At 36.2% G+C, this 144,179-nt stretch overlaps 5 protein-coding genes across 5 annotated transcripts; 3 read left to right on the plus strand and 2 right to left on the minus strand.

Moving 5' to 3' along the window:
• Positions 1-1,627: 1,627 nt before the first annotated feature.
• On the minus strand, positions 1,628-22,437 carry LOC137399825 (uncharacterized). Its single transcript, XM_068086059.1, has 19 exons — positions 22,237-22,437; positions 20,547-20,724; positions 20,010-20,126; positions 19,698-19,843; positions 19,351-19,417; positions 17,613-17,756; positions 17,242-17,394; positions 16,603-16,803; positions 16,201-16,326; positions 14,770-14,885; positions 12,668-12,770; positions 11,894-12,064; positions 9,443-9,597; positions 8,472-8,627; positions 5,922-6,101; positions 5,115-5,202; positions 4,375-4,592; positions 3,831-3,923; positions 1,628-1,842 (listed from the first exon to the last, which is right to left on the minus strand). The coding sequence occupies exons 1-19, from the start codon at positions 22,435-22,437 to the stop codon at positions 1,765-1,767; spliced, it is 2,691 nt and encodes an 896-aa protein (XP_067942160.1). The 3' UTR covers positions 1,628-1,764.
• A 2,529-nt stretch (positions 22,438-24,966) lies between these two features.
• Positions 24,967-78,238, plus strand: LOC137400420 (eIF-2-alpha kinase GCN2-like). The gene is made up of 33 exons (XM_068086749.1): positions 24,967-25,075; positions 30,470-30,590; positions 31,232-31,334; positions 33,283-33,456; positions 33,701-33,885; positions 35,236-35,342; positions 38,979-39,118; positions 40,703-40,813; positions 41,079-41,231; positions 42,847-43,002; positions 43,413-43,626; positions 44,885-45,036; positions 46,986-47,119; positions 50,755-50,902; positions 51,136-51,251; positions 51,682-51,838; positions 52,996-53,118; positions 53,365-53,469; positions 55,985-56,169; positions 57,730-57,865; positions 58,216-58,446; positions 60,721-60,915; positions 61,571-61,733; positions 62,647-62,819; positions 63,972-64,127; positions 65,466-65,592; positions 66,535-66,626; positions 69,237-69,368; positions 70,405-70,512; positions 71,212-71,381; positions 71,953-72,121; positions 76,936-77,105; positions 77,850-78,238. The coding sequence occupies exons 1-33, from the start codon at positions 24,967-24,969 to the stop codon at positions 77,986-77,988; spliced, it is 4,854 nt and encodes a 1,617-aa protein (XP_067942850.1). The 3' UTR covers positions 77,989-78,238.
• Positions 78,239-79,316: 1,078 nt separating this feature from the next.
• LOC137399310 (mitochondrial import receptor subunit TOM20 homolog) lies at positions 79,317-96,094 on the plus strand. Its single transcript, XM_068085366.1, has 4 exons — positions 79,317-79,519; positions 93,416-93,556; positions 93,817-93,953; positions 95,866-96,094. Exons 1-4 carry the CDS (start codon positions 79,393-79,395, stop codon positions 95,932-95,934), a joined length of 474 nt encoding a protein of 157 aa, XP_067941467.1. The 5' UTR covers positions 79,317-79,392; the 3' UTR covers positions 95,935-96,094.
• Positions 96,095-96,436: 342 nt separating this feature from the next.
• LOC137400421 (uncharacterized) lies at positions 96,437-114,179 on the plus strand. The gene is made up of 11 exons (XM_068086750.1): positions 96,437-96,503; positions 96,785-96,913; positions 98,225-98,392; positions 98,863-98,963; positions 100,013-100,161; positions 100,897-101,008; positions 102,116-102,167; positions 103,023-103,179; positions 110,348-110,517; positions 112,797-112,911; positions 114,045-114,179. The coding sequence occupies exons 1-11, from the start codon at positions 96,437-96,439 to the stop codon at positions 114,052-114,054; spliced, it is 1,230 nt and encodes a 409-aa protein (XP_067942851.1). The 3' UTR covers positions 114,055-114,179.
• A 1,826-nt stretch (positions 114,180-116,005) lies between these two features.
• LOC137400016 (transmembrane protein 196-like) lies at positions 116,006-120,664 on the minus strand. The gene is made up of 5 exons (XM_068086315.1): positions 120,523-120,664; positions 119,739-119,938; positions 119,416-119,472; positions 119,067-119,214; positions 116,006-116,600 (listed from the first exon to the last, which is right to left on the minus strand). The coding sequence occupies exons 2-5, from the start codon at positions 119,883-119,885 to the stop codon at positions 116,326-116,328; spliced, it is 627 nt and encodes a 208-aa protein (XP_067942416.1). The 5' UTR covers positions 119,886-119,938; positions 120,523-120,664; the 3' UTR covers positions 116,006-116,325.
• Positions 120,665-144,179: the final 23,515 nt, after the last annotated feature.

Raw genomic sequence — 144,179 nt, forward strand, 5'->3', positions numbered from 1 at the left:
AAGGTTCTTGCCTTTCTCATCCAAAGTCATTACAGTCATACTTCGACTTACGAGCTTAATGCGTTCAGAGACTGAGCTCGTATGTCAATTTACTCGCATGTTGGTGCAATTTATTTATATATAGAACAATTAAATACATATTGATAGGTTTTCATACTCTGAAAATGCATATAAAACACTCAAAACAATATATTGTAACAGAAAGAACATGTTGGTTATTGTCCTAACTTACCACATGCTTTCAAAAAACAACAAATAAAAATAATGCAAGGAAATGTGATTAATTAAAATGTAAAATCAAATACATAAAATAGCGGCTAACGCTAGCATTTGCCAGAGAGGGAGAGATAAGTTATCCTTCATTACAACAGTTGACTTTGATAAATTTAGATTTTATCCAAGTCGTAAAAGACAAACTTAAAAGCAAACTTTAATCTTTAACTTAACGTAATTAAAGTTTCTTCGGCGTTCATAGTTTTAAGTTTCTCGCTGGTTTGCTAATTTTTCTTTTGTTTCGCTCTCACGACCAGCCGGCCGTTTTAAGAGAAACCTATCTAAGGACGTTTGCCTTTGTCGCCCTTTCAACGTGTTGCGATCAGGACGAACACAGGTGTTGTCACCAAGGGTTAATGCACGACCGCTAGGCAACTTGTCCGGATGTCTATTTTTTACATGGTAAACATGATACAAAAGTATAATCTGAGCAGTTGAAAATACAGAGTGATGCTGTTCTCATAAAACACCTCCGACATACTTGGCAACTGTCTCATGTGCTCGTATCTCAAACATGGCTCGTATTTTAGTGCTAAAACTTGCTTAAAAGCTGGCTCGTACCTCAAGTTTCTCGTACGTTAGGGCACTCGTAAGTTGAAGTATTACTGCATATAAGTTTTACATATTTTCAATAAAGTATGCAGTCTCAGATGCACAAACTATGGAAAAATTGAGCAGTTTTTAGTGCTAAGTCAATAGGAGTTAATAGATCAGCTGATTCGCTTTGCACATCACCATGACGTTGCGTCATGCTAATTATAGGCCTCACTTGTTTTGATTATTCGCATATCTAGGGTTTACTATATCTATGATAAAGAGATACTATGCTTTCTGTAAAAAGAAACTATGCCCTCTATAAAGGAAAACTGCGCCCAATATAAAGTGAAACTATGCCCTTTATAAAGTGAAACTATGCCCCCTATAAAGGAAAACTGCGCCCAATATAAAGGGAAACTATGCTCTCTATTAAGGGAAACTATGCCCTCTATAAAGTGAAACTATGCCCCCTATAAAGGAAAACTGCGCCCAATATAAAGGGAAACTATGCTCTCTATTAAGGGAAACTATGCCCTCTATGAAGTGAAACTATGTTGTCTATAAAGGGAAACTATGCCCTTTATAAAGTGAAACTGTGTTGTCTATAAAAAGAAGCTATGCCCTTTATAAAGTGAAACTATGCCCTCTATAAAGGGAACCTTAAGTTCCAAGCCATTTTCTCCGACGCTGAAGTTACTTGTACTCCAAGGTTTAAATGCTCAATTATAGCAATATATAAAACTTTTTTGTATAGAGTAAATAAAATCTACCAAAAATATAATGATTTAAAATAATAATAAAAGTATTGAAAGCTGCACAAACTTGAACACAGAATTTGATAAATAAAATAGTACAAATACAAAGTGAAGCGTGTAAGCCAATAGCAACACACAAGAGTTGATTGTGTCGATTAGATGTCACAATTGAAGGATCTGCAGTGATCATTCAATAGATTTAGGGCAAACTGATGGTTCGGGGCTCAACTAAATCCTCTTTATCTCTCTTGAGCATATCTGGTAGCATTCTGGGGACCTGAGAAAATAATGTGAAACACGATATTGAACCAATCTTAAGGAAACAAAAAAAATAAATAGAAAATTTAAAAGTTAAGTTTGTCTCTGATAATAAAAAGTACGAAAAACGGAGGACTGAAATATAGTGTGAGTGTAGATACAGCAGGTAAGTAAATCTTTAGATATTTTAAATGTTTCCACAATATTGGTTGTGCATTGACCATTGTCAGTAATGTTCAGGGCAGACATTTGTGACAAACAAAATAATTACTATCGGATAGGATTTCCAGCTTACAAGCCATGAAAACACCTACGTCCTGTTTAAATTAATGCACATTTGAGTTTTATGAATCATAAAACTCAAATGTGATGAGTCCATGTATCTAAACGCTAGTAGATGAATATATGTAGAAGGAAATGGAACATATGAACCAGTCAAACCAATACAAAATTACCGAATAGAGAGCCTCGCAACTTATAGCACTTAAGCAAAGCACTGAAGTCTAGAACTGTACTTACCACAGAAGGCTACACGAAGAAGAGCAGAGGCACATGATTAGATTGAGGACAACTATAGACTGTATGTACAAACCATTACAAAAGTATATAGTGAGAGCCGATATGAGTTACAGTTCAAGGTTATGGTAATAGTATTTTATATGTTAGGGGAGTCAGTGAGAGTAACAAAAATATGATTGAATAAAGTGAAAAATAGCTAATACAAATTTTGCATAGATAAATCGATTCGCGCATTCCTGCCCGTGCAATGAACAAGCAAAAGCATTCATCATCTTAGAACAGAACTCAAATGTGATACTCATAATGCTAGTCATCAATAGCATATAAAGATATACTGCAACAGTAACTTTACTAAATCAGTGATATTTATGAGAAAATTCAGGTTGACCACCTGCGGTTGTAGGACTGGTATGATGGCCAGGGATGGTAGGATGGTTAAGACAACACTTGATGCATATATTATATACATATATTATATACATATAATATACATTATATATGCATATAAGATATGCATGTATGATATACATGTACATATATGATGTGCATATCACATATGTACATGTATATATATACATGTACATATATGATATGTACATACAGATAAATATGATGTACATAAATATGATATACATATTTATATGTATATGTCATACATACATGCATCTATCATGTATGCATAAATCATATATACATATCATGTATGCATATATGATATAAATATAATATATGCATATACAATATGCAATAAACTCGTTACACGTGATACTACAGTCAAATCTCTGCATATAAAGCTAATTTGTTCCAGTAATCACTTTGTGTGTTGAAACGGTTGTATGTAAGGACAAATATTCTTATAACATTATATGATATTTTGTGCAATTCGTTACACAGGCCAAGATATGATACTTTTGGTAATTACATATAGCATGAAAATGCGTAGTAAAAACTTTCTATAATTACACATAAAAACATTAATTATGCATAAAAACTGTATAAATAAAATAATCCGTCGGATAGGGTTACCTTACAAACACGTGTATGTAAGTCTAGGCTCCGTCATGTATGTTCAGTAGCAGACATGATGAAAAGTCATGGGGTGACTTACTTTAGATTATACTTACTCTAGATATAGTTTAAACTAATCAGAGTGAAAATTTACATATTTTCTATCATTATTACATTTTCATTTTCAATTTATACAAACTATTTTTCATTTACTTACAAAACTGAAATGTTTTAATGAACTTTGAAAATCATATGATGAAGATTAATTCATATGTTGAGACAAATATCAACTTAAATTTTACAGTAAATGTTAAAGTAAAAGTACGTTAAGCTAATTATAAGTCGAGGTAGTACTACTGTACATAAGTAATCCACATCTATTAAACCAGTAAATTCACAAGTAATAAAATATAAAATTGTGCTACTTTAATTTATAAAACTTCAATGCTAGCCTTCCTCCAAGACACCACCTCTACCCACCTGATAGTCAAAGGTCTGCTTTCCACGGAGCTTTTGTTTCTTAGGAGTTGGCTTCTCCATCTCCTTTATGTATTCAAGAGCGCTGAGATTGTTCTGAATAACATAGAGGGCATAAACTATTTAGTTGAGTGTGTGTGATGGCTGAGACATTCCATAACCAAAATTTTATGAAGAGGCCAAATTAAGTAGTTTTCAATCGGCTTGTTAAATACCATCTTGAACTATTGATTAAAAAGCTTGATGATGATATGCTTATATTATGAGGATATGCTTAACCAGAGTAGTTCATTGGTATGAAGAGCAACAGGACTATCAACTCATACTGCATAACGTACTCAATGTACAACTAACAGCTGTGATTTCAATATAAACAGTATAAACAACAACAAATCCAACCATACCATCTGGTCTGGAACCTTGTTAATATTAATAAGGTTATGCGTCACAAAAACTTGCATGGTGAATGTCTCAGAAAGCAAGAAAATGTCTGACTACCAGACAAAAGCTATAAGAGGTGTTAGGATAGATATAATACGTAACAAACCACATCAACGACTGTTGGGTCTCCCCCTGCCTGGTTTACTAACTGCCCGTATATCTGCCTGCGTATACTTGAAGCAGCTGCATAGTGGACTGGGGTCCTCTGCAGGTTGTCCTTCTCCTTGACCAGATCTGGACACTGGTCGAGGAGGAATTTGACAAGAGGAACTCGGTCGTAGAGGATAGCAAGATGGAGCAGAGTCCTGCCGTACCGGTCCTTGCCTGCGAATATGAGCAAACCATCGATATGAATCAGATGTAGAGGTTGTTCAGCAACAGTCACAGAATGACTTTGTCGGTGACAATTAACCTACTGGACACCTTACACTCATACAGAGACAATTACAGCACATCCGAACAGCATCTGCAATATAGAGTTTAACGGTAGAGAATTTATAAAAAGCACCTTTTATATTGATATTGTAAACTGCAGATGATTAAAAATCATGCTAAACCTCATTTTTGAGTTGGTTTTGTTGAAGACCGGGCGCTGCAGACAACAACAGCTGCTAAATAACACTATTTGAAAACTGCTGTGAAGTCAACATTGTTAGAAGGTGCAAAGGGTGTTGACCACAGTGTTAACACCGATGAAACAGTGCCAAAGCAACACGGACTGGTGTCAAGGCTGTATAATCAATGCTAGATTGCTGAGTACCTGGACAGCAAAGGCGGGTGGGTTACATAGCGAGTACGTCATGTGACTGTCCTAGAGATGTGAAGAGAAAGTACAGTTATACTCACACTGTAGCAGCCGCACCTCTCCACTATTCTTGGCCAAGAACTTTATATCATTTTCTTTCACAGCATTCTGTAGGCTTTTAACTTTCTCCTAAAACATTAAATCATATCTTGTAATACCTACAACATATCCTGGTATATGACTAGGTATCTACAACATAGCCTGATATATAGCTAAGCACCTAAAACATATCCAGTTATATAGCTCAGTACCTACAACATATCCTGATAGGTGACTAAGAACTCACAACATATCCTGATATATGGCTAGGTACCTAAAACTTACCCAGGTATATAGCTAAGTACCTACAACATATCCTGATATGTAGATGATTACAGTAGCTACAACATATCCTGATAAATGGCTAAGTATCTACAACATATCCTGATATATGGCTAAGTAGCAACAACATATCCTGATATGTGACTAAGAACTTACAACATATCCTGATATATGGCTAAGAACTTACAACATATTCTGATATATGGCTAGGTACCTAAAGCATATCCATATATATAGTTAAGTACCTAGAATAATTATACCCTGATATATAGCTAAATACCTAAAGCTACAGTACATATCTTCAACATATTGCAATGTCTTCATCATATGCTAATATCTGACGGGTGACTTATAAGATACCCTAATATCTTTCTGGCTGCCTACAACATGCAAAAATATATCTGACAAGTTCAAACTTGAAATATTAATTCCGAAACCATCTAAAGAGTTTGACCCTATACATTTACTGATTGATGCAGCTTGACAAGAATGCATAAATTCATAACATGAGTGAGAACTCAACTAACCGTAGTGCTTTGGTAGGCGTCTAACATCTCCACCATCTCCTGAAGGTTAGAGAGATATGCTAATTCTCTCGCTGGCAACATTCTGGCCTCCTTTTTCCGTTGATGACCTTTGATGTCTATTACATGATCGTATGACTCTAGAATCAGCGTTTCAACACTGTGGTATTCTTCGTTTGTTATCTGCATAACAGTGAGTACACAGTATTATAGTGGTGAGGCAAGAGTTGAGCCCTGTTTGTCAAAAAATCTTAAATAGTACCAATAGTACCATAATATTTTTCCTCAACTTACATGTAAGAAACCTTGTAATAAAAAAATCAAAACTGAATTTTTTATTGATAACATTTAATAATAGCTGTATATAATATGCTTATATTAATAATATACTATAGATACAATATACATAATACATAACACATTATTTATATTATTACATCCATATAAATCTCAGCGTTTGTCTGTCCAGTTAGAGCAATAAAGTTTTAGTAATGAAACATCCACTTCACAAAAGATTTGATCCCAGAATCAATAGTTGTGGTGGCATCGAGCTTATACCTTATCCCTTAGAACATGGCATTTCACTAAGCATAATGATCAATAATGATGAAGATCCTCACCATCAGGTAAAATACGCATACTAACGTTGCGTTACATGTAACCATTACCAACTGGCTTCACGAGGTGAATCCCGGCGTTGCACCAACAGTAAAAACAGCTTATAAACAGTTGAAGGTAATGTAGTAGGTAAGGTAATGTAACCTTTATAAGCTGTTTTTCATTACTCGTGCAACGTAGGACATTCATCTAGTATACAGTATGTATAGTACATCATATATATAATAATATATATAGTATACCATATATATTTAATATATATATGCACAAGTAAAAATTAATAATCTAATAAATTTGAGTAACTAGCCTGGTAGGCTAGTAACTTAGGTTACTCTAAATCTTTACTATAATAATAGCCACTAAACCAGCTTGACGTTATGAGTAATGTCAAGCTTGGCAAGTATTGCATAAGTATGCGTCCTACTAATCTGTTGTTTGGCAAGGACAGTGTAGTGTATTGGGTTAACAATACCTCCCTACCTGAAGGCTCCGAGTTCAAATCCAGCGTAAAGCGGATTTTTTGTTCTTTATTGCTACATCTGGATAGATGAGTGACAGACTCGTGACAGACAGGCTGAGACAGACTAAGATTTTCATAGATATATTATATACATACATATATATATATATATATATCATATAGCCCTCTTCCTTAACACTGCTTCATTGACTCACTAAATAGATTTACAAACGCTGTACATCTATATATATACATCTCAGTGTCTGTCGTTCGTCTGTCTAGTTATAGCGATAATGTTTTAAGAACGAAAATCCGCTTCGAACCGCATTTGAACTCATAACTTCAGATATGCAGATCCACTACGCTGTCCTTATCAATCCTAATTATCTTATCTATCCACATCTAAAATCTTTTGGTTCGGCATTACTTTTTCGCATTCCATCAGTTCGGCATATCGGAGTTGCATTACCACTTTTACTTCGACCTTGATTGCAGTTTACAAGCTAAACATGTACGTTTTATTATTGTTTAATATAACCTTTTGTGCTTGTTTTTCTTAAATTTTTTAAAAGCCTTATATTCATCGCCTTATTTTTTTGTTTGTCATTTTCAACTAAGCCGTTTCAATTTCATGCTTGAAATTTCCGGTTCTACTAGCAACTATTCCTATGATCAATCGCTAAAAACTGTAAAAATTAAAAATCTTTCAGATGGACGTTATGTTGATTTATCCCAGATGAGCATTGCCTCTACATCGCCTCTACATTCTCTCTTCACTCGGACAGACAGACAAGGTGCCTACATCGCTTCAGTGACATATTCAGATGCTTCCGATATCTCATTTTTTTAATGCTTGTACCAGTACAGCTGTGTTCAAAGTTTTGATGGATAGCTTCTGCTGCATCAGTAACTTTTTTATACACACCTTGATATACTCAATTTATTATTAATTCAGCATATGCTTGAATTTTATTTCTTTTTTTCAGCTAGTATTAATTGTATAAATACCAAATCAATTTTCATTGCAATCATTGTAGCAGAACAGACTTTATCTAGCCATTAATTACTAATTATTTCACATTTAAACAAATTTACAGTTGTTTTATTTTTTCTCTAAATCTATTTAAGCTGCACAAAACACTTTTCTCATGATATGAAGTTTGAAATTTAGAATGGCAAATGTTGCATATACATATATTTATATGTGTGCTAAATAAAATTATATTTTCTGTGCAAAAACTTGTTAATTCCCCGGGGGCAACGATTGGCGTTCACCTAGTAAAGATATAAGTGAATTGTCTATAGAAATACTTATAATGTAAATATGCAAAGAAAGCATCAGCAAATCTCAGCTACAGTGATACAGAGAGACCATACTGAGATCCTCACAAAACATGTAGAATGTTTTTTAACTCAATAGATCGATGGTCCTGAGGTTAAAGGGTGAGACAACTCTCTTGACAACTGCTGCCTACCTTGTGAACGAGGTGCTCATCAATGAGCTGTATGAGTGTTTTTGAGAAGTCAGTGTTCATGGCCTCTAAGTAGTCTCTGGCAGTGAAACCATCCACATCTCTAGAGCCAATGTATATCTTCCGGTCTAGCAAGGTGCTGATCATTTCCTCCTTCAGCTGAAAACAGACCGCAAGCATCTACCTCACACATTATATAAGAAAATGACAGGACTAACGGGTAACTTTAGTAATGCTGCAAAACAGGAGCAGATCAACTTTTGTGTAGGTTGATCCACATGCAGCTTTTCCTTTGTGCTTCTAGATTTTAAAACTTTTCGAAATAGGTTACAATTGTATTTCATATGACAACCACAAAACATCCTGCATTTCTGTGTTTGGTAATTTTGTGCTTTCAGTTTAACAGTAAAAACATTTTCACAAATCTTCGGCCAATGTTTTCAAATTGCTTCACCTAATAATCATACACATTATAACATATTAATTATATTGACAAACATATTCGACAAATATCCATAAACACAAATATTTCATGTATAAAAATTATAAAAAAATTATTGGTTATCCCAAGATATTGCAACTGATGTCTGATCTGTGCAGATTGTGCAAAAATAAATTTTCACGCACTTATGTTTTTTCTGACCTTTTCTCTTTGTCATGGCCACAAAGAGCCTTTAAAAATAAATTTAAGAAAACTCAAGAAAGCCCTACACCAACTGGCCTTAAAGTATCGCTGGAATGTAGTACAACTACCAATGGCTGCAACTGGTCAACATAATTTATTCTTACCAGAATGGTATGTGCTATGAGCAAGTGTTTATTGGGATATCTGTGGAGTGACGGTAAAAATAATCCAAGTTAGACTTCTATTCTAGGCTCTACGAGTTCAACTGTATAGTACAAGCAAAAAGAGTAAAATATAGCTTATAGCAACAGAGTAAACTACACCTTATAGCAAACAGAGAAGACTGTACCTTATCAGGTTTCCTCAGCACGATCTTGTGCAGCATGGTCTGACCGAGCTCATCCCTAAGACTCACATCTGCGTATCTGCTCACCACCAAAGAGACCTCTGAGTCTATCTCATCTTTGAATGCCCAAAAGGCTGTCGGGCCGCACGGAGCACATTCTAGGAATGTACAAAACGAGCAATAAATTGGTTAGACAAGCGGATATAAAATATTACTGATCGACCTGAATATAAGCGCTTTGCTGATCTTCTGAAGGGATGATTTTGGCATTATTGCAAAAGAACTCTAATAATATTACGAGATGAATACTTAGAGGAAAATTACACCGATGAGGCATTTTAATTTGCATAAAGGAAACAACATGGTTGCTACAGCTTGCGTGTGACATCCAACATGTATTCAGTAAAAAAACAATACCTCAGGGTGTAATCAATTGAACTAATAATTATTAATATCAGGAAGGTCAAGAAGTGCGAGAACAGTAGATATAGATATACAGTCAAACATGGATAACTCGAACTTCAAGGGACCGAGCAAAAGTGTTCGAATTATCAGAGCTTTCAAGTTATCAGAGCACTGTCACAAGTTCATATATTTACTTATTTATTAGTAGATACATGTACATATACAAACTATAATATAAATCAAAAGCACAAATGGCTTGTTTCAAATTAAATGCTTCTAATGTAAAGTTTAAAACGTTTTCATGAAAAAGTATAGAGATTTTTCTATCACTTGAGATTGGTTTGTTGTTTGAGGTGATGCTATTGCCAGGACGTTTTTCAGATTGACATTGGCAAAACTTGATCGTTGTTGAAATGCTCAAAAGAAAAGACATTTTTTTCTTTTGGGGTTTTACCCACGATCAATTTTGCCGTTTTTTCTTGAAGTTTATGCAGATTACCTTACTTTACCTGGGTTTCGTTAAGAGCAACACTCCGAGGCAGTTCAATTAGAAGTTTTACGAGGTTTTACGATACATTCTATATCACTCACACTTTTTTAATAGATACTTATTGAATGTACACACGTATTCTGTGTTTAGGTCAAACGATGAATAGTTTTTTGTAGCTCAGACAACGTATACGTTTAATTACAACATTTTTTAAGACATTTTAAACATTCAACATTCCGACGTTGATTCAACACGGAATCAACGTCGCAAAACTATTCATCACGGGCTAGCCGAGCCACGCACTCAAGGATTTTCGCCACGCACATACAAAACAACATGCGATTTTTGTTTTGTATGTGCGTGGTGAAAATTCTTGCGCGCGTGACCCGGCTAGCCCGTGCTATTCATCGTATCGCAGTATAAATCAAATTTCACCAAACTTTTAGAAAAGTCGTTGACAAAAATATTTTGCCGATGGTGGTAATAACGACGCTTATGAATTACGAAAAGATGAAGTTTACCTCTATGGCTTTGAATAAAGTGATTTTCTAAAGCGAAAACAACCGTTTCGGTAGCTGTTGGGCAAAAAAAACAGTTCGAATTAACAGTGTTAAGTTCGAGTTATCTATAGCAATTTATTATTACGTGGGAACGGATCAAAGGAAATGTTCGAATTAACCATGTGTGGGAGCTATCCGTGGACGAGTTATCCATGTTGGACTGTATACTCTAATGAATAATCAATTTTGATTTCACTTGAATGTAAAAATGAGAGTGTGTATCTCTTTCAGCTACATCCCGGCAATGCTACTACTGTAAAACTAAGTCGCATGGGAGACATTCACGAAGTAAAAGCCATTTCAGAGTTATCTCCTTGTATATAATTATAAGGTAATCATAAATGGTTGGACAAAGTGGAGTGAGAGACCTTTTGGAGTTGCCTTTACTTACGGTATATTGTAAAAAGAAGACCTGACAACTCCCACCTCACATGAATTGAGAAAATATTAAATGCCTTTTAAGCCTGGTTTCCATATGACAGCGCAATGATCGTGCGCGGCCCAGTGATCATGCGCAATGCATTTCTTGGGCCACGATGCAGTGTTTCCATATTACGCGTAGGCGCCATGCTTGCATTGGACAGGGTGGATAATTTCGTTACTTTTTCGTAGGAGAGACATATTTCTTCGGAAAAATAGCCCTCCGTTGCGAGATTGCGCTGTCATATGAAAACCAGGCTTACTCTTTCGTACGGGAGCCGATTTCTTCGGAACGCATCCCTCCGTTTGAATTGTGGGATAGGTTGAAAAGGTCTAGCGGTGTATTGTACGATACATCATCGCGCGCACCCATCGCAAGGATCCATTCTGTTGGATCCTTGTGATCAGCGTACGCATGTCGCGCGATCGTCGTGCGTTGACGTTTCCATATCACAGCTGGCCTACGCACGACCTCATGCCCCTTGTTGCGCGCCTCGCGCTGTCATATGGAAACCAGGCATTAATATCAGAAAAACAAATATAGAGGGTGTGTCTGATTTTATCTTCTAAACTGAATACCTGCATAGTGACCGCTCAAGTCTGCACCAAATCTTATGAGGAAGTCGACGACATCTGCGGTGCAGCATTCAATAGCTGGAATGATTAGGGGACGAGGCACATACTCTCCGCTAAGATCGGGCTTGAAACCCGCTAAATAGTGTGGATCTATAGGATTGACGTTACACAGTCCTACAATAAATAGTGAGGCAATAAAACACCAACAGAAAATAATTCTAACACCAGTGATTCACGTAGGCATTTTTATCACAAGGTGAAGGAAATTACAACTACTAACAGGTGCAGATAAGTGAGCTATCCCCAAAGATGGAGTATGATGTCTGCATAATTTACTGCAAGCAGATGTTTTTGAAAGCAATGTTAAACAAACATTGGTTCTGTAATCTTAGCTGAACATGTCTGAGTCCAGTGGCGAAGGAACCTTGACCACCGGAGACATGCCCAGTGGCGGAGAGCAAGTTAAGGCTGGAGGTCATTCCTGTCACTATCAGTGGCCTTTTTCTGAGAGTTGAACTCTGACCTGTTGTTTGCATGTCAGGCCCTCTAGACCACTAGACCCTGGCTATAGTAAACACTACGGATTAACCATCCATATGTATAAAAAAATGATTATATTTCAAACTGCGGCCAAGTACTCGCTGCTCCGCTAAAGCGCACAGTTATCATACAGACAGTAGCACCTTAAAGTGTCCCATTCGGATGCTTGCCTACATGTACATAGAAAACGGTGAGAATGAAATATATTGAACATTCTTGACCACGGGCTACACTTACTCTTTCCAAGGGCGACCAACATTTTCATTTTATAAAGGTCGCAGGCAAAAGTCGCGATCACAAAGTCATTTGTGTGTTCGTGTTCCTCCAGCTTCTTGTGTACCTACAAGTTAGCAAACATGAGAAAAGAACATAGGGACTGAGTATCCGTAGGGTGTGTGAGGCACAGCTGGTTGACTAGGATAGTAGACAGAATGGACATAGGACGGAAAGAGAGAGCAGGTGCTTGTCCTCCTCAGGAGCATGTCTGCATGGTTATAATTATGATCGATTGTTCAGTGATGTAAAATAGAAAGCCATTTGTAAATATAAATAAGTAAACCATTTGCTACATCTGAGAGGTAATCATATGGCTTTAAAATAATGGCAAAAACCTCTAATTGAATGCCATGGCGCTCTATTCTTCAACTCTTCTTCTATAGTGGCGGTCAATTGGAGGTGGCATTCAAATAGTGGCTGGCGGTGTATTTTTCAAATGGCCCGTCTGAATTTTGGAAAAATAAATTTAGACCTTTTTCGAGCGAAGCGAATGTGGCCTTTAACGGATGCATAACGGAAAACCTTTTGGATGTAATAAATCAGCTAATTTACGTCCAACTTGTCAAAGATATCTAAATATAATACACATTGGGAAGCCAAGAGATATATCTACCAGTTGCTATCTATTGCTTGCAATTAATCTGCGATTATATTATAGCCTGCGCCTTGCTTTGCAATTTGTTAAAGCTTTCAATTTTTTATTTCATTCTAAATGTGAAAGCATAGTTTTCATTTGTATAGATATTTAACAATGTTGAATAAAAGTTCATAGCACTCATTGATATGTCTGCTACAGTTGGCAGCCAAAACTAGCTTGTTGTGTTTAATAGAAGAGGAGTTATGAGCATCGATCCATTGCAAGCCGTGTTAAGATAACCGCAATAAAGCTCTATTTTTCAACCCTTCTTTTAGGATGGGTGTCAATTGAAGGTGGCGTTCAAATAGAGGTAGCATTCAATTAGCATTTTTGTGGTATGACGTTGTAGTGGCTACAACAGATTTAAGCCTGCCTCTTGCTCACGAATAAAAGCAAACTTTCATCTCAGACTGGTTGACAATGTTGACGCATGACTAACATAATGCTGGATACTTGTTAATTTGAGAGTATTTGAGAATTGTTGTTTTTGATGTGGAAACCTTTAGGAGTTGTCCACTCCATATGAGTATTTACATAACCAAATTACCTGCAATTGGTAAATTTAATTTATGTACTTGGTTTTACAACAAGTTCAAATTTACTTTAGTTTGATTTATTAAAAAAGATTATATCCACCATTAGACTCTGATGATATAAGGAGATTTTTCATACTAGTGATGGAGTTTCAGTGATTCTGACCCATGCAGTTTAAAACTCAATCAATGGTGAGTTGATGTCTAAACTACAAGTCTTTCATACAAAATTTCCTAGCTAAAAGTCTTTTTAATTCCAATAAACTGCTTGCTACCTAAATTGAATGAGATTAGTCACAACTGTTAAGTCTATGGATTTAATTCCAGTAAACTAATTACAAGAGTAAATCAAAACTAATTGTGGGAGCTCATAATAAACAAATGTGTATAGATTACATACTGATTAGTTGTCATGTTTGATTGTATCATTAAAACTAGTCAGCTCTGGTGATTGGGATTAATATTGGTAGTTTTCTATGCAGTTTATTGATTACACGAGGGCCTCTTTCCAGTATTTTAGAAGTCTTATCACGAGTTATCAAGCATTGTACCTTAGTGTAAATCTTCCCCAATCTTGCTTTTACAGAGATACACAGCTTACATGGAAGTGATATGAAAAAAACCATTCTAAGTACATGTTTGACAACCAATCATAAATTAGTTAAAACTTGTAAATTCCTCGAAACAAGCGTACACATCGCTAAGTGGCTCAAAGTGGGAAGACATAATTTGCTTAGCTACAACGTTGAAACAAATTTAATAAACTGCCCGATAATTACTGTATAACCCAGATGTTATGTGGACTCGTATAAACACAGTAATTCTGCGAACCTACGCACTCCGCTACGATTTCTCTTATTTGAAAGCAAATATAAAATTTAAATAGAAGTTACCTCCATGTATCCTTTAGATTTGGCCAGCTCCTTCAGATATCGTCCATTTTTTCGACATTTGACCCTCGTCCACGATTGGACAGCTTTGGTTGCTTTGGCAACATCATTATCCTCCACTGAACAACAACAGCAATAATTAGGTTCACAACCTTATGCGCACTTAAAAAGGGTATGACCTTGACATCATTTAGTTTAAGTGACAGGAAATGTGCAGTGTGACTCTATGGTTATCAATGGCAGTATTAAATATCAAAACAAAAACAGATAAAATAACAACATGATTATAAAAATATTTAATGAAAGGAAACACGATTTAGGGTAAAGTTACAGAACCAGCAAAAACCAGATCAGATGTACGTTAGCAAGGTAATTGGCAATGTGTATTTTGGGAATGTGTATTTTGGGAGAGAAAAAAGAGTGAGCTCAACAAATAACTAAACATGAAAAGTGTTGATAGAATCATGAAATAGTTGAGCAAAAAGGTGTATTGTGTGGTTAGAGTTCAGTGGATGAATTAGGAATACTTCGGCCCAGAAGGTGAAGGTACAAGAAAGAATGATCATGCAAGCCCATATCAATTGGAAGGCATACATAGTGGAATGAATTTTGATTGTGGACAGGTACATTGGAGCAGTCAATGGTGCTTTACAACTGGTAGTGTGATAGCATGTAGAGAAACAGCAGACAATAACCATAAGCTCAGCGAATGCGTCTGTCCCTGCACCAGCCCCTCCTTACTCATAACTTACCATAAGGCTATACTAAAGGGTAGACAAGAGACATACAAGTGGGTAAGTAAAACCAACTTTATCATACAGGTGGTTTAAATATTCAAAGATAAACAAATTTACAGAAAACAACCAAAGGTGAGAGAAGTGTGCAGGTACAGGAAAATCCTATGAACTTGATTAAACCTAAAGAGAGAGGTAGCAGAATGTATTGCACCACCAAGGAAATAACAACTTTCAAGCTAATTTACAAAATAGTACGACTTATCAACATTCTGATAAAGATTCCCAAGATAGTGTCAACTAAGAATATACTTTGAGGCATGATTAGGGAAAATGACCCTGAGGGTTAGGTGTGGCATTTTTTGTTTTTGACATCATCTGATAAAAAATTTTCTGATAAGCAGATTGATATATAAAATGTTGAGATTTGGATAATGTTTTGGTCGTGTTATACTGCAACAATCGCATCTCTGCCAGCCACAGTCAAAGTCCTTAGTTTTTGAACAAAATGCTGCCAAAGGTTTAAGTCGAGAAAAATGCGGAGGCAATTTAGCATCCACTTAGCAACCAGCAACTGTATTAGCTCAGCGTATAAAACGAGCATCCCTCCTAGTCAATCAGACTATGTTGAATTTTAAATGCTGATCTTAAATTTTAGGACATTGTTCAGCTGTATAATAAGTGACTAGCGCATGCCTACCGGCCACCCACACTCCCGGAATGTCCTTTCTTCTGCATCTATTGGCCACAGTAAGCCTGCCCTTATGTAAGTAGTTCTCAACCACCAAACAAGTGCCATCGGGAGAAGCAAGCGCTGGATCCACTCCTAGAACCAGAAAACAGTACAAGATACTCAGTACACAGTATACATGTATATGTATCATATAATGATACATATGCATGTAACCTGTACAAGTTTCATCTACTGTACAGGATACTCAGTACAGTAGATGAAAACAAGAGCTAACAATTGCTATAATATAACAGTTGTGTTATCTTCAGTTAGTAAAGGAATGATTAAGTGTGTATGCTTCTAAGCAGCATTGTGGCTTCAAAGTGATATGATAATTTATTGCCAGAAGACAGCTAAAATAAAGCATACCGATGGTGATGAAATGTCTAGCCAATGTCTGGTCATCCAGCTTAAAGGCTCGGTGAAGGCATGTCTGGCCACTCGCGTCCTTGACATTGACATTGATGCCGAGTAGCGCAAGTTTGTAGACACACCGAGTCATAATACGCTGACAGACATAGTCATCTGTCTTAAAGTACTGGTCTGCTAGGAGGTGTAGAAGGGTCCACCCTGCCAATGGAGCAAGATTGATGCTAATAAATGTAGCGATGGCTTGAAGTAACCCAGCAGTAAACCAAATGAAACCTTATGGCTTTATGATGGGCGCTATCAAAGTATTACAACTGTAAGTGTTCATACAGCTATAGTGTAGTGATAGTTGTGGACGTATTATACCAAGGCTTTCCGTCTGCATATGAAGCAGCAGGAAATCAAGACCGATGCACAAGCGCAACACCTTTGGTCGTTGAGGTAGTTTCTACAGGCACGTTGTACAAGTGTTCCGCTCATTAACAGTGACACTGAATAACAACAGAATGAGAGCGACACAGCTGTTTCCATGATGGCATATCGGTGCTATATGAGGGGAGGGGGGGGGGGTGTCACTACGCTATCGCCGTATGGAAACTTAGTGAATATTTAAAAGCAGTAAAAATCTTCTTCTCTTACCCTTTGTGTCTGGATGACAACTCCTTAGCCTCAGGTTAACTTTCTCCTGGTGCAGCAAATTGAGGGCCTGCGTCAAACTTTGCCTTGTGCACTCACGAAGCAACAGATAAAACTCACTCTTCTCAAAGCTCTCCTCAAACTTCTTAAGATCCGCTACAGCGATGCATGGTGATGATACAGACACATCAGTCACCATTGTATGACATAGAAGTGATACAGCATATTGACCTATCGGGTGAGCTTTATCAGGTTCAAACAGTAAATAAACAAAGTCGAAGATGCCCATTGGTGTCACTGAATTGAATAGGCTATATACATGTGTGGGCATGCATGGGCAAATAAAGTGGCGCCATCTAGTGTTGAAAATGTACCTTGGTAAGAGATATCATTGTCAGCACCCAACTCTCGGAGAGCCTCTACAGTGGACCTGCTGATATCACCAAGTTCCTCAACAGAAATGACTAGAGGCTTAGGTACTACGTAAGATTCATCAGATATATTAGGGTGCACAGAATCTGTAAGAATGAATTTGACAAGAATAACATTAATAGTACTCCTATAATACCTCTCTGGCATACAAAACAAGAATGTATGACAAAATCTTCAAAATGTTGGAGTAAAATAAAATACAGATAAAAATAGGCATTTTCTGTAAACACAATTAATGGAATTATTCGTAATTATGGAACCACCCAGTAATTTTTCGTGTTCATTGTCATTTATGGCATACGCTCTCTTTATTATTTCTGACCATACATACTGTACATATTTAAGAAGCAAGTTTTGTACAAACTTTTCTACCGCCACAGATTTTGTCAAAGCATATAATTTATTTAATGGAGACCCATTTTCCTATCTTGTTATTGACAATAAGAGATGGCCACTTGCGACCCTACTAATAATCCAAAGGCCATATCGTTACATGTATCGTTATATGTATCATTATATGTATATGTATCGTTATATGTATCGTTATATGTATATGTAACGTTACATGAATCGTTATATGTATAGTTACATGTATCGTTATATGTATATGTATCGTTATATGTATATGTATCGTTACAAGCATCGTTATATGTATATGTATCATTACAAGTATCGTTATATGTATATGTATCGTTACATGTATCGTCATATGTATATGTATCGTTACAAGTATCGTTATATGTATATGAATCGTTACATGTATCGTCATATGTATATGTATCGTTATATGTATATGTATCGTTATATGTATATGTACTGTTATATGTATATGTATCGTTATATGTATATGTATCATTACATGCATCGTTATATGTATATGTATCGTTATATGTATCGTTATATGTATATGTATCGTTATATGTATATGTACTGTTATATGTATATGTATCGTTACATGTATATGTACAGTTATTTGTATTGTTACATGTACATTCCAGAACGATGTCGAATTTGACTAATTTTGTCAACAAATATTGTAAAGGTTTTGTGCGACCTTCACTTTCCTCCACTAGTACAAGACTCGCCCATGAGTACAATACATATGTTTCTGCTTAGTTCATCAAGGTGTACAAAAAAGAATCAAGTAACAGGCAATGAACAGGCCCAGAACAGCTATGCTCTTCTACGCAAATGTTCGAGCTTATATAGCTAGTAAGCTCCGCCTCCGTTCTACTTGGTTGGACCTGGCATGGCTCTGGGTGGGCTTGGCTGAGCTCCGACCTCATTAACATGCCTGCCTGAACACAGCTTGGCTGGGCTTAACTCAGCCCTATGCTCAGCTCCCAGTGGACCACATTCCACAACAATATGACCTTGGTTTTTTAGATTATTAATCATAGTGTGCAGATACATCTGTTATACCAAACCAGAATAAAAAAACAAATATCTAGTAATATTTAACAATATTCATGTGTGGAGCATCCTTAACTTTCCGTTGATGTGCATATTGCTATAATTCGTCTAATAAATACATGAGCTTAAAAACCTATGAACTAATAACAAACTTCTCCTAATATAAGTGGTCCCATGCATTCTATCATCAACACCGTATGTTTACTATGATTATATTACGTATAAAAAGTGAAAGTACTTTGTGAAAGTGTAAACTGTGCCACTTACGGTCTTTGGCTATCTTTTTCACTTCTTCCGTATCACAGGCTAGGGCAGCGCATACTAGCTCATTTATCTAAATAAATAAAATGTTGGGATGCCTAACGCAAGCCTTGCAAGAGAGTTGCCTGCTCATTGCTTTAGATAGGACAACTCTTGTTTTATAAGAATGTAAAGCTTTATAAAATAAGTACAGACTTGAGGAATGAGTTAAACAATAACTTTTACTGATTTTAGAAAAATCAATACTTTGGAAATATGCGACACAAAGTTGACTAAAACTAAACATTTTCCAAGCATGTCTGTTCACAACAGGCCTTTCGAGGCTGCCTATAATGTGAGTCATGACATCTCACCCAATCATACTTGAAGAGGAGAGCCTTCACACGCGTATTGCCTGTAGCATCACAAAGTTCCTTCATTGATTTATTATTCCTTCTGACAGACGGCCTGACCCACGCCCTCAGGTACTGTTCAACAGTCTGATAATCCTCCTTTTCCACTGTCAACAGGTGCATAAGGTCACTACGTTAAACTGAATACTGTTACGAAGGGTATTCAAAATGGGGATGTCTCTGACGTCCCTACCTCAAAATGTTAGCCTACGTTTATTAATTAAGCTTTTATAATATAACCCACACAGCTGTGTCTACATGAACTTCACCTACCGGCACACCAGATGCCTGTTCCAGCATCTGGCTGGTCCTTCACCTGGTAGCACAGCCTTCCCTCATAGTAGTGAATGACGGTGCAGTTATGGTTATTAGGTAGACTTGGATCCACACCTACAACGAAGAAAGACAATGTCAAATCATTACTTAGAATACCGTTTACCAACTTTAGCCGTTGATTCAAATAACTTTTAGCGGAACATTTTAATAACTTTCACTATTGTCCATTATATGCCTCTTACTATAAATGGTTCAATTTTAAATATTTTTTATGTAATTTTTGAGCAATTATCTAGAGAAAAATTCTAAGGAAAATTTCTGCTGATAATGTGGAAATCTTTCGAAAAGCTACCTAGCGTCTAACAAATTTTTGTTTTTCTGTTTAGTCCAATCCATTGAAAACGCTATAAAATTCCTCACTAAATACATTTTGTTCAATGTGACAGCTAGAGATTTTGTGCCCTTCTGCTCCATTGATACTTCAATAATCACCGAATGGTTAAAAATGTAGACTATAACAGTGTGGCAACCTACCAACTCGAATCAGATGCTCCCAGAGAATCTCACAGTATGGTTTAATACAAGCTAAGTGGAGGCAAGTGTTACCAGCCATATTCCGTGTGTTCACATCGATACCATGCATGGCTAGTCTGTAGAGTACTGGTACACAGGCTACGGTGCTGACGCCATTGGTTCCCAGGTCAGAGCAACTCTGTAAATCAAAAGTTAGAATCTGTTCCTGAACAAGATACGATACAGTAGATAAGGCTCCGTATTAGCAAGATACCATTAACAAATAGCTAGCAGAAACCTGTTGAATTTTTGTAAAGCTAATCTATGTAAAATAAGATTATTGTGACATTCTCTTGGACTGTATTACAAAAATCATGTACTCAAATTCAAAAAGATGCATTATAGAATTAGTTCTGAAATAGTTTGCTAAAGAGCTGATAATAGCTTATAAATTCTGGTACTTCAAGTTAAAAGTTGTTGATAGAGATGTAAGATGAGTTCGCCATTGAAATACCAGTCTATACCAGTCTATACCAGTTGACTAGAACTAAGAAGTCTTTGAATGCTGTAATGTAATATGTGTAACATTTATTCACAATAATGCTGGCGACGTAGGACATAACAAGTAGCTGAATCATGTGAACCACATGTGATGTGTGCATCATACAATCAGTTTGACGGGCAAATTCTGGTCCATGTTGAGGAATTAACTTTTTTTTCTCTTCTCTTATTCTTTTATAAACTAATTGTATTTCAGACATTACTTGACAACTTACATAGAAGTTGATAATAGCAGCAATAACATCTGCTGTAGTAAATTCTGAACAGCAGTGATAGGCTATGGCCTACAACTAGCAGTTTTGGAAAAAATCATGATTTTTAAAACAATCAGAAACTTTCGATTTGAATCGATTGTTTTGAATTGTTTAATTTTTTTAATGTTTATGACTTTTCCGTTCATTTTACCTCATGCAAAATGCTTGTGTATTGCATTGCACGTCAGAATGCTTGTAAATCCACTTTACGTATAAGTGACGTACATACATTAATTCGACTAACTCTTGTATTTCTTGCAATCAACAGTCATATAATGTCACAATGTGAAATCTACATGTAAGTTAGTGGAGCGGAGCTACTGGCAGTTTCACACAGAGTATGAATGAAAGCTGAAGACATAAGAAAGTAGTATTAGTCTACTAAATGGACTCACAGCCTCATAAGTCCTAACTTCAAAGGTCCTTCTGTAGCATGTGTAGGCTACTACACACGCAGTCAATTGCCACATTACATCACATCGCCAAAAGTCACATCACATCGCCAAAAGTCACATCACATCGCCAAAAGTCACATCACACTTGCCGATTCATGACAGAGGAGTGTTTAAAAATTGGTAATACACACAAAAAACAAGATTTGTTCTTTAAAAAGCACTAATTTTTGCAAATTTATGAAAATAATGAAAAAATCATGATTTTTGTTCTTGGAAAACAGTGATTTAAATCATCAATTAATGAAGCTATTTAAATCATTTAATATGTTTCATGGCCACCTTGACAACTTGCAAACCACAATTTAAATTAGTGTCATCCATTTATAAAATAAAACAATCAGATAATAGTTTGTACATGTTCGAAATTTTGCATTAAAAAGAATGAAAATAAACCAGAAAACTGTTCCACGTTTAAAATGATTGGGTTGAGTTGAAACTGACCTGCATGAGCAGGTGCAAGTAGTTGTTGCCAGTTTTCTTTGACCTCTGATTGACCTCTTGGCGAGACATGAACCCAATGACTGAGAGAGATTTTTTCATGGACTCTTCCGTTGCTTGTGTCAGCAAAGTGCACAGTTCTGACTCCTCCACCTCTGGCAGCTGCGGAGCTTGCGCTGTCTTTCTATCCTCATCAGCGGTCATCTTGGCAGCGGCTCCCAGGAGGGTGAGATGTATAAACTGCTCCCACTGCCAACAGACTAAACTTAGTAGGTGAATGTATCACTCCATCAAACAATGCTGCGTTCTTAGAAATCAGCGTGTTTACAACTAGTAATACCAAAGCTGGCTCAATTGTACATGAGCAGAGCAATGCTCTAAAACTAAATGTTTCAAAGGCAAAGACCTCTAGGAATCAAAAGGTCAATGTTAGTGACTCAGAATAATTTTGAGGCTATATGACAGCAGTGACCAGCAATGAATAGAAATATTCCAATGATTTCAAAGCAAAAGAAAAACTGCAACCTAGTAGATCTATTGTTGTCTTTAGCCCGAAGACATGTTTAAAACAATACAAATATCATAGATGCATCGACAGTTAATTTTAATAAACAATTAGCACAGCCGTGTGAAAGTAGCATAGGAATTCAACTAACACAATACAAAAAACTGAATGTTTGAAAAATCTGCAGCCTATTCATATACATGAGTCAGCATTTTACACTAGATGCTTTTTACACACAGTAAACCAATAATTGAGATGAGATTAGCTTGAAAGAACATAAAACAGGAACTATATTTGACCTCAACAATAAGTACTAAGCAAGCATCTTACAAATAAAAACTGCGAACCACCGCAATAATATTTACAATAAGGTTCCAGATAAGAAATATTTTAAGTGAAAAGCAAAACAAAACTTATCTCAATAATTTTATAAAGAGGTGGCTAAATGATCAGGTGGATGAGCCTCTCAAACTTTCCTAACACTGTTTCTAGGTCATGCTACTTGACTAGCCCTCAAAAATTATTCAGAAACATACCTACCTAGAAGCATACTTATAAGGAGACTTGCCAACAAAAGTTATAGCTGAACGAACATTGCAGCAGGAGAATTCACACATTTACATAAAACACGAAAGATTCGCAAACTGCTAAAAGAAGAGCCAGAAAGTCGAAGCGTTAACACAAATCTTCAAATGTAAACCAGTATAAAAACTGATTTCTTTAGAGCACAAAATCCTCTTTTAAGTATATTTATGATAAGAGTTTTAAAGCAAGGAAATATATTAATGAAATGTAAAACAACATATCTATACATCGAATATGTCATCCTGCAAGACCCCTTGAGAAGTGCAAACACAACATGTCTGATATGGCACACAGCAATTCAATTACAGGAAAGTCATATAAGAAATAATTTGGGTACAGTGAATTCAGATGCAGTATCCAAACAGTAGCACAGTAAAAATGGTCCATTTGTTTATGATTGTTATTTAATTTTGATGCCCTAAATGATCTAAAGAGGAAAGGCGCCGCAAAAATAACTACAACTGACTACAACAGACGTAAGTTTGCTTCATACTTGCAAACTAGTGAGAATTTATCAAAGGTTGATTGACAATGTCATCAGATGACTAACATAACTTTTGATATTCTTGTTTATTTGAAAGTTTAGTGGTTAGCAGCTAGTTCAAGTTGTTTTTCCTTTCTTTCGGCTAAAGCTCCCAAGTAGCTTCTCTTTTACCTTTGCCAAACCTTACGCACTACAAATATCTATATTGTGCTTCCTGACAGATTTTGTACAATTTTTAGTAATTAAAGGTCTTCATACATGTTTTGTATCCCACGTAATCAATATAATTGATAATAAAGTACAATCAAATAAAACGACTGTCTGCAGCCTAATAAAAAGCCTTTCTCTCTAACGGTGCAAAAATCCTAATAAGCTCAATTACTGTCAGCAAAATCATAATATTTAAATCTAACAGCTATACTGCAAAATTCATATTACCTAGCGATCGTCGCCTCGATTAAACGCACATTTAATTATTAGCAGCAATGTTGCTAGAGAACGCAAAAGTGGAGCGGAGCGAATACGCACTCCGAGCAAAACGATCCAACAAAAGTTGGATCGTTTTGCTCAGAGTGCAAAATCGGGCGATTCAGGGATTTTGCGCCCTAAAACAGTTCAAACTTTTTAGACGATATTTAGTTAGTTAGTAATCTTTTATTTTGCAAATAACAAAATAACAAAAAAACCCTATTTGCAGGCATATTATCCAATAAAACAGAAACTGTAGAAGAATCCTGAATGCAAGATAGTAGTGAACAATTCATATTTAGTTTGAGATTATTTGTGTATAAATTGAAAGAAAATTTACATGAGAGGATGACTTCAAATAGGTAATGCAGGATAACTTATACATGTACAAAGATAAATTGATTGATATGTACAACATGTATATACAAGGGTTCAGGTCTGAAGAATAGATCTATATTTTTGAACGACCAACTGCTATGTTAAATATTATGTAAAATTGATATGTTAAAAAAATTAATGTGATAAGATATTAATAATTAATAAAACAATTGTTTTTCTAAATTTAACCAATGATATACAGTCCCCTGTATATCATTGATTTAACGCATTGTTAAAAAGGTTTATTTAAGACTAACAACAAACAAAATGTCAGCCTCTGCAAAAGCCGCAAAATTAAATGACCTCGCAATCTATGGCCACCTTTGAGGAAAAAAAGATTCTACAAGAAGATGAGCTTCAAGCCATTACTGCAATATATCATGATGTTGTTGATTTGAGAGAAAATGATGTTTGGAAGGTGAGTACGTAATTGAAAACACTGTTTTCACCTACTAGTCGCAGCGATGAGTAATTTTCACTATAGCCGAGAGTGTTGTATGCGCATACCTGCCAACTCTCACGCATTGGACATGAGACTATGATGTTTATAAATCAGAAACAGATATTATTTGGTTGTATTTAAAAACAAATATGGAAGAAGCGGAATCAATTTTTCCCAAGTATCAAGAACAAATTTCTTCTTTGATAAAAAACAAACAAAGCATAAGTAGTATTTACGACCTGTTTATTAACGGTATCAACGAGCTGAGAAACAAATGTATACCTACCAAAAAATTGAAAGCACAGCAAAATGATCCAAGATGGATGACTACAAATATCAAAAAAATATGAATAAGCAAAAAATGCTTCAAAGAAAAATGAAACGTGAAAATACATACTATGCTATAAAAAAATACAAAGATATGAGAAAATCCAATAACAAGTTAGTGCAACAAGCAAAGAGATCATATTTACATACACGACTATACAAACCACTACTCACTGGCAATAGTAAACCTTTTTTCAACTACCTAAAAGAGAGTAGAAGCAATGCAAGCAACATCATTCCAGATCTTAAATAGGATGATTAGTTGGCTCAAACACCAGCTGAGAAAGCTATGTTTCTAAATTCCTTTTTTGAGTCTGTCTTTGTCAAAGATGATGGTCAATCACCTGAAATGAAATCAGTGGATATACCTAAAGATAAAACTGACTTGATAATTTCTAGAGAAGGAGTATTCGACCTGTTGCGAAATCTAGAGGAAAGTAAAACTGGGGGACCTGATTATTTGTCTAGTAAAGTTTTAAAACTGTTTTCTCGCATTATAGCTCCATGTCTTACGGAGATTTTTCAATACTCGTTAGACAGTTACACAATACCATCAATCTGGAAAGTTGCTAGGGTCATACCTATTTATAAAAAAGGAAGTAAAGAATTACCCACTAACTACAGACCAGTGTCTTTGACTTGCATTACTTGTAAACTTCTCGAGCATATTGTATCTTCTAAAATTCATGATCATCTAAACACATACAACATTTTGCACGATAGTCAGCATGGATTTAGAAGTGGAAGATCTTGTGATTCCCAGCTTGTTTCTACAATTAACGATCTTGCTTCTAATCTGGATAATAAAATTATTACATATGTAATCATATTAGATTTTTCTAAGGCATTTGATACGGTGAATCATCGTAAACTTTTACTCAAACTCATCTATTACGGTATAAATGAAAAACTTATTTTTTGGATAGAGGATTTTTTTATCAAACGGAAAGCAATTTGTTTCCGTGGAAGATGCCAACTCTCCATTTTGTCCAATTAACTCAGGAGTGCCCCAAGGGTCAGTTATGGGACCCCTTCTTTTTTTATTGTACGTTAATGACTTGCCAGACCTTATGGTGTCAGAATGCCGACTGTTTGCTGACGATACTCTTTTATTTAATTCCCGTGTCAACAAGGCGATATTGCAACAAGACCTTAGGGTACTCCAAAAGTATTCTAATGAGTGGCAATTGACTTTTAATGTTTCGAAATGTGCTGTTCTTTCAGTTGGAGAGTCGAATTCAAAAGCAAGTTATTTTTTATGTGACCATTGTTTAGACAATGTTGATTCACATCCATATCTTGGCATTGAGTTGCAAAATAACCTGAAATGGGAAATTCACTATGTGAAAATAATAAGCAAAGCTAATAGAACATTACATATGCTAAGGAGAGTTTTAAAGCATGCTGACACAAAAACTCGGCAGATTGCTTATTTTTCTTTGGTGAGGCCACTTTTAGAGTACGGTTGCACGGTATGGGACCCGTTTATGAAAAAAGATATCAAAAGATTTGAGAAAATACAGAACACCGCTTTAAGGTTCATTTTTAAACTAAAGGGGCAAGTCAGTTTTACAGAAATAAGAGCAAATACAGGGATCGAGAGTTTAGCTAAACGGAGAAAAGATATTAGGTGTGCATTTCATTTAAAAGCAGTGGAAGGGAACTTTACGGTCCCTGATTTTAAAAATACTATCAAGCAACACAAAACTCGACAGAAAGCAGGTCTGTTTGTGCCAACAATCCGGACAAATGCGTTTTTTAATTCTTTTTGGCCGAGAACAACTCGAGACCTGAGAGGTTTTTAGTAAAGAATTTTTGTAATAAAAGAGTTCCCACACCTTTCCTTCTTTCTAGAAGGGTGTAGTGGGAAAATTTTAGATTAGATTAGACTCACGCAATCACCCCAAAGAAATAATGAAAATGCGTGAGAAATGCGTGAGATTTTTGCCCCAATTTCCACAATTTTATATATACTATCATTGATACATCAATTGCCCCAAAACCAAATCTCACGCATTGCCCCACTCTTGGGTTGGCTGGTCTGTGTATGCGTATGTAGAAATAAATGCCAATAATTAATTTGAAGGACATATTTGGTTTTTTTAGTATATAATATACGTATGAAAATATACTTTCGTTTATTGGAGTCAATTTTGTTCTATAAGACTGTCTGTACAGTAAATGCAAATTCTATTACTACCTACATGTATGCTGCACATGCATGTTTTCAAGCAGAACCGAGCTAGGCATTGGCCATGACCGATAATTTTTTGAGATGGTGGATGTGTGTACTCTGCACAGTAGAGGTGGTTTATTACTGTCAGAGTTAGAAGTGTTGAAAGTTAGTGTCTGTTGCAAACAGTGTAGCAAGAGCTGCAATCATGTTAGGGCTGTCATCACGAAAAATGTAACGTTGCAATAGAAACGTGAAAAACTACTAAGCTAAGAATATGTCAGAGTTGAGAGCATTGCCATATATCATGAAAACTGATAAGCTGAGTGAAATGGCAATCTCTCGCTGCTGTAAACAGCGTAGTAAATACCATCCAGGACAATTATACCGATGAAAATTTCAAACCTAGAAGCCATCTAACCATTACAGCTGGTGAGATGAGGATATTTGGAACAATAACAAGCATGGCTGATCTATGACCATATGATAATCAATTATCATTATCGTTGATTGTCACCACAACATGTGAAAGAAATGTATTCATGACCATATGATGATTAATTATCATTATCATTGATTATCACTGCTAGATATGAAGGAGAACAATATATTACAAGAATTACCAAAGGATATTCTGCAAAACAAACAACTTTACACGTAAATATGTCAAACCATCAACCAATCATAAATAAATCGAGTATTTACAACATTTTATATACGGTATTATTGGTATAGCTTATAACATCATTTATTGTAGACAATATGACTTTGTGAAGTCATAATATAGTTATTCATGAATTTTGATAATATTTTGAGAAAAAGAAAGGATTGATGTAATGGCTATAGAATGCATAGCACAAAATATGAATATCTCTTTTGCTTTATATAAAATAGATAATTAGAAGAGTCTCAGGATGAAGATTATGGCAAAAGTTCATTTTACGAATCAGTTACTGATAGTTCTCAAATTATGGCCAATCTTATACAATTTATTGACTTATTTATCCACGCACATCAACATGGAATTCCATCAGATGTCAGAGAGGAATGCTGGCTAACATTGTCGACCCTAAAAATAGACATTACAAGAATGTTGTAAGAACTGCAGGAATGAACTCAAGCGACCAATGATACTTGGCAATGATTCGAGAATGAGGATAAAAAGAAGCTGTCAGAGAGGAAAAGCTGGCAGCGAGTCAGAGAGCGAGAAACTGGCAGCAAGCCAGACAGCAAAGACAGGTGCAGAGAGAGGGAAAGGAAAGGAGAAGCGGGAGGGAGAGAGAGAGAGGGGGAGAGATAGGGAAAGAGAGGGAGGGAGGGAGAGAGGCTAATAGAATCCAAAGATAGCCAAGGAGCCTGCAGCACACAGTGCACAGAAGATAAAGGAAAATACACAGCAAACACAATTCCCCCAAAACGGCGGCAAGCCATAAAGCCCTGAGAGAAGAGAGTTATTCAGCCCCCTGCCAACAGAAAGAGCTATCACTAAATGCTTAGTAAACTCACACTCATTGAACCTAGAAAGCCCATAAATAATAGCGCTAACCATACAAGCTTATTGTTAATTTTGGCTTGGGGTAGTGCGTTTTAACAGAATGATTGTTAATTGTAACCTCTTGAAGAAAATAGAGTTCACCGACACTTGGAAACAAACCACTGGCATGTTATTGTTGATTATAAGATAATTGCCTACAGACCGTTGCACAATAGCGATCCTAATTCTACTTGTTTTGTTCATTGATACTTGGGCTCATTATTGGCAACTGTGCTATGCTGTCGAACCAAAATTTCAAGAAAATTATAGTGAGGCCCATTTCCATTGATTGAGCTGTTGATTCAATTTTGCTTGGGAGATATTGAACTCAAGGTTCAGAGGCTAAACATTAAACATAGAACCATAGAACCATTGTAGTTTTTCACTAAAAGAAACACCAAAACAATACATTTTATATTACTATTACAAAAATTAAATAGTAATAAAGTTATATGAAATAATATGAAATTCATATATTATTTCATATTATGTATATATATAATATGAAATATATATATTTATATAATATATTATTATATATAATATTTATATATAAATAATAAAATAAAATTTATCCCTTGGCATTACCTCTCTATAGTCTGTTGTTGATTCATTGAGAGATTTACTCAAGGCGTAGTTGGAATAAGAGTAATAACTATTTGGCACTTGTTTGATTGGTGTCCTGCAGTGTATTAGAGTGTTGAGAGTGATAATTCTCTCTATTTAGGCAGTAAGTTGAGGTTCAACTGTCAAATCCTGGAAACCTTTCAATTTTGCGAATGTTATCAAGCAGCATGATTGTTTTCACTCTTTAACGACCAGCGATACTTGCAGTCTCAGGCTATGACAGTGGTACTTGTAGTCTCAGGCTATGACAGTAACACTTGTAGTCTCAGGCTATGACAGTAAAACTAGCATAAAACTAGTGCTGGGCACATTAGAATGAGGAACAGGGATAATCTATGTAGTTGCTGTTCCAAGTTTACTACTGATTTTTAGTTTATCGTCAAATTATTTGTTTCAGTATCCAAGCGGGTATCTAAACATTGACTTTATGTTTTTACATTGCTGAGATGCTAGAGTATATCTACCTGTAGCTGCTCAATCGAGTGATTACAGGCAATAAATCGTTGATCTATGTGTTATAACAAAATATACGCTGGGTTTTCGACGAACCGCTTTGTGGATGATCTTGCTTTGGCATGAACATCCAAAAACTTTAGTAGTCATAATAATAAATTACTAGCCTCATTTTCTACTGGAGTTGTATTTTCATGTAATTCTATGTATGTTGCTAATTGTGTTAAAGCGTGTCAACTCTTCTTTGCGCTTGCAGGTAGACAGACCTCCAGAGGTGCTAGTAGAGTGTAGTCCACAGAGCAGTGACAGTACGGGTGCTGCAGGAGAAAATTATGTTTCCCTCAAGCTCAAAATCACTCTTGCTCGTCTCTATCCTGATGAGTACGTGAATCAAGGTTGTTTGACTCGGGTTATAAAGCTAGTGTTTTGTTTTCCTTTCAACATGACATGTTTGGAATGGTGTAGTCAACAGCATTATGTTCATAGTGTGTCTTTTTGACAATTCCACTTACTCATGTGGAAAACTAGTTACAAAAAATACCTTTTCAATCATTTTTGGGAGTGTTGTTAGTTGTATGCTCATTGTGTCACATGTTTATGTGTAACTTATGTGTAACTTATGTGTTTTACTTTGATGAATATATAATTTCAAAGGATCAAATGATGGAAACATTTGTTATAATCTTATAGGTTACCTTTTTCTCCTGCATAAGTTCTAATCATTGGAGTTTTGCGTAAAAATTGTTAAGTGTTGCCGCTTGCCGGCTTCAGTTGAAATTTATTTGGTATGAAATTTACCAGCAAATTTTTTTTATTTTGTTCTCTGCTTTCATGATGAATTTAAGCTATTCTGTAAGATTATAAGATCGTATTCGAATTACAGTGTTTGCCCTCAGGCCCAAAAAATATGGCCATTTTTGTTTGTCACTTTTAAAGGCCATATTTCATTTTCTCTCTGTTTTTATGGTATTTTAGACTCATAGAAAATTGTTATAATCTATAGTACTGGTATTGATGCGCAGGTGCCCTTCTCTGGAAGTGCTGGAGCCAGTAGGCTTGTCAGACAAACAAATACAAGAACTGAAATGCAAACTCAAGGACCTGTCTAATCAGCTGCTTGGACAGGTGAGTCTAATATACTTCTTCCTTCTTGGCTTTTATACCTTCAAGGCCTGAGAACAGCCATTGTTAATCTTTTTGTGAATAGGCGATAAATTCATGTCGCCTATATTTTGCAAGATCTCATCAGTTGAGCAACATTAATTTTGTCAGCAGAATTTTTTCTAATAATTTTTCATATAGGTCAAAATTTTAGATCGAGTTAAACACTAGACTACTACAACTATAAACTGATACAATTATTACTGATTTCGATTGTGTTACTTTGAAAGGTTATGAAAAAAACTGATGTAATTTGGAGTTTGAAAATGGATTTTGGCGCGCTATAGCAATCGTATCTCCATATGCTAGTACCTCATACGGTGCTCCTCAGAAGGTTGTAAACCACTTTATAGAGGAATTTGAAGACAGGTAGTCAGATTTAGGAATTATTGACTTGTAATCAGAGTGCAGCTCTGATGATCAACCCTCTCAGGCACACTCATCACAAACTATGTCACCCATAACAACAATATGAATTTATATATATTGGTGTCATCTAGTCATTATTAGTATCATTTTGTAGCAAATTTTTTGTGATCAGTTTTTATTGAGGATTCATAAATGTTAGACAAACCATTTTTTAGTTGTGACCAAAATAGTGAACAAAAAACTTGAACTTATTGAAAATTATTTTTTAATTTATTTGCTTACGAAGAGGGTGACTGGTGGGGGTTGAGGAGGGGAACACTAACCAATCACTCACTAAAGGGTTAGAGTATGTAATGTTATTCTTCCGATGAAGGGATGGGCATAATAATAATAATATACATACAGTCAAACACGGATAACTCGAACTTCAAGGGACCGAGCAAAAGTGTTCGAATTATCAGAGCGTTCAAGTTATCAGGACACTGTCACAAGTCCATATATTTACTTATTTATTAGTAGATACATGTACATATACAAACTATAATATAAATCAAAAGCACAAATGGCTTGTTTCAAATTAAATGCTTCTAATGTAAAGTTTAAAACGTTTTTATGAAAAAGTATAGAGATTTTTCTATCACTTGAGATTGGTTTGTTGTTTGAGGTGATGTTATTGCCAGGACGTTTTTCAGATTGACATTGGCAAAACTTGATCGTTGTTGAAATGCTCAAAAGAAAAGACATTTTTTTCTTTTGGTGTTTTACCCACGATCAATTTTGCCGTTTTTTCTTGAAGTTTATGCAAAGATTATCTTACTTTACCTGGGATTCGTTAAGAGCAACACTCCGAGGCAGTTCAATTAGAAGTTTTACGAGGTTTTACGTACATTCTATATCACTCACGTTTTTTTAATAGATACTTATTGAATGTACACACGTATTCTGTGTTTAGGTCAAACGATGAATAGTTTTTTGTAGCTCAGACAACGTTAAAGTTTAATTACAACAATTTTTAAGACGTTTTAAACATTCAACATTCCGACGTTGATTCAACACGGAATCAACGTCGGAAAACTATTCATCACGGGCTAGCCGGGTCACGCACTCAAGGATTTTCGCCACGCACATACAAAACAAAAACAACATGCGATTTTTGTTTTGTATGTGCTAGGCGAAAATCTTTGTGCGCGTTACCCGGCTAGCCCGTGCTACTCATCGTATAGCAGTATAAATCAAATTTCACCAAACCTTTAGAAAAGTCGTTGACAAAAATATTTTGCCGATGGTGGTAATAACGACGCTTATGAATTACGAAAAGATGAAGTTTACCTCTATCGCTTTAAATAAAGTGATTTTCTAAAGCGATAACAACCGTTTCGGTAGCCGTTGGGCAAAAAAACAGTTCGAATTAACAGTGTTGAGTTCGAGTTATCTATAGCAATTTATCATTACGTGGGAACGGACCAAAGGAAATGTTCGAATTAACCATGTGTTTGAGCTATCCGTGGACGAGTTATCCATGTTTGACTGTGTTTTGTTTCAGGAGATGATGTTTGAGTTGGTTGCTTGCACTCAATCATTCCTCTATGCTAACAACAAACCTCCTCCTAAGTCTTTCTATGACCAAATGATCAGTAACAATCAGAGGGAAGTCGAAGAGAGGAATCGTCAAGCAGAAGAACATATGAAGCTTAGGCAGATTGAAGAGGAATTAGAAGTGGGTCGACTTTTTGATCGCTCGATAAATTTTAGTGTCTGATATCCATTATTTTGCTGGTGAATGATTTTTCTTGACTTGGTGGCAGAGTCTCACACTTTTTTCATCTTACTTATATACCAGAATTTTTTAACTTGTTTATAGAAGGATGAGTAAGTCAGTAAATAGAGTAAGTCAGTAAATAGAGTAAGTAAAAACGCATAAAAGTCAGTATAAATACGATGAATTATGTCATGTGTACTAGATAGAAGCCGAACTTGAGAAACAACAAAATGAGATAAAGGAAGAGAACAGGAGGAGAAGGCAGGCAAAGAAATTTTCAGAAAGTGAGGAAAGACAGGCGGGTGCTTCTAATGATACGAGATACCCCAGCAAGTCTCCAAGAAGGCACAACGACTCCTCAAGCTCAAATGAGAGTTTTGCTGTGAGGTAAGTTGCTCAGAGACAAACTGTGTCTCTTTAGGCGCAGTTGATATTTCTTGTCAAGTTTTGTACACTTTTGTTGCTATGCTATAGTTATTGCACTACTGAGTTTATTACATAATCTTGACATCTTGGTGCCACGGTGTGTTAGACTGCATTAGTGACTCATTGTAGAGTTTTAGCAGCACATATGATAAAGTCTTAGATATCTCGAGTTGTTTCTGACATATTTCACAATGTTGCAGCTGATTCAATATTTTAGATATTTAAGCTAACTCTCTCCCAGCAAGATGGCCTGTCAAACTTTCTGCCACAGTTGTACAATAGATTCAGCTCTTAAGGCTTTAGGAATCATTATTGTTTTTGCTGATCATAAAACAAATTGCTATGTTCATGCAGAGTTTATGTTGCATACTTAAGAATCTTATAAACCTCTAATTATCATAGAGTACAATGTCACATCAACAATATGATTGAAAAACATATGCCGTTTTCATTAGTGATTTGTAAAAGATATTGGAATACCAATTTGTACTTTTGATAAGAATCCACATTGTGATTAAAATTAATTTATTAACACTTTATTAACATTTTCAACACAACTGTAATTATGGTACCCATGATGACCAACTTTGATCTTCAGGAAAGAGCTGTAGTTGTATTTAAGGGCTTATGGTGAACAGTAACTCACTTTGCCGTATCATTAGTTTATAAAAATGCAACCAAATTGACTCGAAAAAGTTCCCAGCTATTTACTCTGAAATGAAGTTATAACATTTTAATTGTTTCATGGCTTGGTGAGATAAACTTTACCAAACTGTTATTCATAGAAAACAGACGTATCAAACTTATAATAACTTGTTTGATAAAAGTTTAAAGTTACTCGAAGAAGAGCATTGGTGTTGTTGAGTGTACAATACTAATAGCCCACTGCATATAGTGAAACCTTTAGAAGAAGATTCTCAGTGAATAGAAGTTAAATGCACCACCAATTGAAAGGGAAGGTGAAAGGTTAGAGTTAACAGATTGTGATTCAATGGTACACATTTTGAGTAGCAAACATTAGTGGTTTAGGTGTGTTTATCCAAATACAACATTAGCCATAGCTGCATTAATTGGAAAACTTCCAATTTAGCATCATGTGGCAGGGGAAGGGTTAGGCATCTTGCGATTGCAGAGGTTAGCACTACTCGTCATATACAACATGGCTAATCATATTAGCGATACTAGCCATAAATAGCATGATCAACAATTAAGTCATCACCTAAATTTAGCATATGCTTGCATACATTTGTTGGTTTCTAACTATAGCGATGTCCAACTGCTGCCAGCCAATTCTGTGCTTTTATTTTTTAGAAATAGTTTGGCAAAAAATGTTTCTCCATGTCCAGTAGACCATTCCAGTACCAAAGATCTCTCATTTACCAAAGGAAACTATAAAATTATCAGAGGTCAATGCTTGTGTAAGTTCACTCACGGTTTATTGTCGTGTTCATGTTACACGCATATGGTACCAATAAAATTACCCTCATATTTTCTATACATATAAATTGAGAGGATATAAAATTGCTTTTTTTACATTTAGCAATAAAATCTTAGGAGCAATACCATTAGAGACTTGAAAACATATTTCTTCAAAATATTGAGGATTGATAATAAATTTATTTAAATATTTAATACTTTACTTAAATAGTACTAATAAGTATTAAAAATATTAATACTTTAATTAAGTAATGCTTGAATTGTAACTCCAATAATCTACTCTCCAAGATATGGCCTTTTTCAATTTGCTTCTGCTTCGCAGCTTAGTGATGCTCTAGTTTTTTTCTCGCTGATAAAATCTCTCTGTCTATAACATTAAAGTTGAACTTAGAATCTGATAGTAAATTATGACCCTTCGAATTAAACCCTTCGAAAATCTTGAGAATTGTGACGTATGAAATCGACTTATTGGACATGTGCCGGAGTTGCGTACCCTTACCGCCGTTACGTTTACTAATTGCTTTAGGCTACGAGATGTGAAACGCTTCTCGCGATAGTAAAGAATTTACAGACTAGCTCTGGTTTCTCAGGAAAACCAAGCAAACATTGTGTGGTAAAGGCAGTTGCCCACAACCCATTGCCATGATTTTTCAAAACAGAAGAGCAGATTTTGACTATTGTGCTTCAAATTTTAACTCGATCTCCACGGATATGCTCCGAAGATCCTCTGTTCAACGAACGGCGGTGTATAGTCTATATTATACGATATCTGTGATTTGCAGTTTATTTATGTTTGCAGAATAAGAAATGGGAATGTGAATTTTTGTTCATTCATCATCTTTCTACTGTGTACCTACTGCAGCATTCAGTTGATTTTCATGATTATCGTCACTATTAACAGACTGTAAGTTCACTACAGCCATAATTTTAAAAAGAATAACTTAACCGTGCTGCTCTTGCTGTAAGAAAACGATAACATTTGATTCTTCTATTTATCTATTATCTTATCTATGATTATTTGTATGATTAATATAATAATCATAATGCATATTATACAAAATAATAGTATAACTGCGTATAGAATAAATGATGTAACTAATATAATTTGTAGAAAATTATAAATGATAACCGAGATTGATGATTGATTTAATTGATTCCATTTATTGTAAATGATACATGAAGCTATAGATAAAAAAATCTGAACAGCGCTAGAGATGAGTCTGAATAGGGAAGCTAAGTGGGAGAACAATGAAACTGAGCTGAACTAGCAAGATAGCGAAATGTTGCGAAATAATAAACGCGTGTAATTATTTCATGCTAAAACTAATCTACACGTCAAAGGGACTGGTTCGGAATTATCAGAGCAATGATTGTTAGGCCCAATTTGATTGTTCTATACTTCCAGGGATTAAACCAATTAAAACGCCGTGATTGTTATAGGAGAGCGCATTAGTTGGCTTAATTGACCAATGGCACACAAGTCGATTTCATATGTCATATATTGATGCTAATATGGGTATTACCAAAACACATGTATTTTGGTAGACCTGTGTTTGGCTGGCTATATTTCAGCTTCTAGTTGGTCAATCTCCTTGATTCTTTTTTTAGAACATGAGTCAACACCTCAAGATAAATAATAAAGCATGATAATATCACACTTTCTCTATTCTTCAAGTCAATATGGGGCTTTCCAGGCAACGCCGTAAATAACTTCCGCTTTTGTTGTTAGACCTATCTCACTTTCATGGATTGTTCACTACAAGAAAACAAGAAAAAATGATTCTTGTATTTTCAATGGTAATATTTTGCGGTTTTTATATATAGTTTACTTTGTAGCAGTTTTTTATTTTTAATATAAATATTTACTATTCTCACGATGGTCAACCTGCGCAACGATTGACTCCAATTGTTGGTTTTCAATTGGGTTTCTTTCTAATTTTTGTGTGTTGTGTCATACAGGACTGGGAGTGTTTTTATCAAACTTATGAAGAATTCTGTGTTTGTTTTGATGATGTTTCAATCGTAACTAAATAGCAAAATATTGTTGTACGTTGATAAACATGGATACGAAAATATTACCAGCCATAGAATTGCATTTTGTAGCAAAACCAACCAATCGAAATGCATCTCGCTACTGATAAAGTTGTGATAGAGAATGCCTAGCGTTATCGTTCTGCCTGAGCTCGCTGATCGAGTTCTAGCGCAGATTAGAGCCACATAGTGCGATATCACACTAAATATCGCTTAGTGCAAGGGTCGGCAACCTTTTCCAGTCAAAGAGCCATTTAGACCCGTTTTCAGCAGGAAAGAACGCAGTGGGAGCCCCAAACCCCCTTTGATATTTTCAATTAATAAATAAATATTACATGTAACTTTTTTGTTTAGCTTTTAATGTTTTTATACCATGTTTACATCATAAAAGGAAATGGTGTGGCATGTATAATGATTTAACTGCTGAGAAAACAAAATTGCATTTTTGCAAAAAACAAAAAATAGTTTTGGCCGTTTTATTGGCACCTAAATTTTTATAAGGTGTACTACCTGTATTAGTGTTGCTGTTTGTCAGTAGTGTTGTTGAAGATATTGCGGTCCTAAGTGGCTGGCCAGCCTTACTAGATTACTAATTGTTTAACCCCGTTTGTTGACATAATATTTGAAGGCATCTCGTAGCGATCTGGCCTTCTGCGCCAATCCGGTAATACATTTTTCTGCACTTTTATGTTAAAGTTAAAGTCACGTGACAAATCATGTGATAAGGTACTAATAATACGGTAATAGAACGTAAACAATGACGCATAACAAGCGACAATGTTTGATTTATCACCAAAATTATATTTTTAAAAATTTATATTACAAAATGTAGTGATGAAATTTTTAAAGTTTTATGAATTACTTGGCATATGGTAGAAAAGGAAAAAGATCCAAAGTCCGAGGGAGCCGCAGCGAGGGGATGTAAGAGCCGCATGCGGCTCCGGAGCCGCAGGTTGCCGACCCCTGGCTTAGTGTGTTTGTACCTTATAAATTATAATATAGACGCTCTTTGTGTATGTATAATATATAAAACCTGTGTTGGGTATACAAAGAGACCTGTGTCATATTTGAAAACTTCATGATAAAAAGTATATGACCTGTTCTACATAGTGATAATAATTTAGTTACAGCCACCATGTTTTCTTATCAACTCTTAATAAGGGCTAAAGTCGGGCAAAAGTAAGCGTTGAGTGTGCTATGTTATGTGTAGCCTGAGGTTATTTTCACTTCTGCGTCCCGGCATACCACTTACCGCAAAATAAAATGTCTTTGTCAATTCAGCTACATCTTGGTGTCTTCCTAGTTGGTTGCTTTTTGTTTGTTCTTGCATACTATGACAACTCTGTTCTTTATCGATCTGTTTGAAAAATGCCAAAATAGACCATTTGTCTTTTTCGGTATCATAGTTGTATTTGTTTTTGTCTTGTAAAATGAAACAAAGATAATTCTATAGTTGTATAATGTTGATCTCGATCAGTTCATCAACTAAAACATGGTCAATGTAAGGAATGGTGTGTTGTAACTCTAAGGTGTTGAACAGACCTATGTATTTAATGAAGGTTTCTTTTTTATTTCCTGACGCACAGGTCATGACACAGCCGGCAGCACCTTGTTCTCTGCTATGGATAAGGAGACAGGAAATCTGCTCTGTCTTAGGCACTGGGTGTTTGACTTCAGCAAGTCTCGAGTTGATAAAGCTGATAATCTTGCTAAATGTCGTAAGATGGTAAGCAGGGATATTGGTTACTAACATCCTCTGCTTTCTATTGGCCAATTTTGATTTATCTAGTTCGATAGGTGGGTTAGTTCAGTGAGTCAGTCTAATTTATGTGTACCATATGTCCCCACATATGCCGTAAATTCTTTATTTGAATGCCATGGCGCTCTATTTTTAACCCTTCCCTTGAAGTGGTATTTTATTAAAGGTGACGTTCAAATAAAGGGTGGTGGCGTATTGTTCAAACACCTTGTCAGAATGTTGGGAACGTAAATTTAACCCTCTCACGGGCAAATCGAATGTCGCCCATATTCTGCACTATGCTTCGGGCTGTGCGACATAAACCCTTTTGGAGGCAAAAAATTTGCTAACTCACCTTCAACTTGTTGCATTCCAACTCACTAAATAAATATGCACGAGGAAGCTCATACATGAATATGTTTCTACCAGTTGATATCTATTGCCTGCCATTAACCTACTATGATCTTATTGCATTTGTTGCAATTTGTTGGAGCTTTAAAGTTTTTATTTGCTTTTAAATTTGAAGGCATATTTTCATTTTATAACAATATTTAAGAAATGTTTTATAAAAGCTCATTGCACTCTCCGATATGTTTGCTACAGCTTGCAGCCAAAACTGGCTTTTTATGTGCAATAGAAGAGAAGTTGCGAGCATCGATCCATTGTAAGCTGAGTTCAGATTACTGAAATCATGCTATCCAATATGATATAATTCTGCAAATTCGTAAGTTTTATAATAATAATAATAATCTATCAACTGCTACAAATATATTCAAGGACAAGTGACATAAACCATAATTATAATAAATATGAAAAGAAAAATTAAAATTTTTGACATAAAAATATTTGTATCGTTTGCTGTGCAGGTTGCGTTCTGATGGTTGCTTTTATATGGAACCATTTCATTATCTTTTAGTTGTTCAATATTTTCCAGTGTCTGATGACCTGAACCCTTTTTCTGCACTGCTGAACTAGTCGATATAAGTGTTCAAACAATTTTTTGATAGAGAAAACCTTACACGATGGTATGATGAGCGCCTATCACAAGTCATCTAAAGCGTCGTAATTGCTAAAAACATTTTTCAGATACGTCGAAGTATCAAAACTGCGTTAAAAATAAGGAACTTCTATTAGTCTGATACAGTTACTACTTTCCATGGTATTGAAACTGTAAGTTTTTAACGGAAAAACCTATAGACTTCTAAAAAAGCTTTGTTCAGGGAGAAAGTTTTAACATTTTTATAAGTATTTCTCAGTTTGTCATAATTAGTAATCGTAGCCCAGAATCTATAGATATAAAACACAGGATGACTAACATTGCACGTACAATGCATATATACTGAATGGTAGAAATATTCCATAATTTTGTTATCCTAAATTGAAACACTGTTAGCAGTCTTGTAGCCATTTGGACAGAATTCCTCGATTTTGGTTTTAATGCTTTTCTTCACACATTGCTGGTAAGGTTTATTTCTTCTCATGTATGAAAAATTTACTTAAGAGTTACACACAATAGAGAGAAACTGAGACTATAAAAGTTGATGCTTGTGTGAACCACATTCCATCTTGCAGCTGATTGGAACAGAGCAGGACCTGGCCAAGTTGATCAAGCTGCAAGACGACAGTTTAATTAATTATTTGTCTATGCACATGGCAACAGAAAGTGCCAGGATATTCGTTACTGTAAGTCAATTGATTGTGTCCTTGTTTGATCTTTAGGAGTTTTCTGTTTTTTTGGTATTGGCATAAATAACAAAATTACCTGTACTTGCATGGTTTAAATTATGTCATTCGTTCAGCAGACAATTCAGATATACTTGCTTTTGATAAAATTTGTTGAAGAAAATGGTATCTAAATGTTAAAATCTTATTACAACTAGGTAGGTATGCTTTTGGACAGCTTTGCATTCATTTGTTGAAAAGTTCTAAATAGACCTTTTCTTTGAAGGTGCTTACGGAGCCAAGGAAAGGAATTACACTATCCGAGTTTATCAGTCTTCCCTGTAAAATTGATCTACAAAGTATAACAATGATATCTTTGCAAGTCGTACAGTCCATTGTATACCTACACTCTAAACAAATTGTTCATAAAGACATAAAGGTATGTATATCATTCACTACTGTTCTCGCTTGCTTTGGTGTAATGAATGAGCAATTGGATTACTAAATAGTTAAATTTCAACAACCTCCTTGCCTAAAGTATCGGTGTCTGTAGAGTCCTTGGGTAGTTCAAATATTTCCTGCATTCACTCTCTGCTGGCTGTTGGAATTTAAACACAGTGTATTCATTTTCATAGAGTCGTCACACTGTGTGCCTGCAGTGTGCCAAGTGGAAAGGTCAAGGAGTTTAATGGATAATTGTTCTCCAATGGTCTTTCATTACGATATAGGGAATATTCTGCAATAAATTATAAGATGACGTATAGAAATAAACGATGAGATGAGGTACAGAAATAAGCAATAAGATGAGGTATAGAAACAAATGATGAGATGAAGTATAGAAATAAATGATGAGATGAGGTATAGTAATAAACGATAAGATGAGGTACAGAAATAAACGATAAGATGAGGTACAGAAATAAACGATAAGATGAGGTACAGAAATAAACGATAAGATGAGGTACAGAAATAAACGATAAGATGAGGTACAGAAATAAACGACAAGATGAAGTATAGAAATAAACGATAAGATGAGGTATAGAAACAAACGATGAGATGAGGTATAGAAATAAAGGACAAGATGAGGTATAGAAATAAAAACAAGATGAAGTTTAGAAATAAACAATAAGATGAGGTACAGAAATAAACGATAAGATGAGTTACAGAAATAAACGATAAGATGAGGTACAGAAATAAACGATAAGATGAGGTACAGAAATAAACGACAAGATGAAGTATAGAAATAAACGATAAGATGAGGTATAGAAATAAACGATGAGATGAGGTATAGAAATAAACGACAAGATGAGGTATAGAAATAAACAACAAGATGAAGTTTAGAAATAAACAATAAGATGAGGTACAGAAATAAACGATAAGATGAGGTACAGAAATAAACGATAAGATGAGGTACAGAAATAAACGATAAGATGAGGTACAGAAATAAACGATAAGATGAGGTACAGAAATAAACGATAAGATGAGGTACAGAAATAAATGATAAGATGAGGTACAGAAATAAACGACAAGATGAAGTATAGAAATAAACGATAAGATGAGGTATAGAAACAAACGATGAGATGAGGTATAGAAATAAACGATGAGATGAGGTATAGAAATAAACGACAAGATGAGGTATAGAAATAAACAACAAGATGAAGTTTAGAAATAAACGATAAGATGAGGTACAGAAATAAACGATAAGATGAGGTACAGAAATAAACGATAAGATGAGGTACAGAAATAAACGATAAGATGAGGTACAGAAATAAACGACAAGATGAAGTATAGAAATAAATGATGAGATGAGGTACAGAAATAAACGACAAGATGAAGTATAGAAATAAATGATGAGATGAGGTATAGAAATATACGATAAGATGAGGTATGGAAACAAACGATGAGATGAGGTATAGTAATAAATGATAAGAAAATGTATAATCTATTATGCATGTTTTTATCTCCTCTGCTCTCTATTAGTTTCATGTAATGTTTGAAGTTTGGTGCCATTTTCTATTGCATCCATTCACAGTTATATTCTCCTTCATGTTCTCTAGCCAACGGTAGTCTACATAGATAAAAGCTCAGTGCGTCTCGCTGACTTCAGTCTGTACAGAAGACTGAATGAGATTCATCATGCTACTGTGACAGGAAACCTAGATTCTGCAGCTTCTTTGGTAAAAAGAGGACAGAAGGAGGATGTTTTTAGACTGGTAGGTTTCTAAAAATAAAATTTGTTCCATTCATTTATCCAAAGTTAATAATAAAAAAGTATCTCGTAAATAAATGTGGCTGTAGCAGCTTTTTATGAATTTCTTTGTTGCGCAGTCCTTCCTCTTACACTGTTTTAAGTAAAATACTTTGTTTTCAGTAACTTCTATTGGTATTAGTTCATAACTTTGGGAATTTACGCATTCTGCTAATTTTATTTAGGTGTTGTGGTGTCATATAGAAAATTTGTAAAGGAGAAAACTCCATTTTCAAAAACTACACAGAGCATCTACTTGGAAATAAAGCTATTTAAAATATTTCTTGTTAAATTTTCACATTGGTCCAACGGTACGATGCCCCTTCTGTTAGTCTTGAACCATGTGATATACATGTATGTAATGATTGTTTTTAGGGGATGACAATCCTTTTCATGGTTAGCCGTCAGTTCGATGAGGATGAGCGCCTACCCACAATTCCCCCAGATACAGATAAAGACCTTAAAAACTTTCTGTCTCAGTGCTTCATAGCGGATGAGAAGACACGCTGGTCTGCGACGCAGTTAGCAGAGCATCAGTTCCTCAAGGTCAAGGAGAGTGCAACTCGTTTAGACAGCAAGTCAGCTCAAGGTATTTACAACTTATTAGTACGACAGCCTGCATCAGGTGCTCTATAATTTTGGATCATAATGTCAGTCTAAAATAGGTGTTTTACGGTTGAAGCGTACTGTGAAGAGGTCAAGCACATCTGCTTGCATGCAACTGGTTCTAGCAGTGGATGCTAGTATGTTTACTAGCAGTAAGCATGACGATGTTTGGGATTTTTTTCTATTTCATATTCAATCAAATAGCTCGCAGGCTGATGTTTAAAACTTTTGATCTGAACTAGATGGAATGGCCTGGTGAGCTGGTGTAGCTTAGCATGTTATAACTACGGTATATATTTATATATAATGTATATATATGTTTTACTATATATTAAATAACTGAACTCAAACAAAGTAAGTATAATTCATTTATCAAAATAGTTTGTCTGAATCAATAACAAGTGATAACATAGCTATAGGTATAATGAGGTATCTTTCATAGGAATATTTGCCCCCAATCTTTACTACACTATTTTAGCTCAAATTATGGATACTATTCAAGTGTAGGAACTATGACAGGCTGTCATGACTGCACATTGGCTAATCAGAACCACAACTGGTTCCTTCAACCAAACGCCATTTTATGCTGAAAATATCCTTATTAAATGATCGTAGAAAGACATTTAATAACTTATGTGTGTATGATAGCAAACAATTAAAAGGGTCAGTTAGAGCATAACATGCTCTCCAGGTAACTTTTTACTGTTTTAACAATATGGATCATCATTAGCTATTGTGAATTATCTTAACATTTCACCAGTCGTTATCCATTATAGGATTTGTCATTAGTTTAAGTGAATACCTGGCTATTTTTCAATAAAGTTCTGTTGAAACCAAGAGCGCATTCACCACAGCTAGTCATTCTGAATATCACATTCTTACTCTTTATATTTATTGTGATTCAGATATAAAATTAGATTTAATTACTCTGTTGATTGTCAAAGTGGAGGATTTAATGTCAGATTTCCCATTCCTTAACCTGTAGTGAGATGGCATAGACTGAATATTGTAACTCTGTTGAGGCTTGACACATGGCTGATGCGTGTGTTTTCCACAATACCTACTGGAGAAGTTGACATAGGTCCTTCCAATTAGTTCTTCTTCAGGGATAAAATCTACTGAGCAGAAACTAAAATGGTTTAGGTCTTATTTATGGAGGATGCCATCCTATGCCGAATGAAATGATTCTGAAAACTAACGGTGTGTACCAGTAACATGACTTATTCGTTGTATCCTATCAGATGAGGAGAAGGGGGTGTCTGATGATGAGACAGACCAAGATTCTCACCTGGAAGCTATTATCCCAAGAGACTCTTCGGGAGCCTCTCGTCTTGCTCAAGAATTTCTATTACTAGGCATCATCGGAGAAGGTGGTTTTGGGCAGGTACTCAAGGTGAGGTCATCTCTCATAATCTGAACTTAAATTTTCTAGCAACTTTATATAGACTACATAACTATCATTGATTGGTTGTTCAATGTGGCATCAGATTTCACAAGCAGACATGCCCAGGGTAAAAAATACAACTTGAATTTTAAGTTTTTGTTCTTTCATTCTATTATTTTATTCTTGTTCAGTGAATAAATGTATCACTAGAAATTTCCCTGTCATCCAGCCCACGACCAAAGGTGATAATGGAAAAAGAAAGGGTACTGCTAGTTGAGAAATGCAATATTAGCAGTCAAATGGCACTGCAGTGCAATAGGAGAACTGCAATGGTAGCTGCAATGGTAGCTGTAATGTACTGGGTGTTATTATGTACAAAAAATGGCAATAATTAAAGGAAAATATTATATGTTCATATTTCTGCCCTGCAATAGGAGAATGCAATATTAGAAGTAAAATGGCAAGCTGCTGTGTAATATACACAGGCTGGGGGGCTGTATATCATTGGTCATAGCAACCAATATCAAGAAGTTGTGATATTTATCTAGATTTCTGTATTTATATCTAAAAAATTATGCTCAATTTAAAAATCTAAACAGATTTTAGCTGGTTGTCATAGAAATAGGTGTATATCTATAAGAACATGTAGGCCTATTACTTAATTGTGCAGATATTAAAAACGGCTTGGCAGTACCGCAATAGTGGGCACAGCCGCAGTATCATCAACAAAATCTTTAGAAAAATAATAACAGTAACATTGCACACCATCGGTCGATATATACTTCGACCTTGTAAACTCGAATGATTATTCTTATAACTAAATCTTATAATAATCGTATAAAATCGAATAATTATTCTTACAATTAAATATTGTAATAATCTTATAAGAATCGTTAGAAAAATACCATCGTCATTTCCTTTACTTTCACTGCTTTGGACATCAGTTGGAATACCAAAGTAATCATTATAAGTGTCAAAAACGTCAGAGTCTGGTAGAATCGGCAAAAAAGAAACGATTACTTTTCAGTACTTCTACGGTAATTACAGAAACCTTCGTCAATTGGACAATACCATAGACTGGTGAAATGTGCACGTTTTTTTGGGAAATGCTCACTACTTGGTGGTTCTACTCTCTGTCACATGGCCTTATCGGCGTTTCGTTGGCCAGTCTTAATTTTTATTAAAAAGGGTTTGCCAAGTTTTTATGGCAATTTTTAGGCAAAATTAATCTGTCTATTTATGTATAATCCGATCAGATGGGTTAGTTTTAGGATATTGCGTCAACTTTTCAAAGACTTGATAACATATTTAAATATGTTTATATGTGTTTTGTATCATTATTATACTTAAACGACTACACAAAAATGGTTTAATTTTTTGATTGGATTTTGGTACAAGGGTTTGGTAACAGCCATTGACGGATAATTTTTCGAGAGTTGTGTGCGAATATGCATTTACCATAAAGCTCCCAAACAATCGCTTCGCTCATGTTTGTTCATGGGATTATATTTTCTTGCTATTTCCAACAGCCCCTGTTATTACAAAATGGTATTTAGCGTCATTTTTATTTACAAAGCAGTCTTTTTTTGTCTTAACACCCCTAACGAGACAGGGAGCTGTAAATTCTTTTAATCCTAAAATCTGCAGCAGTATCAAAAGAAACCGGATGCGAAATGTTCAGATAGTATTTATATATAAATTTATATATAGATGAATGGCCAAGCTTTCATTTATGCATTCCTTGCCGGTAACTCTTCATGTTCATATCTTGCTGCCATCATTTTTACTTGTGAACAGTTTTAAAATTTGCACTTCAGTTTAAAACTTGCTAGTTCATAATAAATAGATTGAACATAGGCATTTACTTGTTCAGACCGGTTATACTAGCGTTGTTCAGATAAGTTTTTTGTTAGACCCACTTGTGTTCAACCTTCTACTGATGCCTTCTTATGCTGCAGGTACGCAACAAGCTGGATAGGTGTCTCTACGCCATAAAAAGAATCACTCTAAACCCTAGAAGCAAATTGCTCAACAAACGAATCACTCGAGAGGTGAAGCTCCTGTCCCGACTGAACCATGAGAATGTGGTGAGGTGAGGGACTGAGCTTAGTTTACACAGTCAGATTTTGGTAGGACGATTCATTGTTTGCTTTAGTCAGCTTCTATCTATGTGTACTGTGAGTTGTTAGTCAGCTTCTATCTATGTGTACTGTGAGTTGTTAGTCAGCTTCTATCTGTACTGTAATATGAGTTGTTAGTCAGCTTCTATCTGTGAGTACTATAAGTTGTTAGTCAGCTTCTATCCATGTGTACTATGAGTTGTTAGTCAGCTTCTATCTATGTGTACTGTGAGTTGTTAGTCAGCTTCTATCTGTGTGTCCTGTGAGTTGTTAGTCGGTTTCTGTCTATGTGGACTGTGAGTTGTTAGTCAGCTTCTATTTGTGTGTACTGTGAGTTGTTAGTCAGCATCTATCTGTGTGTACTGTGAGTTGTTAGTCAGTATCTATCTATGTGTACTATGAGTTGTTAGTCAGCTTCTATCTGTGTGTACTGTGAGTTGTTAGTCAGTTTCTATCTGTGTGTACTGTGAGTTGTTAGTCAGCTTCTAACTGTGTGTACTGTGAGTTGGCATTAGGAAAATTACATTTTTTCCAAATTGCATGTAAACAGGTTATGGCAAACTGTACAAGTACATTCTGCAACCTGCTTTTGCATTTGCAACTGTTAGCATTTTGTAAAATGTTAGCAGTTGTTTTCAATTGTGAGTTTCTAATCTAATGTTGGAGGTTATTGTTCCCATTAAGTCTCAGAGATTGTTCATCTCATACTGCCAGTCAAAACTAAGATATTCCACAAGCCCGCGAGATATACATCGATAATTTTTTTTAGGCGGGCGAATGTTTCATGGCATTAATAAAGTGGACATATACTGACCAGTTGGTATATTTTGCTGTTAATGTTTTCTCGGGATGTATTTTCACTAACATCTGCACTGATTGTATTTTGGTCAATAAATTGGCAATCATTTTTGATTACATTTTTTATATTCATTAGCTTACCGAAATATTTATTACCCAAGAAACCGTCATTTGCAGTGATCATCCAAAACACAGCAAGTGTGCTCACATTTAGCAAATGATATGGGAATAATGTAAACCCATTCCTAGTTGTTAACCTAAACCCAACAGTGTAGACTTTGTTTAGCCTTAGCTTTTGTACAGATGTGGGTTCGGTCATCAAGGTCATCAAGGAGATATTCTCTCAGCTGCATCTTCAACTGGTTAAGATTTTAAATTACAAGTAGGAACCCGTTTTGCCGACTCAGACGTAGCAACAGTAACCAGGACAGAAATAGTTTAACTGCGCTGAGCATGCACACGGTGGTAAACTCGTTGAGAATGTGTAGGAATGCAATTAAGTTAGTTGCCTATATGCAATTATAAATGTAAATGAATTAAATTGAGATTGACTATAATAACACAACTCTAGTGTTGTAGGAGTTATTCCGGGCAGGATAGTTGGAATATGAAAAAATTACGAAGCATTCAATTATTTATACTCTGATAGGAATAGGCTAATGGGAAGGCGTACCAGGGAATTATGCTTTTGCAAATGTAAGTTTATATTGGCTCTATTAGATTTGATAGGGGTAGCCAACTCCTACCACTGGCTCTATGCTACATTAGTTTCTGGTTGCTGTCCTAGTTAGACAGGTAATGTTGACTTGTTTCAGCCTAAAATGATGAGGTGGGTCTCTAGAATATATAATCTACAATTGCAACACTCAATGAGTACAAGTGAAAAACTTCATTAATTATGTTTGAATTTTTATGATTTACCTTGGTTCTGCTCGGAAATGTATAATAGTACTTATCTTGTGCTGAAACTTCCTGTGACATTTTTAACGATTGCTTCTAAATATTGGACTTTGTCTTGATTGCATGAAAACCGATTTTAGCTGAAGTGTACATACAGTACATACCGTACATCTATATTGTGACATAATATGCTTATTAGAAAGGGAAAAGATCCTATACATACACTCATACAGAGAACTGTCGTCCTCCTGTCTGAAGATGTACTTTCTTTATTCATACCTTCTTGATAGTCGTCAAAAATATTACTGCTAAATACTCAATATACTAGAAATTCCACTGTCATACAGCCCACGACCAAAGTGATATTGGAAAAAAAGAAAGGGTACTGATGGTTGAGAAATCAATATTAGCAGTCAAATGGCACTGCAGTGCAATAGGATAACTGCAATGGTAGCTGTAATGTATTGGGTGTGGGTGTTATTATCTACAACAAATAGCAATAATGAAAGGAAAAGATTATATGTTTTTATCTCCCCCCTGCAATAGGAGAAATGCAATATTGGCCAGTATTACAAGTAAAATGCACTGACATTATTAGAATAACCAATATTATTAATATAGTAATAATATATAACTAATGCACAATTTTGTTTACATTTTAAAACGTCATAGCTAACAATATCACGAAGTTGTGATATTTATATAGATTTTTATAAAATCTGTACTATGTAGTCATTGTTCTGTAGTCATCCAAACTTATAATTAATTATTGTAATAATCTCATAAGAACCGTTAGAAAAAATATCATCGTCATTTCTTTTACTTACACTGCGTTGGACATCAGTTAGAATCCTAAAGTACTCAAAAGTTTCCAAAATGTCAGTTACTTTAAAATCGGCAAAAATGAAACGATTTCATTACTCCTACGTTAATAGACTGGTGAAATGTGCACGTTATTTCTTTCGTGAAATGCGCACGACTTAATCGTTCTATTCTCTGTCGCTCGGCGTTTTAATTTCCGGTCTTAACTTTGATAAAAGTGAGGATTAGCAAGTTTTAATAACGGTTTTCGGCCAAATAAATCTGTCTATTTATGTATAATCCGATCAGATGGGTTAGTTTTAGGAATTTGTGGTAACCTTTAAAAGGCTTGGTAACATTTTTAAATAGGTTTATATGCGTTTTGTATCATTATTATACTTAAACGACTTTACAGAAAAATAGTTAAATTTGTTGATAAGATTTTGTTACAAGGGTTTGGTGGCGGCCGTTAACGGATAATTTTTCGGGAGTTGTGTGCACATGTGCATTTATCATAAATCTCCCAATCAATCGCTTCGCTCTTGTTTGGTCGTGGGATAAATCTCCCAATCAATCGCTTCGCTCTTGTTTGGTCGTGGGATTATGTTAGTAGTGTCATCATAATAATCTATTCTAATCAACCCAATTTTTTGTTTCCATTTTTAAGAACGTGATGCTTTGTGCTTGTAAAATGGTATTGGTGATATCTACTCCCAATTTAGTTACACGTCGTATATGCGCACCTTTGAAATAATCACAAAACAGTCATCTGCTTTTGTCACATACATTCAAACAGAAAATACATAGCCTATTATCCACAATTTTTTTAGAAGTTTGCTATGACATGATTGTCAGCATTTATAGCTATTACGTGTTACTTACTGTGCCAACCTAACAAGACTGACGTATGAGAATGTCTGTGTGTCATGTCACGAATAGGCACACAAAAGAATTATAATTGCTTTATTTTAATCGACAAATTATATTGCCAGCATTGACAGCAACAGCAACTATTCATATTTGGTCATCCATCTAAATTTAGTATCGTAATATCTGATTCATATCATTGCCTTCCTAAAATAAAATACAATAATTGTCTGTCTACTAGGTACTACAATTCATGGCTAGAAACTGGGGACGAACTAGTGGGTTCAACAGAAACAGGGACCTCTGATGAGACTGCCACAACTCATTCCACTAAACCGCAGAACTCTGTGTTCTTCTCTGACAACATCGAAGTCAATGCGCCAGCCAAAGTTAGTGTTTCTAGTAAATCTGACACTGGAACCTTGCATGCTGGGGCTGTCATTGCTGGTTTCCCTCTCGAAGTATCTTGTCAGAGCTTGTCACCTGTTATAGCTTGTCATCATGTCAATACTTGCCACATTCTACTAGTTATTCAGCTGTTACTAGCAAGTCAACATGTTTCTGCACAGTCAGTTTCTTTGTATCTCTGCACTACAGGTATTTACTCTTGTGTTTTGTGCAGGTAGAAGAGTCAGTTGTCTGGAGTACTGCATCCAGTGAACACAGTGTTGAGTCATCTGATTTTTCGAGTGAGGATGACTCATCAGATGTTGGTAATTTCTTTGGCCAATCATTTGGGTGAGTACTTGCACTAGTCTCAGTGTTTAGTGGTCGTGTATATACATACCACTGTAATCGTTTAGTGGTCATGTATATACATACCACTGAAAGCGTTTAGTGGTCGTGTATATACGTACTACTGTAAGTGTTCATTGGTCATGTATATACGTACCACTGTAAGTGTCGAGTGGTCATGTATATACATACCACTGTAAGTGTTTAGTGGTCGTGTATATACGTACTACTGTAAGTGTTCAGTGGTCATGTATATACGTACCACTGTAAGTGTCGAGTGGTCATGTATATACATACCACTGTAAGTGTTTAGTGGTCATGTATATACATACTAAGTGTAAGTGTTTAGTGGTCGTGTATATACCTACTCCTGTTAGTATTTGAGCCCATATTTCCTTTAGTTCACCTCTGACGACCATCTCTCTATTGCCAGGCTCAATCTAAGCTCTGAATCAGATGATGTGGTGTTTGACTACGGCATCTCTTGTCAATCAGAGCGACGGGACGACGACTCTCACGACACTAAAGTGCAGAAAGTAGTCTCCAGGTCTTCCTCACCGCTCCTTCGTAATCAGTTCATGTACATTCAGGTCAGTGTTTCCCCGCTGCAGGAAGATGTTAGCATAGTCAAAATATGTGGTGGAGCATGAAGTTACTAGTAACTGAAAGGCAGGAAAGGCAGTTGTAGAGGTTACTTGGTAAAGCTATAGGTGAACTTTTAGCTCCGCTAGTCCATTCCTAAACCAGTTGAGGGTTAGACGACTCTGTTCACCAAGTGAGACCACTGTCTACCAAGTGAGACCATTTTGCGCACTGAAATTCATCTTGTAGAGTAAGATGAACGTAATCAACTAACTGTATTCTGCTCTCTACCTGGATTGTAAGATTGAAGTGTTGGTAATGTGTACTAGGGTGTTACTGTTTGTTGTTCAGAGGGAACAGTATCAGGGGTTGGTTATTTATACTCTATGATAGCCCCTGTTCTCTATGTGTGTCTCTCAAGTGGAGTTTTTGCATTGTTTTACAGCCTGATGCGATGACCAAATGTTGGAAACTGTTTTTATAGTTTTAAAAGTTAGTTATTTATACATTGAAGATAAACTTGTACACGGTTTTTAGTAAAGTTTATCAGAAATCATCGATATTTTTTTTAATAATTTGCGATTTTTTTTATGCGTGAGGTGATGTGATTGCCAGGATGTGATTTCAACATTTAAATCGATAAAACTTGATCCGAGTTCAAATACTCAGATCAAGCGAAATTGCAATTATGACACCTATTAATAGTTGCAAAGAAACCAACAGAATAAAGATGCGTAACGCTGAAACTTGAACACAATAGCCGATATCAACTATCACAACGATATCAACTAGTGATGTCATTTGCACGAAATTTTTTTCTGAGCATTTGAAGCGTCATCAAGTTTTGTCAGTTTGAATAATGAAACATCCTGGCAGTCAGATCACCTCAAGCATCAAAAGCAATTGCAAATGATAAAAAATACCAATAATTTATGATAAAATCCACGAAAATTTTGTGTAGGCTCATCTTTAGGGTATAGAGTGCGTAGGTCAAGGACACCTGCTATAACTAGTTTCTAATCAGTTTTGGCGGATAATATGTAAAGCTACTGGGCAGACAATGATTATGCTATTTTTCTTTAATTCTTACTCTGTGTAAAAGTCAAGGTTTATGTCTCCATCTCAATCACCAGGCATATATTGCTGTCCGCTGTTCTCTCTGCAGATGGAGTACTGTGAGAAGAACACCCTGAGACAGGCTATCGATGCTGGACTCCATAAAAACTGTGAGAGGGTCTGGCGACTATTTCGAGAGATTATTGAAGGCCTTGTCCACATACATGATCAGGTGTGTGTATAGGCGCCCTCACATATATTCTCAGTTTCATCTAGGCTATATTCTGCTTCCTGTATCCATTTTCTTTCTGTGATATTCTCTCTGCATCCATATTGATTCATTTGCATTATACTTCGGTTTTCTAGAATAGCTGACTATGCATTCATCACGATTTAGTAAAAGTGCCTCTTAGAGCCATTAAAAAGTGCAGTAAAAGTAAGACCTGTGGTATTTATGCACAAATTTTGTGTTGTCCAGGGAATGATACACAGAGACCTGAAACCAGTTAATATATTTTTGGATGTTCATGATCATGTTAAGATTGGAGACTTTGGATTGGCCACTACAGCTCTCATCGCTAAGGTAACTTTTCATAAGTTTATAAGTTATATAAGGTATGCTTTTCTCTTGTTGCTATGCTGTAGTTTCATTTGCTTGCTAAAGTATGCTGTCTCCTTGTTGCTATGCGGTAGTTTCATTTGGTTGCTAAGGTATGCTGTCTCCTTGTTGCTATGCGGTAGTTTCATTTGGTTGCTAAGGTATGCTGTCTCCTTGTTGCTATGCGGTAGTTTCATTTGGTTGCTAAGGTATGCTTTTCTCTTGTTGCTATGCTGTAGTTTCATTTGCTTGCTAAGGTATGCTGTCTCCTTGTTGCTATGCGGTAGTTTCATTTGCTTGCTAAAGTATGCTGTCTCCTTGTTGCTATGCGGTAGTTTCATTTGCTTGCTAAGGTATGCTGTCTCCTTGTTGCTATGCGGTAGTTTCATTTGGTTGCTAAGGTATGCTGTCTCCTTGTTGCTATGCCGTAGTTTCATTTGCTTGCTAAGGTATGCTGTCTCCTTGTTGCTATGCGGTAGTTTCATTTGCTTGCTAAGGTATGCTGTCTCCTTGTTGCTATGCTGTAGTTTTATTTGGTTGCTAAGGTATGCTGTCTCCTTGTTGCTATGCCGTAGTTTCATTTGCTTGCTAAGGTATGCTGTCTCCTTGTTGCTATGCGGTAGTTTCATTTGCTTGCTAAGGTATGCTGTCTCCTTGTTGCTATGCGGTAGTTTCATTTGGTTGCTAAGGTATGCTGTCTCCTTGTTGCTATGCTGTAGTTTCATTTGCTTGCTAAGGTATGCTGTCTCCTTGTTGCTATGCTGTAGTTTCATTTGCTTGCTAAGGTATGCTTTTCTCTTGTTGCTATGCGGTAGTTTCATTTGCTTGCTAAGGTATGCTGTCTCCTTGTTGCTATGCGGTAGTTTCTTTTGGTTGCCAAGGTATGCTGTCTCCTTGTTGCTAAGCGGTAGTTTCATTTGCTTGCTAAGGTATGCTTTTCTCTTGTTGCTATGCGGTAGTTTCATTTGCTTGCTAAGGTATGCTGTCTCCTTGTTGCTATGCGGTAGTTTCTTTTGGTTGCCAAGGTATGCTGTCTCCTTGTTGCTAAGCGGTAGTTTCATTTGCTTGCTAAGGTATGCTTTTCTCTTGTTGCTATGCGGTAGTTTCATTTGCTTGCTAAGGTATGCTGTCTCCTTGTTGCTATGCGGTAGTTTCATTTGCTTGCTAAGGTATGCTGTCTCCTTGTTGCTATGCGGTAGTTTCATTTGGTTGCCAAGGTATGCTGTCTCCTTGTTGCTATGCGGTAGTTTCATTTGGTTGCTAAGGTATGCTTTTCTCTTGTTGCTATGCTGTAGTTTCATTTGCTTGCTAAGGTATGCTGTCTCCTTGTTGCTATGCGGTAGTTTCATTTGCTTGCTAAAGTATGCTGTCTCCTTGTTGCTATGCGGTAGTTTCATTTGCTTGCTAAGGTATGCTGTCTCCTTGTTGCTATGCGGTAGTTTCATTTGGTTGCTAAGGTATGCTGTCTCCTTGTTGCTATGCCGTAGTTTCATTTGCTTGCTAAGGTATGCTGTCTCCTTGTTGCTATGCGGTAGTTTCATTTGCTTGCTAAGGTATGCTGTCTCCTTGTTGCTATGCTGTAGTTTTATTTGGTTGCTAAGGTATGCTGTCTCCTTGTTGCTATGCCGTAGTTTCATTTGCTTGCTAAGGTATGCTGTCTCCTTGTTGCTATGCGGTAGTTTCATTTGCTTGCTAAGGTATGCTGTCTCCTTGTTGCTATGCGGTAGTTTCATTTGGTTGCTAAGGTATGCTGTCTCCTTGTTGCTATGCTGTAGTTTCATTTGCTTGCTAAGGTATGCTGTCTCCTTGTTGCTATGCTGTAGTTTCATTTGCTTGCTAAGGTATGCTTTTCTCTTGTTGCTATGCGGTAGTTTCATTTGCTTGCTAAGGTATGCTGTCTCCTTGTTGCTATGCGGTAGTTTCTTTTGGTTGCCAAGGTATGCTGTCTCCTTGTTGCTAAGCGGTAGTTTCATTTGCTTGCTAAGGTATGCTTTTCTCTTGTTGCTATGCGGTAGTTTCATTTGCTTGCTAAGGTATGCTGTCTCCTTGTTGCTATGCGGTAGTTTCTTTTGGTTGCCAAGGTATGCTGTCTCCTTGTTGCTAAGCGGTAGTTTCATTTGCTTGCTAAGGTATGCTTTTCTCTTGTTGCTATGCGGTAGTTTCATTTGCTTGCTAAGGTATGCTGTCTCCTTGTTGCTATGCGGTAGTTTCATTTGCTTGCTAAGGTATGCTGTCTCCTTGTTGCTATGCGGTAGTTTCATTTGGTTGCCAAGGTATGCTGTCTCCTTGTTGCTAAGTCGCAGTTTGCTTGTCCTTCCAAGTTATGGTTTCCTCTTGTTGCTTATGTAGACTTATTTGCTGAAGTAACCTGGCTCCTATTGTAAAGGTGGGAGTTTATGCCGGTAGAAAAGTCCTTGTTCTTCTAGACTAGGATTCAATGAACTATTAACAATGGATTGAAAGTTAGGTAACAGAAGTATTGAAACAGTAGTAATTACAGCAAATACCTGAAGAAGATTTTGGGGTAACGCCAGAGCCTCCCGCAAGCAGTTTAAGTGTCTCGCAGTCAGTAAGTGTTGGAGATGGTAGACACACAGGAAGAGTTGGTACCCTGCTTTATTTGAGTCCGGAAATCAAGTCTGGCCATGGGAAGACTCCCTATTCTCAGAAAGTAGACATATACAGGTAAACCTGTTGTACAGCGTGCTCTTTACTTGCATTGGTTCTAGGGCTAATACCTAGGATGTCGGGGTTATTTTCTCACTTCTACTTTCGTACCCTTTTAAGATGAAATCGATCATGTGGTATTGTAGTCAGCGATGTCTTTAATATGTAAATGCATTTCTTGGATGCTTACTTTTTTTTTTATTGGTTTATCAAATGTTACCTTCAACAGTGATGATGTAAGTAGCTTTTCATGCACTAATCAACTGTGAATTAGCCTTGAAGGTATGCCGGGACTGTGTCAATCTTCAGCAATGCCATGGATATACAGTACATGTTGGTGGTATTTGTGGATTGCTTTCATTAAAGTTTTACTTTGTTTTACTGTATTTTATTGTTTGTGACATAAATAAAAATTAGAACTGGTAATACCTTGCATTATTGTTTTGTTGATGTTGAGGTGTTACAAGTGGGTGCTTGGAAGTATGCAGTCGAAATGTTGTTACTTACAAATGAGCAATCACAATATTGTTACTAGCGAGTGAGCAGTCACAATATTGTTACTAGTGAGTGAACGGTCACAATATTGTTACTAGCGAGTGAGCAGTTACAATATTGTTACTAGCGAGTGAGCAGTTACAATATTGTTACTAGCGAGTGAGCAGTCACAATATTGTTACTAGCAAGTGAGCAGTCACAATATTGTTACTAGCGAGTGAACAATCACAATATTGTTACTAGCGAGTAAGCAGTTACAATATTGTTAATAGCGAGTGAGCAGTCACAATATTGTTACTAGCGAGTGAGCAGTCACAATATTGTTACTAGCGAGTGAACAGTCACAATATTGTTACTAGCGAGTGAGCAGTTACAATATTGTTACTAGCGAGTGAGCAGTTACAATATTGTTACTAGCGAGTGAGCAGTTACAATATTGTTACTAGCGAGTGAGCAGTTACGACATTGTTACTAGCGAGCGAGCAGTCACAATAGTGTTGCTAGCAAGTGAGCAGTCATAATATTGTTACTAGCGAGTGAGCAGTCACAATATTGTTACTAGCGAGTGAACAATCACAATATTGTTACTAGCGAGTAAGCAGTTACAATATTGTTAATAGCGAGTGAGCAGTCACAATATTGTTACTAGCGAGTGAGCAGTCACAATATTGTTACTAGCGAGTGAGCAGTTACAATATTGTTACTAGCGAGTGAGCAGTTACGACATTGTTACTAGCGAGCGAGCAGTCACAATAGTGTTGCTAGCAAGTGAGCAGTCATAATATTGTTACTAGCGAGTGAGCAGTTACAATATTGTTAATAGCGAATGAGCAGTCACAATATTGTTACTAGCAAGTGAGCAGTCACAATAGTATTACTAGCGAGTGAGCAGTTAGTTAGTAGAGGCAACAGCAGTACACGCTTGAACATGATGAGGTTTCACTAAAGAATACTTAATGCTCGTAGATAGAGTACAACCAGCTTCAAAGCGTTAATTAATATTATTTTTCACTCAGTTCATTGAGCGTATAATCTCTCCTCGACTGTTATATTTCTAATTGCACCATAAATTGTATGTTGTAGTCTGGGTATCATATTCTTTGAGATGTGCTATCGTCCTCTCATGACTATGATGGAGAGAGATAGAATTATAGGCAGCCTGAGAAGGCCTGAAATTATCACGCCTTCTGACTTTACATCAGAGGACAACTCTCAACAGGTAAGGATCTGATGATCAGTCATTCTTTTATTTGTGTAGTGATTGTTTGTTTTCCACTATATCTACTTTAATGTGCTCAGTATTAAAGTACATTTAGTAGTTTGGGTTTCTATCACATTTGGTGTCACTTGTTGTGGTCATTTTTCTGGGAAGTGGATTTCAATGAGTTAGATACAAAAATGCACCACACTGGCTGATACCAAATCCGACAGTTGTATCTTAAATGTGTCATAGATGTATTATAAGTTTATCATTGATGTATCATTAATGTATTATATGTACCATAGTGTACACTGTGACAGTTTCTATATAGCTGTTATTACTTGGAAATAAAACTCTTTCCATTTCAGATGGCAGTGTTGCGCTGGGTGCTCAATCATGACCCTTCTAAGCGACCTTCTTCATCGGAGCTGCTACAGTCTGAGTATTTGCCTCGGATGGAAGAAGAAAAAGTTCATCAGTTGTTCAAGTCGATGTTAGGGAACCCGCAGACCAAAGATTATAAGAAAATAATGTCTGCTATATTCAGTCAGCCTATCTCTCGAAAATTTGACTTCACTTATGACAATGATATTCACAAGGTAGTTCTCCAACTATGACACAGATTGATGTTAGATGTCTTTAAATATTATGCTTAATGCGTTTACTATCTGCCAGTAACAGAGGGTGTGGGGCAGTTTTCGAGTTTTCTTCATGTAGGTGGTGTATGATTAGGGCCGCCTGAAGCAGTTGTGATCCAACCACATACTTCTACAGGTTTAGAAAAAAAATTGTTTTGCCTTGCATAGGGTAGACGAGGCTGAGTGTTAATTAATACGGATCCGTTGAAAGTAGGTGTGGCATTCAAAGCCGTTGACCACAGATCTTTATAACTATATTGAAGTTTTTAAGATCTGATAACCATATACATGCCTTTTTGAGGTTTACTTGTTACGGGACATTCTATATTGAGCCTTTTATTGGCCTTTCATTTCATGTAACAATCCCACATGTTAAAACAATGACTATGTCAAGTTGAATACATCATCAAAGTAAGGGATTCCAACCTATGGCCATTTTTTTAACTGTTCGCTTCTGAGCTTTTAAGAGCTTGTAATCACATTTTCACATATTTTGAACCTACAACACAGCAGAGTAATACATGGTGTACCTTTTGATACCAAATAACTGTAATGCAAATTTTGTTGCAAGTCAACTTTTAACGAAGGTGTTCAGTTTATGATAAGAATATTGTATTGTATTCACTCATGTGTGAACAATAGAGTAATTCTCTTGTTGGTCACGTGTAGCTAAAAGCGAAGAGTAAAGGATAACTCCTCAGTTATAGATGTGCGTTAGACTGCACGACTGCTTATCGTGTACCACATTTCACAATATAAATTTTTTTATTGTTTTGTCACATGTACCCCTTTTGCATATGTGTATCTGAGAGCGCTCTGAGTTATACACGAGAGAGTTTCTTAGCTGTTACTGTTATACTGTATGAAGAGAGTGTATGGCTTAGGACAACTAGGAACTAAATAAAAAACTTACCAAAGTAATATTTTTAGGGTATTTGTAAATTGATTTCCTGTGAGCTATCATTATTGCTTATTATTTGGTGTTCATGCCGAGCAACTATGTGAATGATTTTACAAGCTCAAATAATGTACTGCTAAAATCTCATTATACCATTGAACTGTGAGTCAGTCACTGACTCACAGTGAATGTGACTCACAGTGAATGTGACTCACAGTGAATGTGACTCACAGTGAATGTGACTCACAGTGAATGTGACTCACAGTGAATGTGAGTCACAGTCACTGCGAGTCACAGTCACTGTAAGTCACAGTCACTGCGACTACGCCAAGAATCTATCCACACCAGTTTGAAGTGATTTACTAATTACACCTTGTCGTTTATTATGATTAAGTATGATCATGCAGCAAATAACAGTTGGCCAGTTTTGTTCATGAGTCTTTCAAATCATTTCTGACTAGTTTTATTTAGAAGCAGATAAATGGTTGGTTAGTTTTATATTTCCATAATCAGTTTAATCGTGAAGTAAAGGGACCAATGCCAACAGTAAACAGCTGAATTGTTGCACACCTCCCATTGGCAAATAGGACCTCAAATGCCAGTACTCGCTGCAATTGTTCTTAAAATATTAGTTACGGCATTCAAACTTATAAATATTTCAGTTCACACCTAATTTTAATGTTCAAACGTGTGCTCTTATTTATTCCTTGTTGCTTTTTAGACAATTTGTACTTTGATAAAGACTTTTGATAAACATTCTTCATTCATGTCATCTTTAATACCCTGTACTTTAATCAGCCTCTATGTCAGTGACATCGGTTTCTATTTCAGTGACATTATCCGCTATTTCAGTGACATCATCCTCTATTTCAGTGACATCATCCTCTATTTCAGTGACATCATCCTCTATTTCAGTGACATCAGTCTTTATTTCAGTGACATCCGCCTCTATTTCAGTGACATCAGCCTCTATTTTAGTGACATCATCCTCTATTTCAGTGACATCAGCCTCTATTTCAGTGACATCGGTCTCTATTTCAGCGACATCAGCCTCTGTTTCAGCGACATCAGCCTCCATTTCAGTGACATCAGCCTCTATTTCAGTGTCACTACTCTCCATCTGAATCAGCTATATTTTGCAGTGACAGTGGCTTATCTAAATGCTGTTTATATTTCAGTCATTAGTGCGCTGGAGCTTAGCTGGTGCGTATGCCTGATCTGCTAGCTTTCACAAGCCTTGGCTGCCCTTACTATATGCGTAACTATTAACAAGTATACAGGTAACTTACATCAGCGCTGTTGTGAAGACAAGTTGTTTTACAATGCATCTCATACAGGGTATCAACATGTCAACTCTGATGTGCAGGCAGAGAGTGAGGCAGAGACTCGAATCTGTATTCACTAAACACGGAGCTGTTCAGTTGGATCTGCCCCTTATGCTTCCCAAATTATTTATGTATGAGTCGACTGACCACAATGTTACCTTCATGGACCATGCGGGTAATCTGGTCTCTTTGCCGTATGATTTGAGGGTATGTAGGACTTTGCAAGTGGCCACACACCCCTGATACCTTAATCTCTTTGATCGATAGAAGCAGCTGAAGTAACTAAGAACCAGAAATCGATCCTCCTCAGTCAGGCAAAATCAAAGCTCGCCCTTAGTTGGTCGATTCATTATTATCTAATTGAATTTTTATTTTATTTCTTTACAAATAATTGATGAAATTATAATTTTTAATGCAAAACAAACCAATTGTCTGACAGGAATGAGCCTTTTTCACAGTAATTTCCTTAGTTTGGTTTTGGCCCGTTTGGCTGCTGCTAGTACACTTTGGTTGCTTCTATTGAGGCATATAGACTTGGAAAGCTTTGGTTCAGTGGTTGTGTGTCCACCTCTTAAGGCTCTCTGCTGAGAGCTCTGGCGATTGTTGCATAATTTATAACAATTTATAGTCTCAACTCCTTGAATAGGTTGCTTGTAGTTTAGTGAATCAGAACTTTATCATTGGTTTATACCTTTGGCTTACAACAATATTCCATTGTGATAATGCTGCTTGGTTAATGGGCTAAGGAATAGTTTCTTTTTACATTTTTCATGTATCTATAGGTTTCTTAGCTAATCTCTGTCATTTAATGAGCTTGCAAACTTTGTCCAACCAGCCCCCTTTATTTGGCCTCTCCTGTCAGGTTCCATTTGCTCGCTTCGCATCAAGAAATAATATTGTGAGGCTGAAGAGATATTCAATCAGCAGGGTGTTCAGGGAGAGGAAACCGCATGGTATACAGCCTCATGAGCACTACCAGTGTGCCTTTGATATCATCAGCCCTTCGCAGGAGTCACTCGTGCCCGGTATGTGCTTCAAATTGTATTTATTCTTTCTCTCGACCTGCCTTAGGACTGTATAGTATGTGTGACATGTACATGTATATGTAAAAGCAGTTTTGTAGAGTTGCCTTAGCATGAATATGCCTTTGGGTGGACAACTTCCACTTAGACCAAAAAGTGTAATCTTTTAACTAAACAATGATAATGAATTTGATAAGTTAACAACAAGTCATGTGCCTTGGAGGCCATTTTCATTTAGTTTTCAAATTTGCCGTAATTTTTACGTGTATTAGTTTCACCAAGATGAAAATGTCATAATAGGCAGTGTAATAATATAATAGTGTTATAATATAACAATAGAACTTTTTTATTTTGTAAAATATAGATGCAAATTGATAAAAGGACAAGTGAACATTAAAACATTAGAACTTACATAAAATTTTAATAGATTTTATCGGAAAGTAAAGGTATTTTTCTATCATTTGCGACTGTTGTTGAAGTTTAAGGTTTTGGGATTGCCAGGATGTTTCAAGATTAAAATCAACAAAACTTCGTCGCGATTAAAATGCTCAGCTCAAGCAAAAGTGCATTTATGGCGTCTATAGTTTTAAAAAGACTGACAGAACATAGCCACATAACACTGCAACTTGAACGCAATAGCTGATATTAACTATAGCAAGATATAACCACGATCAAGTTTAGTTAATTTTAATTTTGAAGCATCCTGGCAGTCAGATCACCTCAAACATCAAAAACGGTTGCAAATGATAGAAAAATACCGATTTTTCTGATAAAGTGTACTTAAGTTTTGTGTTAGTTAATCTTGAAGGGCAAGTCTAATGTGTATTAGTAATTTTAATTCCATACAAAGTTTGAGATAAACTAACCTCTTGAGAATGTATAAGCGTCTGTAAATGGCAGCTAACATGCACTACAGATGCTGAGGTGCTGTCAGTGATACAAGAAATAGTGAACAAATTTCCCAAACTCCAGGCAAGAAAATACTCAATACATATGAATCACAATCAGCTAATGACGGCCATCTTGCTTTACTGCGGCCTCGCAATCGAACAGCATGATGATGTACTCACTACTCTTGCTGAGCCCAGGGTAAAAGTTATTTTCTTTCTCACACTTGTCTCAACCTGTGATGAATTACGTGTATGCTACTGCTAATGCGAGAACAAAATTCAAAGACATGAAGATGCCACTTGGATTTTGTTTTTTAATTATCAAAAGCTCAGTTGCAATGATATGTCTTATTTTACTGTCGTAAGACCAAACTAACTTGAGTTTCATATTTTTAAGCTCATTAAACTTAATAATGTTTTTGTTAAAAGTTGAAAACTAATAAACAAATAGATGCATTCAATGTAAAGTAACTCTATCATAGACATCTTGTTATTGTGGAATAACTCTATCATAGGCACCTTGTCTTAGCGGAATAAATCTATCATAGACACCGTGTCATTGGGAAATAACTCTATCATAAACACCTTTTCATTGTGGAATAACTCTATCAAAGACACCTAGGCATTGTGGAATAGCTTTATCATAGACACCTTGTCATTGTGAAACAACTCTATCATAGACACCTTGTCATTGTTTAATAACTCTATCATAGACACCTTGTCATTGTGGAATAAATCTATCATAGACACCTTGTCATTGTGGAATAAATCTATCATCGACACCTTGCCATTGTGGAATAAATCTATCATAGACACCTTGTCATTGTGGAATAACTCTATCATAGACACCTTGTCATTGTGGAATAAATCTATCATAGACACCTTGTCATTGAGAAATAACTCTATCATCGACACCTTGTCATTGTGGAATAACTCTATCATAGACACTTTTGCATAATGAAAACAACTTGAAAGCATCAATGAAGAAGCTCTAGTATTTGTTTTATCTGGAAGTAAGTTGCAGTTTTCAGCCATGATCAGACATGATTAACCAGCTCATGGTGTTCTGATCATGATCGAACACCATGAGCTTTTTTAATTTTTTTGCTGTGGGTCTTTGAAATATGATTTTTAAGATTCAGTATCAAAAAGAAAGTCCTAACTAATGGTAGTGGGTTACCATGGTTATAACACCTTGATGTTTCTAAATTGAATTGATTTAAATTAGTCCCTTTTATAATAAAGTGCATGTGTATACATTAACTAGCTGGTTTACAGTTTACCGTAACACCATCCGTCTAATCATGTATGATATACATGTATGTCAGTGTCGCCTCACCTCTTTGTACAGCAAGCAGATAATCACAAGCCATCCGCGTACAGTTTGCTGCAGAGCTTGTCCGTCAATGATCAGACAGCCTCTCAGATTTGTACCTTCATGGATATGAGTGGCTCCTTCAGCGCTATCTCCAATTACCTCAGACGCATCACCAAATCTGGCCAGGAGGTAGCTACTATTCTTCAGGGTTTTTAGATGTCATAAGATGTTTTATAATTGGAAGTTTTATCATTTCAGTGTTTTTTAGTCTACTTATGTATTCTTTGTCGCACTTTTATGTCTCTTTATTTGTAATAAAGCGTTGGTATATAAAATTATTGATGCATATGTGAAAAAGGTTTTCAATATATATCGTGAATCAGAAGAAATACAAACATATTATAATGCATAAATAAAAAATATCATTTGAGGTTTTATTTATTGTTTTAGGTGATCTAACAGCCAGGGTGTTTCAAGGCTAAAATTGGCAAATTTGAATGGTAAAAATGCTCAGAGGAAAACGGCATGCCCCGACTTACTTCTCCAAAAATAACATTACTAGTCGTACATATTGTTTATAAGTGATAAATCTATTGTCTCATCAGCATCGGGTGTTTACACGCTTGCACAGCATCTAGAAAAAAAACAATGGGACAATTTCCAGACAACCTTTAAATCATTTGAAACATCTATAGCAATGTATCTGAGGCCATATTTAAGGTTCCATTCAAACAATCATGAGCAAAATTAAAATATATGTCAATAGAGAGTTGCGACGACACAACTTGAACCCAATAGCCATGTCATAGCGATAAGCAGAAACAGTGACGACTACTGACCCTATTTTTAAACAAGTTTTTTTCCTCTCAGCGTTTGGACCACGATCAAGTCTAGCCAGCCTTGATAGTGGCTTTGATCTTGGCAGTCAGATCACCTAAAACGAAATCTTCAATGATAGACAAATTCTATACTTACTGATAAAACCTTTTGAAATTTCATGTGAGTGAACCGTTAATATGTTTATCGTATTAACGGCTATTATTGGCTTTTTATTGCTGAAAGTAGCCATTCAGACTCTAACTAATCCTTATCATAACATCACTTTGGAGCTGAGCTATAACTTAACTATAACAAATGAGATTTATAAATAAGTAATGCATGGATTTAGTGACGAATAACACTCAATATTGCATAACAATAGTGTTGTAAACCTTTTAGTCCTCTTTTATTCATATGTTATTTTTTTAAACTTTAATATAATAAATGTTTATAACTTATATTCTTGTTTAAGAACCTTAAATTACAAAGTTGCAAAATCTAACATCGATCTCCAATCCTCTAGAGGGAATTAATGAGCTAACAAACAGATTTATTTAAATTCGTTTGCACTAAATTTATTGCACTAGATTTAAGCAGTTGGTGTCTTTAGATTTTGTTTTTCACTTTAGTTTCAAGTTTAACTCGGCCTACATAAATCAGTCTACCTTCAACAAGACTTTCTCTGTTCATTGTTGGCGTTATCTGTAGGCAGGGAGTCTGGCTAAGATGGCTCTACATGAGATGGAGAGTTTAATAACATATATAACAGCTCTTGGAGTGACCATGCCAGTTCTTGTTAGCCTTGGTTTTATATACAATATACAGAACAGCAGTGGTGAGTACCATGTCATGATCTGGTGTGACAAGCAGGTCATAGCACACTGAGAATGTCTCTTATCTTCTTATCTGTACCCATCACAGATACAGATGTCTCTATATCTATATTGTTTATATGTAAAAGACAGTGCATTTAGTTACTGTAATGGGAGGTGAGTGACATATTTTGTGACATATTGTGTCAGCTGAAATGTTTTCTCCCTGAATTAACACATTGAGATATAAACTGAGAAGTTTGAATAAGTGAGTCGCATGTGTGGATATGAACTGACAAGTTTGGGCCGGCGAGTGGCATGTGTGGATATGAAAGGACAAGTTTCGACAGGTGAGTGGCATGTGTGGATATGAACTGACAAGTTTGGGCTGGCGAGGGGCGTGTGTAGATATGAACTGACAAGTTTGGACAGGTGAATGGCATTGACAGAAATTAACTGACAAGTGTGGGCAGGTGAGTGCCATTTGCAGATCTGGAATGACATGTGTCAGTTTAGTGGCATTTTTGAGTATGAGCGTCATTGTCTGTAAGGTCAGTGACAGTATGTCTACTCAGTGATTGCGTGTGATTTGGTGTAAACATGCAAGGTGTAATTGTATGTATTGTTGTTAACCCACAGGTCTCAGTTTGCAGAGAGTGGCATGTAGCACTAAACTGCTGTGGATATTCATCTTGGAGGACGTGTGTGGATAACGGTTAAAAAGAGTGAGAGATGGTTTTAGGATATAGTAGATGATGTCTGCTAGTTGGGTGTAACACGTTCATCTCAACCACGCTCTCCTTTTAGCATTAATTATCCTTAGTTATTAGTTAGTTATTAATTAGTTCTTGTTCTCTACTGGCTGTTAAATGAACGCGTCGGTGTATCCTCTTGGTGAATGGGAATTTGGAAGGAGGGTGTCATGGCTGTTTGGAACACCTGCTCATGATTTTCCCCCATTTTAGGAGTGGTTTATCAGATAGCAACAGAACCTCCAAGCATGAAACCTAAGGCTGGTCTAGATGTAATTGCTGGAGGGTACAGATATGATAAACTAGTAAGTGTTATTGCTAAAATCACAGACTATCTCCTTGCTTTGTTGTAAATCAAGTGTGTGCTCGCTGATACTGCAAACCCATGACCATCTCCATGTTATCTGTCTCACTACTGTTCACTGTAGATATTTAGATGTGCTCAGTTTTAGATATATATTTGAGTATTCTTTTTACGGTATGTAACAAATTATGTATTGCTTTTGTATAACGTTGAGTCTATAGCGTAATCAGCAGGTTCGTTGCGTCTAAATGAATCCATAGACTATACATACAGCATTAAACTGTGTAAAATATATATTGTAGATAAATCGGTATGCAAGAGTTACTTTGCTATTTCCTCAAGTTTAATTATGGAATTGTCACCCTTTTTTGTACAAACAGCTCTACTCGTATGATGCAAGCCAATGATTTAGTTGAATAAATAAGTAGAGATGCCCCGATTCTAATTTCACCAGCCGATTCAGATACCGATCCGATATACCGATTCTTATTGAAAAATAATCCGATTCAGATACCGATTCAGATCTTTTGCGTTGCATAGATAATTGTTAATTGTATTATGCAAATATAAAATATAAATATAATGCAAAGAAAATATAATATTGATGTATTATTAGTTTGTATTTATGGGAAAAATATATGCGTGTATATACATTCACATACTGCCATACCGTGCATCTAGTAACAGAAGAGTCCATCTTTCTTGAAATCTGTTTTTAATAATAGTAATTACTTTTAGTGGTACAGCCTTACCTGTGATAATTAAGCCTCTCTTCTACTGCTGAACGAACTGCTGCACCTGTACATGTTTAGAGCAAATAAATGTTTCGTTTAATTACCGTTGTTACCGTTATTAGTGATTCAATTATCTCAGTGAGACGTCTCTATCTATCACTATCGATGTAGCCAGTCGTACTGAAGAAGTACTCACTTGCCACAGATGATGGAGGATGGGCTAAATGCCGATAAGCCAAGGAGGTTATTTTATGCGATACAAACGATACATCATATCCTCAGGATCAAGAGAGAGATAGATAACTTTATGCATCGACTGCTCAAATTACTTTCGTAATGCTAGTAAATAGAAACATTACACCGCATTCTTATTTCTCATCATTATTCTTTTGTTCGTGATTGGCTGCAATAAATCATATCCCTGTAATTGGGAAATACCGCACTTCGTGATTACGTCCTGACTAAAGCCAAAAGATTCCTCAGTTGTGTGAATGTTTATTAGGCTATAGACATGAAATAGATTGCGTGACATGCCCGGAGTTCTTTAGGTAAAAGTAAGGATCTTGCAGCTGATGATTTTTTATTAGTGTAGCAGACTAAAGTATCTGAAGTTCCCGATTTTTTAAGAAAAGATCGGCCAATACCGATTCAGATACTTAACACTCATATCAGCACCGATACCGATTCCGATATTAGAATCGGGGCAACTCTATAAATAAGCTCTATTAAGTTCTGCTTCCCTGCGCTAAGTCATCATCAGCAGGAAGATAAACTCACTCTGTTGCCACCCCGACTCACGCTAAAACAAGTTCATTGTATTCTGATAAAAGCTGCCATCTATGATTTTTTCCTGGCTTATGTCAGCCAATTAGTTTCTACTGTTTTATGTTTTGTTTCATAGCATTTGCTCACAACGATTTCCTACTGTAGACATATATGAGACTCATGACACTATCCTTCGTTTTTTCGTGATGTCATTCTATCGTTGTCTGCCATCTGTATGGACAACTTTTATCATTAAAAACACTAAGCTTCTGCAATTAATTATTGTAAACAATGCTTACGTTTGCAAATTTTTTATTTTAGTATCAAAACAACACTGAAAAATACTATTATTCAAGAGAATGACGATCATTTTCTACAACGATGGCGGCTTTTTCGTTGACGAGCGCATGTGCAAACGGGGTGAGGGCGTAAAAAAAATGATAGATTACTTCTAGAAGCTGCTTATAAAATCTGACATCAATCAAGGTCGTTTGCCTGCAGTGACCATTCCTTCACATAGGAGAGACTCACTTTTTCTAACACAACTGGCTTATCATGAAATATTTTAGGGATTGCTTTGGGATTATATGTGCCGGTCCCAATGGTATATCTCTTCATTCTCAGCCCGTTTTATAGGCCCTAGTCTTTGTTTAGTAAATTCTACATTAACTTGTAATACCGATCGCAAAGGTGCCCTGAGTACTAAACCAAACTTTTTTAGTCGTGTGTTGTTGTATACTGCACGCCTTTGTAATTACGTGATAGATGAAATCTATATTTTGTTGTTGATGCAATACTTTAAAATGTTTAAAAAGCCAAGAAAGCCTATTGCTAGATTTCTGTTTAACAGTAACGTACTTATTCCACATGTAGTTGATTCAGAAGTATTCAAACAGTCTAGTTTGGCTTACATGAACTGTTGTGTAGGCTATCATGTGCATTCGTGATCAGGCAGTGTTTAAATACCGTACCGTCAAAAGTTAAGGGAGACAATTTCGAATTCTTATTTACCGAAAAAAAACTTAAAAAGGTTGTCGCGGGAGGTCATCTGTCACAGCTCTTTCATAAAAATTAGAGAGATTGATCATCCAAAGTTTCGATGCTTTCTGCAGGTGAGTAAGTTCAAGAGGTCAGCGAGTGCCAAGGCTGAAGACAGGCCAGCAGCGGTTGGAATGAGTATTTTGTATGATAAACTTGTGTCCTCTGTTCGACAGGAAGACAAAAAGACAAGCCTTTTCAGCGTGGTAGGTGCAGCTCCTGTAATCTCCGTTAGTTCTTGTATGGTACTAGGGAGGCGTGTCAACTAATAAGCTGCAGATAACAATGGGCAAATATTTGAGTCTTCTATGAGTCTGGCCTTCAATCTAGTGAAGATACAAATGAATCATATATCTTGAGTATTTCGTAGTCTTAGGCCCATCTGAAAAATTGACTGTCATGCTAAAATGCATAGGATAATGTCAGATGTAGGTGAGCTAATACTAGATCTTGTGGTGTTCATGTTCACAGTTGCATCTGAGAGGTGCTATAGCTGTGTAAATCTTTAAATAATTTCCTTTTATCACCATAGATTCCGATTCTCACAACAACAGTTCTCAGTCCTGTACAACTGAGCATTGATGTCTTAATTCACTCTTAAGGAATAAGCTGTAAAGTTAGCATATGCATGTAGGACTTCAAGCAAGAATCTTCTATCAGAGAAGTTTAAATGTTTTTTTTTTAAAAACTGCTCCACCTGTGTGATATTTATGGCTGTGAACTTGGGAAGACAAGTACATTGTATGTATATTAAATTCCTTAGCTCAGCAGCAACATCTGGAACAAATATCGACGCTTAGTTATTACTTAAACTCATATATATTTAAAGTTCATGCGTTCTATTATGTCTCCTCTGACAGTCTTTTGCTCTGGTTGTGGTAGATATTGGTAAGAGATATGCTTATATAACCAGACATGTTACAAATCTCATCGTCATCTGCCTGCTGTTCAGGATGTGATTTATTGTGCCCTTGGTCGTCCAAGGGTCGTCCTTTTTTTAAATTGACAAACTAATAAAATGCTAAAGAAGATAAACACATCGTTATATCCTTAGTTATTCATTTTCAGGACGATGATAGTTTTACTACTCATTTGAACAAGTAGTAAAACATTTCATGTCAACACTAAATCTCAGGCACCTGTTGTCAGTTGCCATTAGGTTATGCTCCAAGAAATTGACAGAAACATTTGATTCATATGTTCTTTATCAACATAGCAAATGCTCTGTATTCTTATTGGTAGATTTTGTTTTGCATTGGAACATCTTCAGTTGTGAAAGAATGGCTGAAGCTGGCACAAGAATTTTGGACCCACGGAATCAATACTTACATACTTTCTGGCTTGTCTATGGTGAGCATCGGCGAAGGACATGCACTCTCCTTTATCTTACTGAATATCTATGCCAAATGTTTGCATGTTTGTACAGTGAATGTATTTATTACTGTTTCATCGAAACAGTAATAAATAAATAGCTAAAGAATTGTGGATTGAATCGATTCTTACACACCATATGATGCAAAAGGATAGGGAATTAAATTGTTAGTTCTTTGATGAGAAAGGATTTGAGTCATTTTTCAAAGCCTTGTAAACATATCTGCTTATATTAGATCATTAGATCAATAGTCCTCAGTATTCTATATTATATTCCATAGTATAGGTGTTCTATTAAATTTGTATTCAATTGAACTCAAACTTCTGTGTCCATGATGTGTGAAGAAGTATATAAACAAGGTACCTAGATATTATTACTGTTTAGACTAGCATGTGCTAGTACTGTCAGTGTGCGAGCGAGTTCTCGACCAAGTTTTTTCTCCCGCCGTAACGCCAGAAACTTTAAAAAGCAAACGAAAATTAGGTGCCATGGCCTTAAGATAAGCATGTCAGAGGGAAGCATTAAACTAGCGTGAATATTGCTTTGATCCCATGTGGTTAGTTCTTTATACCCTTGCTCTGCTTTCTAGTCTTGACTCTGTTATATTGAACCGATTTTACATAGCATGGCTCTCGCTGTAGACCATATTTTCTTATGAATGGTGTCTAATTGATCAGGATATAGAGAAAGTAGAGGCGTACTGCAAGGAGTCCTCTGTAAAGTATATAGTGACCCTCTCTGACTGTGACCCAGGCCAGGCTAAGCTCAAGTGCACTGATTCAGCAGTGGAGAAGAAATTCAGTATAGCTAACATTCTTGATGAAGTGGTCAACCTTCTGAATAAAAGGTAGCATCATATGCATACTCAAGCTATTGACTTTATATAGAGCTCATAGCACTATGCAGCAAATTCAGACCAGTCTTTGACTATGCAGATGTACTTTTGCAGTCACACGGTGAGTCCTCTAAGTTTTACAGGAACGACAGTATTTTGTTAAGGTTTTTTATGTATGGTCTTCAGCTGGGGAACCTTTCCTTGCATTCTGAGTAAGTGGTTAAGGTCATAGGTGATTGAATTAAATTAATAGTGTGCTCGCCATTGAGAGGAGACAATTCTTGCACCATGTCACAAGTAATGTGCGAAAAGTCCTTAGAATAAGATTGCTATAGACATTTTATAAGATAATCAACTAGCCATCATATTAGTAGTTGTTTTCTCACAACTTTATTGAATAATGAAAGTTTTATCACTTGTATGCGGTCAGCATAAAAGAGAAACAAGTATATTTAGTCATCAATTCCATCTTGTAATACACCTTATATGACCTTCTAGGATGCCTCTGATAGACATGTAGGTAAGCTCAACATATTTGTGTTACTAAATGAAATAATACCTCGAACTAGAGACTGTTTTGCAGTTTTCAACAAGGCGACCACAGCAATGCTGTCCCTGCTGTCGTTTCTCCTCAGGATAAACCTGATAAGGGGTCGGACCTTCACACTTTTCACAATGTTCTTCCAATCAGCATCATATTGCAGCATGAAACCAAGCCATCACTGAAAGCCAGAAATAAAACAGAAACCGCGGTAGGTGTGACATCTGTTGTTTTTTTAGGCTTATGTTTCAACGATTTTTGAACTGCTTATTGTAGGTTTAACATGCTGCTCATGCTCTGGAAATACTTCACTGTGACTAGCTGTCTACTAACTACAGCGCGCACTCGCCATACGATTTTAATCTCCTCGAGGGTTGGCATTATATAGCGAAAATGTCATATAGAGGGGTATAGAAACCATAATAATTATATAATACAAACATCCCCAAGTAAAAATCATCAAAATTTTAATTAAGTGCTGTACATATTAAAAATGAGTAACAAAATAGTATGTTAACCTTAGTAACTATAGTTAACTATGGTAACTTTAGTTTATTTATTGGTTGTGATCTGCAATTAAATCTAACCCTACATGTACAGTGTACAACGCGTATGTGCAATAGCAGCAGTATGTACTGTAGGGCATTCTTACTTTTGACACAGACGTGTAACATAAACGTTGAATTTAACTTAAATGATTTTAGCTCACTAAACACACGCTTGAAGCTCACTTTCAGTATGTATTTTTAACTATTGTACTCAACTTCGACTTTTTCAATTGCTAAGATTTTATCACTTATCAGTTTCCGGCTGCATGTTCACTATAACTTTTAGCCGAACTCATCAAAACCTTCTTTAACCTAATTCGACAAAAAAGCCTGAGTGATGCTGTTCTTGAAAATTTTCTGTGTATTAAGTAATGAAATGGCTTTTTGTTTGCAGGTTAAGCAAAGTTGTTTGATCCTGACCCTCTTTTGAAAGGGATCGCTACTTCAAATTTGCTACTGATTTTATAGAGAAAATATTACCATTTTTCACACAAGGAATGCTGAACTGATACATCGGTCATCGTATTTATTCAGGCGTTGTCAGAAATTTTTCGGCGAACAGCAGATCGGCATTTTTATTATTTCACTAGAGTAAGCACACTGACTAAAATTTGAATTTCGAGCGAAACATTTTGTTGAATTCGTATGGTGAAATATGATTCGAATGGCGAGTGTGAAAACCCATCATGTTCTATTTCGCAAGGCGAATAAAATCATACAAGTACGTGGTAATCCGAGAGTGCTCTGTCGATACTAATTCTCAAAAGAACTGTAATGTTCGTTCAACTTTTGTGTAGAGCTTTTGATAATAAGTTTATATTTAAAGTAAGCCAAAATTCTAAATATAGATTGTGTAATCTTATGGTACAAACCATGCCATTATACTTCAACATCGTACAACTTTTTTGTATTTTTAAACATAACGCTATGCATTGTTCTCAAATCTTAACTCCCATGTACAACTATTATTCTATTGTCTAGATAAATCATGCACACTGATTCCAATTTTGTGCTCAAAATAAAGATTGGCCTACTAGCTTTCAATGTCATGAAGGCTTTTTTAAAGCGTTTCAATATCCGTCTTGAAAACAACATGATAGGCACAACAAGCTCCGCTCATAAATATGTGACGTACACTAGCTTTTTAGGAATGGAAGTTAGAGATGTTTAGTCCGATTTACAATGATAGAGATGGATGTCTTAAACCCATTATTATCTAAATTCAGCCTTCAAAATAATATCAGTCTTTTCTGAAAGGTAGATAAGCTATTTAGTATTGCATATTTAAAAATGAACTCAAAAAATCGCGATAACGACGCTAGCTTGTGATAAAATCGCGCTTTTTTGAACTCATTTCTTCTCGCCGTTCAGCTAATTAAACATCCTGTAGCAGCAGTTTTAAATAGTTTATCGACCTTTCATAAAATATAGAACATTTTGATGGCTGAATTTAGATAATAATTGGTTTTAAGACACCCATCTCTATCATTCTAAATTGGACTAAACATCCCTAACTTCCGTTCCTATAAAGCTAGTGTACGTCACATGTTTTTGGAGGAGCTTGTTGTGCCGATTGCGTTGTTTTCGAGGCCGATACTAAAACACTATAAAAAGCTTTCATTACTTTGAAAGTTAGTGGATCAATCTTTATTTCGAGTACAAAATCGGAATCAGTGTGTCTGATTCCTATGGCAGTTATGGTAAATAATGTTACTCCTACTGTTCTAATATGTATCGTCATCATAGACATACAATAAGACAATACAAAAATTATGTTTATACTTAAAGGTTGACTTGCAACAAAATTCACATTACAGTTATTTGGTATCAAAAGATTCACCATGTCTTACTCTGTTGTGTTGTAAGTGCCAAATATGTGGAATTGTGATTACAAGCTCTTAAAAGCTCAAAAACGAAAAGCCGCCGTAGATTGGAATCTCTTTATTTAGATGACGTAGCCATGAAATTTGGTTATCGTCTTGTCACGTATGTTCTCACGTGAATTGAAAGGCCAATAAAAAGCTCAATATAAAACTTATCGTAGTACTAGTTTATGACAAACACTTCGGGTTTCACTGAAGACCCCGTATCAAATATAAATGCTCGCTACTTTACAGTTTTGTTTCGGCATTATTCAATCGTCAAGCCGTAATCTGATCATGTGACCCAATACTTCGCAAATAATTTTTGCAGCACTTTTCGATTATCACAGGTGACCAACAGGCTGGTCATGATTATCAGACAATATGTACTCCTTCGAGTTAAGGTTAAAAAGTTTAACAATTTTTTACGGTAAATTATAAGATATCAGTGCTAAAAGTGACAGCATTACAATGACGATAAAACAGACGCGTAAGAACAATAGACATAGTTTTATTGAATGCGTGAAGTATAGGGGAGGGTGAGGTAAGTTTAACCTATGTCCAAGTTGAACCACCACAAGATTTGCCTTCTTCTGGATAGCTTTAATCTAATTTATCGGTCACATGACTAGCGCAGCGTGATTACATCATTTTCTCTGAATAGTCAGCCAATATAGACTTGCAAGCTTAGCTAAAAATTTACATAAGTCGATTTTACTGCCTAAAAGTAAATATGATGGCGTAGTAGATTTTTAGGCTGGAAGGCAGACAATCATCTTGGCTGCTGAAAATTTTTTGCTGCTGGATGTTTATTGCACAGAAAACAATTATTGGATATTGTTATTTCAAATGAACGCAAATTTTACCTTTTATTTAATAAATCATCCTTGTTCTTCTTATGGGGCAAGTTAAACCAGGGCTGATGGGGTAAGTTGAACATATGTTCAACTTACCCCATCAGGGATATTTTCAACTTACCCCAGATATTTATCTGTGTATAGGCATGCATTTGCCCTATTTTTGCTGCCTCAAAACTATTTAGGCCTACGACAAACAAATCCTGACAACACAAGCCAAGAAGTGATGGATCTTGCTCTACTTGAAGTTGCTGTGGGAACTTCAGTTAGGAAAGTGGCATTAGCACATGGCATAGATCGAATTACCCTAACACCTTATGAGTTGAAGAATGAGCAAACTGTGATCAGCTATTCTGGCACTAGGATAGCACAAATAGTCTTCAGCAATAAATTAGAGAAAGACTTGGTCTCTCACATGAAAGAGCCAACCAATTCTTTCTACGGATTGTATAAAAATTTAACTTTGGAACTGGCTTATGAATTCGCAATAAAGAATCAGCTAAAAGTACCACCAAGTATCACCAAGGGAAATATTACCTTGCCCGTCATATGTCAGATAAAACATTGAACAAAGAAAGAAAGATGAGAAAGTTGGCTTTAATTACTGGCACACTTGTCAAAGAGGCTATTGAGGTTAAAAAAACAAAGCAATCACAGCCTAAGTTCTCCTATGTTGAAAGTTATGAAGAGTGTTAAGCACACTGTGATCGAGAGTTCTGACACCAACCATGATGAGTCAGAACCTCACACTCTAGTGACAATGCAATCACAGATGAGAAAGTTCAAGCCAATGACGTTCAAGTAGGAACCTTCTTTCTTGTTAAATACAAAAGAAAAAAACCTGTTACAGGTTGCTCAAATTGAAGCCATATCTGGTCAAAAGTATGCTATCGATTCCCTGAAGAGAGTTGGGCACTCCGATCGGTTTATAATGCCCACCACCAAAGATTCTGACATTATTAAAAGTGGAAGAATAGTAAAAGTCCTAAAACCTATTTCAAAGGGCATTACGGTGGTGGTTTCGCCTTTCAAATTGACATTAAAAGCAACAATATACGCTAAATGTAATTTATATTGTTGTAGTTTACTGCAAGATATATTATTCTTATTTTAAACTTTGTTTCTTATAACATTATTACCATATGTTCAACTTACCCCAATAGGTGGTTCAACTTGGAACATGGTTGGGGGAAGATGAACCGACTAACAACCATTTTTAAATAATAAACCATAAACAAACTATTATGGCTAATCACTTGTAAAGTTGATGCTACATGGTAAACAGTCCTATGTTTTTATTATCGGAGTTTAGGAAAGCAAATATCAATATGTAGTGAAAAATCTGCATTTTTGTAAAAATGGTGGCAACTTACCCTGCTCTCCCCTATTTGTGAAAATATTTCGACGAATAAGGTTGCATAAAAGTGTAAACAGAAACCATCTCTCACACCTACATCACATTTGAGCCGTTTTGGAAAGAGAATCTAAACTACGGTGGTCTCGTGTGGCTGCGATTTTCTGTTCGTTTTTGAGTTTTTAAGAGCTTGTAATCACTTTTCCACATATTTTGCACCTACAACACAACAGAGTAAGACATTGTGAATCTTTTCATATCAAATAACGGTAATGTGAATTTTGTTGCAAGTCAACCTTTAAAAAGCTGCCCATTCTAAGGAGGTTAGTAAATATTTAATTTAGCCATTTCATTAGAAATCTTTTAATCTGTTTAGAGAATGATCACTTATCTGTTCGGCGCAGATTCACAATCACCTGAACAACAAAGTACTCGCTCTGCTCAAAAAGGCGTCAGAGGCAGAGGTCGTGGCCTTTGAACTCGGCTGCTCAGAGGTGAAAGCACTGGCTGCTGCCTTTAGTGACAGCGATAATGAGGAACAGTTTGACCACAACTGCAGCAGAGCCATACAAAGGTTTGCCTTTTATACTATGCATATCTGTGTACGCTATGCATATATGTGTACACTATGCATATATGTGTACACTATGCATCTCTGTGTACACTATGGGTATCTGTGTACGCTAGGTATATCTATGTACACTATGCATATCTGTGTACACTATGCATATCTGTGTACACTCTGCATATCTGTGTACACTATGCATATCTGTGTATACTATTCATATCTGTGTACACTATGCATATCCGTGTACACTTTGCATATTTGTGTACACCATGCATATCTGTGTACACTAGGTATATCTATGTACACTATGCATATCTATGTACACTATGCATATCTGTGTACACTATGCATATATGTGTACACTATACTTATCTGTGTACACTATGCATATCTGTGTACACTATGCATATCTGTGTACACTATGCATATCTGTGTATACTATGCATATCTGTGTACACTATTCGTATCTGTGTACACTCTGCATATCTGTGTATACTATGCATATCTGTGTATTCTATGCATATCTGTGTACACTATGTATATTCAAGTACACTTTGCATATCTGTGTACACTATGCATATATGTGTACACTATGCATAATATGCTTGTAGTCTCTGCAGACATACTCGAGCTTCGAGGATTGCTTACTTCGAGGGATAGTAATAATGTTGTTGCGTCAGTCCCTTCTTCGATTCCCCTACGTAGGCCAACTTGTTGTTAAGCTAATCATTTTATTTTGATTGTGTTTAGCCAGGAGAGTGCCAAGAACAGGAAATACATGTCCAAGATTGTTGATCGACTCAGACAAGTGAAGTTCCAGATGAGCAAGCCACCAGTTGTCATAATATTTGGATTAAAGGACAACTCCTACAGGGTCATCATAGGCTGACAACTCTTTCATGCAGTCATGATAATACTCAAAATAGTTAACAATCTATGTTATTCAAACCAGACACTTCAAGTTGTCTTCTAATTAGGTGCTAGTTTCATGTTTATAGACTGTCATTTCCTGATGTTTCATCATAATAGTTCACAGCTCTGATGCTTAACCTCTCATTGTAAAATGCTCTTTGTCTTTTTTTGTATTTTTAACATTTCTAATTAGCCAATTTATTATGCAGAAATAAACTTATTGTTTGTCTAAATTTTGTCTGATTATTCTTCATACTGCCTTTTTCATATTCTTCACTGGGTTAATCATTGGTTCAGGCTAGTTATTAGGCGTCTCATGCTTGATTTATTGGTTATCGGTTGATTGGTTAAGTTATAATAGGCTGAATTAATCCGAATGCCACACTTACGTATACATGTACATAAGTCTGGCATTTGCTTTTCATTTTAATCTATTTTGACAATGTTTCGTTTTTGCACTTTTGCTTAGCTTGTGTGAACTAATTTGATTATCACTGGTTCAGGCACTTGGGACGGTGTTAAGCTATTTTGAGCTGAAACTGATATTAAATATCAGTATCGCTTGAAGAATAAAAATATATCTTTTACTGAGAAATCTTGTCAGTAAAAGATACATTTTTATTCTTCAAGTTCAATAATTAAAATACAAACTAACAAAGTTCTAAAACAATATTAATGACAAAAGGTTAAAATAGCCAATAAAAATTACACCCTTACACAAATGGTTGTCCATGTTCATTGCTTAGTCATGTACAGCTGTGAGTTTGGAGTCAGATGAGCATCGCAACAGTCCATAGATATGCGGTTTAGCAGTTGAAATGGAAGCCACAGCAACAATGAAGAAGAGGCCTGGAAAACAAAGAGAGGGACTCTACTGTAACAGGCAGAGAAAGGAGCCACAGCAGGCAGGGGGAAAGAGGCTTTGTCATTGGAGCTGTTCTCTTTTATAAATGTTTGTTAGCTTGTGAGGTGTTTAGACAATCAGGTTATGTTCTTTATGTTTCAGAGGAATAGTTTGTCAGTGGACTTGTTCCGAGTACATCATGGGAGTGTAGCCTACTGATTGAAAATGAATAACGAACGAATAACTCGATATTTTGATTGTGTTCAGTAGATGACTAATTTCTTTTGGTAGTTTTCTAAATACATGTACGTTCATATAGTAGTTCATATAGTACGTAACAGTATCTTCATTGTCTTCTCGTTTATCCTTTCGCGTCTCTATGGAATCGAATTTTGTGATTGAGATGCACGACTTGTTTGACGCTTATTCAAGGAGGCAGTGTTAGCGAGTAAACACACGTCGCTTTCATCTCACGACGTCGCAAAATATTGAAAGAAATATAACGCTTGTCCGGCGGGTGCTCAATTAAAAGATCCAATGCCAGACTTAAGTAAAACTGCAGCAATATGTTTGGGCGCCGCTGGACTAGCCTTTTTAGGCTACTGTGTATATTTCGATAGAAAAAGAAGATGCGATCCTCAATATAAAGAAAAATTGAGAGAACGTGAGTCAATAATAACACTAATTAATAGCAATGACATTTCTACCGCGTGTAGTATATTTTAGCACTGTCAAACACGACGCTCTTTTAAAACGCTGTGATAGTGTACGGCAATTGTGTTCGCGGATATTTCATTATCTTTGCCAGCCTCAGGCATTTGTAGAGCTTTCAATGTAGTGCCCTTTGTAACTAATTAACCCTAATTTCCAGTTAGCTTTTGTCTGGCTTGTTCTCAGTGACCGTTGCCGGATTTTTTCCCGCGCACGTCAAAACTTTGCTGAACTTCTAGAGTGTATTTTTCAATGTATACGGTATTAGACTAGGGCTCTCAATGTTGATTAGATTATCACATCATTGATGGAAGTATGCTTAATTAATCAGTTGTTGCGGATTAGAGCTATTATTGAGATTCAGCTTATGTTATCGTCATTGATTTCTACCGTAAGCGACCTTTTATCATTCGAGGTCAGACGAGGATCTCAGTTGTCTGAAGGTCAACATTTAGTCACCAAGGTAAGCCATAGGTCGTCAGGTAAACATCCCTTCCTCCTTTTAAGTTCTAAGTGATTGTCATCAGAAAGTTATAGCATGGTATGTGGAATGATCATGGTTGCTGTATAATTAATCTGAATGTAGAGTCAGTAGAGTATTTGGTATGATTTCATACGTATAAACATATTCACTGTGGTCTGGTTGGACCTGTTAAGCAGGAGAGTATGAGTATGTCTACTCCCCCTGCATTCTCCATCTAGCAGTATTGGAACTCTGCTAGGTATGGGGACCAGTATGTCCACTCCTTGTCGTGTACGGCTGCTTCCTCCGGTTGATCATCTGATTCTGTCTTTAGTTTTTACCAGTTATCTTTGTTATGCACTTTCTTATTTTTTAGCTCTTGTGGAGCCTGTATGTTTACTCTATTCCTCCTTATGATGTTGCCTGGGTCAGTCTGAACCATGTTGACTTGTTGGATACTGTTGTTTACAAGACACTTTCACAGTAATAACAAGCTATATTTATTATTCAGTTTACAAACTCACAGCTTGACAAAACACGTTTACATATATGCCCACAACATGGCCGCAATTCCCGCTCCGACTACTTACATATTCATACGCCAATATAATATTACGCGCGGTAATATAACACTAGTAAATAAAAGCAAATATATATAATAGACAAAACATCCTTCTCTTTCTCGATAAAGTTTGTTATGCCACAAATGACAAAATGTGATAAAATATGGATATCTGTGAAACTGTATGTAGTGTAACTGAGTATGAGGATCTCTCGACTGTATATGAGTGTAACTTGGTATGAGTATGGCTCGCCGGTATGAGTAAATGTAACGGAGTATTAGTATCACTCGGCTGTATACGAGTATGAGTAGAAGTAAACTGTATGCAAGTGGGAGTTATTTTCCCATGACATAATCCTTCAGATAGCCTGGTGGCTTTGTGTTTCTCTCTCTTGTCCATCTCGGTTTGGTTGTAGTAGGTGTCTCTTGTGTCGGCTCAGGTTCCAAAGGCGTCTCATCTACAAGATCTGGAAGTGGCGTCTGCTCAGCTAGACTGAATATACCTGCCTCTTGGCTTTCTGCTTCTTCTCCACCTACAAAAGTGTCATTCGGCAGTACGTAGGGTTTAAAACATGTTACATTGCGCTTTAACCTATGGTCACCTGGACACTCAACAGTCACCTGATTTTGATTTTTCTCTACGACAGTGACTGGAGTATTCTGAAAAGGTGTGTCAACTTTGTTTTGGACCTCCCGCCTCATGAGCACCGTGTCACCTGGTATTGTGGATGCAAAGTCTGCAGAATTTTTCTGGTCGAAATACAATTTAGATTTAGCTTTGTACTCTTCGTCAGAGTCTCTCACAGCCTGGTCACCAGCATAGGTCTCAAATCTGGGCATTTTTGTTCTAATAGTTCTCCCATATAACAACTCTGCTGGCGGTTTGCCAGTGCTAGGATGAGGGATAGACCTATATGCTGTCATGTACTTTTGAACCTCAGGCTTATAATCTCGATTTTGGCTGTAAGCAATCTTTATGCGTTTCATGAGTGAGGAATTTTGTCTTTCAATTTCCCCATTTGCTTGTGGATATCTTGGTGTCACCCTTAAGTGCTCAATGCCATTGTGTTTTAAATAGTCTTGGATTACTTGGGAAACAAACTGGGGTCCTTTATCTGACTTCACAGTTTTAGGAAGACCATGTATAAAGAACATAGAATCTAGGGCTAGCACAGTCTTTTCTGCAGTGGTATTTTTGAGGTATGCGACTTCATAAAACCTACTGTAATAGTCCACTGCAACTAGCATAGATTCTGCTGAAGGTAGTGGGCCTAAGAAATCGATAGCCAAGTCCTCCCATGGGCCAGTGGGCAGTTTTGTGGATCTCAAAGGTTCTGGACCGAAACCCCTCCCTGTGATTTGACACTCATGACACGATTTACACAATTTCTCAGCTTCAGTATCTACACCTGGCCACCAAACTTTGCTCCTTAAATTACTTTTTGTACCCACTATACCTAGGTGACCCTCATGGGCGAGAGACAGTACTTGAGGTCTCAGACTTTTGGGAATCACAATTCTAGAGCTTCTGAGTTTTACTGAGCCTACACTACACAACTCGTGGGATAGCGCTCGGAAAAGTTTATGACCAGTAAACTGTGACCAATTTCCACTCTCAAGACATGAATTTACTTCCACTAACTCTTTATCTAGATCGGATGCTCTTTCAATCTGTCTAGCAGTTAGAGCTTTGGGTGTGGAATTAACAACTACTGCTCTTACTGACAACTCTTCAAGATCAGCCTTGGACCAATTTTTAGCATTAGGGTCGTGTGATATCAACCTCGAAAGTGGGTCTGCAATGTTGTTTTTCCCTTTTACATACACCACATTAAAGTCAAATGGCTGTAGGCGGAGAACCCACCTTTCTATGCGTGCACTAGGTCTTGATTTTCGACTATATATAGCTAGAAGCGGCTCATGATCTGTCACTAGGTCGAATTTAGTACCTATCACATATGGTGTAAACTGTTCACAAGCCCAAATTAGCGCTAAACCCTCTTTCTCCGTCTGACTATATCTGCGCTCAACCTCACTCAATGAGCGGCTAGCAAGAGCTATGACACGGGGTGCATCACAATGGATTTGAACCAAAACAGCGCCCAGGCTGACAGGTGAAGCATCTGCAACAATCTTGGTCTCTGCGTCCTTGTCAAGGTATCCCAGTGTTACGTGTTGCGCAAGGGCCTCTTTAAGTTGGTCGAAACTGGCAATCTGTTCAGTACCAAAAATGAAAGGTACATTTTTGCAGGTGAGCCTTCTCAATGGTTCACTGATGTGGGACATATTAGGGATTAAACAACCTAAATAGTTTACAAGGCCTAAAAAACTTCGTACCTCGGAGACATCGCTTGGCTGACTTGCATTTAAAATGGCTGAAACTTTGCCAGCACCAGGGTCCACACCTTCACTGGATAACTTGTGGCCCAGAAATTCAATTTCAGTGGCTCCAAACACACATTTTTCTCGGTTTAATGTCAGCCCTGCCTCTGACAACCGGTTTAGGACCTGTTCTAGTCTGTTGTCATGCTCGTTCCTTGTAGAGCCATGCACAACCAGGTCGTCACTCATATTTGAAACTCCTGGTATACCGGACACAACTTTGTGTATTTCATATTGGTATAACTCAGGTGCGGCATTTATGCCGAACATAAGACGTTTGTACCTATATAGGCCAGTGTGTGTTGAAAGTTGTTATACCTCGGCAGCTTTCATGAAGTTTTATTTGGTGAAAGTTCCATTTGAGGTCTAGTTTACTGAAAAACTTAGAGCCATTCATATCCAGCAACATTTCTTCAATTGTTGGGATGGGTTATCTTTGCCTTTTGATTGCCTGATTAGCCTGTCGCATGTCTATGCACAAGCGGATGTCACCATTAGGTTTGGGGGTTATGACCACTGGGCTTACCCAATCAGTAGGCTCATGAACCTTTTCAATCACGTCAGCCTCAACTAACTCTTGGAGTTTTTCCTCAACTTTACTTCTCAGCCCAAAGGGTATTCGACGGTAGGGCCGGATCCCTGGTTTTGCCGACCGATCGATGTACAATTTGATTTCACGATCTTTCAAGAGACCTACACCACTAAAAACTCTTTCATACTTATTGCACAAACTTGCATACCCATCGCCTGCACATCTATTTACGTTCGCACCAATCCTGAGCACACCCAGTGACTTAGCCGTTTCTTTACCTAATAGAGCCTCAACATCATGATCTACCACTACAAATTCGGTGTGTATTTCAGTTTGACTATGCCTAGCAAGAGTATCGAAAACACCTATTACCTTTAAAGGCTTGTCAGCACCATATGCGTAGATTTCTCGATTTTCACCTTTACTTTTGCATAAGATGTTTTCACTTTTTGCTCTTTCCCACAAGCTGCGGCTAAGGATATTACAGTCACTGTCGAAATCAACAATAAAAGTCATGTTAACACCACCGACATTCACAACGACTTTGTCGGACTCTATAACACTTGACTTTACTGCAAAAGCATATTGGCTCGCCTGTTGGTCATCACCATCGGCATTTCTCTTGTCAGTGACCTGGTGAACTTGAGTTTTACGTTTCTGTGAATTTCCAACTGATTTTGGGTGGCTACTAGCTTGTGGCTTGGTTTTTGTTCGGCATTTAACTGCAAAATGGTCTTTGCCACCACACTTTTTACAAGTTTTTCCTTTAGCAGGACACTTGGGATCTGAACCTATATGTCCCTGCTTGCCACACCTATAGCATTCAAGGTTGTAAACTGGTTTAGAAGCCGCCTGTTGATGACTGGGTTTCTGATATTTTACTTTATTGACTTGAACTGGGGCATGATTTATTTTCATCTCTCTAGTCTGTTTTTCAACTGCTTCAAGATTAGCAGAAATTTATTATAGTTTAGCAAGATCTAAATCTGCCCTTTTACTGAGTAATTTTGACCTTAGAGTATCTGACAAACAACTACTCACTACCTAATCTTTGATTTCTACATTAACATTGTCATATTCACATCCCTCAGCAATAGACCTAAGACGTGCTACATATTGTGCAACAGTCTCTCCAGAAATTTGAGTGGTTTTCCTAAACAAATGTCGTTGGAATGTCGGATTCGGTGCAACAATGTAGTGTCTGTTGAGTGCATTGATGGCCTCCGTATATTGGTCTGCATTACCAGAATTTTCCAGACTCTTAAAAGTTTCTCTGACTTTTGGACCAGCTAAATATAACAACAGAGCACGGCGTTTAGTTATATTTTCAGTTCTAATTGCATCATTTGCTCCATCATTTGCTTGGTTAGCGACACCCTTACAGTCTGCAAAACATTCGAATTCCTCTAACCAACTTTTCCATCTCAACGATACAGTACTACCATCACCATCAGGGTCAAATTTACCTGGCCCCCTCAAATCACCCAAGTCTGTCATGATTTCAAATTTGTGATTTACACCAAAATTGAATTTACTCAAACGACGGTATGACTGTAGACCAGTGCTGACAACTACTACTACAAAGTGTCACTCCAGGATCACAATGCTAAAAAATTTTGTACAGCTACTTACTACTACTATTAGTATACCTCTTGACTTGTTCGGTTGACTTGAATGATTGATGGAGTTAATTAAATCAACAACCAATACAATAGTAACTGCTTAATACGTAACTCTTCGCTTTGTTGTTAGTGAATCTCCGTAGGAGTATCTTCATGCTGTTCTTTACGATGATGTTTAATTATCTATTAAACACCATCCCATCCTCGTCGCCAATTGTTGTTTACAAGACACTTTCACAGTAATAACAAGCTATATTTATTATTCAGTTTACAAACTCACAGCCTGAAAAAACACGTTTACATATATGCCCGCAACATGGTCGCAATTCAGGCTCCGACTTCTTACATACATATTCGTACGCCAATATAATATTACGCGTGGTAATATAACACTAGTAAATAAAAGCAAATATATATAATAGACATAACAGATACCTGCTTCAAGATCTGTGTTGTTCTCCACTTTGTAACCCTGTCATTGTACAGATGTAATAGAATTGGCTGTCCATGTTTGAGCTGTTGCATCTCTCTTGTTTCTTTGTCATATGAAATAGCAATTCTTCTCTGCATGCTGCTGCAATGTCCTCTGTCTGAACTTTGAGTGCTTCACATGGCTGCAGTATTGTCAGGGTTAGAAAGTTTGAAAGTTCGCAGAAAGCAGCAATCACGCTAAAATTGGCATCGCGGACATTGTAATGCTAAAACAAAAGCGTGATATACTGCCAAGTTAGGAATACATCAGTATTGAAAGCTATGACAGATCAGCGTGACAGACTGCGGAGATAGGATTGCATCAGTGATAGAAGTGATGACAGGGCAACATGAAAAATCTGCCAAGCTAGGACAGCATCCGTGTTGGAAGCCTTGCTACAACAGCGCGTTGCTTGTCAAAACAATTTATAAGTAAATTGTTTGACAGGTAACGCCGGCATAGGAAACTTGGAAAAAGTAAGTCTAACGGCAATCTCTCCCCACTGCTACAAGTAGCGTAATAATTGATGTATTACCCTTATGCTCTCATTATCAAGCATAGTAGCCGTCTAACCATTACAGTTGATAAACAGATATTAACAAGCCTGACTATATATGATGTCACCACTACACATGAAGAAGATGTATAGCCATACGCTAATCAATTACAGGGACAAGCACAAGCAAGGACATACATACATCAAACCGTCGACCATTCATGAACGAATTGAATATTTACAACACGTTTTATATATATATAGCTTTTAACATCATTTATTGTAGATAGTATGACTTTGTAAAATCATTATACAACTATGCATGAATTTTAATGTTGTGAAAAATAGAATTGATGTAATGAATATAGAAAAGCATGAAATGTGACTATCTCTTTTGCTCTATGTAAGATAGATTATTATAACTGTCTCAGAATGAATATTATAGCAAAATCCATTTTATATGAATCAGCTATTGGCGGTTTTCAGGTTATAGCCAATCTTGTAAAAATTATTGACTTAGTTTAATTCACGAGTGTATCGCATCGTCATGGAATCCCATAAGGTGTCAACTGTCAAGGCATCAGATATCAAATGTCAGAAAACTGTCAAGGCATCAGATATCAATTGTCAGAAAAAGAATGCTGGCTGACATGGAGACAAATCTTGTACAAATTAATAGTTTAATTCACGGGCTTATCGCATCGTCATGGAATCCCATAATATGTCAACTGTTAAGACGTCAGATATCAAATGACAGAAAGGACCGCTGACTGACATCGGATACACTAGAAGTAGACATTACGAAAATGTTGTAAGAATCCAGTGACATCTGACACTAATCCTAGAATAAGTATATAAGGAGGAGCTGGCAGCAAGCCAGAGAAAGGCAGAGCGCACCTGGCAGCGAGCCAGAGACAGAAACTTGGCTGCAAGCCAAGTAGCAAAAAAGAGCATATAGAGAGCGCATCTGGCAGCGAGCCAGAGACAGCAACTTGGCAGAGAGCCAAGCAGCGAAAGAGGGCGTAGAAAGAGGCTAGTATAAGCCATGGGAGAATGCAGCAGACAGCCTGCAGAAGATCAACCCGTTGAGGAGAAAACATACAGCAGATACAATATACCCAAAGAGGCGGAAAGCCAGGAAACTACAAAGCCCTGAGAACATAGAATTCGTTCAGCCCCCTGCCAGCAGAAGGAGCCGTCATTACACGCCTCATCACTACACGCCTCGTCACTACACGCCTTGCAGACACACGTAACTATTAAACTTAGAACGGCCATAACTAAGAGGGCTAATTACACAAGCGTATTGTTATTTTTGCTTCGGCTAGTTAGTATTGACAGATTTACTGTTATTTTGGTTCTTCTAAAGGAAATAGAGTTACAGACACTTGAAAACAAACCACTGGTGCATTCTTGTTGTCTATTACAATAATTGCCTACAAGTAGCAGTAGGCCTTGCAATATCAATACAGCTTGTTGTGAACTTTGATACTTGGGCTCATCATTGCAGTAGCGCGTTATTGTCAAAAAATGTTGCAAGGAGAACTATAGGAGTGCCCATCTCCATTGATTGAGTTAATTCAATTTGGCCTTATAGCAGCAGTCTGATTTTTGTAGGGCAGAAGTGCCATTTTGTCTGCAGTCAAAATTTGTCTTGGGAGAAATTGAACTCAAGGTTCATAGGCTAACCATTACACAGAACCACAGAACCACAGAACCATAATATTATTACACTCAGAAGAAACACTCAAAAACAATACATTTTTCATTATTATTTATTTAATAAATATTAAATATTCAAATTTTCTCCCTGAACAGTATCATTGTTTTAAGTCTTCTTGAGTATAGTCGCTTCGCTGAGCTTTTGAAGTTTCTGTTGGGTGTAGCACACTACTCTAAACAATGCTAACTATGGATCTTCTGTAGTCTTGAATATATTTCATCTATTTTTACTATTGATTCCCCTTTGCCGTGGCTTTGTGAGTGGGAGGGTGATGAAGTGTCGTGTTCAAGTTTCCACTCTACATCGAATTCTCTGAACTTTACACTGATACAATAAGGAGCATTGTCACTTTGTAGTGTTTGTGGTATGCCTTGTCAAGTAAGCACTTTGTTGCATCCCTCTGCAATCGTGCTTTACAGATTTGTCATGCAATTTCGTAACTTCTATGAACTCCGACATGTAGTCCACAAGTATGAGATAAGGTGTGTCTCTGTAGCACATGACATCTGTTCGTACTTTTATAAACTGTTGGGAAAGTGCTTTGTAGAGTTTTAAACAAACTCTAAAACTCTGGTGATTGTTGGGATTGAGAGTAGAGAAACTTTACTGATGTGTACTATGCCAGTTATTGCTTTATTGCATAATAACACCGCGAAGCCTGTTAAAGTATGGAAATCGTAATAAATTCAGTCCATATCAGGTACAGAAAACATGACAATAATCATGGTAATGCTTGAACACAATTGCTGCCAACAGTATTAATTAATTCAAATTGAAACTAATGAATATAAACTGAAACATGAGTGAATAAAGTTGCGTAACTGACCTGTTCTATCTCTATGGTTGCAATCCCAGTGGTTTAATAAGTTCAATATGTTATCTATAGTTCGCGGCAATGCCTTAGTGGATGCTCTGTTGTATTGCATTCACTGAGTCAAGCTATACTTGTTAATAAAAGCGGGTCAGTAGAAGGGCAAAAAACTACCAGTAGAGGTCACCCGTTTTCTGTTCATTGGCCAGATCTATGAGCCCATATGCCCCCACAACCAACCAGAAAGCAACTGAGTCAGCTTGAAGTGTAACGAACGCTTAGGCTGCTGACCCGGCAAACAATGGTCTATCAAATATATGAAAACGTAACAACCTCCTGCTGAGAGTCAGATGCTTTCCCTACATGCTTCATGTGTCATCATAGCTCTGGCTCCTTGTTGGCAGGTTTGTTCATCTGGCATGCTATTCACTGTGCAGCTATTTTCTGGAATTCCTCAAGCATCTTGGGCCAGTAAATAATATCTCGAGTTCTTATCAACATACCATCGGTACTTTGGTGTGTTTCCTGGATCATGTTTTCCGGTATGACGAGCCTTAGTAGACCAAACCTCTTTTTATTAGCTCATCCCTGATGGCCCAGAAGTATCTGATTAACTTCTAGCATTGTTTCTCCTACTTGGCTGAATTCCTCTCACCACCTATTTTAGCATGCAGTATCCCTCATCCTCTGTTCCATATGTTTTGATTCTAAGTAATCTTTTATCCGACTCATTTGTGAACTCGGTTGGCTCACTATCATCGATGTTTGTCATGAATAACTCAAACATTGTGTTGATCAGCTGTTCAAATACTCTCCTTTGCAGGTGCCCTGGATGGTATATCATGGCTATCTGCTCTTTCCCAGATTTGTATTCTAATTCAAATCCATATCTCTAATGATGGTAACATATTTGGTAATATCAGTGGGGATTTTTCCATTTCTTTTCCAACTATAGATGCCAATAGTCTGTGGTCCGTGAATATTTGTAGATCCTTATTACTATATATAATGTATGTTGATCAAACTTGCCGTATGCAAAAATGACAGCGAGGCACTCCAGCTCCAACGGATGATACTTATTTTCTGTTTGTATCCTGGACGCGGAGCTGATAGGTTTTCCTTTTTGGGTTAGTACCGCTCGATGTCCCTCGGTACTTGTGTCACACTTTATGACTGATGCCTTATTTGGATCATAGTATCACAGTAGTGTGTCTTTACTTATGGCTTCCTTCAGATCGTTGAATGCCTTCCGCTCTTCCTCTTGTAAAGGGAAATTTTTATCATCAGGTTCTTTTGCTGCCTCTTAGTTTCTCAGCTAATGTAGATAGGTGTGCCACAAATCTAGCAAGATAGTGAGCTGTGCCAAAAAATCTCTTGACTTCTGTTGGTTTTGGAATGTGCTGCAGTCCTTGTACTTTCTTTGAAACCGAAGAATCCATCTTTGGCAACTAACGAAGAGGAGCATTTAACATTCGTCAACCTATGTGAAACTTAATCTAATGTAGGGATGGGGAGGTGGTTGCGTGTAATTGCTTTGTTCATGTCCTTTGAGTCAATACAAATGGTTTTGGTTGCCTTCCTCATGGCTACCTGTGATGAGATCCATTCTGTGGGTTTATTTATGCACGATATAACACATGCTGTTTCCAGTTCTCTTCGATTCGTAACATCCTCCCTCATCATGACAGGAGTTTTCCTTGGTCTGTATTGGACTGGAAGTATTGATTTATCAACCTTAATACCGTATTCATCAGTCCTAGTCCTTTATATAAGTCATCATAGTTTTCAATCTGCCATTTTCTGGTAACTTCAACTTATACTGTGCAGCATTAACAGGTTCAATTTGTATCCTGCCAGTGTTAAGACATGCGTATATTCCATTAAGCGGATATTGATGATTGTTGGTCCTGGCTTTTAAAATTTAAGGGTTTGGGTAGTTCCTCAATTTGAATAGATGTTCCTTGGCTTTGCATTGGCTCTTCATTGTAGGTCACTATCACTACCTGGCTGGGCTTTATTTGTTGCTTTCTTAGCTTCTCACAGTTTTTCTCTTATACTGTTTCTGGCTGCAGCTTGGTCGAGCTGGTAATCAATCTTTTTGTTTCCTGTGTGTGAGAGGGACAAGCAATCTTTTTCCAACTTAGCTTATTGTCAGTTGATCCATTGCTAGTAGTCCCTCGTATGCTACTGAGCTGTTTGGCCAGGTGACCATTATTTTGACTTCTTTATTTTTATTTGCTCTCCTTTTCTTACATGCTCTTTCAAAATGGTTTTTTTTCTGAAAGTAGCAGCAGGTAGCTCCATAGGTGGGGCAGTTGGGTGGGCCTCTCCTGTGTTCAGTTCCACAGAAATCACATTCACCCTGTGTTGGAATTTGCATTTAAGCCTTGCTTGTTGTATTTTCTTTTTTAGTGGTTCTCTCCTATCATACACTCCCATTTTGTACACCATCTCTGTTGTTCTTCTACTCTCTAATTCCTTCATGTGTGTAAGGCAACAGCACTTTTCCTAGCCATTTTTATGCTCACATCTAGTGTGAGAGGTCCCTCACAAGCCTTGACATGCAGTTTATCCTAATTTAAGATCATCAAGTCTCTGTACTAAAGCATGGCATGTTAAGTCATCGGTTAATGTAGTGAACTTGCATAATCTGGCCTGTGTTTTCAGTTTGGTTTCAAATTTTTCGAGGCCCAGTCCATCCTGTTTCATATTCAACCGCATATCTCTTGCTATAAAAGTATCCTGCGGTTTGCAAAAATCATTGAATGCCTTTGCCACTTTATCATAATCTACCCTATCTGCCTCTTCAACATCAATGTTCTCATATAATTTCTTCTTGGGCCAACAGTTCTCATGAGTATTGCTGTTTTAATTTCTTTTTTTGATTTGGATTTACCAATTGGGTCAAGAAACTCCTTGAATTCTCTTTTTAACCTCTTCCATCCCTCTACCAAATTCCCTTCCTTCAGTGGCTCTGGTGCTAGTAACTTCTCAATTTTCATGTTCGATATGTTCTTTGAGTTCACTAGTATCTATATTCTTACACCATATTGATTGGTGTATGATTAATCAATCAGTTGTTACGGATTAGAGCAATTATTGAGATTAAGTTATCGTCCTTGATTTTTACCACAAGCGTCTTTTTATCTCTCAGATCAAAATAAAATCTCAGCTGCTTGACGGTCAACATTAGTCCACTAAGGCTAACTACAGGTCGTCAGGTCAACACACATTAGAAGATTTTTAGTTATATCAACTAGAAATCCCCTATCATACAGCCCACGACCAAAGTGATAATGGAAAAAGAAAGGGTGTTGCCGGTTGAGAAATGCAATATTAGCAGTCAAATGGCACTGCAGTGCTATAGGAGAACTGCAATGGTAGCTGCAATGGTAGCTGTCATGTACTGGGTGTTATTATGTACAACAAACAGCAATAATGAAAGAAAAAGATTTTGTTTATATTTCTCCCCTGCAATAGGAGAATGCAATATTAGAAGTAAAATGGCAAGCTGCTGTGTAATATACACAGGCTGGGGGCTGTATATCATTGGTCATAGCAACCAATATCAAGAAGTTGTGATATTTATCTAGATTTCTGTATTTATATCTAAAAATTATGCTCAATTTAAAAATCTAAACTGACTTTAGCTGGTTGTCATAGAAATAGACGTATATCTATAAGAAAATGTAGACCTTTTACTTAATTTTGCAGATATTAAAACCGGTTTGGCAGTACCGCGGTATTGGGCACAGCCGCAGTATCATCAACAAAATCTTTAGAAAAATAGTAACAGTAACATATTTCACACCATCGGTCACTATATACTTCGATCTTGTAAATTCGAATGATTATTCTTATAACTAAATCTCATAATAATCTTATAAAATCGAATAGTTATTCTTACAATTAAATATTGTAATAATCTTGTAATATCTTATAAGAATCGTTAGAAAAGTATCATCGTCATTATCTTTACTTTCACTGCTTTGGACATCATTTTGAATACCAAAGTACTCATTAAAAGTGTCCAAAATGTCAGAGTCCGGTAGAATCGGCAAAAAAAACGATTACTTTTCAGTACTTCTACGTTAATTGCAGAAATCTTCGGCAATTGGACAATGGCGTAGACTGGTAAAATGTGCACGTTTTTCTCATGAAGTGCGCTCGACTTAATGGTTCTACTCTCTGTCGCACGGCCTTATCGGCGTTTCGTTGGCCGGTCATAATTTTGATTAAAAATGGCTTGTCAAGTTTTTATTGCGGTTATAGGCCAAATTAATTTGTCTATTCATGTATAATCCGATCAGATGGGTTAGTTTTAGGATATTGTGTCAACTTTTCAAAGACTTGGTAACATATTTAAATATGTTTATATGTGTTTTGTATCCTTATTATACATAAACTACTCTACACAAAAATGGTTAAATTTTTTGATGGGATTTTGGTATAAGGGTTTGGTAACGGCCGTTGACGCATAATTTTTCGGGAGTTGTGTGCGCATATGCATTTATCACAAAGCTCCCAAACAATCGGTTCGCTCGTGTTTGGTCGTGGGAAAATTTCTATTGCTTCATGTTATTGTAGTTATTTCTTTTACAGATGTGTTGAACTTTTTTAGACCGATATCTTTAGCTGCAAGCCTGGATTATTTTAATCAGTTTTTCTAATGTTAGAAAAAACTTTATTTGTTGTTCTAAGAAACATTAGCTAGCATAAACCTTGTGCATCTATCAGTAAATTTTTCACATTAATTGCTTTTAAATGTTTTGTGTTATGTCGTTAGGAAGGAAAAAGCAGCGGACTGCACAGCCGAGGTCTACTACTGGTGGCTCTTCTAGGCCAGTGCCTGATCTTACCGACACACAAGCTGTGCAAGCCTTTTTCTTACAAGAAATACAAACTGGAGAAGCTAAACTGGCACTAGGTAGTTTTTGATTCTCACACATCACCTATTTAATACTATCAACTAGCTAATCAGCTAAATTACAATGTTCTATTAAATATAGTTCACCTATTTGTGAAGAAGGTTTTATGCTGTTGCATTGTGAGCTTCTTCTGTATATGTTGGAAGCATGAGACACATGCAAATCTTCTCCTATTGATTGTATAATACTTATCAACTGGGTATTCCTTTACCTAAAACCCGCTGTTAACCATTCTAACACCCTATATTCTATGTTGCAGGTATGGAAGATGAAGGGGTGGAGCATTTGGTTAGTGCTGTTTCTGTCTGTGGACAGCCTCATCAACTTCTACAGGTTTTGCAGCAAACATTACCACCAAACATTTTCCAGAAGCTAGTAAAAGCTCTTCCAACAGCTGTAAGTTTTCCTTATCATACGGACATTCCTGTTACCTTCATCCGCTCTTTCCCTTAGTTACGCTCACCCTAGGATGTCAGTCTTGCATCTCTTTTGCTTTAATTTACAGAAGAGACTTTTTTAGGAGCAAGAAGGTATTATGGCACCTGGTTTGCCTAATCTTTTTTACATTTCACGCGCATTTGTTTTCGCTTTTGTAACTCCTCAGGCCTTGCGGTGCGTGTTTCAATTTTCAGAGCTTATCACCCTGTGCAAGTTACAGGCGGATATGCACCTTCTGTCTGTGATGAAATCGCACATTGTCTGTAAATCGTGTGAAATCTGTGTAGCATTCTATCTGATACATGGTTTCTAATGCATCAGGTCAATAATATACTGATAACTTTGACTCAGCATTTAATTTTTAAATCAGTGTTGCGTGATATCTTATTATAGATATGCTTTATGAAAGACAAGGTCTAATCTTGGAACGAGGCTCAATTACATGAACCAGCAATGACATTCTGATTACTTTGACGTTAGAATTGCACATTTTCATTACCGTGACCTGCACCATTCAATTTGATAATGCACTAAGCAGCATGTCTATAATCATTAAGTGTGTTACAACGAATCCAACTCGACAATTTTAAACAAGTCCATAGTCCAAACGAGTCCATGGTCCAAATAAGATACAATGGAACCTCTATGGCAAAACATCTACATACTACATTTCCAAATTACAAAATTTATTAAATTTCTTACCTCCACTCAAGAAATTTTTTCCAGCAACAAAAGACTGCGACGCCTTTCATATCTTGGGCAATTTGTATTTTTTGTTTGGAAAATAAAACAAACAGGAAAACAACAGAAAAATAAAAAAAATTCAACATTATTGTGTGTTTGTTCAAGTTTCTGTGTATGCTTTGAATTTAGTGTGCATGCGCTTTCATTTTCAAACATCACGTTTTCTCTCAGCTGTCAACAATTGGCTGCCTTCTCACGCTATTTTAGGATTTGGAGTTATCATATATCACATGCAGAATAGGACAACTTTAGTTTCTAGCAATTCAATTTTTGTGCTTTGAACATATTACTAAATGCAAAGATTACCATAATCATGACCATGAAAGGACCTTTTTGAAGCATTTTTATTAGCATCAATTTCTAAAGCATATGTAGGCTTTCAGTAATAATGTAATTAAAATCAGATAAAAAACACATTGTTGAGGTGCCAATTTTATAATCTTTTATCTATGCCTACCTTGGTGTCACTTTTTTAATATGCTATATACTAGAGCACTGAACTGAAAAAAAATGTCGTGTTTGCCAATTTTTTTATCAGTGACATACTGTACCTGCTAGTATATAGTATGAGTCGGACATTTCGTAAGACAGCTTGCAGGAAGTTCTTATGCGCTGGAGCAGTTAACACCAATTACGTGTGCTTTATGCTACATATATTTTTATATTCAGTGTAGCCATACCTTGTATGCAAAATGTGTGATTGTGCATTGATGTATAAAAATTGTGTGCAATTGTTGGGCTCGCAGATTTTTAATTGAATGCATACAAAAAATTCTCACATGTTTCTCTCTGTTATAAGGAACAGTGCCAAAATAAGGGCAGTTTTACAGTCTGCTGCTATAAGTCTTTACTTTCGTTGACTATTGCGTTACTTCTGATGTGACAGTCGTTTCTGCATTTCCTCACCTATTATTATGCTGATAAAAACCCAGTCTTTTGTTCTTGTAAGGTCATTTATGATTATTATTTCCTTTGCAAGCCATTGGTACATCATCTGTTGTTATGGTGACTACACAAACTGCCTTGTCTGGAGTTATTGCGAGCTTCTTAGTTCAGTGCACACTTCTTAGATTAGATGCCAGTAGTTTATGTAAATTGTATATGGTATGTTATTATATACTTTTAGCAAGGGCCACTGCAACCACCAAAGCCATCTGTACCTAAATTAGAGGAGGTAGAGGATGACTTGGAGTAGCCAAGAGATCAAAAGGACACCTGTGACATCCTGTCATTAGATGTTAAGACTGTCAATCATATGTTTACACGCTTTCGCTATCAAGGCTTGATTATGTTATACGTGCTCATAATATTCAACTCTTCCTGTCTTCCAATACAACACTGTATTGTACAACTTACTCTCTCTCTTTGTTATGTTGCATCATTATTCGCAACTTGTTGAATATGATGGAAGAGTTCTCCTCTTTGTTCCAGGTTACTTATGATTGAGACACATCTCAGTTATGGGAAGTGATTTGAGACAGAGGGTCTGCCATAATTACTCATGCAAATGATAACAGTTCAGGAAGCAAGAATATGGTCCAAGGTTCTCCAGCTGTTAGCATTCGCATGGGAAATATGGTCAGTGTGCAATTCAGCTGACGAAATAGTTTAGTTGTTATTCAAATTGAAGGTCCAGATGTTGAGTCTTACAATTTTTTTATCACCGTTGTGCCATTTGCACATATTGTGATGAGGTCATGGGTTTCAGTGGTCACATGGGCAGCATGGCTGTTAGCAGTCAGTCTTCGACAAGCTCTCAGTACGGTAAGACACTCGTATCTCATTGAATTATGTGATATATACTATAATACTAAGGGAAGCATTTGGTAGCTTAGTAATATCACAAGTTGGAAAACATCCTTCATTCCATTTTAAAAATCAAACAAGCAGAGATTTGGCAGCAGTATGAAGTTGTGGGCCACATGAAGATTACAGCATTTGTCAATTCCATGCTGATAGCTATTTGTTTGTCCAACCATGAGTGGTCAGGTAGTTTATGGTTTGTCAGTAGTACTGTCTAACAGTTTGATGAGTTTCTTGAACAGCTGAAACCACGAGCAAAAGGGTTACTACTAGCAGCAACACATCTGGTACTGATGGCAGTGCTAGTAGCAGTAGTGGGGAGGACAGCCAAGGAAGTTCAGAAGTATCCGGTAGAACGAAATCTAAACAGGGTATGTACCTTCCTACTCCTAGTAGAAGGTTTTCATTCGTTGCGTAACAATTTAATAATCTAACAATTATTTTGAAAATGACATTGTTCGCTGCTTCAACAATCTTCTACCTAATAGCCATTCGCTTAGCAAAGAAAGGTATTTTAAACACTGTCGGCCATACTGTCAAACCATTTACTTGTTTTTTTTTTTAAATTAAGTTATGGCCAACAATAAAGTAATATATATGTATATCTATATATACACTAGATTAATGCCTGGCGTTGCCTTAGTAATAAAAGTCTGCACAGAAAATTTATTTTTATTTAACATATAGCAACAGTTACCATTGTAGCTTTCAAATTTTATATCATGAAAAAAGTGTTTTGTGCAATTTAAATAAATTCGGAGAAAAAATAAAACAACTGCGCAACTAACTTTCAAACTTCACATCATGACGAAAATGTTTTGTGCAAGTCTAATAAATTAAGAAACAAAATAAAACATTTATAAAAGTGTTCAATTGTAAATGTGAAATATAAGCAAGTAATAGATAAATTAAGTCTTTTTTGCTATGATTACAATAAAAGATGATTTATTAATTATACAGTTAATACGAACTGGGAAAACAAAATAAAAATCCTGCATGTGTTGAATTAATAATAACAATTCGTACATAGAAGTGTGTGTGTATAAAAATGTTACTGTTCTAGAAGAAGCTATTGAAAAAAGAAAATTTTTTGAATACAACGATACTGGGACCTCTTGATACTGGTACAAATGCAAAAATGAGATATCATACTGTGTTTGTCTGACCGAACAGAGAAAGAATGTAGAGGCTATTCCTACCCGAGATAATACAATTGTCTGCGTAAAAGCCTTGACCTTCACCGCAATTTAGCAATTGAACCTTATGAAAAACCGGAAATAGAAGTTCACGAAAACACGAAAAAGCATAGTTTCAATTAATACGTCATTTAGCATGCGTCATCGATAAAAGGGTGTATACAGTATGTATATAGTAAAAGCTATGAGTTGTAAGAATCTGTGTAGACTCGTGGTTAAACAATTCGATTACTAACCTATGGTTGCGTTCTTCGCGAGTTCAAATCCAGCAAAATGTGAACTTTTAATTCCTAAGTTTTAATAGCTATAGCCAGACATACCGAAAGACACACATACATACACACATACAACAAAATTTCAGATTTATATTATAAAAGCATCCCACCATTTGTATCCAGCCCATGTGTTATGTACATATACTTGCATGTTTGCTTACTTACTGCTGTCAGCATACCATTTATATTAGCTTGTCGCTGTCTGCTGCAGATAACAACATTAATAAGGTGAAATATGAATATCACATGAAGAAGGCTAGAGTTGGCAAAAAATGCAATGAGATCGTCTTTCCTGACCAATCATCATCGAGCTGTAAAGAGGATACCGCATACGCAGACATTCTTTCTTCGACTGTCGTTCGCAGGAAGAATGAAGAGAGTAAGTTGGCTGCCTATATCCTGACAGCGTAGTTGCATCAGAACCATACGTGTCTATTGACATATATACACATCTATTGAGATATATACACATCTATTGAGATATATACGAGTCTATTTACTTATATACATATCTATTGTGCATCATTCAAATGCATTTTATGAGGTTAATGTGATAGTATCTTTTACATTAAAAAAAGGCTGCTATTAATTTATAACCTAGTTGTGACCATGCAATTGTGATTGATCACTGATATTTTTACACCGAAAGATCTACAGGCAAATGAAAATATTTTTAACTACATTTTCCGGTCTACTAACATCTGCAGAGATTTTCTTTCAAAAAGTAGCTCAGAAGATCACAGCTGCAATTTCATTTTTTTGGGACTAAGTGAAATATTTTTAGTTATGGTTGTTTCGCCTTATCAAAGTCCTTCTAGAATTGCTATAGCTGTTTCCTCTGGTATTCAGGGCTGCACGGGAATCTGGCTGCTCCTGTGAAGCAACGTCTACTGTACCCAGGCTTAGCTAAGGCTATCAGGGAAAGACATGAAAGGAAGCATGTGGACACGGTGCGTAGACAAGCATGATTTTCTAGTGACAATTACTAAACTTATATAAGGCAGTCCTAGAGATAACCTTGCCCTCCAATAGAATTCTGCTCTAATAAACTCACTATGAATTTCATATGCATATATATATATTTATTAGCAATAATTTCATTTCAAATAGAATGTTTTTCAATTTATGCCATACAAAAGTAGTAAAACAAAAAAATAGCAACAGTTAGCCACTAAAATAGAATAAATAATTTTACAAATAGTTTTTAAAATGCTTTTCTCCACTAAGAGAACGAGTATTAGGTGGAGGATTGTTAAAGCAGCTGGCAATGATATATTCGAAATAGTTGGTATGGGTTATAGCTAAACCTTGTGTCCTGACTTATGGCATATATTACCAATTCTTATATTGTTTTGAAGCATTTCTCTCCTTGTCTCTACACCTAGTCACTAGATGACCTCACTACTTCCTCCTTTGTGTCCTAATTCACACTTCTTTCCTTAGCCATACTACAACAGCCTAGAAGTAGGCCACTGTTCAAGCATTGTGTTTATGCTCTCATAATGTTTGTTTGTTTGTTTATTCCATCAATAGGAAAATAGAACAAAAATTGAAGTAATAAACACATCACATGGTTGTCAACATAAAAGTGTATAATTAATTTCGAATAATGAACAATAATTATAACAACACAAAGGAGGTGATGATGAGACCTATATGTGAACTGGACCATGTAGTAAACCATACTATTTAGCGTGTTACATGTTACTTTAATGACTCCCAGGTTTGCATGCACCGCTTTTATTTATCAAAACTAGAGTTGCTTTTAGATATCCTTGTTTGTACTGATGCGCACATAAGCTTTTGGTTTGTTTGTTGCTAGGTGTTGAGTCATTGTTTAAACCAATGATATGCGAGGGCCATGTTTGACTTCATGTCTGAAATGCTCTTCTGTTCAGAAAATAATCTAATCAACAGTTTTTTTCTTAATGTTTCATTTCTATTGCTGTCTTTGTAAACTTTCAATGGCAAAGACATTGAAAGTTTCACACATTTGCAGAGAGCTCAAAGGATGAAGTTATTTGCCGCTGCCTTAGAGAAGGCAATTGACTTTTCAACGCTGGAGTTCAAAGACTTTGCAACAGAGCACATAGAGTTGACTCCCATCAAAGGTCGGAAATACCGTCAAAGTGACGCTGGCTTCTATGAGTGAGTACATGGCAGGAAATATCAGTGCTTTAGCATCACACTGATATGATATTTGGTACGCATCGCAGGTGTTTGACGACGAACACTGTCAAATTTTTGTTGTAAGTTATTTGTCGTGCTAACTTTTTGAGCTTCAAACTTTGTGGTTATAAACTATAGTATATCATTGCAAGCAAAATCAGGTTAGATTTGGAACAGTACTGGTTGGTTAGCAATCCAAAGTATTCTTATTTTGTCAGCCTTGTTTCAGGATGTGGCTGAATGTAGCGTATGCAAGTATAAATTAGCTCTCTTTCTCTCTGTCTCGTTTTTCTTATACCCAGTTTGGGTGCTTATGAGAATTAACACAGCGCTTAACTATGGTTATTTTTAACATGTCAACAACCTGCTGAACATGTCAACAACCTGCTGAACATTTCAACAACCTGCTGGACATGTCAACAGCTTGCTGAACATGTCAACAACCTGCTGAACATGTCAACAACCTGCTGAACATGTCAACAACCTGCTGAACATGTCAACAACCTGCTGAACATGTAAAACTGTAAAATTGGCTTTTTTATTTTCATTGGTTTTAAAAATTTCAAAAGATTTCTTTGATTTCAAAAGATTTTATTCAGAGATTCTACATTTTCAGATATTGCTCTACTTTTATCACCCGGCTTGTTCGTTTTTCATAATCCCATCTGACTACTGTAGATAACAGTTTCTACTTGTTATCTTTCTCTATTCCAGCTTACCTACTCACACATTGGCTTACTCTTCAGCCAAGAATATTGCTTACCACGAAGATGGGGACCCTGGACTAGAGTGGGGACTCCCAATACAGATAGATGCATCTAATAATGTTAGTTATCTTCTCATGATGGTGCTGTTCTCATCTATTTGCCCATAGTGGTGGATTCATGTGCTTACAAGGAATCCCGGACTAGAGTGATGATTTACAATCTTGTTATATCTCTGCTAAAGTTAGAGAAGGTCATGTCTATTCATTGTGTTTTCCATAATAAACCTTGTTCCATGTCTAAATACTTAATCATTTAACCTTTTAGAATAATACACGCTACTCGTGTAACATTTATACTAATACGAGATTTCAGTCGAGAAAAAATAGGCTGGGGTATGTAACATTCACCTCTATGCCTTAGGTATATATGCTCGGACAGAAAGCCTCCTACATCCTCAGTTAATGCTCTATGGATGCACAGTGTGACTCTCTTATCTCTGTTAACAGGAGCAGACTAGGTTTTTCTATACCGGTGATAGCTGAACTGAACGTGTGTCATATAAAGGTTAACTCAGTGCTTATGAGTTTAGGAACTACTCTGTTCAACTGTTTACTTAGTGAATTGATCTTTTTCAAAACCTGAGCATTGGTATTTCCTAGAGAGGAAATAGTCAATTTGTGCCACCAACTTTTCATCTCAATTTAAACTTGTTGTTGGCACAACATCTCAACATCAACATTTCATTATTTAAAAAATATAGAATTCTACCCATTCATACACTTTATAAATTTCTAAATTCTTTCTTAGCCTTTAATACCTTTAAAAACACTTAGTAATGGTTACATATAACACACGTCGCTCCTTAAGGGCTCCACTACTTCCACCTTCTTCCTCTACACCGGGTCATATGCAAGTCATTTTTCAAGTATCGAGAGCATGAAGCTCTTTGTCAACTATCCTCCGACAAATAAGCAGTTTTAATCACTTCAAATCAAGTCTCAAGCAACTCTTTGATTTACTCGAAGAGTTGTTGTGTATTTTTCCTCTAAATGAATTAACTAACTACAAGCTAGAGTCCAGTGCCATGACTAGCTATACTGCTGTGCATGTTGGTCCTCATTGCATCTTCTCTGTTTTACGTTTCATTGCTCTGTACTTTTTTCAGCAAACTAAAACAAACATGTCGCATTTGCTCATCATCGGCTTATCATCATCATGTATTTTAGGTGAGGCTACTGCTCGGAGACTTTGCCAAGCAGCAAGCTGTTGTCAACTCAGGTTAGTGAATAGGAGTCAAAGGAATGAACATCCGAGCACCTTATAAGCATTCCTAATTCTACGCACATAAAGCCATTAGTTGACATGATTGCGTTAGCGGAATGCAATTATGTGCAACAACTGAGTTGGTCAATTAAGCATTAACAACACTCAATGGGTACCAACAACAGATAATACTGCGGAAGTCTAGCTTAATGTGTATTAACGCAAAATAGTCATGAGCGCAGGTGACACATTCGTGTAGCCAATGTAAGGAACCATGAGTGCAGATGACACATCCGTGTAGCCAATGTAAGGAACCATGAGTGCAGGTGACACATCCGTGTAGCCAATGTAAAAAGACAGTTGTGGAGGATTACTTTTTATGGCCAAAAGTTAAATGGTATTTTCTTGAATTTTCAAGAATTTTCTTTTCACAGTCAATGCCTACATGTAGTTTATCACCCAAAAAGCTATTGGTTGTGTGTCGAGGGGTCATCATGGCGAGTGCACTTTCCCCACCAGTTAAAGAAACATAGTGGATCAATAGCAGGCTAGTATATGATTAAGGTACTTTACCCTCACATATAGTCACATACATGTTTTCCTGTTTGTTATTTCTTAACTGATGGGTTAAAGGAATTAGGGCACTCATATTCTTCTATTCTAGAATATAACTCATTATTTTTGTATTAGCCAAATGTCGGTACTCCTGTTTACCATATGCATTGGTACAGCTGGTATAGGAAAGGTAAGGGGTGTAATTAAACGCCTTCCTATTGAACCCTGGCTTGTTATTTTTCTGAGTTTTGGTGTAGTTGAAGTTTGTTTCTGTGTCCTTTATACTGTTTGTCCTACCTCTTAGCTGCCTTGCAGATCTTGTAACAGTCAAAGATAACCAGACGGCAGCTGCTAATAAAGCAAAAATCAAGAGCCACCTCGAGGCATTTAAACTGAAGAGACCAACATTCACTCTGACGGACGAGGGTTTTGTGGATGCAGATGTGAGCGTCGGAATAGCTGGAGCCAGATTGTGAGTAGCTCCTGTCATTTCTCTACCAACTTCAGGGCCTTAATCTTCTTAAATGATATGTCTGATCAGCAACTGTTGTAATTTTGTTAGAGGCAGTGTTGATAATTATTGACTTTTTTCAATAGAGAAAGCCAAGTAAATAGATTTCTAGACAACCAGATTATATGTCTATTTTACCACAAAGATTTATCTGCATGGTAATGGAAGGTAGCTGCGAGTGAATGCTCATTTTCCTCTTTAATCAGATGTACAACCATCTGCGGTTTAATAATGATCAGATATGGCAGAGTCTCACATTGTCTGGTCTCACCGTTCATTCAGCAGAAACTATGTACAGCAGACGCTCCTTCACCGTAAATAATCCTTTCCGAAAACATCTATGTTATGGGGATTTCACTTTATACAGATAGTAGAATGTATTTAAATTTCCTGATCTGTTCCAATATCGTCCCAAACTTACCCCTACGGCCCTACAGATAAGAAAATGCGAAACTTTTTTATCTAATGACCGTTCAATAATTGTGGGATTATTGATTTGTGTTGACAGTTTTTCTTTCACTGTGTAATCGTGTAAAACAGTTAAAGTGTTTTAAATTATTAGGGAAAGTGATCATTTAAACATTAAAATATCACTTTCACTAATCATTTAAAACCTATTCTGTATGCTGATGATACAAATTAATTTTTTGAGTTTAACGATTTGAATAATGAGATAGATACAGTTAATAAGGAACCTTAATAAAATTGAACAGTGGTGTAATACAGATAAATCAAACTGTAAACATGAACAAAACAATGTAAATTGTAATGAGAAACTATTAAAACAAAAATTAAATTGGAAAAACCCCTAATATTATTAGAGTTGGAGCTTCAAGAGTCATCTTCAAATTCTTAAGAATTCATTTAAACGGGTAACTGGTATGAGATGCACACATTGGTAAGCTTAATAAGCAGATAATATCTATGTTGAGCCTGATGAGTAAATGTTCCAAATTTCCACTCAAAAGTGTTATGAAACTAATATACAACACTTTTATTAACTCTAAAATTAACTCTAAAACTGTTCGGAGTCATGGGGAGATTCTCCATTTTGTTATTTTAAGAAATATGTGAATATTACGAAAGCATCTAATATGCACAATCCTTGAAAAACCATCTTCCCAGCGTACTTCATCTCAGTCCCTGTTTGTTCAGCTGTCTGTGATGCCTGTTGATAAACTTTATCAGTATAAAATTCTCTTGATAGCTCATTCAAAATTTCATTCAAGTGATGATAAAGTATAAAAAGGTTCTCACCATAGTACTATATTTTTGGAAACCCATCTACCATTACTAATATTTTATACTGCTTCCTGTCAACGAACAATTGAAAACAGAGTTCCATCACAATGGAACAGTCTTCCAAAAGATTTAAGAAAAATTTCAGCATTTAACAGATTCAAAAGAAATTTCAGTAGCCACTTGTTAAGCCTAGGCCTACTATTCGCATTTCAATGAAATATGACAAAAAATTCACCTTATTAGCCAAAATATGCCAAATTCTGTGGCGCTAGCGCCTCGACTAGCTGTAGTCCTACTGCGCATGTAGGCCTCATCATGCTTCAATATGTAGGATTTGAGCTTTCATTGATTTTTTTCTCATATAATCGATATTGTAACTATATCTTAATTCTTGCTTAATGTTATATTTCTACTAGTTGATGGAAAAAACACAAAACAAACCAAATCCTGCAAAGAAATAAATAAAAATATTGTATATGCCTAAAATAAAGCAAAACTAAAATATATGTACTGTCTTAACAACGGCATCTCAATGTATCTTCTTTTGAAGCCAGAGTTAGATATTATGGTAAAATATTGCTTTCAATGCGACTCCAACTCGTGACACTCAGCTTAGTAGACTGACACTCTAACATCTGCATCGATTGACCACCTTGAAGGTATTCCTGAATACTTGTGCAGCTATTTATTCTCTGCTTTATCGACGCACTTGACGATCTCTCATGGTACACCAGGCTATCGGGTGCTAGTGTGTATAACAGAGATACACGTAGCGTAAAACCTCTAATTGAACACTATGGTGCTCTATTTTTCAACCTTTCCTCCATAGTGGCGGTCAATTGGAGACGGCGTTCAAATAAAGGCTGGTGGTGTGTTTGTCAAATGGCTCGTCAAAATTTTTGGAAGGTAAAGTTAGCCCTATTACGGGTAAAGTGAATGCCGCCTATATTTTGCTCTTTTTTGGTGGAACAAAATTAAACCTTTTTGTTTACTTCTGCTAACTTACCTTCAACTTGTCAAAGATCTCTTGATAAATGTGCATCGAGAAACATAATATAATCGAGAAATATCTCTACTAGTTGAGGGGGTCCTACCACACAAAGCTGTCGTCAGAATAGTCACTATTAAAATCACTGTCGTCACTTTTAAAATCACTGTCGTCACTTTTAAAATCACTGTCACCTTTTTCAAATTGGTAACCAAAACAACCTCTTTCTTCACATTCGTTATTTTAATACAAATATCTATACTGGTGGCACTGGGTTGCGTTAAAAATCTGAAACTCGCTAGGTTTGAACTTCTGCTAACCAAAAGCATGACTCAACCAGCGACCTTCACAAACATATTAGTGATGTTTGGGAGCGTTGCTGATTACTCCGCGAAGAGTGACAGCCGTCTTAGGTTTTTAGAGCTATATTTCTTGTACTGAAAATAGACCGAGATTGCCTTTAATAATCACTGTCAGTCACAGACTTGGAAACGGATTTGCAGTCAATGTCGTGGCATTTCATTGCTTTAATTATTTGGCAGTCTATAAATGCTAGGCCAGATGCTTCAAACCAAAACTAGTGAAGTTTCGGTTGACCGTGGTGATTTATGAACAAATAATAAGTTAGTAACGGTACGGCATCACGTAACAAAATTTCCGTTGGTTCTAACCAAAATCACGAAATGATTGAAACACACAGAATTATTCTGCGCTGCTAGAATCGTGCTAGCGAGCACGATCTCAGCAGCTTTTGCAATTAGTATAGTCCAAGAGACGTATAATGACACACAATAGTAAAAGTATAATTGCAAATCAACATAGTACACACGATGCAACTGCTTAGATTTCGTTATTGAATGTATTTATTGTTTGGACGCTATAGCTACAATTTGTTTATTTTTTAATTATATTTCCTTTTTAGCAGCAAAAGATTTGTGGTAGAGAATGTCGACATCTCTAGCGCAAACAAGTCAGTTGCATCGTATTTACTATGATAACTTTCTGTAATAATTTTCTTGTGTGTCGCATTATGTTTTCGGACTACATATATCTTAAAATTTGCTAAAGTCGTGTTCGCCAACTAATAATAGCGCGACTTAGACAGTTACATCGTGTGTTCTATGTTGAAATGCTTTCGTATTTTTATTGTGTGTCACGGTACATGTCTTGGACTATACTAATTGCTAAAGCTGCTGGAATCGTGCTCGCTAATAATTTCTCTAATCTGTTAAAAGCGTTCGTCGACGAACTCGGTGGGCATGCACAGCTCAAATAATTCTGTGAATTTCGACCGATTAATTCTGCGTTTTTCGTGATTTCGGCCAGAACTCCGAACCAACGAAAAATTCGTTACGTGCAGCCGTACCTTTAGTAATCTTATTTACGCAATCCTCGTCACCTGCATTGGTAAATGGTCGTCTCGTCTGTCACTTTTTAAATATCCCTGTCGTCGCGTCGTCAGAATCGTCACAAAACATGGGAGGACCCCCAGTTGATATCTATTGTATGCAATTGACCTGAGATGATATTATAGCCTGTGTTCTTCTTTGCAATTTGTTGGCATTTTAATTTTTATTTCATTCTAAATTTGAAGACGTATTTTTATTTTATATTCATATTGAACATTGTTTAATAAAAGCTCATTGCACTCACTGATATGTTCGCTAGTTTGCAGCCAAAACTAGCTTTTTATGTGCAATAGAAGTGGAGTTATGAGCGTCGATTCATTTTGAGCTATGTTAAGATAGCCGCAAGGATGCTATTAAATAACATTCTTTAAACCTGCATGTTTGTAAGTTATAAGATGATAATCTATAAAATGATACAAATATATATTCATGAACAAGTGACATAAACGAACCATACCTATTTTACATGCAGAAACAAAAATTAACGTTTTTAAAACAAAAATACTTGTATTTGCATCATTTGTTCAGATAGCTGCGTTCTGATTATTGCTTTCGATAAAACGAACATCTTCTAGTTGTCCAATACCTTCCACAATATCTTCTAGCCTCAACTCTTCTTCTGCACTGCTGAAGTAGTCCATACAGTGCACCCTCGTGATACGATGTTAATCCGCTCCAAGACTGGCATCGTATAGTGAAAAAATTGTATGTCGGGGTATAGAACCCATTGTAATTATACAATGGAAAAATGCAAGGTAAAAATCGTCCAAAATTTTATAAAAATGCGGTACATATTGAAAATTAGTAACAAAATAGTATGTTAATTTATGTTTTAGTATGTATTTAGAATTAGTTTACTGAATTTCAACTTATTATCATGAAATTTTATCCTTCATAAGTTTCTGTCTTCACTTTCGTTATAAAATTTAGCGTGTCTGGTTGAAACCTTTTTCAATAAGAAAGGCCGAGCGATGCAGTTATCGAAAGCGGCCTGTCACACACCTGACCATTTAATGGCTACCGAAAAGAAAAATGAAATTTTATTTACTATTATACCGGACGTACATACCTTTGGAGTAACGTGACTTTAGCTGGTACATGTAGCGAATAAAGCAGAGAGGAGGTAAAAACGTATCAACGTTAATTATGTTGCTGTACATTTGAAGGCTAATTTAATACGTAATGAAATGGAATTTTTAGCAGGCGAAAGAAAGTTGTCTAGTCCTGTCCAATTTTTCTTCTGATTTAAAAGAAAAAATGCTGGTGCAATGCAGAAAACTGCTAGCTAGCTAACGCTTGTAGAAGGATCCAGAGAAGGTGCTACAGTAGTTTTTCTTGTATGAAACGTGTACAAGAATCAATGTAACCATACATACAAAGTTTGTACGTATTTATACACTAGAGGACAAGGCTTTAACAAGTTTCAGAAAGTAATGTGAATGCATCAACTATCTTGAGTAGCTAGTTATATGAGTTACATACATACGATGAATTGTATTCACATAGGAGATAACAAGCCCATCTGCAAAGACATTGTTAAACAAGAACATAAAACAAAATCAAAAGGAAACAAGTAAAATGAATAAAATATGAAAAACGTGCCACACAAGAGATAAATAATATATATTATACATGTATTGTTTTAATGTAACATTCCACATCAGTAAATTAAACACTTGAAACATTTCTGCCAATGTGGGGGTTTTCTGTATCTTCTACCTCCTCGCCCTTACTAATTGGTTGCTCCTTTTGAATGCTGATCGCGTGCATGGCCTTCTAACTCTTTCAAATCTTCAGTCGTAAGCTTCTTGTGCTTGCTTTAATGGAGTTCTTGTTTTAATAATAATTGCAAATGCTGATTGGTTGCAATCATATTCCTTGACAATGTTAATAATACGGGAGCCTTCTATTTACGACATCCAACTTTGTTGACATAGAAATCATTTTTCTTTCGTTTTGTATCAGTCTCAGATTCCATAGCTAACGAATTAAATGTAGATACTCGTAGTTATATACGTATGCTGACTAAAAATTTATAGTAAAATATATTATAACGCTACAAATGAATATTTCCTCTGCCTTGAGTATTTTACACGAAATTTTCCACGCGGAATTCTGACATGGGAGGAGTCGATCATCGTGTCTCTTCTAAACGTTCTGAAAATGTTTTTGGCACACTATGTTTCGGTGTCTTTTTTTATTTCGACGTGCGTTTTGAGCACACCGACCGCCAAATTTTAACTCGGGCGAAACTTTTCTCACAATCGTATGGTGAAATAAAATTCGTATAGCGAGGTGAAGATCTCACAATGTTTGACTTCGTAAGGTGAAAAAATCGTATATCAGAGTAATCGTATCTCGAGGGTACACTGTATTAGCGTCCAAAAATTTTTTTGGCAGAGCGAAACTTTCACGTGTTGCATTTAGCACCAATGCAATGCCTAAATGTATGCTCGCTAAACATAACCTTCGGGCCAAAACTTGCAAACCGGTTTTTATATGCATGTCCTTTGACATATTAGGACCGCATTAAACAAGGAACTACTATTAGCCTGAGACAGTAATTATTTTTATAGCGTTGCTCTGAAAGTTCATCTACCATCGTAAACAGAAAGCAGTTTTTTTCTATATGTAAGCTACTTCGAAGTAAAAAGATTCCATTAAACAGAGAACTACTACTAGCCTGAGACCGCTATTGATTATTTCTATGGTGTTGTTTTCAAAGTTTTAATGAAAAAAATGAAAATCTTTAGAATTTGACAATGAGAGAATGAATTGTTAATTGATTGTTCTCCTGATTAGTTGATACCATGGGCTCGTAAAGATCAAATAATGTCAAAGTGGCGTTCAATTGAAGAGTGGCGGTCTATTTTTCAACCCTTTCAGGGTGGCGGTCAATTGGAGGTGACGGTCAAATAGAGGTGGCATTCAATTAGAGGTTTTACGGTATACATCGTTTTCTTCCCAACTGCGGCAAGAAAGAAAACAATACTTTCACACTGTGGCTAACTATGGGGCCCTCATTATTCAAATCGACTATAAGAACTCGCACCCACTTGACGCTTTACGTTATATGGAATTCCTTACATAATATAAAGTAAAAGCTTTACATAAATTATTTAGGTCAAGTAGAATTTTTGTAAAATGAGGTTTGCATTATAGGAGTGTCTACTGTTTTGCTTTGATATTGTTGGTAATCGAGCTTATGCTAAGGTTCCTACATTGTGCATGTCTGTTACAAAGATGAGGGTTACCATTATCACTCTTTACAAATCATTCATTCTCTTTACAGGCTGGTAGATATAACTCACACAGGACAACTCGCTACTAGCAATGTTGTATTTTTGGCAAGAGCTAATTTATGTAGAATAAGTTTTTACTTGGCTGCACTGATGTTTTACATGTACCAGTTTTCAGACCTATGACTGTGGATTTACAGCTTTTTGTTTTCTTAGAAAACTGTTGTGATCTGGATTTAATCGCTTTTTAGCTTTGAGAAAAAGGTCGAGGAGGAGCTGGATTGGCCTCCAAAGCATCAAAGGGAGGAGTGTGAGAAGAAAGAATCTTGTGCTAGAAGAAGGTCAAGCGGTCGAACAAAGACCAGAAGAGATAGCTGTCGGTCATCAGAGGCAGGGAGGAGAGGTAGTGAGTGGACTAGAGGTAGTCATAAATCTTTAGTTACATTAGTCTCCAGTTTATTGGGGTAGTGAGTGTCGGAACTTTGTATCAACCCTATCAATATAAATAGTTAACAGGCCTTGGCAGCGATGCCATCTTATGCTTGTCGGGTTTTATATTAACCACCAGAACATGTTTTTTTACTACAAAATCATCAGTAAAAATACAGTACGGCGTTTAGCATATTACTGTCGGTCATGAATTGCTTTGTTAACGCTGTACATAACACCCATATGTTAATGCTGTAGATCACACCCATACCAAAAAAATGTGTGGTTTGGAATGTCAGCAATACATTGTCTACTTGCTGTATCTAAGCGAAAGTGCTGGTAGGGAAAAACGTACCATTTTGAATTGACTGAAAGGCTGAAAAAGTTCATTTCTAGTAACCCTAAACTCGAATCAGTTTTATTTTGTTTTATAGTGTTCCTCATTAGTCTTTATATATGGCCAAAGATGCTCTTACAGAAACCGATATATGAAGACCACTGGTGTGAAGACCTTTTTTGAATAATTCTCTATGCCTTTGAATTGTTGGACCCAGATTGTTTATTTCTAGTTTAACTCATTTTATTGACCCCAAAATAATTTTCTACGGGGCTGATTTTGATCTTTGCGAATTGGCTAACACATAAATTCTTTTGTTCTAGAATATAACTCATTTCTCTATGGATTTTCTGTAAGCAAGAAACAGGAAGTTAAATATTTTATATTTTTAAAGAGTGAACACTCACCGATATTCACTTGGTGTTGTTCACTCACCGATATACAATTCTTCTGGCAGGTATTTTGCGAATTAAAAAAACTTGCTACCCGAGTAATCTCGATGTTGTCACATGATATCACATTGTTTATCTAGTAATTAAGATTTTCTCAACAAATGTGTATCTAGTCATTTGCATTTTCTTGTTTTTGTAAGACCTCTCATCAGTAGCCAATATTTTGCGGGTCAATTATTTTTCAATATATTATCTAGTTGGTTACCTAGCAACAATAAGTAGTCAACTATTATAATAACTGTGTGCAAATCGCTTCAAAACGTTTGTTGTCGGCCATTTGTTTGGTCTGCTTCATATTTTGATTAGCGATAGCCAAAGTTTGCTTTACTGTCAAAATAGCATTTATATTCGTCAGCAATTGTTGGAAGTTAGCAAAGTCAGTTTCTATACTCCACGGGATCATTCCAATATGTTAAGTTCCTAGATAATCTATCAGTATTTTCTTCATCATTGGGTGTTTATTGAGCAATTATATTGAAGGCTTCTTTTTCAGCACCTCTTTTTTTTTACATGAAACATTTGTATGTTTATCAGTTTGCTTAATAATGATTTTTAACAATAAATTGCACCTGTTTAGGTAAGGTTAACTATGCAATATACAGTAATACCATGGGATACGAGATTAATGCGTTCCGGAACTGAGCTTGGCATTAATTCACTTGTATCTCAAATTATTTTCTCTTATATAAAATACCTCACTACAAATTAATCCGTTTCAGTCAGAAAAAAACATAAATAAAAACAGAATTTTATAATGGACGAACACACTTTTAATAGATCTAATTCACCACCTATGCTCACAAGGTAACCAATATTCATCTAGTGATTTTGGCCTGCTATAAAATGTGACATTATATACAGTCCTATATGGAGTTCTTCCTTTTTCGAGACAGACGGTAGCAGCTATCTGCGATTATGAGAGAGAGGTTTGACGGCAACACATTCGGTACACTCTACTTTTGTGACAATATAGCAAATTGTAATTGTGAGATAATTTAGTTTACTGCGCGCCCACTTGAAAATAAGTGTGAATCTTACACTAAATCTTGTGAAAAAATTTATTTTTCCTCGTTTTTAAACTCGTTTGCGCTTTCCCTTTTAGTCGGCCTTTTTAAGTCTTTTCACTACGAGAAAGACCGAGCGATGCTGTTTTCAAGCAGCCTCTTGCATGCTCGACAACCTATAAGCCACATCAAGAAGCATCTAGTATACTCCTATTTCAAATTTGTCTCGTACCTCAAGGTCAAAATTTTCTCGGAGTTCTCTTAAATTCTCAAGTTCATCGCATGTCGGGACACTTAAATCTCAAGGTATTACTGTAGTACGATGATAAACCTTGAGAGATGAAAACAAAATCATTTCTTCAGCTGAGCTTCTAGACTAGAACTCATAGGTATGATCACTTGGTTGGTTGGGTTAGGACACATCACATGTAGCGATATGACTCATTATCCAGCTACATCTTGCAATTATATTACACAGGACACAAGACTCCACGTGGCAGTACTTCCTATAGTTACTATTATGAATCTGTGCCAAAACATTCTACAATGTCTCTGAAGAGAAGAGAGCGATCTAGGGGAAGCCTTCGTAGAAGGTAAATATTTCTCTTTTAAATGTAAAGGTTCTGCTCTTTTCTGCAGGAGGCCAGCTACCTTAAAGGTTGCCTTGCAACAAAATTCACATTACAGTTATTTGGTATCAAAAGATTCACTATGTCTTACTCTGCTGTGCTGAATGTGCAAAATATGTGGGAATGTGATTATAAACTCTTATAAAAGCTCAAAAACGAACAGTTAATCGCCGCCATCACTAGACCGCTGTAGATTAGAATTTCTTTCCAAAACGGCTCAAATGGGATGTAGTTGTACAAGATGGCTTCTGTTTACACTTTCATGCAACCTCATTCGTCGAAATATCTTCACAAATGTACTTCACCCATTCAATAAAACCATGTCTATTGTTCTTATGCGTCTATTTCATTATCATTGTAATGCTGTCATTTTGAGCACTGATATCTCAACACCTACCGTAAAAATTTGTTCAAGTTTTTAACCTTAGCTCGAAGGAGTGCATATCATCCTCTAATAAACATGATGAGCCTGTTGGTCACCTGTGATAGTCGGATAATGCTGCAGAAATTATTCACACTGTTTGGCAGCAAGTATGTGTCACGTGATCAGATTACAACTAGACGGTTAGACCAAGCCGAAACAAAACTGTAAAGTAGCGAGCATCTACATTTGATAAGGGCTCTTCGGTAAAACCCGAAGTGTTTGTCATAAACTAGTGCTGAGAAGTTTTATATTGAGCTTTTTATTGACCTCTCAATTCACATGATAACGCCACTTGTCGAAACAATAACCAAGTTGGCTTGAGTACGTCAGCAAAACAAATTCAAGCAAAATTCAGCAAAATAAATTACAAGCTCTTAAAAGCTCAAATACGAACAGTTAATCGTCGCCATCACGAAACTGCCGTAGATTGAATACAACCGATTAGAATGTATTTTATGTGGTATGTGATGGTTGTGACGTTTAAAACAGACATTACAGTGAATTAGTGCCAAGATTCGTCTGTAATGAAATACGAAATTGGTATATCGTAGCAGAAATGTGTTTTTTCATTTGTCATATTATACCAATTTTAATGCCACTTTCAAGGTTATTAAAAATATTGCGAAAAAAAATGTAGACCTCATCCTTTCAACATTCACATCCTTTGTTTCAGGTTCACATAACTCCATGTTCCACACGCTGCAAATCCTCTCTTCCTACACGGGTCTTAATTTGTCTTCTTCAAGTATTCAAGAATATGCTCCTTCTTCCAATGTCATAACGTTAGTATATGCTATAATTGTATCTGCACTGAACACTAATAAGTGCTCTGTAACACACAGTTGGCAGGCCAACGTATTCAGTCAAGTCTAGACATGATTATTTATTAATTAACTGTCAGTTTGAAATAAATGTCATTACAAGTATTACGTTGTTTATCTGTTGTTTGTATTACGTTGTTTATCTGTTGTTTGTATTACGTTGTTTATCTGTTGTTTGTATTATGTTGTTTATTTGTTGTTCGTATTACGTTGTTTATCTGTTGTTTGTATTACGTTGTTTATCTGTTGTTTGTATTACGTTGTTTATCTGTTGTTTGTATTACGTTGTTTATCTGTTGTTTGTATTACGTTGTTTATCTGTTGTTTGTATTACGTTGTTTATCTGTTGTTTGTATTACGTTGTTTATCTGTTGTTTATCATGTCAAATCAGTGGGAGGAGATAGGACACCAGCTTAGTAGGTTCATAGCGTTCCGTCATATCTTGGTTCTACGGAAACCAGCGAATCGTTGCAGTTGTAATCACTATTTGAGATCTTAGATAATTTATTAAGAGTCAATGGGCTCACGGGTCTGGGATTTAAAAAAGATGAGCACTACGCTGAAATGACCCTTTTTTACAAAGCTTGAAGGTCAAGGACAATATTGTGAATGCGCCATCCAAATAAATTTCTAAGTTTTTTAAAACTAAGTGTGAGCTCCAAAGTTTCACTGTATATAGAAAAGAGTCGTCTGGAACTCCATATCCCTGGAATTAGGCATAAATTATGGCAAACATAAGCCAAGTTTGACATAAAGTCATTTCCTGGCAAACATTGTGTTAACAAGTGTATTTACCAAGTGCATATCATTAGTTGTAAATGTGAAGTCATAATGCATAGCTATCACCAAATTAACTGTTATCTTTGCCCGACTATATCATCTAATTTAAACTTGGTGTCACTTTAATCGGTTGGTAAAACAATAAAACTACATCAAGATGGTGTTATAAATGAGGACTCTGTAAAACTTAAGTTCCAACTGACTAGTGATAAGAAGTGTGTGTGGTCTACAGCTCGCCTTTATACAATACACTGAAGGATGCACAAAAAATAATATATAATGTAATGTAACTATCCAGCATTATAAATGCATTTGGTAGTCTTATATTGTCAGCAATAGACCTGTACTGATTCCACTATGATTAACACACGCAAAGGTCGTGACCTCCTGTCTATAGAAACATGGTTATCCTGACTTCTAAAGCCTGGTTGTACCATCGTTTGAGCCTTAGCTGTTTAGAATGTGATGAACTCACCGAGACTAGAGGTAACCATAGTTCAGAAGAAGGCTCATGCTGTCGGCAGCATATTGATATCCAACCTGAGTTTATATGCTAATATAAAGTACAATACAATTTAAGCGTATACTTTTTATGTGGAGTTACACTGTGCACACTTCATCATCGTGTTATATCAATAAGTCGGCAAGCGTTTGTTTCCAGTGCCGCAGGCTCACCTAAGCTTGTCCTTTTGTTTAGTATCACACCGTTATATACTCTCAGCTGTCTACTGCACTATCGCTTACCTATTGTAGCCTATGCAACGTCATTCAATCAGCTAAAGGTGAAGTAGGCATGTTTGCTGGCTTGTATCCTACAACTGCTGGCACATGTTTTCTCAGCGTATGAAATGCACGGACTACAATTTAGTAAATGCTTTTCATACACGAGAGCACATGTACCAGCTGTAGTAGGATTCGACCCATAATATACAAGTACGATCCGAAGTCAAATCTGTTATATTTTTAATGTGTAACAGATTTTGGTTTTGTAACATATACACTGCTGAGAACATGTTACAGAGCTAGGTGCGCATGAAAATTGAATTTAAATGCCATTCCTGAACAATACACACAATTTCTCGCTGGTTTGCAAGAACCTCTTACAAGTTGAAACAGCCATTTATTATTTATATTTTCTTCTCTATAGTTTTTCTTGAACGTAAAGGAAGGACACGCGGAAACCTTTGAAGATAGTTTAGATGAGTGAGCACAAGTTACACTGTGTACAAAGTGTATAACACTCTGTTCTAGGTACACTCTGTACCAGGTCAGCGCTATGATGCTTTGCATATACCTGTATGCATATATTCTACAACCATGATCTGCACTGGTGCGAATGAGTTATACACCGACTACAATGGTTGTGACGCTATTGCTCCTTCGGCATGTTCTTGTAGCATAAGTTGAGACTCTGCTGCCAATATGCCTGCGCCTTCTGTTTTATTATTCTTATTCCTGTTTCCGGCATCGTTAGTCATGTTAATCTCGATGTCTTTGAGGCCTTCGAGGACGGTGATACTGAAAGTTCCGTCCTTCTGCTTGTGCACTTGCTTTTGTGCCCATTTCGCAACTCGTAGACTCACGAGTCCTGACGTAATGCATATGAGAACCTCACCACCAGCTATTGCTGCAATACGTATATGAGTTTAGTTTAGACAATAGCAATAGAGGTATCATTCACTAGAGTCATAGATGTGCATAACAAAGGAAAGAAGGTGCAATATATACAGTATCTGTAGTGGCTACAGTTGTTGCTACGATGTGTATATATGTAAATTTAATTCAGACAATAGCAATAGAGATATCATTCTAGAATCATAGATATGAATAAGCAAGACTAGGAGATACAATCTATGCAGTAGTTTTAGTGGCTACACATTTGACAAAATTCTCAGTTGATGCGTTGGTCTTATAGAACAAAAAGCAATGTTAACAGATTTAAACTTGTGAGAGAAGATTGCATCAATAGAAGATTAATATATGTTAGCTATTAAGCAAACATTTAAATCACTCAATGTACAGTATATGCTATGCAATGATGGCTTTTTGGGGCGCTTTGATTGCCAGAGACTTCTTAATGAGGTGTGAATTAATCATTTTAATGCACATTGTCATCTTAATGATAGGGAATAGGGTGAAGCATGAAATGGTGTTTCAAGATACAAAGGTATACGATTTGCTAAAAGTAAACGAGTCAGAATTAACAAACTTATAACTTCAACTACAGCTACATCACAACTCTAGCAGAGGCTTGCTAAACCCAGCAGCAGGGTAGTGTGACACTGGTCAGTTTTATTTACCCTGACAGGTCTTGACCAGGGTGAAAGGTTACCTTTCCTTAGAATTAGTACATTATAAATATTCATAGCTTTTGGTACATATTGCCCTCACTTGCAATACCCTCATTTGTAATACCTTCACTTGTAATGCCCTCATTAGCGGTGCTCTCCTTAGCAGTGCCCTCACTTGCAATGCTTTCGCTTGTAATGCCCTCACTTGTAATGCCCTCACTTGCAGTGCCCTCCCTAACAGTGCCCTCACTTGCAGTGCTTTCGCTTGTAATGCCCTCACTTGTAATGCCCTCACTTGATGTGCCCTCCCTAGCAGTGCCCTCACTTGCAGTGCTTTCGCTTGTAATGCCCTTACTTGATGTGCCCTCACTAGCAGTACCCTCACTTTCAGTGCTTTCGCTTGTAATGCCCTCACTTGATGTGCCCTCATCAGTGCCCTCACTTTTAATGCCTTCACTAGCTGTGCCCTCACTTGCAGTGCCTCCACTCGTAATGCCCTCATTTGCTGTGTCCTCACTAGCAGTGCCCTCACCTTCTGTGCCTTCACTTTTACTGGTCTCACTCTCAGTGCTATACTTTTAACACATAGTAAGTTTTATATAGATGAATTGCTGCTGCCAGCCCATTAAATACTTGCAGCAGTGAGAAATTTGGCCTCACAGCCAAACTTTAGCTGCTCAACTAAATCTGGCTCGTTTCAGACATTTTTTTAACAAAACTTACATTTTCTAGAAACTCGATTTACAATGTTTTGAAGATAGAACTAGTTGTTTCAAAATCACAAAATTATACACTTTTTGTCATGCGATTCAATGACACTCTTGAACCATACTCCTGCGGTATAACTCAGTTGGAAAAGCTTATCTGTCTGCACGCAGTGTCATGTCAAATAATATCTGAGACTCTAGTGTCAATCAATGACATGAGCAGGCAAGTGCATTAAAGCGAGAGAGTCTCATATAGCTAGGCTAGTGAACTGAATATTCAGAGGCAGCGACGCTGATGGAGCGTGGCTTAGTTTAGTCGATATGATAGGGTTACTTGTTGGCCACCACTTTGCAAATACAGCAATCCTGCTGACCTCAGCGTAACCCTACCCAACTGGTTAGGTTAGCACATAGCCTATCTGTCAGGAAGGAGTCATGAGCAGTAATTGACACATTGCACAGAAAGCGCTTCACGAATTTGATTTAGTTTATGCCATTAGCTCTGCTGCCTAAGTTTCCTTAGGGGCATCGGGCAGCCATTGATGTAATTCGATTACACTTTGCAAATATTGCATGTAATTCATCGCTGCTCACAGCAATTATCTCACGCAGAATTGAGAAAAAAGTATAAACGCTTTCATTGATTTTTAGCTAATAGACTGCCGATTAGGATTAGCCTTAAAACCTAAACTCCGCATCACCTGAGGGTAGGAAATCTACTTACCAACATTGCTTCAACCTTCAAGCGTGTAAAAATAGACCACTTCTTAAAGTACAGCGATACAAAGGACAAACCAAGTACCTGCACATCACACATTAATTGCTCCTGCATGAAGGCTTCTTAAAATGTAAATTTTCAGAAATTTCCTTGTCTTTCTTTGACCAAAATATGCAAGATTACATTTTCTAAGCCTTTTGCTGTTAGATGATTGATTGACAGCATGCTAATAGAAAAAGTTTAAAAAAAATAGCAACAAGTTTTTTGGGGACTTCAATGGCTGAGCTCGGAGGTCTCGGTCTTTCAAGATTGTTTAGATAGCAAAGTACTGATGAAGAGTTTGAGTTAGTATGGAATCATACATTGAGACAGCTTACCTAATGCTGTGATGACCAAGGGGTCACTGGACTCCTTCTTCAGCGTGTCACCGTCCGACATATGGTTGACAAGGCCGAGACGAAGCAGTTGTATGTTGACCACTGCCACAACCATAGACACCGTAGAGAAGGCAGCAAAACACATAATCTAAAATAGATGATAATTATTATGAATGTATTTAAGCCCTTGAGTGCTGGACATCGTGTGACAGTCAACTAAAGTTCGTAGTCTACAGAAATCATGCCATCAATGGCAAAAACTTAACTCGCCGAGGATAGTACAATCAAGCATAACATAAAATGTCTTAGGAAGTAATTTAAACTAGAATAAGGTTTTTAGTTTACTCACCAGATAAACTGTCTTCTTCTGGGCACACAGGACTCCCATAATGGCTGTTAGGAGAAACTGTAAAATAACATAGTCTCACAGACAGCTCCACTACCACTAGGATCTTTTCCTGCAGTTGTGCTGTTGGTTTTATAACTAGTGATTGGTATGAAAATTACAAAGTAGGCCTACTTTATGCAAATTATTAGCACTAGTTAAAATGTGCTGTGAGTAAAAGTAAATATGCTGTTTTCTCCGAAGTTATTCTCAATAAATTAAAAAAAACATCACAGTAATTAAGGTGGTAAACATTCGAAGGCAAAGTGTATAAGCAGCACGCTTACGAAAGCACCGCTCCAGATAGGGGAGACCTTGTGGGCCATCCATATGTCAGCAGTCATTGAGGAAGCAATTCCTATGCAGATGCTAAGGACGGCTATAAGGCCGTGGCACCCTGAAAGGATGTAGACAGCCACCAGCACGTACCACATGCTGGTAACCGCTTTCTTCACTCCCTTCCCTCAGATTTGAGCTGGAAAATGTTCTGTAAAAACCCACACAGGGAAGAATATGACTGCAATCTTTTTTGAAACGGTAGTACAAAGGTATACACGGAGTATACAAAGGCTATACAAAGAGTTTGCATAGATAAACGCTCTTTTGTTCACAATAAACCTACAGAGTTCAGATGAAATTGCCATTATGAGCCATAGCTAGCATTTGACATTGTTTATCAAAATATTTTTTGAGATTCAACATAAGAACTATTTCTGCCTCGATTATTTCACACATAATCTGTATTTTACAAGCTTATGAGAGTTGCTTTGTGCTCCCATTAACAGATGATCTATTTGAGTTTTTACCACAAGCCACTTATAAGAAAACATACCAAATTGAAGACGCAAAACAATATCATCAATGAACAACAGTGCCATACAATATTCTTGAGCCAGAATTTGACTAAACAGTGATAAAGAAGGTATGTGAGCACATCAGATGATACAATCGAAACCATCTCTAAAATCTGTTGCCGAAACTCCTGCCTCGGTGCTGAAGTGGATTTATTATCTCACAGCTGTATACCATACCAATGCTAGCCCAAGATATGTGATTATAGCCTATACATACCTTACCCTGGCGAAAGTACGTCGTCATAAGAAGCCTTCTAGTATCCTTATATTATTGTTTGCTTTTCAGTTGTAATGCGTAAGACAATACGTATTGGAGTGTGTTTGCGTAAGTCAGCATGCCATACTATGAACAGCTGAAGAGCCCATTATCAGCCCTGCCTATGCACACACTCGAGCTAAGAAGGTGTATAATATAGTTTGCTAGCTACCAATCCTGCTCAACTCCTGTTATATTACTCAATATGACCTGACCTTGAGATGATATGCTTTTCTCTAGCTGATGCTGATAGCTTTTATTGACAGAATTCGAGCATACAATATGGAACGAGTTAATGGCCGGTCTGCTCGTAGCGTCTCTAACATTACACATGATGAACTAACTTCCTGAGGAAAGAAAATTAAGGGCAGCTCTGTGCATGCCTTTCATGGTTTAGGGAGGCTTATTGTAACACAATATTTTGTTGTTTAAAACACTTAAAACATTTAATAAAAAGCCTAAAAACTGTTAAAATTTAGTTTACATTAATATATCTACAAGCAGTAAAACCATGGAGTTATACACCCACAAAAACATTTCTGTTAGCAGTTTTATTGTTATGTTTTAAATGAAAAAAACCAAGAATAACATTCAATATTTAGGCATATAAGGGGATTTCTAAAGCATCTCACGAGCAAATTCGTCTTCGTTGTGTTTGGTTTTATGGGTTTGAAAGTTAATTTTTTTAGCATATGATAAATGGAATAATACTCGATGAGTTACGATCAAAACCTTATCCCATCGTTAACCTGACCTTGAGCCACTGTCCCTAACCTTGCTTTAATCCTAGCCCTGCACAAATTTTACCCTTAGCCTCGCACTAATTCCTAGCCCTGAACTAATCCATAGCCCTGCACTAATCTTATCCTAGCCTCGCTCCAGCCTCAACTCTAGCCCTGCACTAATCCATCGCCCTGCACTAACCCCGTCCTAGCCTCGCTCCAACCTCAACTCTAGCCCTGCACTAATCCATTACTAACCCAAAAGTAAGTTAATACTAGCCAAGCACTAGCTTGCTACTAGCACTTACTTTCATTTGCAATAAATTACTTGACAAAAATCCCATTCATTAGCAGGTCAGAAGAAATACAGCAATTGACTAGAAAATGATAAGAATTGGACCAACACATTCTCAGGATGCAACCTCCAAGGTCGATTCAATTCATAAAAGGTTGTTCATAGACAATAGTCGGCCTGGAAGAGCAACTTGGTTGTTCTCAAACCATAGCAGTAGCATGACAAAGCAAAAAACATGATGACTCGCAGAAACATGAAAAACTATTTATAGTAACAAAAGAGCAAAGTCAAAGCATGTGATTCTTAAAACTGTGGTCCATGCCATTGACCTTGACACAGCGCCACTCCAGTTTTCACTTCAATCTTAACTCAGAAGAAATTGCCATGGATTCGAGTAAAAAGATTTCATATTGTGACGCTGTTACACGACTAGCTTTCTTGATGATAAAAGAAAGATAAAACTTTTTAGCAAAACCTCCAGCATAAGGATAATTGTGCTATTTTGTTATTAATGAAACATTCTGTTTTGATCACTGTGATCTATTTAGAAAACCAATCAAATTTTATTGAAAGATGTTAGTTGGTGCAGCCTTAGTAAAGCCTGGTTTTCATATGACAGTGTAAAGCGCGCAACAAGGCGCACGACGCCGTGCGTAGACCGGCTGTGTTGTGGAAATGTCAACGCACGACGATCGCGCGGCGTGCATACGCTGATCGCAAGAATCCAACAGAATGAATCCTTGTGACGGATGCGCGCGATGATGTATCCCCCATTACACTGCTCGACCTTTTCAACCTATCCCACAATTCAAACTGAGGGCTGTTTTCCGAAGAATTCGGTCTCCCGTATGAAAGAGTAAGCCTGGTTTTTATATGACAGCACAAGGTCGCAACGGAGGGCTGTTTTCCGAAGAAATCGGTCTCCCGTACGAAAAAGTAAGGAAATTACCCCACTCTGTCCAATGCAAGCATGGGTCCTACATGGGCTATGGAAACACTGCATCGCAGCCCAAGCAATACATCGCGCACGATCACTGGGTTGCGCACAATCATTGCGATGTCATATGAAAACCAGGCTTTACTCTACATGCACATATTCAGGTTCACTGTCATGTGACCCGCTGTAATGTGACCCAATGTCATGTGACCCGCTGTCATGTGACCTACTGTCAAACTCTCACTAACGATAAAGAAAAAAATAAAGGGATTTCTGACTACTTTTACCTAATTTCTTATGTTTGGCAAGCCGCTGTCGAGAGCGCAAAGGCATTTCTGAATTTTCTACTTTCACACTACGTTCTGAGTTTCAACTGATAATATATACAGTCCAGCTTTTTCTGCTTCAGATTTTAATCTACAGTTTCACTGTAGAGTTTGTTGGAAACTCCAGATATTAAATTCACTCAGGATTTTAAGAGAGACGATTTCACTTGTTAAGTGTGCGGTTCACAATATTTATTTTTACCGTGAAACCTGAAATAACATTTCAGTACCATTTTTATACCAACTTGCAAAGCACAATAATTATGAATGCAATAAAGTATAAAAAGTTACAGTATGATAGCAACTAAAAGTACTGAACATCAAATAAAATGTGACAAGAAACAATATAACATGGTATAAGAAAATAAAAATAGCATATGCAACTAACCTGTAATCTCTAATAAATAATCCTTTAGCAATTGACAACTTAATAATTAAGAGTAATGATTCAAATCTGGCTGCCTTCTACAAAAGTTAGAAAAACGTCACTCTATGAGTTGAGCAAGAACTTAGCTTATGACTCAACTCATAGAGTAATATAATGTTGTTGTTGTAGATTCAAAGTGTGGTTATACAAATACTTTCCATGTTATGTAGCTCTTACAAAACAAACTAATATAATATGCATGGATAAAGCTAGCTTGACTGAAAATGCTACCAAGTAAAATATGCAGAGGAGAGACAACTCTTGCTGTAGCCTCTTTTACAAAAATTGGACAGAAAAGATAAATTTTGTTCTCCTAACACTACAAACAAGAGTGCGTTGATGCTCAGTTTAAGCAATGAATCAACAAATCTCACTTTAGCGGCTAAATAGCATGACGCATAAATATAACGCAATAACATAACATAAATAACATAATAACATAAACATAACGCATAAATAGCATAACGCAATATTATACAGTGTATTGTAAAACCTGCTCATCTCTGACCCCTGAATGGGATATATTGCCCTTAGACTGAGAGCCATTGAATTTTACTGGTGCATAAATAAGACTTTTTACTATCTGCCAACAGAACGAGTAAAAGTGATAGATTGTTAGCTAATATTCTGTTTCCTCTAAAGCTTGCTTCAATCACTTGAATGACAACAAAAAGAGCATTGTTTGGCAGTTTAGCATGTATTCAGATACATGTAGATAAATAAAAGTCAATCAAAATTCATTGTAATTGTCAGATACATTTTATCAGCTGCAAGAAAAGAAAAGACGCAAATAGGTGTGAAGCGCATCACAAGCAGGTGATGCATAGTTATAGAGACTGCTACGGTAGCTAGTCGTACAGAATCAAACCTCTATATATACTTTCATTCTATTTAAGATCGGGTTAGAATCTTATTGTGTTTATACATTAGAACTAACATTTGTATATTTTGTTTAATTTCGTTTGCAAGCTAACAGTTTATAATACTTATTTAATAGATACTGTGAGTGTAATAGAGACAAATGCGTTATAAATTCATGAGGTAACCTTAATTAAAAGTTTTTATTTTAATAAGAATGCACTTTTACATGTATGTATCTAGTGCTATGGTTAATCATATGACAGCTTTACTTAATCTCCTGCTGTCATTGCTAGGCTCTGCCAAGGCAAATATTGAACATAATATTATTGTCTGGACATATTGATAATTGCAAGTCTGAGGGATTACCCAAAGCTGTTAGTGACAAGAATACAAATGTACTATTGCTTTTTCAAAATTTTTCAAAGTTTTTGCATTTTTTAATTTTATAAATAAATTATCAGCAAAAGCTCTGTTTTTGCATCAAGTACAATAGTTCATACTAGTGCAATTTCTAACATTTTGATGATTAAAGTAAAAAGCCCCAGGCTTTTAATTGTATTGTTAAATTTGATTTAAAATACAGTATCTGTTTCAAGCTACGCATATATAGCAACTATTAGCTATCTACTGCATCATTGCGCTCACGCTATTATATTCGGTTTTATTGAGTATGTCTGAACCCAGCTGCCAACACTGAACATACCTTTATATTTTAGTACAAGTGTGACTCTGGAAATTGGTCTGCAATACACCGAGAGTTGACAACAATTAGCATCTGTGGCTACAAGCCCTCTGTAGAAACTACATGCCACCTCAGAGCTGTAAACTCTGCAGGACCGAGTATTGCTACGAACGGGACAGCTATAACACGATGCACAGGTTAGCAGGACCAGAACTAAGGTCATTTTCAAACATCCTATTATAAACTTCTTTAATTTTGAAGATCTGTTTACGTGGTAAGCACAAGATAAATATTATATAAAAATATTTTATAGCAGCTTAACATACGCAAAACTGCTTCAGCTGAAGTTTTAATATAGGCTACCGTGAAAATGACAAATATGGTGTTTCAGGGAGCTTAAAATTATGAATATGTTTTATTATAGCTCTATTAGGTGCATTGACATCTTATCAATTGAGTTGAAAAATTTTAAAGACATGATGTTCTGACCCTTTTAGTTGCTACAGTCAGCTGACGGCACTAAGGATTGATAAACTTTTTTTTAGAGAAACAGATGGAATTAACACAAACCAACAGTTTATCTAGTTGATATATAAAACTTTCTCTGTAATGTTATAATGGCTACATTACTTACAGTTCCTTCTATGCCTCGTGACATCAGCAATGATGTGGAACTGGTGTTTCGGTCTGGCCGGATTATGTGGAAATACGTAACTGCATGGCTGGTAGGTTGACACTAAATCAGCTTATTATTATTTATTTCTTTTATTTTAACAGTTGTAATACACAAAATCCTAAAGGTTTTCTAGACATTGGATTCTATTCTTCTGGCTCCTGAATAATTCGTACTCTGAGAGTAAAGATGCACATTATTTTTGTGCAGGCACCGACGAATGCAAACTGTGACGATGAACTGGGATATAGATTCAGTGTCCAAGGAGCTGCACCAACTTACCAACTAAACCAATCAACTACATTCTACTTAGATGGAAATGAAATGTACTACTTCAGAGTTGAAGCAAATAACTCAGTGGGATATTCGGTGTCACTTCATCAGCATGCAACATCTGATCCAATTAGTAAGAATAAATGTTCAACAAATTTAGATATATCACTAATAATGGCTGGTTTCAGAATAATTCACATCCAATTTTAAAATATTTTATCAAAAAGTGTAGAAATTTTTCTACCATTTGAGAATTTTGTCGTTGTTTAAAATGATCTGGCTGCTGAAATGTTTTAGGATCAAAATCGACAAAACCTGACTGCAGTTGAAACACTCAGAAGTAAAAGATATGCTCAGACTTCCCCAAAAATTAAGTCACTGTGTATATTGTCTATAAGGGATAAATGTATAGTCTCATTGGCATTGGGTACTCATATGTTTACACAGCATTTAAGGGGAAACAATGGGACAAATCCTAAAGAACCTTTTTTCAAATCATTTAAAACATCTATAACAATGTATCTGAGGGTATATTTGAAGTTTTATTATAATGAGCAAATAAAAATAAAGTATATGCGAGTAGATATGTGGAACACTACAACTTGAACACAACAGCTGATGTCATAACAAAAGAGAAAAAAGGAAGTGTGAGAATTGACATCATTTTTGGAGAAGTACTTTTGCCTGATCTATTTAACTGCAGTCAGGTTTTGGTGAATTTTAATTTTGAAACAGCCTGGCAGTCAAACTACCAAAACAACAAGCAAAACCTCAATTGAAAATTTTTTTGTATGAAATTTTTAAAAGTTTAATTTAAGCCGAGCGACCCTTCATAGGTGCTTTGGGATTTAATTTAGTAATTCATAAGTTGATTAGATTCTGATTGCATGCCCCTCTTAATTTAAAAAAAACCAAATATTAGTTGTTTTTCGATTGGGGCAGATGACAATACATGATATCTAAGTCAAGTAGAGTCTGTTGACAGTGGTAATGCACATACATTGGGATACAACAGCAAAACCCGTGGCCTGCATGTTTATAAAGATTTTATTGGTTTGAGACTAGGATAGCCAAACTCATGCCTTATAGAAACTTTTTTGGTGCTAAAGGTGTTCTATTTGGTTAATTCTTTAGGTCTTCAACACATGCCTGTAACCAACATACATCATGCTAGTCACAGGCCTGTAACCAACATACATCATGCTAGTCACAGGTCTGTAACCAACATACATCATGCTAGTCACAGGCCTGTAACCAACATACATCATGCTAGTCACAGGCCTGTAACCAACATACATCATGCTAGTCACAGGTCTGTAACCAACATACATCATGCTAGTCACAGGCCTGTAACCAACACACATCATGCTAGTCACAGGCCTGTAACCAACATACACCATGCTAGTCACAGGTCTGTAACCAACATACATCATACTAGTCACAGGCCTGTAACCAACATACATCATGCTAGTCACAGGCCTGTAACCAACACACATCATGCTAGTCACAGGCCTGTAACCAACATACACCATGCTAGTCACAGGTCTGTAACCAACATACATCATACTAGTCACAGGCCTGTAACCAACATACATCATGCTAGTCACAGGCCTGTAACCAACATACATCATGCTAGTCACAGGTCTGTAACCAACATACATCATGCTAGTCACAGGTCTGTAACCAACATACATCATGCTAGTCACAGACCTGTAACCAACATACATCATGCTAGTCACAGGCCTGTAACCAACATACATCATGCTAGTCACAGACCTGTAACCAACATACATTATGCTAGTCACAGGTCTGTAACCAGCATACATCATGCTAGTCACAGGTCTGTAACCAACATACATCATGCTAGTCACAGGTCTGTAACCAACATACATCATGCTAGTCACAGGCCTGTAACCAACATACATCATGCTAGTCACAGGTCTGTAACTAACATACATCATGCTAGTCACAGGCCTGTAACCAACACACATCATGCTAGTCACAGGCCTGTAACCAACATACACCATGCTAGTCACAGGTCTGTAACCAACATACATCATACTAGTCACAGGCCTGTAACCAACATACATCATGCTAGTCACAGGCCTGTAACCAACATACATCATGCTAGTCACAGGCCTGTAACCAACATACATCATGCTAGTCACAGGCCTGTAACCAACATCCATCATGCTAGTCACAGGTCTGTAACCAACATACATCATACTAGTCACAGGCCTGTAACCAACATACATCATGCTAGTCACAGGCCTGTAACCAACATACATCATGCTAGTCACAGGTCTGTAACCAACATACATCATGCTAGTCACAGACCTGTAACCAACATACATCATGCTAGTCACAGGTCTGTAACCAGCATACATCATGCTAGTCACAGGTCTGTAACCAACATACATCATGCTAGTCACAGGTCTGTAACCAACATACATCATGCTAGTCACAGGCCTGTAACCAACATACATCATGCTAGTCACAGGTCTGTAACTAACATACATCATGCTAGTCACAGGCCTGTAACCAACACACATCATGCTAGTCACAGGCCTGTAACCAACATACACCATGCTAGTCACAGGTCTGTAACCAACATACATCATACTAGTCACAGGCCTGTAACCAACATACATCATGCTAGTCACAGGCCTGTAACCAACATACATCATGCTAGTCACAGGTCTGTAACCAACATACATCATGCTAGTCATAGACCTGTAACCAACATACATCATGCTAGTCACCAGCCTGTAACCAGCATACATCATGCTAGTCACAGGCCTGTAACCAATATACATCATGCTAGTCACAGGCCTGTAACCAACATACATCATGCTAGTCACAGGCCTGTAACCAACATCCATCATGCTAGTCACAGGTCTGTAACCAACATACATCATGCTAGTCACAGGCCTGTAACCAACATACAAAATGTCTCGGTAAATATAAGGTGGAACTGAGGCACCATCTCCAGTCTGGAGAGTGAGTGTTACGGTCTGGTTTTTGTGCTGCTGACTCGGGCTCGCGTACCACTGGCTTTGCCATTTCGCAATGGGCCCCATCATCATTTCTTACTTATTGTTATTTTTTCACGCATTGGTTAATTATTTTTTGTCTCGAGTATTAATTCAATTGTGTAATCTTTAAAGGTGAAATAAAACACACACACACACACACACACACACACACACACACACACACACACACACACACACACACACACACACACACACACACACACACACACACACACACACACACACACACACACACACACACACACACACACACACACACACACACACACACACACACACACACATCATGCTAGTCACAGGCCTGTAACCAACATACATCATGCTAGTCACAGGTCTGTAACCAACATACATCATGCTAGTCACAAGCCTGTAACCAACATACATCTTGCTAGTCACAGACCTGTAACCAACATACATCATGTCACGGAAGGCTGAAATTCTCCTTATACACTTAAAACTGAATAAGTGTTCATTGATAGATCTTTTTTGAAATTTTGTAATGAGTACCTTTGTGGGGTATGCGAAGGAATTGTGTCAGTTTTTAGAGCTGTGTTCATTTCTTGCTAGGTTAAACACAGCACTAATTTATCCTACAAAACATTAGCAAGCGCATTATATCAATTGTACAATTTTAAAAAACCTAAACACTAGCATGTTTTTGAGTGTCCTGTTAAACACTCTGCTGAAGCGAATAACTCTGGTACTTTGTTCAGCCATGGTTGATGGTTTTCAAAGTCAGCAGCTTCCCTTTTAGACACCAAATGCTGAAAATAGTAGGCCTGTGTTCCCCCCAATTATTTTCATTAGTACTTTAGTAGAGAACATGGGAAAGGCTCATTTGTAGCTAACTCAGGAAAGTTTAAGCTGTACAGAAACTCTGAGAGAGCTAATGAGAAGTTACCTAAGTATACCCTTAGACAAATCTTATCAAGAACCGTAAAAGTCAAAGTTAGAAATTGAGAGTTTGTCTTGTACTTTTCTTCAATAGCTGCTGTGCTTCGATAATATAAGATTTGGTAATTTTCCGATGAAAACTCTGAGGTCATTATATCAGCAGTATTATAGTTAGCAGAACTAACTTTGTCAGCTTAAAAGTAGTCAATTGTAACGGTTAAAAATATCCTTTGCAACTGAATAGGTCTGGCAAAGTAAAGCATAGTAACATTTAGCTGTTTTAGCTCGTGATGGCCTAAGTATATAAACACTCATTCTACTCAACAGAGCCACAGTTTGGATCAAGCCAACTCCTCCTCCTGACAGCATTAAGCCCTTATTGTGTCAATTTAACATGGCTTGCTCCAAAATTTCCTGGAGGGACTATTACGCTTTACCAGGTAACCTTCAAGCACATTCTTTTAAAATTGTTAATTTGAAAATGCATTGCGAATGTTTGCGGAAATAAAATACTTTCATTCAAATCATGACAAGTAACTAAATAGGACTTGAGAAAGTAATATATGTACATTTATAAAACAGCTAGTTGAATGTCTGGCATTGCACGAGTATTAAAAATCAGCTTATTAACAGTGATAGCAATGCCACACTTATAAACTCAGCTTTGAAACAATGCCACTTGCCATTCGCCTGGCACATTGCCAATGACTAGTTTAAGTAAGCTAGTTATTTACTGTTCTTTCTAATATATAGAATGCCGTTGCACAGTAACGGGGAGGGAAGGGGATGTCGTAACGTATTTTCAGTCTTTTAGCGAAATATATTGCCCAATGATACTATCAATCTCGCGTAGCTAAATTGGTAAAGCATTTGCCTGGTGAGCGGGAGGCTCTGCGATCAAATCATCTGCAATACGAAATCTTCATTCTAAGATTTTAAAAGCTCTAACTAGAAATACTGAATTACACAAGTACACAGAGACAAACTTTGAGATTTCCATATATAAATATAATATGGTTTTGCAGTTTAAATAAAACACAACAAGATAGCCTTGAGTAAAACGTATAACTTTGAATTAAATTTTTCTAAAAACTTCACGTCACTAGTTTGGGAAAAGCTTTTGAACAAATAGCTGATGAGATCACCTAAATATTAATTAGTATTACATAAATTTAAATACCGAAACTTACTGCATGATACTGAGCCTTTTAGCCTTATAACAAGCTCATTCCATGGCTTTCACATACACAGGCATCTAAAAAAAAGAGATTTTCAATCATCACCAAACCATCACCAAACCATCACCAAACAGCTTTTTACGTTAAAAGATTCAAAAGAGTATAAGCAAAAATCTACAAGTTCTTTACATAATAATATTGCGATATATCACAAGTAGTCTCTTTGCAATAGCGAATCGTCTAAGAATGTTTGAAAATCTTGAAGCTCTGAAACAATTGTACTTTTGACAGCACAAATGTGATGCCGGCAATTGGGAAGACATACCAGCCAATCAAATCGCAAAGGAGATTTGTGGTTACCAGCCATACACAATAACCATTTGTGAATTGAGAGCAGGCAACTCTGCAGGGTGGAGTATTCCTCTTAATGCCACCACAAGAACCCCTTGTGCAGGTTTGTGCTAAGTTTTATTGAGAATAAAAGCTTGGAAAGAAAATTTTTTTAAACACTCAAATTTTAACTGGTTACACTTGGAGTACAAGCTGATTGCTTTGATAATAAAACTGTCAACACAAATGTATAAAGAAAAACTAAACATTTCTCACTGCTAAAGTGTTTACTGTAAGGTTGACTTCTTACTAATAGGTGACATTGATAATGTTTTGAGCTAATATTAAAAGGTTTGACTACATTTAATACTAATCAAATGTGACAAAAAATTATGTAATTTGAGCAAACTGATTGGAGCTCAATTTTTCAATGTAAGAAGTTTTCATAGTCTGACTGTAAAACCATTCCTTTTTTCTGCTATGTTGTAAAGTTCTTGTAGCTTCTGAGCCTATCTGACTTGTTACCAGTAAATGTTTTTCAAAAGTAAAATCACATGAGACTATAATACATAGCATTACTTCTTTTGATTGTGTTGCAAAGTATTTGCAAAAACTTTTTTTGAAATATGAATCTTTATTTATTACATAATTATTTATTTACATTTTATTGTGCTTTATTATATAAATTTGTACAAAGTTCAAGATGATATTTACTACTAAACATTTTTTCATCAATGATTATGGATTTTATTGGGTAAATCCTTTTGACCATTCAGTTTCTGCATCACCTACTTGTGTACATGTACATTCATATTATAGTAATAGTCTTGCAGACTCTCCTTCTAGAATATAGATATTACTCCATGTATTGGGCACCAGATGAAAGCCTATTCAGTACTTTTAGTTGTTTCCAACTACACGGATGTTTTGGCTCTTAAATTGTGGATGGCCTCAGAATGCAATATGCAAATATAATCATAAGCCTATTAACAAACTGTAAAATATGTAAATGCAGCGTGTAAAAATTTACATGAGTTCTAATTATATAAACAAATGTTTTTGTGTGATTTTTTAGGTATAAGTTTGTTCTATTTTCAAAATGCATTTTCAAAATGCACACAAAAACTATTATGCAAGAAATTTTTGCATAATAATTTCAACATATTATTCATGGAGTAAAACTATTTCAAAAAGCAGATACATTTTATATTTTGCAATGCGTATTAAGATAAGTATGCAAAATGCTTCAGAAAAGTAGGTACACTTTACAAAAAGCAATAATATTTCTCTTTTTGAAAACTTTCGCAACATTTTTGTGAGGCATTTTTTTAGGTGATATTCGGGATTTAAAAGTGTTCCGTTGTGACCTATACAGCACCAACTTTATAAGTCATCCTACTTAGAGGAAGCAACCATATGAATAGTTATATGTGCTTTCAGATCTGTCTTCTCATGGCAATTGTGTGAACAAGCAAAACAGCCCATGAGAAAATTTGTGTTCTAAATATTCCTCCGCCTTTCCTATTCATTTCTCCATAAATTAATAATAGAAACACACAACAGTAACTATGAAGTCATTACACAGCTTGTTTATTGTGTTTAGTAAAAAAAAGAAATACATGCATGTCTGAGTGCTAAACAGAAGCTTCACATTTTGTTTTCCACCGCAAAATAACTTGCAATCGAGCATTTGAATCATTTGATTTCCTACTCAATATTGCTTTAAAGAAAAACCTAAACTAAATCTTACTAGATTTCATCAAAAAGTATTGACATATTTCCATCATTTGCGATTGTTTTTGATATTTTGAGGTAATCTGACTGCCACAATGCTTCAAAATAAAAATCAACAAAATTTGCTCGCAATTGAAACGCTCAGATTCAAACAAAAGTATGATTATGGCCAGTGATGTAGTGCTAACCTTTTATTGACCATAAATGTAAAGTTGAAATAAGTGGATGCAGGCGACCAAGAGTCGCAACGCGACTCCACCACCACATGGTGGCAATTGGAACAACTGGGGAGGGCGCTGTAAGCCCCCAAAGGAAAAGGAAAGTTAGCAAGTGGGGTCTGAGGCGAAGCCCCAGACCCCACTTTGGGGGCTTAAGCCTGGTTCCCATATTGATTGCGTGACTCCGGCGGTAACATGCGCTGCAAAATGCTTGCGACTCTAGGCTCAGCGGCATCTGTTCACATAAAAAGCTACATCGTTAATAATATTGTAAACATAATTGCGTAATCAAATAAAATGTTCGCTCGCCATGCCATTCCTATAATGGTGACCTTTAACCATACAGTGCATTTTGGGAAGATTTCACCTGCAGCCTTTTGCGAATTTTGAACAGCGCCAACCAGTTGCGTTGCCGCCGGCTACTACCGGTGGTCCTTGGCGGTACCTTGCGCGTACGTTCCCATTTCACCGCTAATAGCCTGCGGTGCTGTCGCCGGTGCTTTGCGACGTATATGGGAACCAGGCTTTAAACTGCCACCCCACTTGAAGCCCCACTTCCGGGGCGAAGCCTCGGCCGCCAAAGCCTACAGGGTGTTAAAATCATGTATATGATATAAGAAATGAGCACATCTGTAGTAATAAATAAGTTGAAAAAATAGTAAAAATCAATGCCGTTGACCTTCAGTACAAATGCTGACTGCCATTGGTTTGCTGTAAACTGATCTTAGCCGTTGTTGTAGGCAACCAATTAGGATCACAATCTTGTCATGTTACAGGACCATTACATCACTGTATTGTACTGTATGCTGCTTTTATATTGAATGGCCATTGAATGTGACTATAATGACATTAGTGTACTTGAATTAATGGAATAGAGCTATAATTTACATTGAGAATTGGCAAAGTCTAAATTTTGTTTACCCTAACTATAGTTATACTTAAAAAACACACAGATTTTCTAACCATAGCTTAGTTAGGGAGAGTTAGGGTAGCACTACATCACTGATTATGGCATCTATAGTTGCACCTTGGAAATGAGACTGACAGAGTAGAGAGGCCTAGTTCTGCAACTGGAACATAATAGGCAATATCAGCACTAGCAAACATAGCATTTAGTGACATCATTTCGCGTGTATTTTTCTTTCGAGCGTTTTAATCGCAATCAAGTCTTGTCAGATTTAATCCTGAAACATCCTGGCGGTCAAATCACCTCAAACATCAAAAAGCACTGCAAATCATAAAAAATACTGATACTTTCTGATAAAATTCATGAAAAACTTTTGTAAGTTCATTTTCAAGCCAACACACAGAATTAAAAAAATATACGTATTCAGTACACACATCTATAGGCCTACATTTTGTACTGTATACAAAGCCAAGAATAGCTCAATTCATATAGCAAAAGGCTGACAAACATGGTGCAGGGTGTTACATAATGCTGTTGTGTTCTTTCTTCTTTCTCAGATCTCTTAGAAACTATCTTTTCTTCTAGGCAGCATACATGGCTACATCAAGACTTTTGTAAAGTAATTCTATTGTAATAAATTTCTATGTATTAAAAAAACAAGAAGCAACTATTGCCGGTATTATCACACAATCTTTGAACAGTAATTGGCCAAATGATAAGTTTATTATCAGCATGTGAGCTTTTACTAATTGCTAGCTGTAAGAATTGATGTGATTGGTCGGCAAACTTTTGCAGTTCCTTCCGTTCCACAGAATGCTAGCCTTACCATAACTCAGAGATCTTTTGAGGGCATAAAAAGATGGAACTTTACAGTAACTTGGCAGGTAGGCTTGTAACAACATTTAACTTTGAAACCAGTTATTATTAGTTACATGCGGACACGAAGCTCTTGAATATTGATTTCTATAAAGTTTTAGTATATAAAGACATTATTGGATATACATGTAGATACTTTGAATTTGATCATTTTCTCATCTTAATTGTTATAAAAACAAGACATTCAAAAAAATGCGGTTTATACAGGCACCCAAACAGGCAAATTGTAACGACTCCTTACAATACAAGTTCAGCTTTCAAGAAACACCTACATCTGATCTCCAGTCAACAAAGACTGCTACATTTGAACGCAATGGAAATGAGTTTTACAATATCACCATTATAGCAGTAAACTCTATTGGTGACTCAGCTCCTCTCATCAGAAGCGGTCATGCAGATGTAATTGGTGAGCAGAAATCAGCTCATGCATTGCTTGTGCATATATGTGTGTATTTTATTTCATCAATTAGTGGAAATATAACAATAAGCAAAATAAAGATATAGCTATCATATTGATTAAGTTAAACAAAATAAATGAAAGCTTAGTTCCTATTTGTTAAGGCATGATAAGGTCCACATGCGCAGCAGTGTTGCAGCTAGTCGAGGTGCTGGGCCCACAGGAATTGGCACACTCTAACAGCAGGTCAGGATCAATCTAGTCTTAACAAATGGCTTTAACATTAACTGTGAAACTAGTAACTGCAGAGGTTTTGCGTAAGTCTATTGGAAGACTGTTCCATTGTGATGTACACTGTATTCGACTATTGTTTTTACCTGAAGCAGTTAAAAATAATGGTAAAGGTAGACTGGTTTCTAAGAATTTGGTGCTATAGTGTGAATCTTTCTTTGTTTCATCATGACTTGAATGAAATTTTGAATGAGCTATCAAGAGAATTTTACTCTGATAAAGTTTATCAACAGGCAACACAGACAGCTGAACAAGCAGGAATCGAGATGAAGTTTGTGGTTGTTTATTAAATATGATGCACATTAAATGTTTTTGTGATATTAGTATTTTAAAAAAAATAAGAAAATGAAGCATTTCCCTATGACTCTAGACAGTGACTACTTTTTAAATTAATAATAGCGTTGTATATTAGTGTCATGGTACTTCTGTGTAGTTACTGTAGTTACATCTGAAGTAGTTGCTGGTGACTTTTTATAAGCAGAATACAAAGCATCTCATTGGAAGGTGCGCAAAAAATTTCACAGTAATGTGATCTGGCTGTCTCACTCTATAAATTGAGTCTATCTCATTTGATGCATTTATTAAATACTGTTGAGTTTGCTAGCAATCTTCTGTATGGCTTCGATCAAATTTTCTCCAGAGCGATATGAAATCTGGGTTATAACAAGCTGTTTCTGGCAAGCTTGGAATTCTAGAGCTTCAACTGCCTCATTTACATCTGCATTGAATTTCAAAGTTTCTACATCGGATTTAACTGAATCTAATTCTCCATTGATGAAGTTTAACCTCTTGGTTAGCTCCTTTTGCTCCGTTCCTAAATTTTGCAGATGTAGATCAAAACTGTCTGAATGCTTAATAATCAGGTCTAACTTCTCATGCACAGAGGCAGAACTATCCGTATTTTCAATAACATTTTGCTTTCTTTTTTCCAGTCATATTAACGATAGAAAAAACTTAGCCAGCTTGGAGGTGGCTCATAGAAATAACCCCACCGCCTCTGTTGATACCGTGTAGTCAAGTATGCAGATGAAGTTATAAAATTTTGTTTCGAGTTGGAAGTGCATGTAGAAGATATAAAGCAAATTAAAAATGAGCTTTCACAAAATTTTGGTAGGTTTTATTAGAAAGTATTACTATTTTTCTATCAGTTGCAATTGTTTTTGATGTTTGAGGTGACCTGACTGCCTTTAACGATGTATTAAGATAAAAATTGACAATACTTGATCCAGATTAAAACATTTAGATTAAGCAAAAGTGCAATTATGTCGTCTATAGTTGCAAAGAGACCAACAAAATAGAGACGCGTAACGCTGCAACTTGAATGCAATATCTGATATCAATTATAACAACAATGACAACTAGTGACATCATTTTGCTTGTTTTTTCTTCCGAGAATTTTAACCACCATAAAGTTTTGTTAATTTTGATCTTAAACCATCTTGGCAGTCAGATCACTGGATCAAAACAATTGCAAATGATTGAAAAGTACGGATACTTTCTGATAAAAGCAACTAAAATTTTTAGCAAGTTCATCTCTGAATGATGAGCCTCACTAAACTCTAACGCTTGTTACCAGCTTGAGCAATAGACTAGCTAATATACTAGATGAATGCTCGGCGTTGACTGGATAATAAAAAAATGTTTGTACATAAACTTTATTTTGAGTTAATATATACAAAGTCTACAATTTTAACTTTTAAATTTCATATCATAAGAAAAGATTTTGTGCAGTTCAAAATAAAATAAAAAAATGAGCCAACTGTAAATTTGTTTAAATGTGAAATAATTAGTAAGAAATGGATAGATAATAATAACAAGTAATGAAAAATGATTTGATAACGATGCAATTAATAAGAACCATAAAACAAAATAAAAATCATAAATATATTGAATTAATAATAACAATTAGTACATATAAGTGTGTGTATAAAAAGGTTACTGTCGCAGCAGATGCTAGTTGTGTTCAAAGTTTTGATGGATGATACTCGTACCTCTCAGTACTGATACAATCGTTTAGAAAGTTGAAGCTCACGAGAGTACTTTGTCTGACCGAATGAAGAGTGAAAGTAGAAGCAATGTTCACTCGAAATAAATCTACTTTGAGATAAAAAGTATTTAGCTTTTACAGATTTAACGATTGCACTTGAAAAGAAGCCGGAATCAAAAAATGAAACTTTACACTTGAAATGGAAATGGCACATTTTAAAATTGAAAATTAAACAAAAAGGCAATGGATTTTGAAATGGCTTTAAAAAAATTTCAAAAGAAAATCACATGTAAAATTTTTTTAAATTGATAATACACAGTAAATATTTTGCTTGTAATCTGGAATAGCGATAAGGATAGATAAAATAATTAAGAAGGATATGAACGGCTTAACCTAGTGCTTAGGTGGCATGTTTGAATTTCAGATTTCAGCGTTGTGAGTTCAACTCCAGTGCCGTGTGGATTTTTCAACGCTACATTTTATTCGATTGTCAATATAACTGGACACAGGCGCGAGACTAACAAAAAACAAACACTGAGATTTAGATTACTCTGAGAATCTTTGTAAAAATTATAGTAATGTTCAATTGTCAAATGCTGTGACTTAGTAGCGAACATGGTGGCAGTTAGATCAAATGAACTTTTTATATTTGGTTAGAGCCACAGTTTGGGTCAAAAGTGCTCAGATTGAATGCAACCAGCCCTTACTGTGTTCAACTGAAATGGGATGAACCAGAATACCCTGGAGGAATCATCACTCAGTACCAGGTACTCCTATTTTGATGGACTGTATAAGTTTTTGTGTGTACAATCTGACAGTGACAGCTTTGAAAGATGTCACACTATGCTACTTGGTTTTGATTTGTGGCTGTAAAACTTCTCATAAAATCTTTTAGCACAGATGCGACGGTAAAGCCTGGAGTAGCTCCTTTTCAGCAACGCGACAGAAAAACTTTTGTGATTACAAGCCATACACCGAAACCATGTGCGAACTAAGAGCAGGAAATTCTGAGGGATGGAGCTCTGAAGTAAATCAGACAACAACTACTCCGTGCGCATGTATGTAATAGATGTTTTTAATAGTGTTGATTTCAATGAAACAATTTTGCCTAAAGATTTAATTTCAATAATGCTGCAAAAATGTTGCATGCCTTTTTTATTTTTGTCAGACACTTACGTCTACTCCATAACAAAAATAGTATCTATTGCTTGCTGCGAACCAGCAGTCATTTAATCAAACTCCTCTCCTACCATTATATTGTTTACTGTTAGTATTGTTTATTATCTGCTCTATGACATTTAGCCGATATTTAGAACATTCTTTGTGGCAAGAATAGTGTGAAAAACTAAATTTACAAGCATGAGCTTCTTCCAATGTAAGCTTTACAAAGAAGACGATGTTTCCCTTTAGTCTAAGACTATATAAATATCTTTCAAATGTAACCGGAGACTTGTGCTGATCAGCTCAAATTATAGAAAGTTTTAGAGATAGAAGTAGCCTTGTATAATCTAGAAATATACTATCTACTATCACTTACTCTAGTGCAGCTGACAGGTGTTATAGTGTGAAGGACATTACCTTGGCTCAATTTAGACCAACTCGACGCGACTCAGGACATCTTGGCTTAGGCAGTTTGGCACAATTCTAAACAGCCTGGCCCAGCTTGGCCTTGGTCACACATCATAAGGCGGGGCTTCCTAGCAAAGATTTTTATACATGTACATGTATATGGCACAGATGATACCAATAGAGCAGAGCCCATTTGCGCTTGCTCGTGAGCTGTTGAATGTCCTATTTTATGATCATAAGTGTTGCAGATACTTGTACTAAACTCCAAGCACACTGAGTTATTTGTGCATGTGAAGCTAATGAAGGTGACATCACAAATCCTTTACAATATGTAGAATAAATAGCTATCTTGTTTGAACTGTTTTAGCTCCAGAATTCACTCAGGAACCAACATATGTTGAAGATTACGACAAAAGTCTACAGAGACGAAGGATTGTCGTAACAATAGAGGTGATAGTTTTGTGTTGCTTTCTAAGGATAGTCACAGTACCTGTTAGCCTCACTCAAGTGGACCATATTATATAAACTTTAAAACTGATGTCTCAAACGCTATCATATTACATTCCAGGTTACCAGTCTATAAGTAGTACCATTTAAAAGCTTTTATGGAAACAACATTGATCTATTTGAGTTTTTGAAAATGATACTAATGCAAAACATGGTGAAAAGGTCAAAAAAGAACAAAAGAAAATGATGGGTAAGTTGCTATCAGCTGCCATATCAAATTTGACAACGAAGTGTTTAATTTATAAATACACTATTGTTTGTATGATATTTATATATTGCTAGTATTTTAATTGTTTTGGTTCAACAACAAAGATTGAAAGCAGCTTCCAATTATTTATGTGGAAATTGCTACTAGCTATTTTATTTTATAAAAAGCCCACTGGTTGATCTCAAAAGCATGCTAAATATGAACATAAGTAAACATGCTGATTAATTACAGGGTGTTGAAAAAAACTGCGCAAGCCTTCAGCCTATTCTGTACAAAATAGGCACCCAAGAGTTTAACATCAGCAACCTCTTCACTGGGTTGAATGCCATCACCAATTATGATATCAAAGTTCAAGCTACCAACAACCTGGATCAGACTGGTCAGATTTCCATCACTGTCAAAACTGGAGAGTTAGGTGAGAAGCAGGTTTACTGATGGAAAGTGAATTGCTTTGTGATGTTTGCTTGCAACATGAAAAATACATACATGGATTAAGAAGTAAAATATGAAGCTATGAAGAGAAATGTTAGAGGTATTACTAAAAATAAAGCGTTCTGTAGTCTATGGAACAATATAATCTGATTAAAAGATATAGCTGTAATACTAGTTTGTTCATCTAGTATTTGTTTTCTAAAATCGGTTTCACAACCTGTCACAGCCAACCACAAGACAATAAAAAGGTATATGCTTAGCGAACTGAACCGTGGAAGGTCTGCACTGATGACATTGATTTTTATTTATTGCAAGCATGACACCGTAAAGTATAAAAATTTAATAACAATACTCAACAATTTTCATGTGTGCAATTTATAAGCATGAAAAACAGTAACAAAAAAGTTACAAATCAAAGAAAACTAGAATAAAACATACCTATCCGTTTCCTCAAACCAGATCACTAGTCAAAGAGCAATCCATTTTCAGCTAACAAAAACATTGCGTCTAGTGAAATGAAGAGTTTCAGTGTGTTGATGTGTGCAAGCTACAACTGTACTTTAGCTAGCCTGTATTAAGCGCACAGTATTAAGATATAATTGTAATTTCACTAACAAAGATACGCTGACAGAAACATCGCTGATACTTCTTATCGCTGCCATAGCAGAATTACGGCCATTTCTACACATGATCTCTGCTTTATAATCAAATATTTTTTTTTTGTTGAAACTAACATTTCAGCTCTTAATACTTTTTTGTAGCTAATCATACCAGTAATTAAAAGTAATAACAAAAATCTATAGATTTTCACTGGCACTGATGCTAAAATTATAAATGTATGATGTGTGACTTTAATCACTGATAACAGCTATCAAAGTAGTGATACAGCCTAACATTGACTTTCAAAGTTAAGTTGTTTTGGTAGTTACTTTGTAAACCAATTTTGAACCAACTTATATAGAAGGAAATATTTTATACAAACTTTTTGTATTTTTATTCATTTTGTCAAGATTCTAAAAAATCAATAGTCTTTAGAGAGTTGCTTGTATCATAAGACAAATGCAATATATTTAGAAAATGAAATATTAAAATCTAACGTAAATGTTGAAATAAAATAATTACCAATCAATGTAAACTCATTCATGTTAGAAACATTTAAACAGAAGTGTAGTTATCAGTGTGCACGTTAGGTAGTAAAGTGAGTAATAGAGATAATTGGTGTGACTTGCTCTAACTTACACTTGACATAGTTAAAACTCACATACTTTGTATATTTTCTAATATTTTTATTTGCTGTATTACTACAAAATATCTTAGTAATCGTATGTTGAAAATTACTTCATATATTAAAGCAAACATTTGCTCAAAACTTATGCTTAATGATTCAATTATTTGTGTAGCTATTACGGTAAGTCAAGGTTGGACCTTAATACTAATCAAGTTTTGCAGGATTGGTTGTGTATATCTGTCAGCTAAGCTGATCTCTTTTATGCGATTACAGGAGTTTTCCTGCCCGGCTTAAAGCACTCAGTAAAGCAGTCTGGCAATACTTAACTCATTGGTTGTTAAAAGCTTCTACCTGTGTACAGACAATGGTCTCAATAGATTGGCAGAAATGTGGTAAAGAAATAATTAACATTAAAAAAATTGATCAGCTTTGAGTTATTAATGCTTCCACATATGGTTATTTAATCAGCTGAATAAATGAAAGTTGAATATTAGTAGGCGAAGGTAACTAGGGCAGTTTTAATATCACATAATTCATGTTTTGGACATACCAGCCAAATGATATAGTATTGACAATAGCGCTCAACTTTTTTGTAACTATTTTAAAACATTCTATTTGGTAGTCGTAAAGTGCATTTTGTTTTATCTGCTTTTCTCTAAAGCACTAAAAAATTAGATAGACATGAGAAAGCTATAACTTTATTATCCTAGATGACCTGATTACGCCTTCTAGTTTTTACTTGCTAGCTCCGTGGGACCCACCTGTAATACTTCGAAGTTACTCTGAGAATGGTAGCTGCATTGTCTTAACCTATGATAAACCAGTGAGGGCTAATGGAGTCATTGTAAAGTATCAGGTAGGTACAATGAACAAAACCATAAAATGCTTGCTACCTGTTTACCAGGTAGAATTTTCAGCAAAAGTAATAAAAGATGACCTCATAAGTTCAAAGTGTACTGATACATTTACTACTGTCATATTTTGCTCTTTGTAATATACAGTCCTGCAAAAGGAAAAGTTAAAAATGTGTTAGTGTCTTCAGTTTGAAAAATGAGATTGAAAGTAAATAAATACCCAGATCAGAATATCATGTTACACAATTCTGGTTCACATTCACGTTCATGCCCATGTAGGTTGCTTATTCTGGAATGTGAAAAATATACTACAATTCTGTAAAAGCCAAACATTTTGTAGTATCGCTGCGCCTTAAATAATAAAGCATTTCCAACTTGGGCAGAGACTGAGCAAAAGAGATTTTCCCAATGTGGATACTTGGTTGGAAATTTAGTACGGTGTGAAATTCGAGGTGTGACTTCCATCGGCAGTGGCCCAGCAGCATTGGCAGAAGTTGAAGTTCAGTGCGGTGGTAAGACTAATTTCTTCTGTTCAGAACACACTAAAGTCTATGAATGTTTACTGAAAAAACAATAATCAATGTTAAAGTGTTAAATGCTAAATGACAATGTTATAGCATTTCTATGCCAAGGAAATACTTGAAAAATTTTAAGTCACCAATTTTAAGTATTATGTTTTAATTTTCTTTAAAGGATCCTACATGGAAGGGTATTAAAAATAATATTTATATGATGTAACAAATTATATTTTTAACTTTTTATCTGTTCAAATGTTCATTGCTTTACAGACTGTTTGTATGATCTTTTGAAATTGACATAATTAATGTTTGGTGAAAAAGTAATAAGGATGAAAAATAATGCTACCTATTATAATGAAAATGAGCTCGATAAGTTTTTTGACCATAAATTTAACCATCAAAAATAGTCAAAGCTCAAATTTTTATTCAGTGTTTAGTTGCATTTAAACTTTTAATTTAAGTTTAGTTACATTTAAACTTTTAGTTTAATATTTATTATTTTTATCAATAAGATCTTTATATTTACATATATCTGCGGTAGAAAACACGCAGAAAAAAAAACTGTATGACTATAACTGTTAATCCTAGTTTCTTTTAAGTTTGTGACTGTCAGTAATTTTGAAACAGGTTTGTGAATATTAAGTGTGTTCATTTACAATTTCTACAGTATTAAAAGGTCTCCAAATTTGATATCGCAAAATCTATAAAACGATCTCACGCTATAATACAAGTTACCAAAAGCTTTTGAAAAATCTATAAAAAACAATTTTACATTTTTTGCTATGAATAGAATGCTAAATTGTGTTTTTTATTCAAAGTTTTGATACAGAATAGAAATAAAATTTCTGTAAAGGAGTGACTGTTTAACATGTTAAATTTTAGCAACAAACATTTAGCTAGAAAAAAACTTCAAGTGCTTCATACTTATAGTCTGCTAATATATGTATGTGAAAACAATATGTAGCGGTCCTTGCAATATTTTAGTTTAATTTTAGTTTTAGTTTAGTTTTATGCTTTATTATATCAATAAAGCAAAGCTTCTATGCATTTTCATTGTATTCCTATAAAATAAAGTTACTATTATCACATAACCAAAACATATTGCATGATTAGAGCAAAACAAATAGAGGGTGTGATATTGGACTCTCTTTGGTCAAATGCATTTTTGGATAAAATATCACTATGGATTCTGTGTTGCAGATCTCCCTAAACCTTCATTTTCCTTATCTACACTTGAG

This window comes from Watersipora subatra, chromosome 7 (assembly GCF_963576615.1).
Source record: "Watersipora subatra chromosome 7, tzWatSuba1.1, whole genome shotgun sequence".
Taxonomy (NCBI): Eukaryota; Metazoa; Bryozoa; class Gymnolaemata; order Cheilostomatida; family Watersiporidae; genus Watersipora; species Watersipora subatra.

What these genes read in the sequence shown, in the direction of transcription:
- LOC137399825 (XM_068086059.1), bottom strand. Translation starts at nt 22,437, where the DNA reads ATGACCGCTGATGAGGATAGAAAGACAGCGCAAGCTCCGCAGCTGCCA. An exon ending in GGAGCATCTGATTCGAGTTG is followed by an intron (nt 20,127 to 20,546) that starts GTAGGTTGCCAC and finishes TCTTCGTTGTAG; the next exon opens with GTGTGGATCCAAGTCTACCT. An exon ending in AATCTAAAGGATACATGGAG is followed by an intron (nt 12,771 to 14,769) that starts GTAACTTCTATT and finishes GCTAACTTGTAG; the next exon opens with GTACACAAGAAGCTGGAGGA.
- LOC137400420 (XM_068086749.1), top strand. Translation starts at nt 24,967, where the DNA reads ATGGCCACCTTTGAGGAAAAAAAGATTCTACAAGAAGATGAGCTTCAA. An exon ending in CAGAAAGTAGACATATACAG is followed by an intron (nt 56,170 to 57,729) that starts GTAAACCTGTTG and finishes TGTATGTTGTAG; the next exon opens with TCTGGGTATCATATTCTTTG. An exon ending in CTTTGCCGTATGATTTGAGG is followed by an intron (nt 60,916 to 61,570) that starts GTATGTAGGACT and finishes CTCTCCTGTCAG; the next exon opens with GTTCCATTTGCTCGCTTCGC.
- LOC137399310 (XM_068085366.1), top strand. Translation starts at nt 79,393, where the DNA reads ATGCCAGACTTAAGTAAAACTGCAGCAATATGTTTGGGCGCCGCTGGA. An exon ending in AGAAGCTAAACTGGCACTAG is followed by an intron (nt 93,557 to 93,816) that starts GTAGTTTTTGAT and finishes TCTATGTTGCAG; the next exon opens with GTATGGAAGATGAAGGGGTG. An exon ending in TAAAAGCTCTTCCAACAGCT is followed by an intron (nt 93,954 to 95,865) that starts GTAAGTTTTCCT and finishes ATATACTTTTAG; the next exon opens with CAAGGGCCACTGCAACCACC.
- LOC137400421 (XM_068086750.1), top strand. Translation starts at nt 96,437, where the DNA reads ATGGGTTTCAGTGGTCACATGGGCAGCATGGCTGTTAGCAGTCAGTCT. An exon ending in AAAGGAAGCATGTGGACACG is followed by an intron (nt 98,964 to 100,012) that starts GTGCGTAGACAA and finishes ACACATTTGCAG; the next exon opens with AGAGCTCAAAGGATGAAGTT. An exon ending in AGTGACGCTGGCTTCTATGA is followed by an intron (nt 100,162 to 100,896) that starts GTGAGTACATGG and finishes TCTCTATTCCAG; the next exon opens with CTTACCTACTCACACATTGG.
- LOC137400016 (XM_068086315.1), bottom strand. Translation starts at nt 119,885, where the DNA reads ATGTGGTACGTGCTGGTGGCTGTCTACATCCTTTCAGGGTGCCACGGC. An exon ending in CTATCTGGAGCGGTGCTTTC is followed by an intron (nt 119,473 to 119,738) that starts GTAAGCGTGCTG and finishes GTTATTTTACAG; the next exon opens with TTTCTCCTAACAGCCATTAT. An exon ending in AGAAGAAGACAGTTTATCTG is followed by an intron (nt 119,215 to 119,415) that starts GTGAGTAAACTA and finishes CATCTATTTTAG; the next exon opens with ATTATGTGTTTTGCTGCCTT.